General features: G+C 42.4%; 4 protein-coding genes across 17 annotated transcripts; 2 read left to right on the top strand and 2 right to left on the bottom strand.

The window, feature by feature from the left end:
* Positions 1-16,765: 16,765 nt before the first annotated feature.
* LOC105475189 (adenylate kinase 6) lies at positions 16,766-38,171 on the bottom strand. Of its 2 annotated transcripts, none has more exons than XM_011730246.3 (5): positions 38,054-38,171; positions 34,549-34,641; positions 20,465-20,523; positions 20,217-20,362; positions 16,766-17,223 (listed from the first exon to the last, which is right to left on the bottom strand). In XM_011730246.3, the coding sequence occupies exons 1-5, from the start codon at positions 38,076-38,078 to the stop codon at positions 17,031-17,033; spliced, it is 516 nt and encodes a 171-aa protein (XP_011728548.1). In that variant the 5' UTR covers positions 38,079-38,171; the 3' UTR covers positions 16,766-17,030. The 2 variants fall into 2 exon arrangements, with proteins under 2 accessions (XP_011728548.1, XP_011728545.1); XM_011730243.2 differs by lacking the exon at positions 38,054-38,171 and adding an exon at positions 37,860-37,997.
* On the bottom strand, positions 32,486-34,641 carry LOC105475190 (TATA-box binding protein associated factor 9). The gene is made up of 2 exons (XM_011730247.3): positions 34,549-34,641; positions 32,486-33,507 (listed from the first exon to the last, which is right to left on the bottom strand). The coding sequence occupies exon 2, from the start codon at positions 33,488-33,490 to the stop codon at positions 32,696-32,698; it is 795 nt and encodes a 264-aa protein (XP_011728549.2). The 5' UTR covers positions 33,491-33,507; positions 34,549-34,641; the 3' UTR covers positions 32,486-32,695.
* LOC105475191 (RAD17 checkpoint clamp loader component) lies at positions 38,125-85,865 on the top strand. Of its 11 annotated transcripts, none has more exons than XM_011730260.3 (18): positions 38,154-38,256; positions 38,650-38,692; positions 39,849-39,952; positions 42,205-42,462; positions 43,004-43,087; positions 50,383-50,539; positions 53,563-53,699; positions 55,027-55,079; positions 55,164-55,289; positions 55,382-55,451; positions 58,043-58,154; positions 60,817-60,999; positions 62,129-62,214; positions 62,328-62,474; positions 65,999-66,148; positions 70,525-70,645; positions 81,610-81,667; positions 85,091-85,865. In XM_011730260.3, the coding sequence occupies exons 3-18, from the start codon at positions 39,911-39,913 to the stop codon at positions 85,350-85,352; spliced, it is 2,046 nt and encodes a 681-aa protein (XP_011728562.1). In that variant the 5' UTR covers positions 38,154-38,256; positions 38,650-38,692; positions 39,849-39,910; the 3' UTR covers positions 85,353-85,865. The 11 variants fall into 11 exon arrangements, with proteins under 11 accessions (XP_011728566.1, XP_011728556.1, XP_011728563.1 ...); XM_011730253.2 differs by having other exon boundaries at positions 38,160-38,282; XM_011730262.3 differs by lacking the exon at positions 38,154-38,256 and adding an exon at positions 38,351-38,568.
* Positions 85,866-86,166: 301 nt separating this feature from the next.
* Positions 86,167-117,958, top strand: LOC105475188 (MARVEL domain containing 2). 3 transcript variants are annotated; one of them, XM_011730240.2, is made up of 7 exons: positions 86,167-86,237; positions 90,848-92,011; positions 94,987-95,022; positions 105,704-105,852; positions 106,099-106,270; positions 114,315-114,365; positions 115,721-117,958. In XM_011730240.2, exons 2-7 carry the CDS (start codon positions 90,863-90,865, stop codon positions 115,841-115,843), a joined length of 1,680 nt encoding a protein of 559 aa, XP_011728542.1. In that variant the 5' UTR covers positions 86,167-86,237; positions 90,848-90,862; the 3' UTR covers positions 115,844-117,958. The 3 variants fall into 3 exon arrangements, with proteins under 3 accessions (XP_011728542.1, XP_011728543.1, XP_011728540.1); XM_011730241.3 differs by lacking the exon at positions 86,167-86,237 and adding an exon at positions 86,348-86,439; XM_011730238.2 differs by lacking the exon at positions 86,167-86,237 and adding an exon at positions 86,512-86,815.
* The last annotated feature ends 4,923 nt before the right edge of the window (positions 117,959-122,881 follow it).

The following is a 122,881-nucleotide window of genomic DNA, read 5'->3' as shown; positions in this document are numbered from 1 at the left end:
AACTTGCATGACGGAGGTTGCAGTGAGCTGAGATCGCACCACTGCACTCCAGCCTGGGCAACAGTGGGAGACTCCGTCTCAAAAAAAAAAAAAAAGTACAAAAAGAGAGAGGACTTGATCCTCGCTGCAAACTAAGAGACCTCATTAAAACCTAACATGTGAGTCCCGGCACGGTGGCTCAGACTTGTAATCCCAGCACTTTGGGAGGCTGAGGCTGGAAGATTGCTTGAGCCCAGGAGTTCAACACCAGCCTGGGCAACATAGTGAGACCCTGTCTCTTAAAAAGAAAATTAGCTGGGCATAGTTATAGTCCTAGCTGCTTGGGAGGCTAAGGCAGGAGGACTGCTGGACCCCAGGAGTTTGAGGTTAGAGTGAGCTATGATTGCACCACTGCAATCCAGCCTGGGCAATGGAGTGAGCCCTGTCTCTCTCTACAAAAATCATATCTATATATATATATGTTTTAGTGTGTGTGTGTGTATGTGTGTGTGATATCAGAAAAAAAAAAACACTGTTCATCGTGAAGTAAAAAAGAGCCTGACTTTGGAGGTATATAAGCACGACATTGGGTTCAAATCAAGCTCTGACCATTACCAAACTCAGCCTCAGCGTCTCTAGCTGTGAAATGGGCTTGATTCAGTACCTACCACACAGGGCTGCTGTATGAATTAATGTTTGTGAAATATTTAGCATGATGCCTGACACATGGTTCACAGTAAGAAAGAACTATTGCTATTATTAAGTGCTTTGCTCTTTGGTTTTCACAGAGCTAATGGTTTTCACAGAGCTAACAATTTTTACTGTCTAGCTTTGTGTCTTTGAAAGATTTTTGAGGTCTAAGAATGCCCTTTTAAAACCTCAACACTCTTGGAAGAGGTCACACTTTGAGCTTCAATAACTGCCTTTTTTTTTTTTTTTTTTCTGAGACAGAGTTTCGCTCTTTTGCCCAAGCTGGAGTGAAGTGGCGCGATCTCGGCTCACTGATTCCTCAGCGCCCTGGGTTCAAGCAATTCTCCTGCCTCAGCCTTCCAAGTAGCTGGGGTTATAGGCACCCGCCACCACGCCTGGCTAATTTTTGTATTTTCAGTAGAAACAGTATTTCACCATGTTGGCCAGACTGGTCTCAAACTCCTGACCTCAGGTGATCTGCCCGCCTCAGCCTCTCAAATTGGTAGGATTACAGGCGTGAGCCACCGTGCCCAGCCAATAGCTGGCATTTTTGTCAATTAGTTAACAGTGTGCTGAGAGCAAGTCCCTGTAGTGAGTGTCCACGGGCATGAGCCACAGGGAATACAGTGCAAGACCTGTGGAGGTAGGAGCTGAGGATGTCAACAGGGAAAACACAGAGTACCAAAGACAAAAGTCACCCAGGATAGTTCTTTGTTAGCTACCTGGTGGCAGCCTGGACACCTAAAGATAAGAGTTGAAGACACCTCTAATGCAAGAGGTGGATGCCCTGGAGACGTGGCTGATTCCTCCAGCCCTGCCATCGTGCAGCTTTGTGACTTCCTGGAGAGCCTTACATGCAAGCAGAAAAGTCCCAGGATAAAGCAATGTGGATACTCCACACTTTTTTTTTTTTTTTTTTTTTTTTTTTTGAGACGGAGTCTTGCTCTGTCGCCCCGGCTGGAGCGCAGTGGCCGCACCTCAGCTCACTGCAAGCTCCGCCTCCCAGGTTTACGCCATTCTCCTGCCTCTGCCTCCCGTGTAGCTGGGACTACAGGCGCCCGCCACCTCGCCCAGCTAGTTTTTTTGTAGTTTTTAGTAGAGACAGTGTTTCACCGTGTTAGCCAGGTCGATCTCCTGACCTCGTGATCCGCCTGTCTCGGCCTCCCAAAGTGCTGGGATTACCGGCTTGAGCCATCGCGCCCGGCCCCACTCCACATATTTTTAAAAGAACTGGAGGGGTGAAGAGGACCAGCTGTCCGTACTGGGCCAGGACTGCCCTGGTTTTAACACTAAATGTCCCACATCCTGATAACCCTTAGTCCCAGGCAAATCAAACCAGTTGATCATCTACTTGGAGTTTATCAAAGGAGGTGGGTTTTAGCAACCCCTTCCCTTTCCTGTTACATTGAGACCATGGGGTGCTATTAACTTGATTTGGTTTCTTCAAAAATGCCAGAAATTGAGCTAGTAGGTTTTCCTTATATTTGTTAATTGAATTAGGCTACAGTCTGCATGTTTACCTTATTTTCCATCATATAATGGCACCAAATATCACAATAATTTTTTAAAAATTAATGTCTTTAGTAGTGGATTACTAGGTGTTGAAATGCTTTAACATATTTATGAAAACATTTGTACAAATAATTTTATCCTCCACATGACATTTAGAAAAGTTTAGTCTGGATGAGCACGGTGGCTCACTCATGTAATCCCAGAACCGTGGGAGGCCAAGGTGAGCTGATCACCTGAGGTTAGGAGTTTGAGACCAGCCTGGCCAACGTGGTGAAATCCCGTCTCTACTAAAAATACAAAAATTAGCTGGGCATTGTGGCACGCACCTGTAGTCCCAGCTACTCGGAAGGCTGAGGCAGGAGAATCGCTTGAATCACTCCGGGAGTTGGAGGTTGCAGTGAGCCAAGATTGCACCACTGCACTCTAGCCTGGGCGACAGAGTGAGACCATTTCCCCCCCAAAAAAAGAAAGAAAGAAAGAAAGAAAGAAAGACAGAAAAGAGAAGGGAAGAGAAAATAAGAAAAGGAAAGGTTTAGTCTGAAATTCCATTACTGAAAGTTCTCAGGGTTGGGGGAGGTAGGAGGCAGTATCTTTTTGCTCTTATATTTCTTATACTGGAATTCAGTGAAACTACTTCATCCTTTGTAAAATCAATAAAATCCCTGACAATTAAAAAAAAAAAAAAAAAGAACAAAAGAAAAGCAGGCCTTCAGTACTGAGAAATCAAGCAGGCATTGTAGGCCAACGGAATTCCTGGAGCGAAGGCATGGAAGTGGAAAACAACAAGAGGGAATGGCCCTGTGGGCTTAGAAAGCTACTACTGGGGACTGTTACCTATTCCTGGTGGTTTTCTGAGATGCGTGCTACCTACCTATAACCCCATGAAAACATGCTTCATCGTAACTTCATTACCTTGGTGAAATAATTTTGGTTTTATTTCCTAATATCCCACAACCTTAGAATAACTGAAGGGACGTGGTAGTGGTCAAAAATCTGCTGGGTCTAAAGACCACTCTGCATTAAGGACAAAGACAAGTAATCAACACTTTCCTCGAAGTGGCAAACTTCTTTATTCTTTCTCTTCTCCAGATTCACTTATACCTTAACCACTTATGCTTTACCCACTTATACCCCAAAAGTAAACATATCTAGATATGCTGGGAAATATACGAAACTTAAAATTGAGGCTCTAAAATTTCCCCTGATTATAAATAAGATCAATGCTATGTGCACATTAGATACTCAAGGATTTAAGATTATTTTAAAAGATTAATACATAGACTGCGCGCAGTGGCTCACGCTTGTAATCCCAGCACTTTGGGAGGCCAAGGCAGGTAGATCACAAAGTCAGGAGTTCAAGACCAGCCTAGCCAACACAGTGAAACCCCGTCTTTACTAAAAATACAAAAATTAGCTGGGCGTGGTGGCAGGTGCCTGTAATCGCAGCTACTCAGGAGGCTGAACCCGGGAGGCGGAGGTTGCAGTAAGCCAAGATCGCACCACTGCACTCCAGCCTGGGTGACAGAGCTAGACTCTGTCTCAGGAAAAAAAAAAAAAAAAAAGAAGATTGATACATTTGTAACTTTAAAGTCAGTTTGCCTAATATCTATTATGTTAGAGTAGGCACATTAAATAGCTTTTGCAAACCAAAAATAATTTTTCTTCACTTAAACTCTGACAAGTATTTAAAACAGCAATCTTTACCCTAAAAATACTTCAATGCTTACTCCCACCTGTCCCCCCTAAAAAAACTTTAAGATAACCCTATTTTCTTTGTCAGAATTTTTCCAAAATGTAGAACTGCGAAGGCATGGATATAAAATGTATTTTTGGGCCGGGTGTGGTGCTCACGCATGTAATCCCAGCACTTTGGGAGGCTGAGGTGGATGGATCACCTGAGGTCAGGAGTTCAAGACCAGTCTGACCAACATGGTGAAACCCTGTCTCTACTAAAAATACAAAATTAGCCAGGCATGGTGGTAGGTGCCTGTAATCCTAGCTACTTGGGAGGCTGAGGCAGGAGAATTTGAACTTGGGAGGTGGAAGTTGCAGTGAGCTAAGATCATGCCATTGCACTCCAGCCTGGGTAACAGACCGAAACTCTGTCTCAAAAAAAATTAGAATAAAATAAAATTTATTTTTAAAAAACATGTGCGCAGGTAACAAAAAAAAATACATGTACAGTGCTGCTAAACTATTACTTAACAAATATATACTGAAAGTCTTTAAAAGCTGTATGTACAATTTGAGTACGTTTCAAACCTGGTATGTTTTTAACAGCTTAATCAAGATACCATCCACATAGCACACAATTTAAAGTATGTTTTTTAGTATAATCACAGAGCTGTGCAACCATCACACTAGCAATTTTAGAACGTTTTTATCCTCCCAAAAAGCAACCCCCTATCCATTAGCAGCCATAATTGTTTCCCCTCAACTGCCCCAACCCAAGATGAGTCGTTACTGTCATCTGTGTATATTTATATATATTTGAAATTTCGTACAAATCAAGGGTCCCCAGTCCCAGGGTCACAGACCGGTACCAGTCCATGGCCTGTTAAGAATTGGGCCGCACAGCAGGAGGTGAGCAACTGGTGAGTGAGCATTACTGCCTGAGCTCTGCCTCCTGTCAGATCAGCGGCAGCGTCAGATTCTCATAGGAGCAAACCCTATTGTGAACTGCACATGTGAGAGATCTAGGTTACACACTCCTTATGAGAATCTAATGCCTGATGATCTGAGGTGGAACAGTTTCATCCTGAAACCATCTCCCCGCCAAACCCCCATCCTGTCTGTGGAACAATTGTCTTCCACAAATCAGGCCCCTAGTGTCAAAAAGGTTGGGGACCACTGATATAAGTAGAATTGTACAATATATGGTCTTTCGTGACTGGCTTATTTTACTTAGTATAATGTTTTCAAGGGTTATCTATGTTGTAGCATATATCAGTACTGCATTCTTTTTTCTTTTTTCTTTCTTTCTTTCTTTTTTTTTTTAGACAAGAGTTTTGCTCTTGTTGCCTAGGCTGGAGTGCAGTGGCACAATCTCGGCTCACCGCAACCTCTGCCTCCCGGGTTCAAGCAATTCTCCTGCCTCAGCCTCCTGAGTAGCTGGGATTACAGGCATGTGTCACCACGTCTGGCTAATTTTGTATTTTTAGTAGAGATGGATTTCTCCATGTTGGTCAGGCTGGTCTCAAACTCCTGACCTCAGGTGATCCGCCCACCCTGGCCTCCCAAAGTGCTGGGATTACAGGTGTGAGCCACAGCACCCAGTCAATACTGTATTATTTTTATGGCCAAATAATATTTAATTTTATGGACATACCACAATTAACTTACACCATTCAGGCCGGCTGCAGTGGCTCACGCCTGTAATCCCAGCACTTTGGGAGGCCAAGACAGGCAGATCACGAGGTCAGGAGTTTGAGACCATCTTGGCTAACACGGTGAAATCCCCGTCTCCACTAAAAGTACAAAAATTAGCTGGGTGTGGACAAGTGCCTGTAGTCCCAGCTACTCAGGAGACTGTGGTGGAAGAATCGCTTGAACCCAGGAGGTGGAGCTTGCAGTGAGCTGAGATCACGCCACTGCACTCCAGCCTGGGCGACAGAGCGAGACTCCATCTCAAAAAAAAAAAAAAGAATTGTACCATTCATCAGTTGATGAACATTTGAATTGTTTCCAATTTGGGGCAATTACGAATAATGCTATAAACAGTCATGGACAAGTTTTTGTATGGGTGTATGTTTTCATTTCTCATGGGTATAGAACTAGGAGTGAAATTGCTGGGCCACATAGTACTCTATATTTAACAATATGAGGAACTGCCAAGTGGTTTTTCAAAGTGGCTGCACCATTGCATATTAACACTAGTTATGTATAAGGGTTCCAGTTTATCCACATCTTCACCAACACCTGTTATTGTTTGTCTTTTTGCTTTTAGTCATTCTAGTGGGTATGAAACAATCTCTCATGATGGTTTTAATTTGCATTTCCCTAATTACTAATGATGTTGAGCATTTTTTATGTGCTTATTGGCAATTTGCATATCTTCTTTGAAGAAATGTCCATTACATTTCATTGTCCATTTTTCTGTAAGGTTATTTATCTTTTTATGATTGAGTTGTAAGAGTTCTTACTACTACTAGATTCTAATCAGATACAATTTGCAAATATTTTCTACCATTCTGTAGGTTGTCTCATCACAGTCTTAATGGTGTCTGTTGAAGCACAAAAGTTTTTAAATTTTGATGAAGTCTGATTTGTCTGTTTTTTTCGTTAGTTGCTTATGATTTTGGTGTCATACCTAAGAAGGCTTTGCCTCACAAAGGGTGATGAAGGTTTACTCCTATGTGTTCTTCTAAGAGTTTATTGTTTTAGCTGTTACATTTAGATCTGTGATCCTTAAGAGTTACTTTTTCTGTATGTGTGAGGACAGGAATCTTTTTTTTTTTTTTTTTTTTTTTTTGAGAGTTTTGGTCTGGTTGCCCAGGCTGGAGTGCAGTGGTGCACTCTCGGCTCACCACAACCTCCGCCCCCCGGGTTCAAGCCATTCTCCTGCCTCAGCCTCACGAGTAGCTGGAATTACAGGTATGTGTCACCATGCCCAGCTAATTTTGTATTTTTAGTAGAGACAGAGTTTCTCCATGTTGGTCAGGCTAGTCTTGAACTCCCGACCTCGGGTGATCCGCCTGCTTCAGCCTCCTAAAGTGCTGGGATTACAGGCGTGAGCCACCGCACCCCGCGTCATCTTTATTCTTTTGTGTGTAGTTATCCAATTGTTTCAGCACTATTTGTTTAAAAGATTGTTCTTTCATAGCATTAGGAAAAATACCTAATGTAGATGATGGGTTGATGGGTGCAGCAAACCACCATGGCACATGTATGCCTATGTAACAAAACTGCACGTTCTGCACATGTATCCTGAAACTTAAAGTATAATTTTAAAAAAAAAGACATACAAAAAACAAAAACAAAACAAAAGAAATGAACAAAAAATATTGTTCTTTCTACATTCCGTTGTTTTGACAAGCTTATGATTTTTTTTTTTTTTTTTTTTTTTTTTTTTTTGAGACAGAGTCTCACTCTGTCACCCAGGCTGGAGTGCAGTGGCGTGATCTCAGCTCACTGCAAGCTCTGCCTCCCAGATTCACGCCATTGTCCTGCCTCAGCCTCCCGAGCGGCTGGGACTACAGGCGCCTGCCACCATGCCCGGCTAGTGTTTTGTATTTTTTTTTTTAGTAGAGATGGGGTTTCACCATGTGAGCCAGGATGGTCTCCATCTCCTGACCTTGTGATCCGCCCACTTCGGCCTCCCAAAGTGCTGGGATTACAGGCGTGAGCCACCGTACCCAGCCTGGCTTATGAAAATTAATTGGCCATAAATATAAGGGCTTATTTTTGGTCTCTTAATCATATTCCATTCATCTATATGTCTATTCTTATGCCAGTACTACCTTGTCTTAATGGGGCGTTAGTAGTAAGTTTGAAAATCAAGTAATGTGAGTCCTGCAACTTTGTTTTGGCAGTTCTGAGTCCCTTGAATTTCCATATGTATTTTAGGATTAGCTTGTCAGTTTCTACAAGGAAGCCAGCTGGGAATTATGATATGGATTGTGCTAATACTATACATCAATTGGCAAGTATTGCCATTTTAGCAATATTAAGTTTTCTGATCCATGAAGATGGGATAGCTTTCTTTTTTGTGTGTGAGATGGATTCTTGCTCTGTTGCCCATGCTGGAGTGCAGTGGTGAAATCTTGGCTCAGTGCAACCTCTGCCTCCTGGGTTCAAGCAATTCTCCTGCCTCAGCCTCCTGAGTAGGTGGGATTACAGGCATGCACCACCACGTTCAGCTAATTTCTTTTCTTTTATTTTGAGACAGAGTCTCACTGTGTTGCCCAGACTGGAGTGTAGTGGCGTAATCTTGGCTCACTGCAACCTCCACCTCTCAGGTTCAAGCAATACTCCTGCCTCAGCCTCCTGAGTAGCTGGGATTACAGGCATGCGCCACCACACCCAGCTAATTTTTGTATTTTTAGTACAGACGGGGTTTCACCATGTTGGTCAGGCTGGTCTTGAACTCCTAACCTCGTGATCCACCCACCTCAGCCAGCCTCCCAAAGTGCTGGGATTAAAGGTGTGAGCCACTGCGCCGGCTGGGTCTTTTTTTTTTTTTAAGACCTAGTGTCATTCTGTCACCTGGCTGGAGTGCAGTGGGGGCAATCTCGGCTCACTGCAACATCCACCTCCTGGATTGAAGCAATTCTCCTGGATCAGCCTCCTAACTAGCTGGGATTACAAGCTCCCACCACCATACCCAGGTAATTTTTGTATTTTTAGTAGAGATGGGGTTTTGCCACATTGGCCAGGCTGGTCTCAAACTCCTAACCTCAGGTGATCTGCCCACCTCAGCCTCCCAAAGTGCTGGGATTCCAGGCATGAGCCACCGCGCCCAGCCTTATTTATTTATTTGTTTATTTTTCAACCTAACAGCAATTATCCTTTTTTTTTTTTTTTGAGATGGAGTCTTGCTCTGTCGCCCAGGCTAGAGTGCAGTGGCACGATCTCAGCTCACTGCAAACTCCACCTCCCGGGTTCAAGCAATTCTCCTGCCTCAGACTCCAGAGTAGCTGAGATTACAGGCACCCGCCACCATGTCTGGCTGATTTTTGTATTTTTAGTGGAGACAGGGTTTCACCATGTTGGCCAGGCTGGTCTCGAACTCCTGACCTCAGGTTATCTGCCCACCTTGGCCTCCGAAAGTGCTGGGATTACAGGCATGAGGCACCGCACCCGGCCAACAGCAATTCATCCTTAATGGGAACTTTTCAATACGTGTTGGGAATTATTCCCTCATCTTCTATGTGTTGGGAGAAATTTAAAAATAATTGGTATTGGCTCTTTTTTAAACGTTTAATAAAATTTGCTAGTGGCTCTTTTTCCTGCTCTAGGCATGTAAGATGTGCCTGCTTCTCCTTGGCCTTTTACCATGATTATAAGTTCCCTCAGGCCTCCCCAGCCTTGCTTCCTATATAACCTGTGGAACCATGAGCCAATCAAACCTCTTTTCTTTATAAATTAAAAAAAAAATCGCCAGGTGTGGTGGCTCACACCTGTAATCCCAGCACTTTGGGAGGCCAAGGAGGGTGGATCACCTGAGGTCGGGAGTTCAAGATCAGCCTGGCCAACATGGTAAAACCCTATCTCTACTAAAAATAGAAAAAATTAGCTGTGTGTGGTGGCGAGAGCCTGTACCCAGCTACTCGGGAGTCTGAGGCAGGCGAATTGCTTGAACCTGGGAGGCAGAGGTTGCAGTGAGCTGAGATGGTGCCATTGCACTCCAGCCTGGGCAACAAGAGTGAAACTCCATCTAAAATAATAATAATAATAATTAATTAATTAATTTAAGAAAATCACTAGTAAAGCCATCTGTGTCTGGACTTTTCTGTGTAGGAAGTTTTAAAATTACTAATTTATTATCTTTTCTTGTTATAGGTCTATTCATAATTTGTATTTTTTCTTGAATCAGTTTCAGAGGTTTGTGAATTTCTAGGAATGTGTCCATTTAATATAAATTATCTAATTTGTTGGCATACACTTCATAGTTTTCCTTTATAATCCATTTGATTTCCGTAGTCAGTAGGCAAAGCCCCTCTCTTCTCTTTTTCGTTAATCTAGATTAAGGTTTGCCAATGTTGTTGATTTTTAAAAATCAAGTTGTTTTCTTATTATTTTGATAATTCTGTACATATTCTAGATACATACCTGATATCAGATATTCATTTTGCATTTTCTCCTATCTGTGCTTTGTGCTTTCATTTTCTTTCTCTTTTTGAAAATTTGTAGAGATGGAGTCTTGCTATGTTGCCCAGGCTGGCATGCAGTAGCTATTCGCAGGCACAGTCATACCTCACTACAACCTTCAACTCCTGGGATCAAGTGATCCTCCTACCTCAGCCTCCCTAGTAGCTGGGAGTAGTTGGGACTAGGGTGAGCACCACTGCCCTGGATCTTTGTGCTTTCATTTTCTTTTTTCTTTTTTTTTTTTTGAGACGGAGTCTCGCTCTGTCACCCGGGCTGGAGTGCAGTGGCGAGATCTCAGCTCACTGCAAGCTCCGCCTCCCGGGTTTACGCCATTCTCCTGCCTCAGCCTCCCGACTAGCTGGGACTACAGGCGCCCGCCACCACGCTCGGCTAGTTTTTTTTTTTTTTAGTTTTTTAGTAGAGATGGTGTTTCACCGTGTTAGCCAGGATGGTCTCGATCTCCTGACCTCGTGATCTGCCCGTCTCGGCCTCCCAAAGTGCTGGGATTACAGGCTTGAGCCACCGCGCCCGGCCGTGCTTTCATTTTCTTAACGTTGTCTTTTGAAGAGAGAAAGAGTTATGAATTTTGCTGAAGCCCTGTGTATCAATCCCTTTATGATTTGTGCTTTTTATGTCCTATCAGAAAAATTTTGCCTAATCCAAGGCACTAAAATTTTTCACTTTTTGAAAGATTATTCTTTCCCCCATTGATTTGCCTTTGGACTTCCATCAAAAATTGCCACAGGGCTCAGTGGCTGTCGCCAGTAACCCTAACACTTTGGGAAGCTGAGGCAGGAGGACTGATTGAGGCCAGGAGTTCCCGACCAGGCTGGACAATGTGGTGAAACCTCGTCTCTACACAAAATTCAAAAATTAGCCAGGTGTACTGGTGAGTGCCTGTAGTTCCAGCTACTTGGAGGTTGAGGTGGGAGGATCACCTGAGCGTGGGGAGATTGAGGCTGCAGTGAGCAAACAGCATGCCATGGCATTCCAGCATGGGAGACAGAGCAAGACCCTGTCTCAAAATAAAAGGCCCATCAACTACTCTCAGGTTCGTGGGGGAAAAAGAAAAAACTTTAAAAAGAAAACATTAGAAAAAAAATGTGCCCATATATGTGGATTTCTTTGTTTCTTTTTTCTTTCTTTCTTTCTTTTTTTTTTTTAAGACAGGGTCTGTCTCTGTTGCCCAGGCTGGAGTGCAGTGGTGCAATCTCAGCTCACTGCAGCCTTGAGTTCCTGGGTGTAAGCGCTTCTCCTGCTTCAGTCTCCTGAGTTGCTGGGATTACAGCCATATGCCACCACACGCAGCTAATTTTTGTTGGGTTTTCTTTTTTTTTTTTCTTTGAGATGGAGTCTCGCTCTGTTGCCCACATTGTAGTGCAGTGGCACGAATCACTGGCCTAATTTTTGTATCTTTTGTACAGACAAGGTTTCACTAACTACTTGGGAGGCTGAGGTCGGAGGATCCCTTGAGCCCAGGAGGTGAAGGCTGCAGTGAGCTATGATGGCGCCACTGCACTCCAGCCTGGGTGACAGAGCAAGAGCCTGTCTCAAAAAAAAAAAAAAAAAAAAAAAAGAGTCTACTAAATGGCAAGTTTGCGTACAATTTGTCTTTGAGAATTTGCTCAAATCAACAGATAAACTTGCTCATATGCATGACTGCATATGCATTAGGGAACACAACTTAGTGGGTGAAAGCCTGCCTAAGATAGAACCCTGAAGCTAATACATTTTAGCTATTATCTTGGATAAGCCACTTAACTCACCTGTGCCTTGGTTCCTGTAATGCAAATAATAATAATGCCTACCTCAGAGAGTGGTCATGTGGATAAAGAATTCACTTTCGAAATGTGTTTAGAAGTTTGTGGCATAGTAATATATTTACTCTTTATTATTCTTGCATCATTGTAATAGTAAAAACCTGGAAACAACCTAAATGTCCATCAGTAGAGGACTGATGAAATCAAACTTGGCATGTCTTTTTTTTGAGACAAGTTCTCACTCTGTCCGCCCAGGATGGAGTGCAGTGGTTCAATCACGGCTCACTGCAGCCTCGACCTCCTCAGGCTCAGGTGATCCTCCTGCCTCAGCCTCCTGAGTAGCTGGGACGACAGGCACATGCCACCACGCCTGGCTATTATTTTATTATTTATTTATTTATTTATTTGGAGACAGTGTCTCACTTTGTTGCCTAGGCTGAAGTGCAGTGGCATGATCTGAGCTCACTGCAACCTCCACTGCCTGGGTTCAAGCGATTCTCCTGCCTCAGCCTCCTGAGTAGCTGGGATTACAGGTATGCTCCACCATGCCTGGCTAGTTTTTGTATTTTTAGTAGAGATGGGATTTCACCATGTTGGCCAGGCTGGTCTTGAACTCCTAACCTCAAGTGATCCACCTGCCTTAGCCTCCCAAAGTGCAGGGATTACAGGCATGAGCAACTGTGCCCAGCCTTTTTTCTTTTTTTAAATAGAGACAAGGTCTCACTATGTTGCCCAGGCTGGTCTTGAACTTCTGAGCTCAAGTGATCCTCCCACCTCAGCCTCCCAAAGTGCTGAGATTACAGGAGTGAGCCACCGCACCTGGCCTATGTTTTTTGTTGTTGTTGTTGTTGTTGTTGTTGTTTCCGCGATGGAATGTCGCCCAGGCTGGAGTGCAGAGGCGCCATCTCGGCTCACTGCAAGCTCCGCCTCCCGGGTTCACGCCATTCTCCTGCCTCAGTCTCCCGAGTGGCTGGGACTACAGGCGCCCGCCAACACGCCTGGCTAATTTTTTGTATTTTTAGTAGAGACGGGGTTTCACTGTGTTAGCCAGGATGGTCTTGATCTCCTGAGTTCATGATCCACCCACCTCGGCCTCCCAAAGTGTTGGGATTACAGGCATGAGCCACCGTGCCTGGCCTGGCCTATTTATTACTATTATTTTTTTTAGAAACAGAGTTTCACCATGTTGGCCAGGTTGGTCTCAAACTCCTGGGCTCAAGCCATCCGCCCGCCTTGGCCTCCCAAAGTGCTAGGATTACAAGTGTGAGCCACAGTGCCTGGGTACTTGGCATATCGTTAATGGCATGGCATTTTTTTTTTTTTTTTCAGATGGGCGTTTCACTCTTATTGCTCAGGCTGGAGTGCAATGGTGCAGTCTCAGCTTATTGCAACCTCCACCTCCTCGGTTCAAGTGATTCTCCTGCCTCAGCCTCCCAAGTAGCTGAGATTACAGGCACCTGCCACCACTCCCGGCTAATTTTTGTATTTTAGTAGAGACCAGGTTTCACCATGTTAGTTAGGCTGGTCTCAAACTCCTGACCTCAGGTGATCCACCCGCCTCGGCCTCCCAAAGTGTTGGGATTACAGGTGTGAACCACTGGGCCCAGCCTCATTAATGGCATTTTATGCAAACATTAAAAAGATGAGGGATCCAAAGAAGATAAACCAATAGGCACATGAAAAGATGCTCATCATAAATCATTAGAGAAATGTAAATCAAAACCAAAATGTGATATACTACTCACCCACTAGTATGGTTATAATAAAAAAGATGGGAGTTGCTGGGCGAGGTGGCTCACGACTGTAATCCCAGCACTTTGGGAGGCCAAGGCGGGCAGATTACCTGACGTTGCAAGTCGAGACCATTCTGACCAACACGGAGAAACCCTGTCTTTACTAAAAATACAAAATTAGCCAGGTATGGTGGCACATGCCTGTAACCCCAGCTACTTGGGAGGCTGAGGCAGGAGAATCACTTGAACCTGGGAGGTGGAGGTTGAAGTCTTGAACCTGCAGTGAGCTGAGATTGCACCATTGCACTCCAACCTGGGCAACAAGAGCAAGACTCTGTCTCAAAAAAAAAAAAAAAAAAGGGCCGGGAGCGGTGGCTCACACCTGTAATCCCAGCACTTAGGGAGGCTGAGGTGGGCGGATCATGAGGTCAGGAGATCGAGACCATCCTGCCTAACATGGTGAAACCCCATCTCTACTAAAAATACAAAAACTAGCCGGGCATGGTGGCGGGCGCCTGTAGTCCCAGCTACTTGGGAGGTTGAGGCAGGAGAATGGCGTGAACCCAGGAGCTTGCAGTGAGCCGAGATTGTGCCACTGCACTCCAGCCTGGGCAACAGAGCAAGACTCTGTCTCAAAAAAAAAAAAAAAAAAAAAAAATGGGAGCAGGCAGTCATGGTGTTCTCGATACTGGAGGGCCTACTTGACCCATCACCAGAAGGTGTTGCTGCTTTTTTTTTTTTTTTTTGAGACGGAGTCTCGCTCTGTCGCCCAGGCTGGAGTGCAGTGGCCGGATCTCAGCTCACTGCAAGCTCCGCCTTCCAGGTTCACGCCATTCTCCTGCCTCAGCCTCCCAAGTAGCTGGGACTACAGGCACCCGCCACCACCCTGGCTAGTTTTTTGTATTTTTAGTAGAGACGGGGTTTCACCATGTAAGCCAGGATGGTCTCGATCTCCTGACCTCGTGATCCACCCGCCTCGGCCTCCCAAAGTGCTGGGATTACAGGCGCCCGCCACCTCGCCCGGCTAGTTTTTTTGTATTTTTTAGTAGAGACGGGGTTTCACCGGGTTAGCAAGGATGGTCTCGATCTCCTGACCTCGTGATCCGCCCGCCTCGGCCTCCCAAAGTGCTGGGATTACAGGCTTGAGCCACCGCGCCCGGCCTAGTGTTGCTGCTTTGTAACCAGGTGCTGCACCACCTCAAGCCACGGTGCATCCAGAGATAAATAATGGTTTATTTTGTCTGTTTGATGAGAGCCTGGTTTGAAGAGCATAGGAAAAAAAAGGATATGATGGAGGTACCCCGCTGCTGAGGGAGGCAGAGGAATTCCGGTATCGTCAGCATTCAGAGCCACTCTCTTCCCTGACTCTCTGGGGGTACTTCCTATGAGAGATCCGAGTGATATGCTACAAGTCTCTGGAGTGCTGCTTAGATGACTGGAATCCTTCTGAGAAGGCAATGTACCCTGATTACTTAGCCAAGAGAGAGCAGTGGAAGAAACTGCAGAAGGAAAGCCGGGAGGAAGAAATCCTACCTGGTGGTCTACGACTGAAGCTTTGCCCCCTGTGGTGGTATACTGTGACCAGACCCCGGAGTGGCCCATGTAGAGACAGAGACCTCACCCCGTCATGCCTGCAAGTGAAGTAAGTTACAGAACATACACACACTTACCCTAATAAAAATCGTTAAAATGGTAAAAATCAACAAAGATAGATGGTAACAAGTGTTGGCAAGAATGTGAAGAAACTGAGTCCCTAATACATTGATGGTGGGAATATAAAATGCTGCAACCACTTTGGAAACCAGTTTGGCATTTCCTCAAAAAGTTAAACATGGTTGCCCTATGACCCAGCAATTCCCCTCCCAGGTATATGCCTAAGAAAACTGAAAACATACATTCACATGGATTCTTGTACATGAATGCTCACAGTATGCTACTGTTATGTATTCAACTTCACAACACCCAAAGTGGATACAACCCAATTGTGCAAGTGATAGAAAACATAAGCAAAATGTGGTATATGCATATAATGGAATATTATTCAACCATAAAAAGGAATGAGATATTGGTACATGCTACAACTTAAATGAACCTTGAAAACATTATGCTAAGTGAAAGAAATTGGACACAAAAGGCCACATATTGTATAATCCCATTTATATGAAATATCCAGAATATGCAAATCCATAGAGACAGAAAGTAGACTAGTGACTGCAAGGGGATGAGGAGGAAAGAATAGCAAGTGACTGCTAAAGGGTATAGGATTTCCCTTTATCATCACTGCTTCCCCCACAGTGGTGACAGTTACATAACCTTGTTAATAAGCTAAAAACCAATGGATTATAAATTTCATTTATGTTTATTTTTAGAGTCTAAGGTCTTACTGTGTTGCCCAGGTTAGTCTTGAATTCCTGCCTCAAGCGGTTCTCCACCTCAGCCTCCCCAGTTGCTGGGAATACAGGCATAAGCCACCATACTCGCTTCTGATTATATACTTCAAAATAGTCAATTTTATTGTATGATAGGTATATCTCAACTAAAAAAAAGAACAGGGAGAGCTGTACTGAGATGATATAATCTCCAAATATATATATATATATATATATATATATTTTTTTTTTTTTTTGAGATGGAGTCTCGCTGTGTCTCCCAGGCTGGAGTGCAGTGGCGTGATCTCGGCTCACTGCAAGCTCCGCCTCCCGGGTTCACGCCATTCTCCTGCCTCAGCCTCCCAAGTAGCTGAGACTACAGGCGCCCGCCACCACGCCCGGCTAGTTTTTTGTATTTTTAGTAGAGACGGGGTTTCACCATGTTAGCCAGGATAGTCTCGATCTCCTGACCTCGTGATCCACCCGCCTCGGCCTCCCAAAGTGCTGGGATTACAGGCTTGAGCCACCGCGCCCGGCCAATCTCCAAATATATTAAGTGAAAAAAGAAAGGTACAGAATAGTGTGCACAATATACTATTATATTCTTTAAAAAATGTACACATATATATATATACACTGTGCAGGCATAAAACCTCTAAAAAGACATGGGAAGCCAGTAACATTATTTCCTAAAAGGAAGGAACCTGGGGTGCCTGGGGATAGGGTGGTCCGGAAGGGAGACCTAACTTTTCAGCGTGCTTTTTTGTACCTTTTGAACTTTGTATCGAGTACAACACTTAACTTTTTTTCTAATTTAAAGAAAGAGAAAAGGAATACTCTGTTGCTTTTTCTTTAGTTTTATTTGAAGAGATCATCTGCATTTTTTTCTGTAATAAACTTAAAAGATATCCACCCATTTTGTTAGATTTATTTATTCTTTAGCAATTTAAGTATCAAAATCACAGGTTTTGTCTCAATCCTTAATAATACTATATTCATTATATTTCAGATGTTTAGCTTTCTCATGGAGAAAAAGAAACACAGGCATAAACCTATACACTATCCACCTGCTGGTCCTGCAACATGATTTTAATCAAGTGTTACTGATACTTGAACAATTTCTATGATGTCAGCAGAGATATCAACAAGAGTGATTATAAAGTAGCTAGCCTTTTAAGTCAAGAGTTATGATCTTTGATCCACTGCTCAATCCATTTCAAGATCTGATCTACATTATTTTCTAGCTCTTCTGGTTTATTACTGGGCAGCTGATGCACGATTTCTTCCTTGTAGGATGCTGTGGCTTCTTCATAAAGAACTTGAAAAATCTCACACTGAATATTGTCTGTTAGTTTCTTCTCATTATAACCCCTAGAAGGCAGGGAGGTTAACCAAACAAAAAGCAAAATAAATGGCATTAACTGGAGTTTTAGAAACATACCAGAAAACTGGACACTTTTCAATACGTGAAAAATTACAGAAATGGTCTCTTCACCTAGAGAGGAATGACTGGTACCTGTTTATATGACAGTTTCTTGACACTAGGGTTAAACTAAAGATCACGAGACCAGCATTTAGGTTTGAATTTTTCTGCCCACAATTTGTCAGCTACTCAATAAATTCCCAGTGAATTAGTAAATTAGGAAAACTCTCATAACCAAATATTCAATTCATATCAGCCAAAAAGTAGAAACAACCCAAATGTCCACAACCTGATAAATGTATTTAAAAATGATATATCCATACAATGGAATATTATTTGGCAATAAAAAGAAATGAAGTACTGGTATATGCTACAATACGAATGAACCTTGAAAACAAACTAATTGACAGGAGATAGGCATAAAAGTCCACATCCTGTATGATTTCATTTATATGAAATGTCTAGTATAGACAAATCCATAAAGATAGAAAGTAGATTATTGGTTGCCTAGGGCTGGGGAACTGAGGGTAAATGGGGAGTGACTACTACTGGGTATGGGGTTTCTTTTTGGGGTGACAAAAATTTTATTTTTTTTTGAGACAGAATCTCGCTCTGTCACCCAGGCTGGAGTGCACTGGAGTGATCTTGGCTCACTGCAACCTCCGCCTCCTGGGTTCAAGCAATTCTCCTGCTTCAGTCTCCTCAGTAGCTGGGATTACAGGAACGCGCCACCATGCCCAGCTAATTTTTGTATTCTTAGTAGAGACAGGGTTTCACCATGTTGGTCAGTCTGGTCTCCAGCTCCTGACCTCATAATCCGCCCAACTCAGCCTCCCAAAGTGCTGGAATTATAGGCGTGAGCCACTGTGCCTGGCCCCAAGAGTCTCTAAAATTGGTTGTGGTAATGACTGTACAACTTTTTGATATGCTAAAAAAGACACAAATGAGCAACTGATATATACACTTACTATGTACCCACAAAACTGGAAAAAAAACCTGAATTATGTACTTTAAATGGGTGAATGTAAATTACATTTCAATAAAGAGGATATTTTTGTTTTTAGGTTGCTTTTGAGACAGGGTCTTGCTTTGGCACCAGGCTGGAGTGCAGTGGTGCAATCACAGCTCACAGCAGCCTCAACCTCCCAGGCTCAAGCATTCCTCCCACATCAGCCTCCAAAGTAGCTGGGACCACAGGTGCATGCCACTACTCTTGGCTAAATTTTTTATTTTTATTTTTGTAGAGACCAGGATCTTGCTATGTTGCCCAGGCTGGTCTCAAACTCCTAGGCTCAAGCAATCACCTTGCCTCAGCCTCCCAAATTGCTGGGATTACAGGTGTGAGGTATGAGCCGTCCTGCCTCCCCCTCACCACCCAACCATGCCCAGCCTAAAGCTGTTACTTTTTTATAACCTTTTCAATAGTTAAAAATACTAACTAGCTCTCTCATAGTTTTTTCATGCCTTAGTCATACTTGGTATGACTTGGCTATATATGTAAAACAGTAATCTTTAAATCAACATTTTAAATTGTCTTGATTGAAAAAAAGCATATGTACCATATAGTCCCTATTACTTCTCTGGCCCAAAACTTTTAATGGCTTTTCACTGCCTAAAAAAAAGTTTTAGGTCTAGCCCCAATTTTACTTTTTCTATGTGTATATTTGGTGCCATACTAGTCCGTGCAAGGATTTACAAGTATCCCAAACAAGAGTGGTTAGTCAGAGTTGACTATAATCAGTGAAAACCACGAATTCTGACCGCGACCTTAAGCAAAATTCTGGAGCTTTCCTTTCTGAGATTGCCCTCTAATTTCTCTAGGATCCCCATACTCCCACAGCTTTGATCAAAAGACACTGGGGAAAAAAGACCTTCCTGAAAGTTTCTCTTTACTGGTTCTTCCGCATTAAATCTGATGCTCCATTTGTGGGTTTAACTTGGGTATCTGTTAAAGACTGTGAGATGCTGGTTTATTTTGTTAGTTTTTCATAAGCTTTCCTATTCCTGATGCAGGGATAATTTGAGTGGGTAGTGTTCAGTCAGTAAGCAAAGAATATGTTAGGGGCTTGACTGTTTTCCTAGCAAAGGTTTACATCAAAAAAAAAAAAAAAAAAAAAAAAGGCATGGCTAAATAGGGTCTCGCTCTGTCGCCCAGGCTGGAGTGCTGTAGCGCGATCTCAGCTCACTGCAAGCTCTGCGCCCCCTGCCGCCGCCCGCTGACTTCACACCATTCTCCTGCCTCAGCCTCCCGAGTAGCACCCACCACCACGCCCAGCTAATTTTGTTTTGTATTTTTAGTAGAGATGGGATTTCACCATGTTAGCCAGGATGGTCTTGAACTCCTGACCTCATGATCCGCCCACCTTGGCCTCCCAAAGTGTTGGGATTACAGGCCTGAGCCACCGCGCCTGGCCGGCTAAATTGGATTTCTACACAGTACATTTTACTCAATCAGACTGTCAGTTGAGATATCAATTTACTCAAAAAGTACTACCCATATTTTAAAGCAGTCATATTTTCAAACAAAACCCTTTATTAGCTGGGTGCTATGACTCACACCTGTAACCCCAGCACTTTGGGAGGCCAAGGTGGGCAGATTGCTTGAGCCCAGGAGTTTGAGACCAGCGTGGGCAACATGGCGAGACTCCATCTCTACAAAAAATATAAAAATTAGCCAGGCATAGTGGCATGTGCCTGTGGTCTCAGTTAGTCAGGAGGCTGAGGCACGAGAATTGCTTGAACCAGGGAGGTGGAGGCTGCAGTGAGCCGAGATCATACCACTGCCCTCCAGCGTGGGTGACAGAGCAAGACTCTGTCTCAAAACAACAATAAAAAAACCCAAAAAACAAAAACCCTTTATCATGGTACTACTGGCCAATTTCAGGAATCTGAATAAAAGTTAATATTATGCTTTAAGAATCTGATGTTTCTCCTTTCTTACCTTGTTTCAAGTCTTTCGTACAATACATTGGTATCTGTTCTCAGCACAAAAACTATATGAAACCAGCGTTCAGGGAAGAAATCACAACCATGGTAATCAACAATAACTCCACCTTCTCTCATTTGGTTATCTAACTCATCAACTACCTGCAAGAAAAGTTAAAAAAATAAAATGCTTCTTAAGAAAACTGAAGTCAACTTTCCTATGAAATTCAACAAATGCATACTTTATGAAAAAGTCATACTTACTCTGTCTTCATCTAAAATGGGACAATCATACTCTTCATCATAGCCATCATACAATTGCTCTAAAAGAGATTGAGAATTGCTTGTTGAAATAATATTTTCTAAGTAACTTTAAGTAATTTTCAATTAATTCTAGACTTTAGGAAAGGAAATGTATCATCAATTATTCTTTCAGATACAAGGGTGTGTACTAACAAAATAAATGTCATATAGACACCAAATACAAAGGAGTCATACTAACTGATAAATTGGAATTTTGTCTAGAGGGAAACTTGGATAGCAATATCTCTGAAACTGCTTTAAATATCAAAACTGAAACCAACTAAAAAGAGTGAATAGCCAACTTCAGAATTTGTGGGGTTATTAGAAGAGGACTACACTATTTTTGTTGAACTACAGATTGGTGGAAAGAGGAAATACCTGAACAGATACAAACACACTCACATACATTTAAAAGCAGATTAATGTATCAAAAGCAGTAACAGGCCAGGTGTGGTGGCTTCGTGCTTGTAATCCCAGCATTTTGGCAGTATGAGGTAGGAGGATCTCTTGAGCCCAGGAGTTCAAGACAGCCTGGGCAACATGTTGAGACCCTGTCTCTACAAAAAAAAAAAAAAAAAAAATTAGCCAGGCATGGTGGTGCACACCTGTAGTCCCAGTTACTTGGGAGGCTGAGGTGGGAGGATTGCTTAAGGCGGAGGTTACAATGAGCTGAGATCACACCACTATACTCCAGGCTGGGCGACAGAGTGGGACCCTGTCTCGAGAAAAAAAAAAAAAAAAAAAAAGGAAGAAAAAAGCAGCAACAGATTCTTGATTTCAGAAATGAACCCTCTGTCACTGAGCTCACATCCTCAATGGGGACTGAGAAGGGTCAGGACCCAGATGCTTCTGAACAGTATCTTTACTTCTAGATTTCCAGCATCCCAAACTGCCATTCCTCATAAAAGTCAAATAGTCTTATTTCAGAAGACAAAACAAAAATAACGTTCAAAGTTACAAGGGAGGCAAATTTAAATTTAACAGAACTTTCCAATAAATCACAGCTGGCTTTCAAAATAAGTTTTCTTTCAGGAGGTAAGACACACCCCATCTTACCCTTAGCCCCGGCCCCTAGGAGGTATTAATCTAAGGCAGGCTTAGATCATCCACTCACCATCTCTGAGAGCATGTTACATAGCAGTCTTCCCACCTCTTTCCCCTTAATATTTTGGTACAGGTTGAAATGAGGTTAAAGTGAACATAAATTCTGAAGGGACACAGGAGTAGTCTGATGGTCACTGGGGGGCACAGAAGCAGTTGTAACTCCTTGTCTTGCCTGGAGGGTCTGTGGACTGATTCTGGGCACATAAACCACCTTTCTAGCACCCTAGTGTGGCCTCTGCCTCCTTGGGCTATTGCTCACCTACCAGAAACTCTATCAACCTAAACAATTAAACTGTCTTGGTGTGAAGAAAACTGGTTAACATTTTAGAAAACAATCTAAATCCTTACTTTATACTACAAACTCCAGATGGAGCTACAAAGGAATGATTCATTTGAGTTTGTTGTTGTTGTTGTTTTTTTTTTGAGACAGAGTCTTGCTGTGTTACCCAGGCTGGAGTGCAGTGGCCTGATCTTGGCTCACTGCAAGCTCCGCCTCCCGGGTTCTCGCCATTCTCCTGCCTCAGCCTCCGAGTAGCTGGGATTACAGGCGTGCACCACCACACCCGGCTAATTTTTTGTATTTTTAGTAGAGACGGGGTTTCACCGTGTTAGCCAGGATGGTCTCGATTTCCTGACCTCGTGATCCGCCCGCCTCGGCCTCCCAAAGTGCTGGGATTACAGGCTTGAGCCACCCGCGCCCGGCCATTTGAGTTTGTTGAGTGGCAGAAGAAATAAAGACTGATCCAATCATTTAAAATGTTGACTCTCTGTTCCTTGAGAAATAATAAAATTCTAAGAAAAGTAACAGAATGGGAGAAATAACAAAGGACTGAAATGTAGATAATATAAAAGACCTTAAAACCAAAATAACAATAAATTGCTCAATAAACAAGAAAATAATTCACACAAGATGAAAAAGTAGAAAAAAATCAGTAAACACACATGAAAAGATATTGAACTTTCCTAGCTATTAAAGAGATGCAAATTAAAATGAGTCTGTATTTATGCCTGTTATATGTTCAATTCATTCAGAAATTTACACTACCATTTAATTTCTAATGGATAAAATTAGAAAATAATAAAAAAAATGCCAAATAAGAAAATAGTTAAATCTTGATTTACCAACTTTATAAATTATGTAATTAATTTTGTAATAATTATGTAATTAAAATTAAATATGTATTATAGTATTATAGTTAATATAGTTTTAAAAACCATGTAGTATAGACTAGACAGCAACATAAATGCTCACATATACAAGTGTAAAACATAAAAAGCAGAATTCAAAGTTGTCTTTACTAGGGATAAAGATTAGAAGAAAAAAGATTTGGAGTATTTTTCCATATACTATTTTTACAATATTGTATTTTTTTAAACAGTACCACAAAATCTAAGAATACCTATAGCTGATTCTGTACTATGTGGTAATCTTGAATAGATAAACATGGAGGTTCCTTTATATTTTAAATCTTTGCCTTTTAAAAGATGGCTCTGGCCGGGCGCGGTGGCTCATGCCTGTAATTCCAGCACTTTGTGAGGCTGAGGCGGGTGGATCACACAAGGTCAAGAGTTGAGACCAGCCTGGCCAACATGGTGAAACCCCGTCTCTACTAAAAATACAAAAGTTAGCCAGGCGTGGTGGCGGGCGCCTGTAATCCCAGCTATTTGGGAGGCTGAGGCAGAATTGCTTGAACCCGGGAGGCGGAGGTTGCAGTGAGCCGAAATCATGCCACTGCACTCCAGCCTGGGTGACAAAGCAAGACTCTGTCTCAGGAAAAAAAAAAAAAAAAGACTTGAACCAATATATGCTGTCTAAAATAGATGTGTTAACTTTCAGGATTAAAGTCTTTATTTTATTTATTTATTTATTTATTTATTTAGACGGAGTCTCGCTCTGCCGCCCAGGATAGAGTGCAGTGGCGCGATCTCCGCTCACTGCAAGCTCCGCCTCCCGGGTTCACGCCGTTCTCCTGCCTCAGCCTCCCTAGTAGCTGGGACTACAGGTGCCCGCAACCGCACCCGGCTATTTTTTTATATTTTTAGTAGAGACGGGGTTCCACCGTGTTAGCCAGGATGGTCTCAATCTCCTGACCTTGTGATCTGCCTGCCTCGGCCTCCCAAAGTCAAGTCTTTATTTGTATACGGACAGGGTCTCAGTCTGTGGCCCAGGCTGGAGTGCAGTGGCACAATCACAGCTCACTGCAGCCTCGACCTCCTGGGCTCAAGTGATCCTCCCATCTCAGCCTCCCGTGTAGTTGGGACTACAGGCGTGTGCCGCCACACTTGGCTAATTGTTCCGTTCTTTGTAGAGGTGAATTTTTATATTTTTTATAGAGATGAGGTCTCCTTATGTTGCCCAAGCTGGTCTTGAACTCCTGGGCTCAAGTAATCCTTCTGCCTCGGCCTCCCAAAGTGCTGAGATTACAGGTGTGAGCCACCATGCCCAGACAGGATTAAAGTCTTTATACTAATGCTGAAGTGCAGAATTTCTTAAATCATGTTAATATATTATTCATTCATTCATTCATTTTTGAGACAGTCTCGCTCTGTCGCCCAGGCTGGAGTGTAGTGGTGCAATCTTGGCTCACTGCAACCTCTGCCTCCTGGGCTCAAGTGATTCTCCTGCCTCAGCCTCAGCCTCCCAAGTAGCTGGAATTACAGGTGCGTGCCATCATGCTTGGCTAATTTTTTTTTTTTTTTTTTTTGAGACCGAGTCTCGCTCTGTCGCCCAGGCTGGAGTGCAGTGGTGCCATCTGGGCTCACTGCAAGCTTCGCCTCCCGGGTTCACGCCATTCTCCTGCCTCAGTCTCCCTAGTAGTTGGGACTACAGGTGCCCACCACCATGCCTGGCTAATTATTTGTATTTTTAGTAGAGACGGGGTTTCACCGTGTCAGCCAGGATGGTCTCGATCTCCTGACCTTGTGATCCGCCTGCCTCAGCCTCCCAAAGTGCTGGGATTACAGGCGAGAGCCACCACGCCCAGCCAATTTTTAAAAGAGATGGAGTTTCACCATTGTGACCAGGCTGGGTTCAAACTCCTGACCTCAAATGATCTGCCCGCCTCAGCCTCCCAAAGTGTTGGGATTACAGGCGTGAGCTACTGCGCCCAGCCATGTTAATGTATTTTAATAAAATAGTGTAATCTAAACTTTTACTTTTTTATTTTTGAGACAGGGTTTCACTTTGTCACCCAAGCTGGAGTGCAGTGGCACGATTTCAGCTCACTGCAGCCTCAGCCTCCTGGGTTCAGGTGATCCTCCTGTCTCAGTTCCCCCCAGTATTTGGGACTACAGGTGTGTCCCACCATGTCTGGCTAATTTTTGTACTTTTTGTAGAGAAACGGCCTCACCATGTTGCTCAGGCTGAATCGAACTCCTAAGTTCAAGCAATCTGCCCGCCTTGGCCTTCTAAAGTGCTGGGACTGCAGGCATAGAGCCACCGTGCCTGGCTGTAATCCAAACTTTTAAACACTCATTCCAAAAAACATTTATCAAACACCATATACCAGTGACCTAAGGGATAATGAGCACATAATTTATAAAGTGAGCAAGTAGACAAATAATCCTTCCCTCAAAGAGTTTAAAATAAAATGGGAGAGGACAGACAAGGCACCTGGAAATATAATATTTTAATGTTACGGTTCATGGTGATATGGGAGCAATAAGGATGGGCACCTAACATAAACTTGGGATATTAAGGGAGGCTTCCTGGAGGAAGCAACCTCTAAGCATAGACTTGCAGTAGATACATAAAAAAAAAAAACAAAAAAACACTAGGGAAGACTCTTCTAAATAGAGAAAACAAGATATTCAAAGGTAGATACTAGGAAGGAGCAGGCCCTTTCAAGTGAGGGAAAGTCAGAACAATGAGAAAATAAGTGGTAAGGGGTCAGGTAAGCTGAGGCCAGATCAAAAAGGGCCTTGAAGGCTGCATGAAGGAGTTTAGACTTTATCCCAAGGCCAAGGAAAATCATTAAAGGATTTTCAGCATTAAATGACATGATGAATTCCAAATTCAAAAAAATCATTTTTTTTTTTTTTTAATGCAGAATGAGTTGGAAGGAACCAAATCCAGAAGCAGGGACTTCTTATCAAGTCTACCACAGATTTTTAGGTAAGTGATGATTGTAGCCTGTACCAGAGAAATGAACGGATCCTAAACTTCATTTCAAATTTCAAAAAAAGAATAAATTTTATGCTACTTTAGAAAGTTTCAATTGGAAGCCAAATTTATACTTGCCTATACATAGGATCTGAAGCAAAGATCAAAAAGGTTGATTTGCTTAAATGACTGAGAAATTAGAAAATTAAATCAATTTTCTAAAGAAAGTTTTGCGGTTAAAATTCTAGGTACAGATATATTACTTTCTAAAAAAAATCAACTGTGGGACCAGAGTTAAAAAGCTTAGCATGGCGGTTTGCGCTTATAATCCCAGCACTTTCAGAGGTCAAGGTGGGAGGATCGCTTGAGCCTAGGAATTCGAGATCACCCTGGATAACACAGCAACACCTGACCTCTACCAAAAGAAAAAAAAATTAGCCCAGCATGGTGGTGCCAGCCTATAGTCTCAGCTACTCTGGAGGTTGAGGTGGGAGGACTGCTTGAGGTTGGAGTGGGCCACGATTGCACCACTGTATTCCAGTTAGGGTGACATTGATTCCCTGTCTCAAAAAAAACCTTTTTTTAAATTTATTTTTATTTTTTTTATTTTGAGACAGAGTTTCACTCGTCACCCAGGCTGGAGTGCAATGGCATGATCCTGGTTCACTGCAACCTCCATCTCCTGGGTTCAAGCGATTCTCCCGCCTCAGCCTCCCAAGTAGCTGGGATTACAGGCGCTCGCCACCAAGCCTGGCTAATTTTTGTATGTTTAGTGATGGGGTTTCACCATGTTGGCCAGGCTGGTTTTGAACTCCTGACCTCAGGTGATTCGCCTGCCTCAGCCTCCCAAAGTGCTGGGTTTACAGGCGTGAGCCACTGCACCAGGCCCCACCAAAAATTTTTTTAAAGCTCATTCTTACCTTAAAAAACCTTCCCAGCTGCTGCTGTTTGTCAAACTGTAAAATCATGACATTATGTTTAACTGCCATCCTAGAACTTACATGCACTCAAGTGAAAGCTGTTCTTTAATCATATTGGGATGCTAGTTATTTTGATACTGCTGCCAATACTTAAAATTTTTATTTTCGTATTTCTTCTTTTTGAAACATATTCACCACATTTACCTCAACTCAACAAGAAGCTGGTAACGCTAAAGCAATTAGAACAAGACATTAACTGGTTTAAAGTGATTGGGTGCCTTTAAAATACCTGTTTTTGGCTGGGCGCGGTGGCTCACGCCTGTAATCCCAGCACTTTGGGAGGCCGAGGCAGGCGGATCACGAGGTCAGGAGATCGAGACCATCCTGGCTAACACAGTGAAACCCCGTCTCTACTAAAAATACAAAAAATAGCCGGGTGTGGTGGCGGGCGCCTGTAGTCCCAGCTACTCAGGAGGCTGAGGCAGGAGAATGGCATGAACCCAGGAGGCGGAGCTTGCAGTGAGCTGAGATCTCGCCACTGCACTCCAGCCTGGGCGACAGAGCGAGACTCCATCTCAAAAATAAAATAAAATACCTGTTTTTTTATGCAAAAAGAAAAGGGCAATTAATTCTGCATAGTGAAGTTAGAAAGCTAAAGATATGACATTGGAGTTGGGCCGCTAAGGAGTTGCAAGGAAGATAAGGAAACCTACAGATAAAGAGAACAGCATGCATAAATACTCGAGGTGGAAAATTCCTAGTGTTTGAGAACAACAGGGTATAATGGCTACACTGAAGGGGACACAGGGGAATGGCTGCAGGTAAACTGTGGCCATTTTATAAAGAGTCTGCTATATTTCCTTAAGGAGGATGGACTATGTGAGTAAAAAATTCAAATCATGTCATTCTCCTTCCCTGCTTTTAAGAAAATGATAGTGTAGAAGAGGGAGGAAAGAGTTACTGAAGAGGTCAAATAAGAGATTCTAGGTAGGATTCTAGGCATAGCACCAGTGGTCTTGATGAAATAGGGGTACTGCAGGGATGTGTTGGAGAAACCATCAAGATTTAAAGGCCAAGTGGATCTTTGTGAGAGAGTGAATGTGTATTTATATGCTTGGGATGTAGAAATCAGAGTGGGCAAGTACAGTCAAGGATGACGTCAGAGCATGTGCTTTAAACATATTACTCTAGAGGTGTAAACATCTGGGAACTATCCACATGGTTATGTCTAATAGGTGTCTAGAAATTGGGCTGTTTTAATTGTAAATTTAAGTCATCAGCACAAGGGGAGTGAATAGTCCTGAATGAGTGAGATTACTAGTGGGAGGGGCAGAATCACAATATGACTGCAATGAAATCACGGGGGAAATGAGTGGAAGGGGAAGGATCAGAGGCAAAGATGGGGAGAGAGCAGTGTCAGAGAGGCCAATAGAGGAGTTAGTTTCCAAGGCTTCCAGCGGGAGTTGATAAGGGGAGAGAAAAATGGGATTCAGAAAAGGATAGAACAGGGATCAGCATCTTTTTATTTTTTCCTGTAAAGGGCCAGATCATAAATACCTCACACTTTGCAAGCTAGTCTTTAGCTCAGAAGTCATACAAAAACAACAGTAGCTTGCCAACCCCTAGGTTAAAGATATATCAAGATCCTAAGTGTTCAAAGCCAAGCTATGCTTTACAGTTTCTACTGGAAATGGATCCAATGTCAATATACTACTTTGTCTAGACCTATGGGTATCCTGCAGTTAGGAAGAGGCTGAAGACTGAAAAACTGCTGCCAGGAAAATTAAGGATGCTAGTAAGAGTATAAAAAATGATTGCATATAGGAAAGGATGTCAAATGAGGAGGAGTCTTGAGACTAGGAGAATAGGGATAAGAGAAGCATTCTTATAGTCATACCACAGTAAGACTCATGGTTTTTGTTTTTGTTTTTGAGATGGAGTCTTGCTCTGTCATCCAGGCTGGAGTGCAGTGGTGTGATCTCAGCTCACTGCAAGCTCTGTCTCCCAAGTAGCTGGGACTACAGGCGCCCGCCACCACACCCAGCTAATTTTTTGTGTTTTTAGTAGAGACAGGGTTTCACCATGTTAGGCAGGATGGTCTCAACCTCCTGACCTCGTGATCTGCCCACCTCGGCCTCTCAAAGTGCTGGGATTATAGGCTTGAGCCACCGCGCCCGGCCCACAGTAAGACTCCTAATAGTTTTCTCTTTTTTTTTTTTTTTTTGAGACGGAATCTCTCTGTCACCCAGGCTGGAGTACAGTGATGTGATCTCGGCTCACTGCAACCTCTGCCTCCCAGATTCAAGTGATTCTCCTGCCTCAGCCTCCCAAGTAGCTGGGATTACAGGCGCCCTCAGCAATGCTGAGCTGATTTTTTTTTTTTTTTTTTGAGACGGAGTCTCGCTCCGTCTTGCTTAGGCTGGAGTGCAGTGGTGTGATCTCAGGTCACTGCAGCCTCTGCCTCACAGGTTCAAGTGATTCTCTTGTCTCAGCCTCCCAAGTAGCTGGGATTACAGGGGCCCACCACCATACCTGGCTAATTTTTTGTATTTTTAGTTGAGATGGGGTTTTACCATGTTGGACAGGCTGGTCTTGAACTCCTGACCTTTAGGTGATCCACCCGCCTCGGCCTCCCAAAGTGCTGGGATTACAGGCATGAGCCACCGTGCTAGGCCAAAGTGCTGGAATTTACAGGCATGAGCCACCATGCCCGGCCAGTTTTCTTAAACTTACTTCCCCACCTAATTTTTTTTTTTTGCCTTGGTTTTGGGAGTAAAGATGACCTCTCTCAATTACTACTGCAATTCCACATGATCACTAGGATGATACTAAACTTTCAGAAATATGTTTAAAACTAGGGTTTTCTTAAAGCCTTGTTTCTTTTTTTCTGACTTTAGTGAGCATCAGAATAAGCCTCATTTCTTTACAGCAAGGTTTCTCAACCTTGTTACTAATGACATTTTGAATCTGGTAATTGTTATTAGGGGAGACAGGGAACTGTCCTGTGAACTATAGGATCTTTAGTAGAATCCTTGGTCACTGATCACTAGATGCTAGTAGTAAACCTGGCCATCACCTCCCCCTCCATGTGACAACTCAAAACGCCTTCACACACTGCTATACCCACAAAGGGCAAAAATTACCTAGTTGAGAATCACTGCATTATAGATGATTGCCTGGTTTCCCTTAAAATATATCACCACTTGAAACAAAAATGAGGTTGGCTGCTTCAGAATATTTCCAGATATATTCAAACAAGATTTGGGTTAAAAAATCTGGGATGTCAAACTTTACAAAGTACCTCATCAGGCCAGGCGCGATGGCTAACGTGGGTAATCCCAGCACTTTTGGGAGGCGACAGTGGGAGGATCACTTGAGCCTGGGAATTAGAGACCAGTCTGGGCAACACAGTGAGGCCTTGTTTCTGTAGTCCCAGCTACTGGGGAAGCTGAAGTGGGAGGATCACTTGAGCCCCAGAGGCTGAGGTTGCAGTGAAGGGAAATTGTGCCATTGCACTCCAGCCTGGGCCACAGAGCAAGACCCTGTCTCAAACAAACAAACAAAAAAACCCCACAAAGTACCTCCATCAAACTCCATGTCAAGTCAGACCAGAAATCTTTTATCTGGCATTATAGGCGGGAAAAAAAACCCACACTTTTCCTTTAAGACTTAGATCCCATTTCATGAAATAATCTCCCTAATAACAAAGAGAATGGTTGGGACTATACACAACTGACTAAAATGGTGTTGAGTACTCGAGGTACAGAGGCTCTTGTCTGTAATCTCAGCACTTTGGGAGGCTAAGGCAGAAGGACAACTTGAGCCAAGGAATAAACCAGCCTGGGGAACAACGCCAGATCCTGTCTCTGCAAATAAAATTTTATTTTTATTTATTTATTTATTTTTTTTTGAGACGGGGTCTCGCTCTGTCACCCAGGCTGGAGTGCAGTGGCCGGATCTCAGCTCACTGCAAGCTCCACCTCCCGGGTTTACGCCATTCTCCTGCCTCAGCCTCCCGAGTAGCTGGGACTACAGGCGCCTGCCACCTCACCCGGCTAGTTTTTTGTATTTTTTAGTAGAGACGGGGTTTCACCGGGTTCGCCAGGATGGTCTCGATCTCCTGACCTTGTGATCCGCCCGTCTCGGCCTCCCAAAGTGCTGGGATTACAGGCGTGAGCCACCGCGCCCGGCCCTCTGCAAATAAAATTTTAAATTAGCCAGGAAAGATGGTGTGTGCCTGTAGTCCCAGCTACAAGGGAGGCTGAGGCAGGATGATCACTTGAGCCCAGGAGTTCAAGGATGCAATGAGCTATGATCAGGCCACCACACTCCAGCCTGGGCAACAGAGCAAGACTCTGTCTTAACCAAATGAAATGGTGTGAGTACTGGTAGGAGAGGACCTAAAGAAGAGGAAGACAAGTGCCTTATACTGGATTTTCCTTGGTCTAGTGTAACCATTGCTCTCAATGCTATTAATGCTCTAATTAGCTTAGAAGTGTTAAATTAAGTGAAAGTAACATTAGAATGCATGAATGAAATTGACTATTATGTGACTCAGAAATCACTTGTCAAAATGGTGGTGTTCAACAATGAGGAACAAAACCAGATTTCATAGATATAAAACGTAAAGGCTGGGCTGGGCACAGTGGCTCATACCTGTAATCCCAGCACTTTGGGAGGCCAAGGCGGGTGGATCACGAGGTCAGGAGATTGAGACCATCCTGACTAACGCGGTGAAATCCCATCTCTACTAAAAATACAACTTAGCTGGGCGTGGTAGTAGGCACCTGTAGTCCCAGCTACTAGGGAGGCTGAGGCGGGAGAATGGCATGAACCCGGGAGGTGGAGCTTGCAGTGAGCTGAGATTGCACCACTGCACTCCAGCCTGGGCAACAGAGTGAGACTCTGTCTCAAAAAAAAGAAAGAAAGGCAGGCCAGGTGCGGTAGCTCACACCTGTAATCCTAGTACTTTGGGAGGCCGAGGTGGGCAGATCACTTGAGGCCTGGAGTTCAAGACCAGCCTGGACAACATGGCAAACGCCCATCTCTACTAAAAATATAAAAATGAGCCAGGTGTGGTGGTGCATACCTGTAATTCCAGCTACTGGAATTACTGGGAAGCTGAGGTGTGAAGATCGCTGGAACCTGGGACATGGAGGTTGCAGTGAGCTGAGATTGTGCCACTGCACTCCAGCGTGGGCAACAGAATGAGATTCTGTTTCAGGAAATAAAATGAAATGGAAAATGAGTATTTGTATGATAGCAAATAAAGATCTAGGTTTCAGAAACTATAACCTTGATAAATTGATGTTCTTTTGGACAAAAAAATTTTTAAAATTAAAAAAATATAAACTATAACCTAATCATCAGCCCTGGATCAAAAATGAACATGATACTGGCTTATAGTATCAGGAATATGAAAAACAAAGATGCTCAAAATTAACCTGCAAAAAGAGACACTGATAAATTTTTTTTTAAAAAGTGGAGACATACTGGGAGACACTAAGGGTCCTTAATATAACCAAAGGGACAGAAAAATGGGACCTAGGAAGTTGGACAATTGAGGAAGATAATCAAAGCAGGTTAAGAATTCACTATGAATAAAAATCCTGACCAACTAGTCTCTCCAAAGAGGAGTCATGGTTATACTTCAGCAACTGAGAGAACAGATCACAAGAGTGACGTACACCAGAGATCATACTGTGATCTATATATCTGAAGACACTTGAGGTGACATTCTAGTGGTCAACAATAGACTACAGTACTGCAAGTTGCTGCAACTGTCAACTGTTACTCCCCTTGGTGACAACAGGGAGAAAATTGCTTTTAAAAACATAACTGCCAAAGCACCAACAATCAAAGTAATGAATGACAACTTTATTTTTCTTACACTTTTAAGGCTGATGAAAAACCTTCATTTCAATTGAAAAGTATGGTAACTGTATTTACTCATTAATTATTATTAAAGTTTTCTAAAACACAACTTGAAAACATCCAGCATGCATGTTTAATATCAGTACAATGAATTCAAGACCAAGTATACATGTTACATGCAGCAAAGCTAGATTACAAATTATCATAGTCATCGTCATCATCATCGTCATCATCATCATCTTCACGTTTTCTTTTCAATGCATTTGATGATTCATTGGCAGCATTTTGTGATGACACCATATTAGTGGTAATAAGAATGTTTTTGGACCCAATTAATGATGGATTAATCAGAACATTCTGAACTGCTGAGGTTGCAGGAATTGAAGCTTTTACAGCTGGAGACTGCGAAGTAGGCATCTGTACTGTAAACCTTTGACCTGTGAGGGACATGGGAGTCCCTACTTTAGTTGAAACAGACATGGTCTGTGGGGTTGGTGTGCCTAGTGTGGGAGTACTTGGTCTGCTAGTAACTGAACCAACACTTAACCGCGGGACTGTTATTCTTCCCGCAGAAGTTGATGCCTTTTTCTGTAAAGATTTCAGCCTATAGTTTGGAGCTGTTAAGCAGTATCTATCAGGTGGCAACCTAGGACCTGAATATGGCTTGATCAGTGGCAAAGGGGTTTGATTTCTTTGCCTTGCGATATCTAATAAAAAATCTCTTGGGGGAGGAGAGGTAAAAGACTGGTCAGCGCGGCACTGGATTGCCAATCGCACATCATCTGCATCAACGGTAGCTTTCTTAGCATGGCTTGAATAAATTTTTGCATCATCTAGAATTGTGGTCACATATCGGAAGGCAAACTCCAACATCTGATTTATAACTCTTGGCTCATATTCTGTAATCCCCATATCCTTCAGGATTTGTGCCATCATCTGTGCATCTTTCGGCATGCTCTTGGGAGAAGCCATCTTGCCAGACTCCATGATATCCGATGATCAGACTTTAGATCATTTGAAAAAAATATGTACATTAGATCAATCTGAAATAGTTACTTTAGTAGCAACTGTCAGGAACTTAAAAAAATTTTTAATCTATGTTAAACTGTAAAAAAATTTTTTAAATTTAAACCATATGTTTTCTTAATTTTAATGAGGCATACTTAAAATCCCTTTAATTTATTGAGTTCCTACCATGTACAAATCATTGTCAACTATAAAAAGATGAAGACACAAATAAGGGAGTGATAAAAGATTAGGGGAAAACAGGGTAAAATAAATAAAAACATCTATCATCTTAGAATATATGCAGTTGCATGCAAACCTCACACTAAGATACCATAGCATAGTCATGTCCTACACCTGAGCTCAAAACGATCTCTTTCCAGTGAGACCAATACACTCACTGTGCTCATATATATGTTCAGCAGTACCAAACCTTTGTTTGCTCAACTTGAAAACATTCTCCTTATTCACATTCTACCTCTCCGAAATCCAGTCTCTTCATAGGAGCCTTCCCAACTATTCACAAGAATTGCTAGCCATTTTCAAGGAGGAAGGGAAAATGCTCAAAATAACCAGGACATAGCATTAGACACTTAATATTTCTGTGGATTCCCTAAAAGAGTATATATTCTTTTTTTTTTTTTTTTTTTTGAGACGGAGTCTCGCTCTGTCGCCCAGGCTGGAGTGCAGTGGCGCCATCTCGGCTCACTGCAAGCTCCGCCTCCCGGGTTTACGCCATTCTCCTGCCTCAGCCTCCCGAGTAGCTGGGACTACAGGCGCCCGCCACCTCGCCCGGCTAATTTTTTTGTATTTTTAGTAGAGACGGGGTTTCATTGTGTTAGCCAGGATGGTCTCGATCTCCTGACCTCGTGATCCGCCCGTCTCGGCCTCCCAAAGTGCTGGGATTACAGGCAAGAGTATATATTCTTTAATGGCAATCTGTTTTTTGTACCTTCTGACAATACCCAGCACTAACACTCCACTATCAAGACTTAAAACAAAACAAAACAAAACAAATCTAACACCAAAGTGTCCCTTACCTTCTCGAGCTAAATCACCAACATTAATGTATTTCAGTCCCGATTTTGACGCAAGTTCTTTGCCTAGTGTAGTTTTTCCAACCCCTGGTGTACCTGTAAGACAAGCCACAGAAAAATACTGTTTGTGAAATACTACTTATCACACTGCAGCCCACCTTGTACCCTTCCTTTTTTTATTTCTGAGGCAGAGTCTCACCTGGCCTCTGCCCTGAAAGATCTTGACGACTGAAATGAAAAATTTCCTAATTAGCAATAACATGTAAAAAAAAATTTTTTTTTGAGACGGAATTTCGCTCTTGTCACCCAGGCTGGAGTGCAGTGGTGCGATCTTGGCTCACTGCAATCTCCACCTCCCAGGATCAAGCGAGTCTCCTGCCTCAGTCTCCTGAGTAGCTGGAATTACAGGTGCCCACCACCATGCCCAGCTAATTTTTGTATTTTTAGTAGAGACAGGGTTTCACCATATTGGCCAGGCTGGTCTCAAACTCCTAACCTCATGTCATCTGCCCGCCTAGGCCTCCTAAAGTGCTGGGATTACAGGCGTGAGCCACCATGCCTGGCCATATGTAAATCAGCATGTACTACGATCTAATAAAAATTTTCCAAAGCTAATTGAATGTCAGAATATTACCCAGTGTATTGATTCTCCAGGGGTGGGGCTCAGCAAATTCTGACGCCAATTCAAACTGCCTGCTGCTACCATGGAACTACTCAGAATAAAATTAGCCACCTCGTGCTGGGCGCAGTGGCTCATGCCTGTAATCACTGCACTTTGGGAGGCCGAGGCGGGAAGATCATGAGGTCAGGAGATCGAGACCATCCTGGCCGACATAGTGAAACTCCATCTCTATGAAAATACAAAAATTAGCCAGGCGTGGTGGCACATGCCAGTAATCCCAGCTACTCAGGAGGCTGAGGCAGGAGAATCCCTTGAACCGGGTGGTTGGAGGATGCAGTGAGCCCAGGACGCGCCACAGCACTCCAGCGTGGTGACAGAGACTCCGTCTCCAAAAAAAAAAAAAAAAAAATTAGCCACCTCGAATCAATTACAATAATTTATTTACCTTTTTCTTCTTTTTATTTTTTTTTATTTTTTTTTGAGACGGAGTCTGGCTCTGTCGCCCAGGCTGGAGTGCGGTGGCCGGATCTCAGCTCACTGCAAGCTCCGCCTCCCGGGTTTACGCCATTCTCCTGCCTCAGCCTCCCGAGTAGCTGGGACTACAGGCGCCGCCACCTCGCCCGGCTAGTTTTTTGTATTTTTTAGTAGAGACGGGGTTTCACCGTGTTAGCCAGGATGGCCTCGATCTCCTGACCTCGTGATCCGCCCGCCTCGGCCTCCCAAAGTGCTGGGATTACAGGCTTGAGCCACCGCGCCCGGCAACCTTTTTCTTCTTTTAAAGTCAAGATATCTCTTTGTTACCCAGGCCGGAGTGCAGTGGAACTTGGCTCACTGGAGCCTCCACCTCCTGGGCTCAAATCCTATCTCAGCCTGTCCAGTAGCTAGGACCACAGGTATGCACCAACATGCCCTGGTTAATTTTTGTAGAGACGGGATTTGGCTATATTGCCTAAGCTAAGCTCAAACCCCTGAGCTCAAGCCATCCCCCCACCTCCACTTCCCAAAGTGCTGGGATTTACGGGCATGAGCTTTAATTTACAGGCTCGTTTGCTTGGCCTATTTGCTTTAATTTAAAAAGATTTAAAAACTGTTCATGGCCAGGTGTGGTGGCTCACGCGTGTAATCCCAACAATTTGGGAGGACAAGGTGGGAGGATCACTTAAGCTCAGGAGTTCGACACCAGCCTGGCCAACATGAGACTGTCTCAAACAAAAACAAAAACAAAAACTGTTCATGTTAAAATTTAAGCAGTCTGAAAGACACCGTATTACCTCTACTGACCCCTTGCACCCTTCCCTAGAGATAACCACTGTAAACCAGTTTCCTATACAGGTATATATTCCCAAAAAAACCCTATTTATGTTTGCATATAAATGTACATGTATGTATGTACATACTCTTTGTAATAAATACAATATATATTCCCTTGTACATAAATGACAATACTATATACATTGTTCTTTACCTTCCTCTTATGATACCTATTATAATTACATTTCAAGATCATCAAATTCATAATTTTCAGCTATTCAGGTTTAACATCCCTGAAATTAAACTTGAGCATAAAGATAACAGGGATAATCCAGTTCCCTTATCTAGGAGAATAACAGCCACCCCAAGTCCACTATAATACACCAAGTCTGAAGTCTGGACTCAACATGTTTTCAATAAAATGCTCACTTTTATTGTCAAAACATTTTCAATAAAATGTTTTGACAATGACTTAATAACCAGGGCACTATGTTTGATCCATACAAAAAGATGTAAAATCTTCTGCTTAAGGAATCTAAAATGCTAAACATTATTTGTGGGGTGGTTAATCTGCATCTCTCAGAAACAGACATGTCTTGTGCGCTGCCAACAATCTTACGTTTGGGTGAATGATGTAACTGTACTGTTTCCACAGAGTCTTAATTTTTCTGTACGCTACAATAAAATCTACATGCATTAGATTTTTCCACGAATGGCCTACAATTTAATAAACACTTTCAGGACTGAACGGCTAGCAAAAATATTCGTTGAAGTCGTTTTGCAGCATTTTAGTTCCCTTTACTGATAACACGCACCCTGAGTATGGCTTCAAAGACCCACTCCTACGCGAGAAACGACCCGAAATGCTCACTAGATGCCTTCTTTTTAAGGGGCGGGGGGAGCCTCTGATGTAACTCAACAAAAGCATACAGTAATTTCGTCACGCCACAAACATCTGAACTCATTTACCGAAATCTAATCTGAGGCGTTTATCAGAAGCAAAGGAAAAAATAAAATACGGCCCACGGAGGCCTAAGGAGTGAGGAATCCACCATTAATGGCACTACTGGGAAGCAGATATGGCCTTATTTCCCTGAAAATTTCAAAGCCTACCCTGCCAAAGAATTAACAATCCATTTTACAAACGAAATACCAGATTCCGAAAGACTAAGCAGGTTGCTAAGCAGAAGAGCTGGATCTGCCGACCTCTCTTCACCTCCCCCGGGAGCCTCGGGCCAACGGAAATAACGTTCCGCGTCCCCTCCCCCGCCTGCCGCAACGCCCGTGAGGGTCGGCTCCCGGGACGCTGACAACCGCCTCGTGGCCCTCTGCAGGCCTCCGAAGACGGCACTGAGAAACTCCTACCTGGGCGTCCGATGCCCAGAACACTCCGCGCCCCTCACCTGCCCCCGCCCATCCCCTCCCGGCCGCGCGCCCTGACCGGTGAGCAGGATGTTCGGAAGCAACATGGTCCCCGCGGCGACGGCTCCGGGCGCCTAGCTCACGTGCCCTTTGCTCTACGGGGAGGAGCCGGAAGGGGCGGGCGACCGCAAAAGCCCACGGCCCCAAGGGCCTCGAGGCCCACCGCGGCGCCCCTAGCCTGTCCCTGCGACCCAGCCGCGGCCCACTGGTTACCTGGCTTTCGATGACACATTTCCATCGCAAAGTTGGAGGGTGGGCGTAACTCGGGTCGGTACTTCGGGTCAGGCAGTGCGCTGGATGTCTAAGTAACACACTCCTTCGGAGGTCCCCGCCCTTCGCTTGCGTCGCTGATGCGCCGACCAGTCTGGAAGGTCCCCGGGAGGCCGTACCTCCGAGAGGCTCGGCGTTGAGCCCGGGTAGGGCCAGGTGGCTGCCCTTTCACGTAGGTTAGACCCCGGTCGCCTCAGCTCTTTGCCCAAAAGGGGATGCAACTCCGGGAAAGTAAGGCCGCCGCGGTTGCGGCTATATTACGTGTATGTCTTAGAGACGCGAGTCTATCTCTGCCTTCGAGCTTTCCTGGGCTCGCGTCGCTCCTCCTCCCGACCCGCCCATCCCATCTGGGGATGAGAAGATTGAGGGTGCAAAGCCCTGTCCTGCAGCGGGGATTTGCGAGCTCAACCCGGCACCCCACTGATTATAGGATTACGTTGAACGAATATTTGAGCTTGGTATACCCTGTTCACTGTGTGGGGTGGTGGTGGGTCGGCTAGGAATAGTCTTGAAGGTCTGCCTCTGACATCTCATTTCAGGAACCTGGCATCTTCAGGGACAGTTACTTGCTTTTTAAAGGAGGTAATTGTCAATCTTGTTTTCAAGGGTGAATAGAGCCCTGACCGTGACAGTAGTCTTCTTTTCTTTTGGGGGGGGGGTGCGGAGTCTCACTCTTGTCGCCCAGGCTGGAGTGCAACCTCCGCCTCCCGGGTTCAAGTGATTCTCCTGCCTTAGCCTCCGGAAGGGCTGGGATTACAGGCGCCCACCACCACGCCCGGCTAATTTTTGCATTTTTAGTAGAGATGGGGTTTCACCATGTTTTGGCCGGGCTGGTCTCGAACTCCTGACCTCAGGTGATCCTCCCGCCGTGGCCTCCCACAGTGCTGGGATTACAGGCGTGAGCCACCGCGCCCGGCCCCTGGTCTGCATCTTTTATTTTGAGCTGCAAACTATATTTACTCAAATAGGTGGTTTTTTTCCACTTGTGTATCTGTTGAAACGTCACAGTCTCTAATCCCGAACGATTTGGGGCGGAGGGCTGAACAATGTGTTTTCTAGTGTGTCGGAGTGCTTATAGGCTATGTGTGCCTCCAAACTGTAAAATAGTCCGGTATACTTTCCGGTGTATAAGTTTGTAGGCCTTAAAATTTTCTTCTGGCTAACTTAAAATTGTTGAATTCACTAGTTTTGCATAAACGTTTAAGCATTTGAAAACACGGTTGAAAACCACAGTGTTACCAAGAAATGTTCTAATAACGTGTTCAAATGAAAACAAAAATTTTACAGTAAGACTTAAATTCTTCGTCCACAGCAAGTGAATTCATGGTATTTTACTTTTTTGGGAAATATTGGAAATGAAGAACTGCAACTGTAATTTGAAATTAGGAAAACTTTAATTTTCAGTATAAAAATTGCTCAAATAAAATTGCCTAATTTTAATGACAAAAGGTAAGTATATAGTATGTGTGGTTTTTTTCTGTTTTTCCTCTGATACATCATTGAGTTCATGTGAAAAACTCCGATAGTAACACCACAAGTAGATTATTTAATACAGTTATAGTCATTAAAAGTAAAATTATTTTAGAATTTTGATTTCTTGTATCACTTAAATTTACTGTTCCTTTTCACTAGTTCTTGAGCCTTTATTGTGTTGTTGATTATATCAGTATACATTTATTACTATAATTCTGCAATTACAGTTTTTCTTCATTTGAGGGCTTCTTTTTTTCCCCCCTAGGTGAATTATAGTTTAATGTACTACAGGTCCTGAACTACGGATGGGAACTATTACAGTTTATAATGTCAAAAACTTTTCTTAGACCAAAGGTATCTTCCACAAAGGTATGATACACTAGAATGGCCATGTAATAATTGCCTTAAAATAATTATAAATTTTTATACATATTCTTAATAACTTATTACTGCTATCAAAGTAATAGAGCCCAGTATCTATTGTAATTAATGATTTCAGCAAGTCTGGTAATAAGTTGTGAAACAAATGTTCTCTAAAAGTACAACCTTAATTTTGAAAAAGTATTTTACAGTCCCAGTCACAAAGGCTGAAAACATTTGAATGGAAGAACATAGAAGAGAGAAATAAGAGTGGTAGTTGGTGTTATAGCTTAACCAAAAGCCCTACTTCTTAGAAGTAATGTGATTCAGTGTGTCAGTTCTCAGCAAGATAGGGGTTAAAGTGGGATGGGGGTCAGACAGTTTCGTGCATGCAGTGTAGCTATTTCCCTAAGTGGTGGCTCTAAATTTTCTTTGATGTTAAGTAAATTACTTAACTTTGCTGTTTATCTTTCTCTTTTTTCTAGTATATGGGAGTCCACATTTATGTAAGAAATGAAACTATAAAATGTATAAATAATTTGCAAATCAGAATTGCTGTCGAAAGGTTTATAATGAAAGATATTTTCATACACTCAAAAATATAGAGGAAAGGGGCCAAAATTATAGTACCAGTCACAATCTTTTGATGAGGACGAAATGAATCAGGTAGCTATGACTGAAATTTTTTCCAGTGGTCTTCCTTTTTTAATCCACTGCCAATAATATTCCTAACTCTCTGTCTTAAAAGAAGAGTGAAGTATGACTTAGCATTTGTAAAGTATTTGTAAGCCCTAAATTACCTCCTCTAAGCCTACTTTCAGCTCCAACTTCTGGTTCGTTTTCTTCAAGAGAGGAACATTGTCTAATTGGTAGCTCACAACTATGGCTGAGTATTCTTGAAGGAAAACATAACTTGGTTTCTTTTTGTTAGCCAGGCAGTAGATTCTACAACCAGATCTGAAGCTATGTTTTTCTAGATTAATGCTATTAGAGTGTTAAAAAATCTGGTAAAACTTTCTAATTTCTAATTATTTGTAATAATTAACTAATAATTTCTAAATTTTAGCAAGAAAAAAAAAAAAACAGGGTCTCACTCTGTTGCCCAGGCTGGAGTGCAGTGGGGTGACCATGGTTCACTGCAACCTTGACCTCCCAGGCTCAAGTGATTCTCCCACCTTAGCACCCCAAGTAGCTGGGAATACAGGTGTGCGCCACCATGCCTGGCTAATTTTTTATTTTTTGTAGGGTTAGAGTCTCCCTGTGTTATGCTAGCTGTTCTCAAACTCCTGGGCTCAGCAATCCTACTGCTTCTATCTCTGAATATGCTGGAATTATAGGTGTGAGTCACTACACCCAACCATTACTAGGCGTTTCTGAGTGACAGTTCCCCCGTGAAAAGCCTGTCTCAATTATAAAAATATTAGTTGCTTCTTGCACTGAAGAAAAATATAATCCAGTCATAATTACAGATTGCAACATTATGATCCTTGGTCTATATCTTCACTAAGTCTTAAAGCTGATATGGATTATTTGGATATATGAAATGGTTCTTAGTTTGTGAATGTATTAACCTGGCCAAGGCAGATGTGTTACTCTTATTGCGATTTCTGTTAAAATATTATCATTTTTTTCTTTTGTTTTGCTTTTTTTAATAGGTAATTTTAATATGTTTCAATCCTACAGAGAGTTAAAAAAAATCATTCTAGTCTTTATGCTGGGAAGATTACAATGAATAAAAATAAGTTTGTGTTCTTTACTCCTTTAAGGTCAAGTAGACAAGTATGCACTTGCACTTACTGTAAAGTAGAAAAACAACTATTACAGAGAGAGTTTTATTTAAAAAGAGTTAATTTGTAAGATTTTTAGGCCGGGTGTCTTGGCTCATACCTGTAATCCCAGCTCTTTGGGAGGCTGAGGTGAGAGGATCGCTTGAGCCCAAGAATTGTTTGAGACCAGCCTGGGCAACATGGCAAAAACCCATCTCTACAAAAAGTACAAAAAAATAGTTGGGCATGGTGGTGCATGCCTATAGTCCCAGTTACTCAAGAGGCTGAGGCTGGAGGATTGCTTGAGCTGAGATTGTACCACTGCACTCCAGCCTGGGCGACAAAGCGAGACCCTGTCTCAAAAAAAAAATTTTTTTTTTTTAGTTTTAAAGGTTCTAAATTTATGAGTATGCTGTTTCCAGAGTAGTTCAGTTATTTGGGCGAATAGATGGGAGAAAATGTGATTATATTTACAGGATTTCTTTTTTTTTTCAGGTAACAGACTGGGTCGACCCATCATTTGATGATTTTCTAGAGTGTAGAGACATCTCTACTATTACTGCCACGTCATTAGGTGTGAATAACTCAAGTCATAGAAGAAAAAATGGACCTTCTACATTAGAAAGTAGTAAATTTCCAGCGAGAAAAAGAGGAAATCTGTCTTCCTTAGAACAGATTTATGGTTTAGAAAATTCAAAAGAATCTCTGTCTGAAAATGAACCATGGGTGGATAAATATAAACCAGAAACTCAGGTACTGAAAAGCATGCAGACATGTCTACATAATTTAATTTCAGGGTGCATAAGGGTGGATGGGAAGCAGAGAGATGTACATTTTCAGATTTTTTACTCATAAGAATCTTTCTAAGGGTTAGAAAAAATTCTGGATTTTTTTATTTTCCAAGGCTCAGATTTTTCTCAATAGTTACTCTAAAGTTGTATTATTAGTTATCTTAGATTTAATTTAATCCCAACATAGAATTGATGTTTTTAAAAGTTTTTGTACTAAATGTAATACTCCTCTCTACTGTCTTCTCAAAATGTATTTCTGAATTTTAAAAAATGTTATAACAACAAACTTGCCAAAATTATCATACAGAGTTATCAACTTAAGAATATAATTTTTCCATAATAGTATAAAAATTCAAGTATAATCAAAAGGACCATTTTATTATATAGATTGTTACTGATTTGCTACTTCTTTTCGTTAATAATGCTTAGGTTCATATGTGCTGATGTACCAAAAAAATCTTCAGTTAAGAAGTTTTGTTTTACATTTGAAATTTTTGTTGTAGCATGAACTTGCTGTGCATAAAAAGAAAATTGAAGAAGTTGAAACCTGGTTAAAAGCTCAAGTCTTAGAAAGGCAACCAAAACAGGTAAGAAATGTGTTTTTAAATATTTAACATCAAATATTTTTCTTACAGTGTGTTGTTAGAAGTTAAAGTTTTATGATGATTTTGCTCAAAACAAGTCTAGATCTCCTCCAGTGGAAAGCTCCCTATTGGGGCGTGGTGACTCATGCCTGTAATCCCGGCACTTTGGGAGGCCAAGGCGGGAGGATCACTTGAGCCCAGGAGTTCAAGAGCAGCCTGGGCAACATAGGGAGACTCTGTCTCTACAGCTAATTAGCTGGGCATTGTGCATGCCACTGGTCTCAGCTACCTGGGAGGCTGAGGTGGGAGGATCGCCTGAGCCCAGGAAGTGGAAGCTGCAGTGAGCTGTGATCACACTAGTACACTCTAGCCTGGGCAACAGAGCAATACCCAAAACCATAAAAAAACAAAACAAAACAAAAAACGAAAAAAAAAGCTTCCTGACTTTACTACTTCCAACTTGACTAAAAGACTCAGAGACTTTGAATTTTCCCCTTTATTTGTAACTCTTTTTCTTTATGTCTTATTGTTAGCATAAAGAATCAGTAAACCAATTAGGGTACTAGTGTATTTAGCACATCAGATTATCTCAGGCTGAGGAAAGCAGGCAAATTACATATTAGTTTCTCTACTAAATATAGCCCAAAACAGTCATTATTTATTTTAGACTGATATTTTTTGTTTCACTTCCTTACTGTACAATTACCCTGAACCTCCAAGGTAAAATATTCTCTCCTTCCATCAATCTCTCTCTCTCTTTTCTTTTTTTTTTTTTTTTTTTGAGACGGAGTCTCGCTCTGTCGCCCAGGCTGGACTGCAATGGCCGGATCTCAGCTCACTGCAAGCTCCGCCTCCCGAGTTGATGCCATTCTCCTGCCTCAGCCTCCCAAGTAGCTGGGACTACAGGCGCCCTCCACCTCGCCCGGCTAGTTTTTTGTGTTTTTTAGTAGAGACGGGGTTTCACTATGTTAGCCAGGATGGTCTCGATCTGCTGACCTTGTGATCCGCCCGTCTCAGCCTCCCAAAGTGCTGGGATTACAGGCTTGAGCCACCGCGCCCGGCCCAATCTCTCTTTTTAAATGTTTTTATTTTGAGATTTTTCAAGCATAAAAGAAAATAGAATAATAAAAATATTCATATATACAGAATATACTCATTCTTTCCCACTTAAGTATTTTAAAGTAAATTATAAACATTGTGACATTTCAGTTAGACTTTTAGAGACTTCAGTATGTCTCTGTGTTTTAAAAAAAAAAAATTATTTTCCTAATTAATTAAACATACCATTATTCTCTCTAACAAAATTAACCAGGATGCCCTAATGCTATCTAATGATCAATTCATATTCACGTTTCTGCATTTGTCCCCAAAATGTCTTTTGTAGCTGGTTTGTTTCGAACAGGTTGTAATCAAGGATCAAACCTTGCGTTTGGTTGTTATATCTCTTAGGCCTTTTTTTCCCCCCTGAATCTAGTAATAGTTTACTAACCCTTTCTTTTTCTCCAAGGCACTGACTTATGAAGGAGACCAGGCCGGTTGACTTGTGGAAGTCTCACGCTGCATTTGTTAGGTTGTTTCCTCCTAATGATGATTAACTTGTTCTTCTATCCTGCATGTCCTATAACCTGAAATTTTGAATCAAGGGCTTGATTAGACTCAAGTTGAACATTTTTGGAAGAATAAAGGTCATGGTGTATGTTGTATAGTGTGTCAAGTTGGAAAGTATTTGTGGTTCTCCTGCTGTCTTAAGTTTGGTCACTAGATTGAAGAGGTGACCGTCAAAAATCTTCATTGTAGAGTAACTTTCCCTCACAACTGGCACATAATCCACGGGGAGATACCGTGGCAGCATGTGAATGCCCAGTTCTCCATCAGTCGTCTACCTAAGTGCTGTAGCTTCAATTTTCAACCCTTGCCTGAATCACTTATTTTATTAGAGTTGTAAAACAGTGACTTTCTTGTAGTTCTGTTATTTCTACAGTTATTACTGACATTTTTCTACAAAGAAAAGTTTGCCATCACTAGCTAGGGTTGTTTAGTTACCTTGAAATACATTTCCAACTAGAAAGGTAGGATGAGTTTTATATCTTTTTCTTTTTTAAAAAATAGGCTTTTATTTTTGGAGCAGTTTTAGGTTCACAACCAAATTGAGTAGAAGGTACAGAGATATCCCACATATGCCCTGCCCCGGCACATGCATAGCCTTCTCCCTTTACTAACCTTCCCCTACCAGAGTAGTACATTGGTTAAAATTGATGAACCTACATTGACACATCACTAATACCTAGAGTCCGTTGTTTACGTTAGGTTTTTCCTTTAGTTTTCAACCTTGAGATGAAGGAGTTGCTGTTTTAGTTACTTTGATGGTAACAGATCTTTCTCTTTTTTTTTTTTTGAGACAGAGTCTCGCTTTGTCGCACAGGCTGGAGTGCAGTGGTGTGATCTTGACTCACTGCAGCCTGTGCCTCCTGGGTTCAAGCATTTCTCCTACCTCAGCCTTCGGAGTAGCTGGAATTACAGGTGTGCACCACCACACCCAGCTAATTTTTGCATTTTTAATAGAGACAGGGTTTCACCATGTTGGCCAGGCTGGTCTCAGACTTCTGACCTCAGGTGATCTACCTGCCTTGGCTTCCCTAAGTGTTGGGATTGTAGGCGTGAGTCATCACACCCAGCCGATCCTTCTCTCTTGAACCAAGCTCCTTTCTCTCTGGCCTGTGGATCTAAACCTTTTGGTTTAGAGCTAAGATCATGAATTCAAGATGGATTTTAAGTGTCAGCATTGGTATTCCTCTGATTCATAGAAGTCTCATCTCTCTTCTCCGAATACAGATTTTTGGGCAGTCTCTCTGACACACCTCTTACATCCAAGCTTTTCCTCATTGATTTGTTTTTGGTCAGCTCAGCTAATAGTTTTTATTTTTCAGTGTCCATTGTGTTTTCTCACTTAGCAATACTCTGTCAGTATAAACATTATCATGTCATAAACCTACGTTGGTGTTACTATTACTATTCTACCAGTTGGTGTTACTATTCTACCAGTTGGATAAACTTACGTACATATATATATGTGTGTGTGTGTATATATATATGTATTGGGAAAAGTATTTTATGGTTTCAAAAGTTTTCCCCCTAAGGAGTTGGAGTTTAATCATATACTCTATTTATTTGTTTATTTAACTTTTTAGACACAGGGTCTTGCTAAAGACAGTTGCCTACACTGGATTGCAGAGGTGCTGTCATAGCTCACTGCAGCCTTGAACTCCTGGGCTCAAGCAGTCCTCCCACCTCAGCTTCCCGAGTAGCTGGGGACTACAAGCGTGTGCCACCACATCTGGCTAATTTTTAAAAACAATTTTGTAGAGATGGGGTCTTACGGTGTTGCCCATGCTGGTCTTGAATTCCTGGCCTCCAGTAGACCTCCCACCTTGGCATCCCACAGTGCCAGAATTAATAGGCATGAGCCACACCATGCCTGGCCCAAATCACTTACCCTTTATTTTACAGAAGTTTCAGTGATGTCAGTAATTAGAAAACGGTTTTGTTCAAAAAAATTGGGAAGATCTAGATTTATCAATGGGCAAACTAAATTTACTTTTCAAAATTTATTTTAAGTACAATATACCAAATATTTGCAGCGTTTAATTTTTCAGGACAACTTCTTTCCTTCAGAATTCAGTAAAACTCTGTTACAGTGTAGACAAATGGGATTAACAAAAGACTTCACGTTATAATGTGCTGATAAGAAACTACCTACTAGTTCTCTTACTGAAAGGGAAACTTGCTATGTGCCTATACCCACTCTGTCAGAAAACAGACACGTAAGTGTATTATTACATGAGAAAAATGTATAGTACTTGTGCATAGGCTTCTTTTTCTTTGTAAAGAAGTGATCTGTCTGGTATTATAGTTATCATTATTCAAGGTAGTTATGTTCTGTAAAGTTGCTGAATTAGCAAATACTGAACCATTATTTCTAAGAAAAACACTAAATTAGGTTTCTGCAAACCTCTGGTTACAACATTTTTGTCAACCCATCAATATATAGCCTTGTTGTATATGTGTTTTTGTTTAAAGTTATTTAATGTTCAGTCATGCTTCAGTTAATGATGGGGATACATTCTGGGAAATGCGTCATTAGGTGATTTCATTGTTGTGAGAATATCATAGAGTGTACTTACACAAACCTGTGGTATAGCCTATAGCCTGCTCTCCACCTAGGCTATATTTTGCTCCTGTGCTACAAACTCGTATAGCGTGTTACTGTATTAAATACTGTAGGCAATTATAACACAGTGGGAACTATATGTGTAAATAAACATACCTAAACATACCATTAAAAAGTACAGTAAAAAGGCCAGGCTCGGTGGCTCATGCCTATAATCCAGCACTTTGGGAGGTCAAGGCGGGTGGATTACCTGAGGTAAGGAATTCAAGACCAGCCTGACCAACATGGTGAAACCCCATCTCTACTAAAAATACAAAAATTAGCCAGGCATGGTGGTGTGTGCCTGTAATCCCAGCTACACGGGAGGCACAAGAATCACTTGAAACCGGGTGGCGGAAGTTGCAGTGAGCTGAAGATAGTGCCACTGCACCCCAGCCTGGGCAACAGAATGAGACTGTGTCTCAAAAAAATAAAAAAAAAAAAATTTGGTAAAAACATGGTTATAAAAAATAAAAAATGCTATTATAGATTTATATAGGGAACTTACCATGAATGGAGCTTGGACTGGAAGATGGTTAAGTCAGTGAGTGTGAGTGGTTAGTGACAGTCTAAGGACATTACTGCACACTACTGTCGACTTTTATAAACATGGTACACTTAGGCTACACTAAACTTAAAAAAATTTTTATTTAATAAACCTTCACTTACTGGAACTTTTTGTAAATGCCATGTTAAGGACTTTATGTAACTTTTTTACTTAAACTTTTAGATTCCTTCATAATAACACTTAGCTTAAAACACAAATAAATGGTACGGCTGTACAAAAATATTTTCTGTCTTTATATCTTTATAAACTTTTTTGTATTAAAAAAAATTTTAAGCTTCTTTTAAAATTAAAAATGAAGACACAAACATACATATTAGCCTAGGCCTACACAGGGTTGGGGTCATTAATAGCACTGTCTTCCACCTCTACATCTTGTCCACTGGAAGGTCTTCAGAGGCAGCAACATGTAAGGAGCTGTCGTCTCTTATGACAACAGTGCCTTCTTCTGCAGTACCTCCTGAAGGACTTGCCTGAGGCTGTTTTATAGTTAACTTTTTGTTTTGTTTTGTTTTGTTTGAGACAGAGTTTCACTCTTGTTGCCCAGGCTGGAGTGCAGTGGCGCGATTTCGGCTCACTGCAGCCTCCGCCTCCCTGGTTCAAGCGATTCTCTTGCCTCAGCCTCCTGAGTAGCTGGGATTACAGGAGTGCGCCACCACGCCCGAGTAGTTCTTGTATTTTTAGTAGAGACAGGGTTTCACCATATTGGCCACACTGGTCTTGAACTCCTGACCTCAGATGATCCACCTGCTTCAGCCTCCCAAAGTGCTGGGATTATAGGCGTGAGCCACCATGCCCGGCCAACTTTGTTTTTTTTTTTTTAATAAGAACAAGTAGATTCTAATAATAAAGATATGACACTGTAAATATATAAACCAGTAACATAGTTGTTTATTATAATTATCAAGCATTATATATTACACATAATGAGATATACGTGTTACACTTTTATACAGCACAGTAGGTGTGTGTACACCAGCATTACCACAAACGTGAGTGATGTTTTGCATTATTATTACTAGGAATTTTTCAACTCCACTATAATTTTATGGGACTACTGTTCATATGTGGTCCATCATCGACTGAAAGTTGATTATTTGGCACCTGACTGTATATTGTTGATCCATATAATTTGAACTCATAGTGAACAGCACTATAACTCACACACTGCCCTTTTCAAAAGTGGAACAGGCTCTCTTTGTCCAAGGTACATAGGTTCTTATTAAAGGAAAACAAATAAGAATTATAGCCTGCCATAGTATGTAGAAAATCTTTTGATATTTCTGTAGCTTTAACTTTTTTTTTAAAAATCAAATTTACAGTATCAGGGAATGTTACTGGGATTAACAATCTCTAGTCTCTCATTAGAGTCCTATCTCTAGTAAATACGTTTGTTTTCTTTTCTTTTCTCTTTACTTTACTTTTCTTTTTTTTTTGAGACAGGATCTCACTTTAATGCCCAGGATGGAGTGCAGTGGCACAATCTTGGCTCATTGCAGCCTCCACCTCCCAGGCTGAAGCGATTCTTCCACCTCAGCCTCCTGACCAAGTGGGACTATAGGCGCACACCATGCCCGGCTAATTTTTGTATGTTTTTTGTAGAGACAGGGTTTTGCCATGTTGAACAGACTGGTCTGAAATTCCTGGGCTCAAAAGAATCCACCTGCCTCAGCCTCCCAAAATGCTGGGATTACAGGTGTGAGCCACCATGCTCTTCCCGAATATGTATCTTAATATGCATTTCTTAAAGAATTTAGTAACCAAACTGAAGTCTTTCCATGAGAATATTGTATTTGTATAACAGTAAATTATATCATCCAATGAGATGTCTATATTAAGAATAAATTTTGCTGGGCACGGTGGCTCACTCCTGTAATCCCAGCACTTTGGGAGGCTGAGGTGGGCAAATAATGAGGTCAGGAGATTGAGACCATCCTGGCCAACACAGTGAAACCCCGTCTTTACTGAAAATACAAAAAAATTAGCCGGGCGTGGTGGTGGGCGCCTGTAGTCCCAGCTACTCGGGTGGCTGAGGCAGGAGAATGGCGTGAACCGAGGAGGTGGAGCTTGCCGTGAGCCAAGATTGCGCCGCTGCACCGCAGCCTGGGTGACAGAGCAAGACTCCGTCTCAAAAAAAAAAAGAGTTCAGGTAACCTCTTGTTTTAGACATCACCTCCCTAATTTAGCCAAAGTGTGGTGGTTTTAATTTGGCTACTAAGTAGTCCTTGGGAGGGACATAATGCAAAAATTGAGAAATTATCAGAAGCAGAATTTAGAGTTGAAGAATTACGATTCTCTTATTTCCATATTTGCAGATGTTTTTGTATGGAAAATGGGGGAAAAAACAATTAAAAAAAGAAAAAATAAAGTTGGTTTATTCCAGCAAGCATTATTATGAAATTTTAATTGCTTAGACATTCAGCAAATATTTATAGAAGTAAATGATATTTAGAATGAAAAGTCAGAAATAATATTCTAGCATTCCAGTGATTTTGGTTTTTAATAATAATTTGTATTTGATTTTAGGGTGGATCTATTTTATTAATAACAGGTCCTCCTGGATGTGGAAAGACAACGACCATAAAAGTACTATCAAAGGAGCATGGTATTCAAGTACAAGAGTGGATTAATCCAGTTTTACCAGATTTCCAAAAAGATGATTTCAGGGAGATATTTAATACTGGTAAGATTGGCTGTGAAGGTAGTGGAAGTAATGGGAAAAACCCATGCTTAAGGGAGCTTTCAGATAAACTTCTATGAGTGCATTTTTTCCCGTACTTCCCACTTTCAGAGGGATGGAATTTCACAGGCCAGATGTGATGGCTTTCACATGGGAGGCTGAGGCAGGAGGATTGCTTCAGGCCAGGAGTTAAAGACCAGGCTGGGCAACATACAAAGGCCTGTCTGCAAAAATAAAAAAATTAGCTAGGTATAGTGTTGTGCACCTGTAGTTCTAACTACTGAAGGGCTGAGGTGGGAGGATCAGTTGAGCCTATGAGTTCAGGGTTGCAGTGAGCTATAATTGTGCCATCGTGCTCCAGCCTGGGCAACAGAGTGAGACACTGTCCCAAAAAATAAATAAATAAAAGTTATTTCAGGAGAAGGAAAGAAAGCATGTCTCCAGTGGAAGAGAACGGAATTTTTGGAGATTAAGTCTTAACTGTTTTGTTAACATGTTCCGTTTGCATTATTTATCTACTTTTTACTAAGATCTGGCTAGGAGGTTAGACAGTATTAACTAAGGTATTTTATTTGTTAAATCAAGCCTTAAGATGTGTTAAAAAGAACTTGCCCCCCAAGAAGATAGCTTAGATCAGTAAATACCTGTTAGAACAATATCAAATGAAAGCAAAAGAACAGAGGTGTCTTTGGAATTTGGAAGGAGGCCTTAAGATAACGACTTAAAAATTGATAATAGTAACAATCTTATTTATTTATTTATTTATTGAGACAGAGTCTCACTCTGTCACCCAGTCTGGAGTGCAACCTCTACCTCCCAGACTCAAGCTGTTCTCATACCTTAGCCTCCTGAGTAGCTGGGATTACAGGCCACCGCAACCAGATAATTTTTGTATTTTTAGTAGAGATGGGGTTTTTGCCATGTTAGCGAGGCTGGTCTCGAACTCCTGACCTCAAGCAATCCACCCGCCTCTACCTCCCAAAGTGCTGGGATTGTAGGCGTGAGCCACCATGCCCGGCAATAGTACCAGTTTAAAGATGTAATACGTTATAAGTTCATGCATATGCTTATGTACTTTAGCACTATCATTTTGTCTTTCATAGTTTTTCATATTGCAACTCTAGGTGGTGAAACTAGGGACAGCCAGATCTCCTAGGCCATTTTGAAGGGAAAGGTTTCTGTAGAAGGATAATTTTTTTTTTTTTTGAGATGGGGTCTTGCTCTGTTGCCAGGCTGGAGGGCAGTGGCGCGATCTTGGCTCACTGCAACCTCTGCCTCCCGGGTTCAAACAGTTCTCCTGACTCAGCCTCCAAGTAGCTGGGACTGCAGACCACCACACCCAGCTAATTTTTTTTGTACTTTTAGCAGAGATGGGGTTTCACCATGTTGGCCAGAATGGTCTCGATCTCTTGACCTCGTGATCCGCCCACCTTGGCCTCCCAAAGTGTTGGGATTACAGGCATGAGCCACCGCGCCCGGCTGACTTGTGGAAGGATAATTTTATTTTAATGTGGAGTGTTCCTCAAAATCCCTTGTCTGGACTCTTTAATGCACTCCCTTGTGCTACTAGTATTCCTTCCTGCTGGTGCTTTTGCTGTTTTCTTTTCCTTATTATTATTATTATTATTATTAATTTTGAGACAAAGTCTTACTCTGTCACCCAGGCTGGAGTGCAGTGATTTGGCTCACTGCAAGCTCCACGTCCTGGGTTCAAGCAATTCTCCTGCCTCAGCCTCCCAAGTAGCTGGGATTACAGGCGCCCACCACTATGCCCGGCTTATTTTTGTATTTTTTTAGTAGAGATGGGGTTTCACCATGTTGATCAGGCTGTTTTTGAACCCCTGACCTCAGGTGATCCAACTGCCTCGGCCTCCCAAAGTGCTGGAATTACAGGCGTGAGCCACCACACCCGGCCCATTATTATTATTATTTTTTTAAGAGACAAAGTCTTACTATGTTGTCCAGAATGAACTTGAACTTCTTAAGCGCTTAAGGGATTCTCATGACCCAGCCTCTGGAGTAGCTGGGACTACAGACGTGTGTTCCTGCACCTGGCTTTTACTGCTTTCTAAATAGTAGCATTACATTTGACAGTCTGATAAGCCTTAATTTAAACAGTCTTCCATGTGAAACATGCCTTCAGAGAGCTTCCCTCATTCTCAAGTTCACTAATCAGTCATTCTGTTTTTGTTGTTAAACCTTTATCACTCCAGTCTGGCCAACATGGTGAAACCCTGTCTCTACTAAAAATTCAATAATTAGCCAGGCATGGCAGTGCGTTCCTGTAGTCCCAGCTACTCAGGAGGCTGAGGCGGGAGAATCGCTTGAACCCGGGAGGCGGAGGTTGCAGTGACCCAAGATTGTGCCACTGCACTTCAGTCTGGGCGACAGAGTGAGATTCTGTCTCAAACAAACAAACAAACAAACCAAACCCTTATCACTGAAGGTAATTCATTAATAGGCTTGAACTCCTTTAGAGATTCTTCATTGGGTAGGCCAAAGTCATAAATATTTTTACCAATTGTATGAATGTTATGCTGACGGCTATGTTCTTAGGTCAGTTAACTCCATATTACACAGGGTCTCACTCTGTCACCCAGGCTGGACACAATCTCGGCTCACTGCAACCTCTACCTCCTGGGCTCAAGCTTTCCCCCCGCCTCAGCCCCGCAAGTAGCTGGGACTACAGGCACAAGCCTCCACGCCTGGCTAATTTTTGTATTTTTTTGTAGAGACTGGGTTTCACCATGTTGCCCAGGCTGCTCTTGCATTCCTGAGGTCAAGCGATCCACCTGCCTCAGCCTCCCAAAGTGCTGGGATTACAGGCGTGAGCCACTGCACCTGGCTACATGTTGACTCTTGTCTTTTGAAAGGAATATCCTATTTTAAATTTAAATGATTTTTCCTAATTAGGAAACAGTCTACAGTATTGTGAGATGCATCAAATGTGTGTGTGTGCATACAGTTGTTTAATATTAATGTATATAATTTGTTGAAAATAAAAGTGGTTATGTGTTTCCTTTCAGAATCAAGCTTCCATATGTTTCCCTATCAGTCTCAGATAGCAGTTTTCAAAGAGTTTCTACTAAGAGCGACAAAGTATAACAAGTTACAAATGCTTGGAGATGATCTGAGAACTGATAAGAAGATAATTCTTGTTGAAGTAAGGACAATTTTTAAAATCTTTATTTTATTTTATTTTATTTTTTATTTGAGACGGAGTCTTGCTCTGTCAGTGTCACCCAGGCTGGAGTGCAGTGGCGCAATGTTGGCTCACTGCAAGCTCCACCTCCCAGGTTTACGCCATTCTCCTGCCTCAGCCTCCCCAGTAGCTGGGACTGCAGGCGCCTGCCACCATGCCCGGCTAATTTTTTCTATTTTTTAGTAGAGACGGGTTTCACCATGTTAGCTAGGATGATGTCGATCTCCTGACACCTCATGATCTGCCCGCCATGGCCTCCCAAAGTGCTGGGATTATAGGCGTGAGCCATTGTGCTCAGCCTAAAATCTTTTTTTTTTTTTTGAGACAGTCTTGCTTTAACTCCTAGGTTGGAGTGCGGTGGTGCAGTCTTGGCTCACTACAACCTCCGCCTCTTGGGTTGAAACAATTCTCATGCCTCAGCCTCCCCGAGTAGCAGGGATTACAGGAACCTGCCACCATGCCAGCCTAATTTTTGTATATTTAGTAGAGATGGAGTTTTGCCATGTTGGCCAGGCTGGTCGCGAACTCCTGACCTCAAGGTAATCTGCCTGCCTTGGCCTCCCGAGTGCTGGGATTACACATGTGAGCCACTGCACCCAGCCAACTTTTAAAATCTTGCTGTAGGTATTGACTAAACAATTGTGAGATATATCTTACATGATAATGTTAATTGTCTCTATAGTAGTGATATTGGTAAAATACAACACAAAGGCTTTGTAATAGAAACCTAAAGTCTTTTTTAGTAAACTTGAATGGAATAGCTGTAGGATAAGGAACATTAAAATTTTAATGGTTTAAGCATAGAAAAACAAAAGAAAAGTTTGGAAAATTACTTCCTAGTGAAAATACTGTAACTGGAAAGCAACCGTAAGAAATTTGGTCTAAAAATTGGGATCCCCTTTGATGTATATTACACAGGGTCTCACTCTGTCACCCAGGCTGGACACAATCTCGGCTCACTGCAACCTCTACCTCTTGGGCTCAAGCTATTCCCCCCGCCTCAGCCCCGCAAGTAGCTAGGACTACAGGCACAAGCCTCCACGTCTGGCTAATGTTTGTATTTTTTTGTAGAGACCGGGTTTCACCATGTTGCCCAGGCTGCTCTTGCATTCCTGAGGGTATCATTCCTGGGGTATCATCTATTTCATGTTTCCCTTCACTTCTATGAAAGTTCTGTTTAAAATACATTGAATAAATATTTTTTTGCCTATCTCAATAAATATGAATCTGAAAAATAAATTTGCAATGGAATAAAACTATACTATTATTTATTTTTTATTTTCAATAGGATTTACCTAACCAGTTTTATCGGGATTCTCATACTTTACATGAAGTTCTAAGGTAGGTTTCAGTGAAGTATTCTAAAACTCCAAATTAAATGAGAAGTGGCTTAAATTTCAACATTGCTGTATTTTGTTATTTTAGGAAGTATGTGAGGATTGGTCGATGTCCTCTTATATTTGTAATTTCGGACAGTCTCAGTGGAGATAATAATCAAAGGTTATTGTTTCCCAAAGAAATTCAGGAAGAGTGTTCTATCTCAAATATTAGGTAAGAAAGAAATTTCTGCTTATAAAGGTCACATACGTATTATATTTTTAAATTAATCATTTAACTGCTGTCTTTCTTTATAAAACTTTTAGTTTCAACCCTGTGGCACCAACAATTATGATGAAATTTCTTAATCGAATAGTGACTATAGAAGCTAACAAGGTAAGTCTCTGATTAATTAAACCTCACTTGATAACTATAGAAAGCCCAGCTTAAATAGTGTTATGTAAACTGAAGGAGTTGGAAACATGTATTATTTTAATTTTTTAGAATAAAAGCATTTTATTATATTCATAAGGCATACATGTCATTTTAGCAAATGTAGGAAATACTGATTTTCAAAATCTTTAATATTTTTCTATTAAACTTCCACTTTCACATTGAGGTAAATTTTTCTTTTGCTTGGTTTACTGTTCTAAATTGTGTCTATCATCAAGAAAATGTTTTCTGGCATGTAGGTGTGGTAGTTATCAACAATTCAACTCTTCCTGTTATCCTATTGTCACTTTTTAATTTTGACATTTTTTTAAATTGTAGTGAAAAACGTGTCATAAAATTTATCAACTTAACCATTTTCAAAGATACAGTTCAGTAAAGTATATTTACATTCATATACAGCTGTTGTCACTTTTTTTTTTTTTTTGAGACAGGGTCTCACTCTTTTGCTCAGGCTGGACTATAGTGGCATAATCATTGCTCACTGCAGCCTCGACCTCTTGGGCTCAAGTGTTCCTCCCACCTCAACCTCACAAGCAGCTGGGACTGCAGGCTGGTACCACCATGCCTGGCTAATTTTTTAATTTTTTTTTAGAGACAAGGTCTCCCTCTATTGCCCAGGCTAGTCTTGAATTCCTGGCTCAAGTGATCCTCCCTCCTCAGCCTCTGAAAGTGCTGAGATTTCAGGCATGAGCCCATGTGCCCGGCCTTGTTTCAATTTTAGTATGTCATTTTTTTCTATATCTCAAATCAAGATGATGTTAAAAAAAAAACTGATGGACCTTCTGCTCTCAGCATCATGGTTCTAGGGAATCCTACTGGTATAAATCAACCAAATCTTGCATGAAACATAATTTTTGTTGCACTGCTAGGACCACAGGAACTGAGGGAAGTCTCCAAGGGAGAGGTTGTTTTGAGGATTAAACACGTTAGTGTAGAGCACCTAACTGAATAAATAACAGATATTAATAGTGAAAAATGAGAAACAAACTGAGTCCTGTAATACAGGAAGCAATTACTGTGATGAATTATTATGCCATTAGTGTTTTGAAAATATTTAATGGGTCAGGTGCAGTGGCTCACGCCTGTAATCCTAGCACTTTGGGAGGCCGAGGTGGGTGTATCACCTGAGGTCAGGAGTTCATGACCATCCTGGCCAACAGGTGAAACCTCATCTCTAATAAAAATATAAAAATTACCTGGGTGTAGTGGCAGGTGCCTATAATCTCGGCTACTCAGGAGGCTGAGGCAGGAGAATCTCTTGAACCCAGGGGGTGGAGGTTGCAATGAGCCAAGATTGCACTACTTCACTCCGTCCTGGGCAACAAGAGCGAAACTCCGTATCCCCCACCCAAAAAAAAGAAAAAAAAATTACCTGGTCATGGTGGTATGCTCCTGTAGTCCCAGCTACTCAGAAGCCTGAGGCAGGATGGTCACTGGAGCCTAGGAGTTTGAGACTGCAGTGATCTAGATGACATGACTGTAGTCTGTCGTGGACAGACCTAGACCCTGTCTCTAAAAGAAAATCTACATTCTCTACTATAAGCGTGAGAACTGCAAATTGAGCCATGGTGCATGCCTGTAGTCCCAGCTACAAAGGCTGACAGCGGTGGGAGGATTAGTTGAGCCAGGGAGCTCAAGACCAGCCCAGGTGTGATATAGTAACACCTTGTGTCAAAACAAAAATTTTTTTTTTTTAGTGAATTGATTAGTTCAAGTGGCTCCGGTTTAAAAAAGAAGAAGAAGAAATAATTGGTGTAATTGTGGCTTTTTCATCCTCACCAGACTGTATAATGTGTTGAAAACCTGAGTAAAGGAATTTTCATGTAAATTTCATAAATTTGTCAGATTATTTTGTGTATATTTAGTTTTATCACATTCTATTGCATTTTGAGGGTTTGTGTGTGTGTGTGTGTGTACATATATATGTTACATATTTGTGTGTATATAGTGAGAGAGTAAAAACTTCAAAATACAACCTGGTCAAAGTGAAAAAGTAAAACAATACATTATTTAATATTTCCTGAAAGTATACCTTAAACTGTAATAAGTCATTGAAGCTTGTACCATTCATAGACCAGTGTTTAACATGGAGGCTTTTTAGTTTTTTATTATTATTTTAAGATAAGTTTTTTTTTCTGGCTCTATAGCCCAGGCTAGAGTGCAGTGGCAAGATCATAGCTCACTGCAGCCTTCATCTCCAGGGCTCAAGTGATCCTCCCACTTCAGCCTCCCGAGTAGCAGGGAATACAGGTGCATGCCACCATGCCCAGCTAATTGTTTTGATTTTTTGTAGAGATGAGGTCTTACTACCTTGCCTAGGCTGGTCTCAAACTCCTGAGCTCAAGTGATCCTCCTACCTCAGCCTCCTAAATTGCTGAGATTATGGGAATGTGCCACCGTTCCCAGCCCTTTTTAGTATTTAAGTTTAAAAGAATCTAATTTACTTTAATTAAGTTGAGAAAATAGGTTGGGGTTTTTTTTTGTTGTTATTTTTAAGAAAATACTTTTTTAAAAATTTAATTTTCTTATTTTAGAATGGAGGAAAAATTACTGTCCCTGACAAAACTTCTCTAGAGTTGCTCTGTCAAGGATGTTCTGGTGATATCAGAAGTGCAATAAACAGCCTCCAGTTTTCTTCTTCAAAAGGTAACTATGGAAGATACAGTCATGTGGCATTATATAGGTGACTGACTTTCTCTTAATTCATTCAGTGTAATCAAACATTTTAACTTATATTTGGTCTATACCTATTTATCCTTCTTTGTTATTGAGACAGTGGCTTAAAATTAAATATATACTCATGCGTATATACCCTTCTATGAATATGTTGTAGTATATATCCTTGTTTCTGTTTGAGATAGTTTACCTTTCAAAGTTAATTTAGAACGAGATTTCCTGGATAAAAATTCTGCCTCTGCCACTTACCAGTTATATAGTCCTATGCAGGTGACTCTATGTTTCTGTGCCTCTGTTTTCTCACCTTTCATGTGAGCACTTACTTCTTAGGGTCCTATGAAGAATATGTGAGGTGATACTTCCAGAGTGCTTCTTACAGTGCTTGATTCATATTAAGTGCTCAATAAATGGCCAGCCATTAATCAGTTTAATAATACTTTTGAAATTATTATTATTTATTTTGAGACGGAGTCTCACTCTGCCGCCCAGGCTGGAGTGCAGTGGTGTGATCTTGGCTCACTGCAAGCTCTGCCTCCCGGTTTCACGCCATTCTGCCTCAGCCTCCTGAGTAGCTGCCTACAGTCACCTGCCACTGGGCCCGGCTAATTTTTTTGTATTTTAAATAGAGATGGGGTTTCACTGTCTTAGCCAGGATGGTTGCGATCTCCTAACCTCAAGATCCGCCCTCCTCGGCCCCTCAAAGTGCTGGGATTATAGGCATGAGCCACCGTGCCCAGCCTGAAATTATTTTTATAATAATTTATGAGACATGTTTAGTAAATTTATTTCCTGTTAATATTGAAACATGTAAATTTATGAGATATGTTTAATAAATTTCCTGTTAATATGTAAAAAGATGTAGTAAAAAGATAGTTTCACTAATGGCAGTGAGTTACATTTTTACTGTAATGATCATAGTTTACTGCATAGTCCTTCAGAAGACATTTAGCAGACTACTTACTTAATGCTTAACATTGACAAATTGACATTAAAGAGTGGGCCAAGAACTATGTTAGCAATTATGTTTTTTTCATTTAATTCTCATATCAACCTAATGAGATAGACAGTACTTTGATTCAAATCCAGATCCTGTGCTCTTTCTGCTGTTCGAGGTAGCTTTTAAGTCATGCACTCTTGAGTTCTAAATAGTAGACTTAAAAATGAAACTTGGGGCAAGCATGGTGACTCATGCCTGAAGCCAAGGTGGGTGGATCACTTGAGCCTAGGAGTTTGAAACAAGCCTGGGCAACATAACAAGACCTTGTCTCTACAAAAAAATTAAGAAAAAAAATTTAAAACCCGAGAAATTTGATCACATGCGTATTCATAAATTGGATACTCTCAACATCAGTAGAGAGGTTGTTAAACATACACTGCAGAACCAGACTGCCTGGATTCCAGTCATTCACTCACTGATGACCTTGAGCCAATTACTTCACCTCTTTGTATCTCATTTCATTAACTGTCTAATAATAATTGGTCAGGTGCAGTGGCTCTCACCTGTTATCCCAACACTATAGGAGACTGAGGTAGAAGGAAGCTTCAACCTCAAGAGTCTGATACCAGCCCAACATAGCGAGACCTCATCTCTAATTATAAAAATATATATATAGCCAGCATAGTGGTGCATACCTGTAGTCCCGGATACTTGAGAGGCTGAGGTGGGAGGATCACTTGAGCCTGAAGGTTGAGGCTTCAGTGAGCTATGATTGTGCCACTGTACTCCAGACTGGGTGATAGAGCCAGACCCTGTGTCAAAAAGAAAAGGCCAGGCGTGGTGGGTCACGCCTGTAATCCTAGCACTTGGGGAGGCTAAGTCGGGTGGTTGGGAGGTCGTGACCAGCCTGGCCAACATGGTGAAACTCCATCTCTGCTGAAAATACAAAAATTTAGCCGGGCATATGCCTGTAATCCCAGCTGCTTGGGAGGCTGAAGCAGGAGAATTGCTTGAACCCAGGAGGCAGAGGGTGTGGTGAGCCAAGATGGCACCACTGCACTCCAGCCTGGGCAACAGAGTGAGACCCCATCGCAAAAAAAAAAAAAAAAAAATTCTCCCTTCACCGGGTTGTTATGAAGATTAAATTCAAATGTATCACATGCCAGGGACAGTATCTTGCACATAACACCATGAGAAACCAAGGCGATATGACAGTACAGGTTGAATATCCTTTATTTGAAATTTTTGGGAATAGAAGGATTGCAGATATTTTTTTAGATTTTGGAATATTTGCATTATACCAGTTGAAAATCCCTCGTCTGAAAATCTGAAATACAAAGTGCTCCAATGACCATTGCCTTTGAGCATCTTGTTGGCACTGCAAGTTTCATATTTTGGAGCATTTTGGAGTTTGAATTTTTGGATCACGAATGTCAACCTATATTGGAGATTGTGCTGTTGTGCATGTGAAAGTTTGAAATCTGCATTATGAAATAACTTGCAGATAACATTTTATTCCATTTTAATGTTTGTAACCCAAAGAGAATTCTGACTCGGTTAATGTCGTTTGTAATTTTTGTTTATTAGGAAAATATATTTTAATTAGAATATTTAGTGTAACTATATCTGAAGTGTTCTTAGTTTTAATTTTCATATTTTAATTTAAATATTGTCACTTGGGTGTATATTATTCAGGAGAAAACAACTTATGGCCAAGGAAAAAAGGAATGTCTTTAAAATCGGATGCTGTGCTGTCAAAATCAAAACGAAGAAAAAAACCTGATAGGGTTTTTGAAAATCAAGAGGTCCAAGCTATTGGTGGCAAAGATGTTTCTCTGTTTCTCTTCAGAGCTTTGGGGAAAATTCTGTATTGTAAAAGTAAGAAATTTTTACATTTTTTAAATCTGTTGGATATCACGTAGTCTTAAAATGGAAATAAAATGTCACTTCTAAAAAAATGTCATGTATTTTGGTTCTGCTCTAAGAGTTAGAGCTAGGTCAGATACTGTTTGCCTAGGCCTAAGACATAGTAGGAAAATAGAATATTTTCTGACCATGAGCAGGATTAAAAGTAAAAACATGCTATTGCAGGCCATATCCATGTGTGTAAATCTTTATAGTTTGCAGAAGATAAGACAGCAGATCATCTAGACTTTTGTGGCAAGTGTTGGTAGCCTAAAGCCCTCTTAATACTGGGCTCCAGCCAACAGAGCCTTAGACAAATTACCAGGTAGCTTAAGGTTTCTTTCAATCCTCTTGTATTTCTCTAGTTTACAAGCTTTCTGACTCCCCAACCAGAGATGTTTATTGCCTTTTCTGTCTTTTTTGATGACTGCTCCCTCTCAGTTCTTTCACTCCCTATTGCCCATTTTAGTGTCCCAAATAGTCCCTCCTTTTGATAGCAAATGCCTGTATTCAGTCTGATGATCCTGAAGGAAAGAAATTGGGATTTCTAAATGGAAACCTCCATACCATCTGAGGAAAATGGGCATCACTTAGATGGCAGTGAGGACATTCCTCTGTCACTGGATCCTCTTACTTTGAACTTGAGTGACTATTCCCACCTGATTCTTTTCTTTCTCTCCTTTCTTTTCCTCTCCAACATACGTTCATCGTCTCTTGCATTAGCAAATGGAGTTCGTATTCTTTCATGTAGAGAGCAACATCTTCGTACATAGTAGATAAGAGTAAAGACCACTGTATTGAGATGAGAGATCAAGGGAAGAAAGCAACCCCAAAGCTGGAAAAGGTGAAATGGGAGTGCATTAGGAAGTGGAATATTTTAAGTCTAGAAAAGCCGTAATCTAAGCATCAGAATTCTTAATTTAGTTCTTGCTAATATGGATAAAATAGATGCTTGCTTCCAGTTGTTTTTATTTATTATTTTTGAACAGTTTGCTTACTATGTTGGTATTGTATGTCTAAAATTTTCAGACTCTTCAAATGACTGGTGCTATATAATTATAAAGAAGGTATTATCTTTAATAATTTCAGCAATTTTTTATAGGAGCATCTTTAACAGAATTAGACTCACCTCGGTTGCCCTCTCATTTATCAGAATATGAACGGGATACATTACTTGTTGAACCTGAGGTAAGTTCTTTAATGACACTTAGTACAGGTTACAAAGGATATATTATTTGTGTGCATATATATTTGACCATTGCATTTTTGCCAAATTTAAGTATATATGCTTGTTTTTATAGGAGATAGTAGAAATGTCACACATGCCTGGAGACTTATTTAATTTATATCTTCACCAAAACTACATAGATTTCTTCATGGATATTGATGATATTGTGAGAGCCAGTGAATTTCTAAGTTTTGCAGATATCCTCAGTGGTGACTGGAATGTAAGACCATTTGACATTTGACTTAAAATGCTTATAGGTATTTCCTTAGAATTAAGAAAAGAAAGTTTACTTTTATCCCTAATTGCCTGACATTATTTTATGTGACTCTTCTTCATAACTATGCTAAAGTTAATGTATCCAACTCAGTGTTTATAATGAAGCTTCAGTAGCAAATCTGATTTTTCTGCTGATAATATAGTACCAATTGTTTCTAAAGTTATTTTCTGTGTGTGTGTGTGTGTGTGTGTGTGTGTGTAGACAGGGTCTCACTAGATCAGCTCAGGCTGGTCTCAAATTCCTGGGCTCAAACAGTCCTTTCGCCTGAGCCTCCCAAAGTGCTGGGTGCTGGGATTACAAGCGTGAACCACCACTCCTGTCTCTAAATTTTCTGGTTTTGTGGTTATGGTTTTTTTTTTTTTTTTTTTTTTTGGAGAAGAGGCTCTAGCTATAGCTATGTTACCCAGGCTGGTCTTGAACTACTGGGCTTAGGGGATCCTCTCCTCTCTGCCTTCCAAGTAGCTAGAAATACAGATACACACTACCATGCCCAGCTTATTTTCTTTTTTTTTTCGAGACAGTATCTTACTTTTTTGCCCATGCTGGAGTCCAGTGGTACAAAGTGGTTGCTCACTGCAACCTTGACCTTCTGGGCTCAAGCTATCCTCCAACCTCAGGCACTCCCCCATCCAGTAGCTGGGATTACAGGCAAGCACCACTATCCCTAGCTGGTTTTTTTTTTTTTTTTTTTGGGTAGAGACAGGGTTTCACCATGTTACCCATACTGGTCTCGAACTCCTAAGCTCAAGTGATCTGCCTGCCCTGGCCTCTCAAAGTGCTGGGATTACAGGCGTGACCCACCATGCGTGGCCCCAGCTTATTTTCTGATTTTAAAATTAATACATACTTGGCCGGGCGCGGTGGCTCAAGCCTGTAATCCCAGCACTTTGGGAGGCCGAGACGGGCGGATCACGAGGTCAGGAGATCGAGACTATCCTGGCTAACACGGTGAAACCCCATCTCTACTAAGAAATACAAAAAACTAGCCGGGCGAGGTGGCAGGCGCCTGTAGTCCCAGCTACTCGGGAGGCTGAGGCTGGAGAATGGCGTGAACCCGGGAGGCGGAGCTTGCAGTGAGCTGAGATCCGGCCACTGCACTCCAGCCTGGGCTACAGAGCGAGACTCCGTCTCAAAAAAAAAAAAAAAAAAAAAAAAAAATTAATACATACTCAAAATATGACAACCATTAAAAAGTAGATACAAGAGAAGGAACTGTACATGTTGCTACACTTTCTGCTAGTTTTTAAAATTTATTTCTTTTACGTATTTTAAACTATTTACTATAAAATTTGTATTTTGTTCTTAACGTCTTAAAACTGCCCTTACCAGTACAATAGCCACCAGCCACAAGTAGCTATTTAAATTTACTTAAAAATTCAGTTCCTCAGTCATACTAGCCACATCTCCAGTACTTGGTAACTGCATGTGGCTGATGGCTACTTTATTGAACAGCCCAGATACAAAACATTTCCATCATTGCAGGAAGTTCTGTTGGACAACACTGTTTTGATATGCTAATATTTCTGTGTGTTATAAATACTAAAATAAGGCTGGGCTCAGTGGGTCACACCTGTAAACCCAGCACTTAACGAGGCCGAGGCAGGTGGATTACTTGAGCTTATGAGTTTGAGACCAGCTGGGGAAACATGACGAAACCCTATCTCTACAAAAATGCCAAGAAGATTGCTTGGGTGTAGTGGTCCCAGCTACTCAGGAGGCTGAGGTGGGAGGATGGCTTGAGCCCGAGAGGCAGAGGCTGCAGTGAGTTGAGATCACACCACTGCACTCCAGCCTGGGCAATAGATCTGGACCTTGTCTCAAAAAATTAAAACATTGAAATAACAGTAATAAGTAAAATTAGGAAAGACACAGAAAAACCATTTATGATATAGAGCTTCATTACTCAGCAGTTGCATTTGCTTAACGTTTAAAATAATTGTTTCTTTTTTATTTTGAAATTTTCCAACCTATAAATAAATTAAAAGGATAGTACAGTGAACCAGGAGCAGTGATTCCTGCCACTAATTCTGCACTTTGGGAGTCCAAGGCAGGAAGATCACTTGAGGTCAGAAGTTTGAGAACAGCCTGGGAAACACAGCCAGACCGCATCTCTAGAAGAGATTTTAAAAATTAGCTAGGTATGGGCCGGGCGCGGTGGCTCAAGCCTGTAATCCCAGCACTTTGGGAGGCCGAGACGGGCGGATCACGAGGTCAGGAGATCGAGACCATCCTGGCTAACATGGTGAAACCCCGTCTCTACTAAAAAATACAAAAAAAACTAGCCGGGCGAGGTGGCGGGCGCCTGTAGTCCCAGCTACTCGGGAGGCTGAGGCAGGAGAATGGCGTAAACCCAGGAGGCGGACCTTGCAGTGAGCTGAGATCCGGCCACTGCACTCCAGCCTGGGAGACAGAGCGAAACTCCGCCTCAAAAAAAAAAAAAAAAAAAAATTAGCTAGGTATGGTGGCAGGCACCTGTAGTCCTAGCTATTTGGGAGGGTGAGGTGGGAGAATCACTTGAGCCCAGGATTTTGAGGTTACAGTGAGCTGTGATCGTGCCACCGCACTCCAGACTGGGCAACAGACCGAGACCCTGTTTTAAATAATAATACAAAATAACGAAAAGAGTATAATTGACTTGTTTGTGACACCAAGGATAAATGCTTGAGGTAGTGGATACCCCATTTACCTGGAGGTAATTATTATGCATTGTATCAAAATAACTCCTGTAACTCATAAATATACAGCTACTAGGTACCCTCACAAATTAAAAATTGAAAAAAATAATGATAGTTCAATGAATAGCTGCATATCCTTAACTTGTGTTTGGCAGTTTGCATATTTTGCCACTTTTTCTTAATCTGTATATTTACATATTTATTTCTGGCTGAATAATTGGAAAGTGTTAATAATTGTGAACATCATGGCACTTAATACTTAAGCAACATAAGAACATTGTTCTATTACAACTACCATAGCATTATCATACCCAACTGAAACTAAACTATAACTAGTAAATATAAGTGGCCTCCCAAAGTGCTGGGATTACAGGCATGAGCCACTGTGCCCGGCTGCATAGTCATATTTTAGTTTTAATTATATTTTAATTATATTAACTAATTACGTTAACTAATAAGTTATATAATTAACTTTCCAAAGAAAGTTAACACTAATCTAGCAATATATTCTCCCTATTCAGATTTCCTCATTTGCCTAAAAAATGTATTCAAAGTTGTTTCCCCTACCCCTGTCCAAGATCCACTCAGGGTTTACACATTTAATTTGATTGATATGTCCCAGTGGAATTTGCTTTAGATAAATTTATAGTGCCGTTATTTATAAGGCTGTAGTGATGTTGAAGAAAGTGAACACATAGAAACTAAATACGGTTAGTATTTTGTATGTATCGGGAATACCAGTAATGCTCTTTTATAAATCTATTTTCTTTCACATCTTGTCTCATTTGTTAGACATGCTCTTTACTCAGGGAATATAGCACATCTATAGCTACGAGAGGTGTGATACATTCCAACAAAGCCCGAGGATATGCTCATTGCCAAGGAGGAGGATCAAGTTTTCGACCCTTGCACAAACCTCAGTGGTTTCTAATATATAAAAAGGTAAAAAAAAAAAATTGTATACTTTGAATATGTGAACTTTATAGTATATGAATTATAACTAAAAGCAGTTATTTTCTTTAAAACATAACAAAGGAAAAAATGTGTCATTTTTAATGAAATAGTTGCTAAGGTCCACAATTAGATTCTGAGTTTTTATTAAACATAAAAAGGTTACTCTTAAATGCTTGTACAATTTTTTAAGGGAAAAAAGACCATCAAAATTTGAAAACATATACATATTTTATTAGTTCAGTTTTATTGGAATCAAAGCATAGTTACATTTTATTTTATTTTTTATTTTTTTATTTTTTGAAACGGAGTTTCGCTCTTTTTGCCCAGGCTGGAGTGCAATGGCACGATCTCGGCTCACTGCAACCTCCGCCTCCCAGGTTCAAGCAGTTCTCCTGCCTCAACCTCCCAAGTAGCTGGGATTACAGGCACCAGCCACCACGCCCGACTAATTTTTTGTATTTTTAGTAGAGACAGGGTTTCACCATGTTGGCCAGGATGGTCTCGATCTCTTGACCTCGTGATCCTCCTGCCTCGGCCTCTCAAAGTGCTGGGATTACAAATGTGAGCCACTGTGCCAGGCCATATTTTATTATTTATTTTTTTTTTAATTGAGGCAGAGTCATTCTGTCACCAGGCTGGAGTGCAGTGGTGCCATCTCGGCTCATTGTAACCTCTGCCTCCTAGGTTCAAGCAATTCTCTCACCTCAGCCTCCCGAGTAGCTAGGATTACAGGCATGTGCCTCCATGCCCAGCTAAGTTTTGTATTTTTAGTAGAGACAGGGTTTCGCCATGTTGGCCAGGCTCTTCTTGAACTCCTGACCTCAAGTGGTCCACCTGCGTTGGCCTCTCTAAGTGCTAGGATTACAGGCGTGAGCCACTGCACCCAGCTGCATAGTTATATTTTAGTTTCAATTAAAAACAAACTTTAGGGCCAGGCATGGTGGCTCACACCTGTAATCCCAGCACTGTGGAAGGCCAAAACAAGAGGATCACTTGAGCCCAGGAGTTTGAGACCAGCCTGGGCAACATAGTGAGATCCCATATCTACAAGAAAAAGAAAAAAATTATAAATAAATAAACCCTAGTTCAACCTGAGAATGCTGACTGGAAAATAGAAATCCCTAGTATATAAAATTTCAGTTAGGCAGGCAGAATAAGTTTTCTTTTGTTTTTTGTTTTTGAGACTGAGCCTCGCTCTGCACCAAGCTGGAGTGCAGTGGCGCAATCTTGGCTCACTGCAACCTCCGCCTCCCAGGTTAAAGCAATTCTGCCTCAGCCTCCCTAGTAACTGGGACTAGAGGTGTGCGCCACCTTACCTAGCTAATTTTTGTATTTTTAGTAGAGACAAAGTTTCAGCATGTTAGCCTGGATAGTCTAGATCTCTTGACCTCATGATCCACGTGCCTCGGCCCCCCAGAGTGCTGGGATTACAGGTATGAGCCACCATGCCAGTGCCCGGCCAGGAGGAATAAGTTTTAAGTTCAAGAGAGATGTTGTATAACATTGTGACTATTAATAACAATGTATCATGTATTTGAAAATCACTGCTGGGTGTGGTGGCTCACGCCTGTAATCCCAGCACTTTGGGAGGCCAAAGTGGGCATATCATAAGGTCAGAAGATCAAGACCATCCTGGCTAACACAGTGAAACCCTGTCTCTACTAAAAATACAAAAATTTAGTTGGACGTGGCAGCGGGCGCCTGTAATCCCAGCTACTCTGGAGGCTGAGGCAGGAGAATGGCGTGAACCCAGGAGGTGGAGCTTGCAGTGAGCTGACATCGCGCCACTGCACTCTAGCCTGGGAGACAGAGCAAGACTCCGTCTCAAAAAGAAAAAAAGAAAGAAAATCACTAAAACAGTAGATTTTAAGTGTTCTCACCACACACACAAAAATATATGTATGTAAGGTAATGCATATGTTAATTGGCTTGATTTAGCCATTCTACCATATTTACATATTTCAGAACATCATATTGTATACTATAAATAGAGAGCTTGTCAATTTAAATTAATCAAAGAAAGGAGAGGAAATCTTGGCCTTGCCTCTATGTGGACAAGGTATTTACCTAATGTGTTCTTACTCTCCACAGCAAAAAATGTAGATGATTGAATTATTTAGAGGTAAAAAATGGGTGGCACACAAGTTGAAGACAAAATACACAACAAAGTTTTCAAAATGAATTGCCAATCTTTAAAAATCAGACTAATGATTAAAAGATACAAATTTCGACTGGGCGCGGTGGCTCACGCCTATAATCCCAGCACTTTTTGGAGGACAAGGCGGGCAGAACACGAGGTCAGGAGTTCCAGACCAGCCTAACCAACATGGTGAAACCCCATCTCTACTAAAAATACAAAAGTTAGCCGGGTGCGGTGGTGCGCTCCTGTAATCCCAGCTACTCAGGAGGCTGAAGCAGGAGAATTGCGTGAACCCAGGAGGCGGAGGTTGCAGTGAGCCAAGATCATGCCACAGCACTGCACTCCATCCTGGGTGACATAACAAGACTCTGTCTCAGGAAAAAAAAAAGTTAGATATGAATTTCTAGCTTCAGAATTTCTGGAATCTCCTGGTAGGAAAAAAAAAAAAAAAAAGGCCAGGTGCAGTGGCTCACACCTTTGGAAAGCTGATGTGGAAGGATCACCGGAGCCCAGGAGTTTGAGACCTGCGTGGGCAATATGGTAAAATCCCATCTCTATAAAAAAAAAAAAAACAATTAGCTGGGTGTGGTGGCACACACCAGGAGTTTGAGACCAGCCTGGGCAACATAGTGAGATCCCAAATCTACAGGAAAAAGAAAAACAAAATTTTTTTTGTTTTTCCTACCTAGTGCCAGCTACTTGAGAGGGTGAATTGGAAGGATTGATTAAGCCTGGGAGGCAGAGTTTGCAGTGAACAATGATTGTGCCACTGCACTCCAGCCTGGGCAACAGAGGGAGACCCCCATCTCTCAAAAAAACAAAAGGAAAGTGAAGTATAACACTGGCTCATATTTCTGCATGGCAGCAATCACCTTGCCATGTAGCATCTGCCCCTTTGAGATGAGAGTAGTAGGTACCACTGTCCCCAGCTGGTTCATTCACTTATATTGCCTGCTTGAATTCTGTAATATCTGAATTCATGACCCCTGGACTGGGTCGTCTCTGAGATGTCTTCTGATTCTAAAGTTATACAGCTGAAAATTACCCTATAATTTATTACCTAGGACATTTTTTCCAACAGATTTCTTCGAGAATTTAATCATTTTTAAGCAATTTATATCTCATTGACTTGCTTTGTCTTTTTTTTTTTTGAGACAGAGTCTCGCCCTGTCGCCCAGGCTGGAGTGCAGTGGCGCGATCTCGGCTCACTGCAAGCTCTACCTCCCAGGTTCAAGCAATTCTCCTGCCTCAGCCTCCCGAGTAACTGGGACTACAGGCGCATGCCACCACGCCTGGCTAATTTTTTTTTTTTTTTTTTTTTTGAGACGGAGTCTCGCTCTGTCTCCCAGGCTGGAGTGCAGTGGCCGGATCTCAGCTCACTGCAAGCTCCGCCTCCCGGGTTCACACCATTCTCCTGCCTCAGCCTCCTGAGTAGCTGGGACTACAGGTGTCCGCCACCTCGCCCGGCTAATTTTTTTGTAGTTTTAGTAGAGACGGGGTTTCACCGTGTTAGCCAGTATGGTCTTGATCTCCTGACCTTGTGATCCGCCCGTCTCGGCCTCCCAAAGTGCTGGGATTACAGGCTTGAGCCACCGCGCCCGGCTGGGCTAATTTTTTATATTGTTAGTAGAGACAGAGTTTCACCATGTTAGCCAGGATGGTCTCGATTTCCTGACCTCGTGATCTGTCTGCCTCAGCCTCTCAAAGTGCTGGGATTACAGGTGTGAGCCACCATGCCTGGCCTGCTTTGTCTTTTATAGCATATATATTAATTTTGCCTTGTAGCTACATATAAATTATCTGAGACTGTTAGCTTCTGGAAGGCAGGGATTGTGCTTTTCTCTTGCTCAGCGTAACATTATGTTGACTACAGAAAACAAATTATTTCATTAAAAATAATATTTTCATGTAATTTGTGGTGTGTGTGTGCTCATAAATAATTCCTTTGAGTTTTAAATTTGGTTTTCTTATACATTCAATGTCTTTTAAAAATTCTTGTTTATCAAATGTGAAATAGTTACGTAGGTAAAATACTCTATTAGACAATGTTAGACAAACTATAAAGGACTACTTATTTAAGCTATTAAAAGTATATTTGTGGTATATAAACCTACAAGTTAATATAAACTTACTGTGTACGTTTATATAGTAAACTTAGTTTGTCTAGGAATACATATTTTTAATTTCATTTTTCCTTTCATCTTTTTTTTTCTTTTCTATACAGTATCGGGAAAATTGCCTGGCAGCAAAAGCACTTTTTCCTGATTTCTGCCTGCCAGCTTTATGCCTCCAAACTCAGCTATTGCCATACCTTGCTCTACTAACCATTCCAATGAGAAATCAAGGTAATAACATAAGTTTTTTTTTTCTTTTAAGAAGTAGGGTTTTTCATTAATTTATTTTATTTTATTTTATTTTTTATTTTTGAGACGGAGTCTCGCTCTGTCACCCAGGCTGGAGTGCAGTGGCCGGATCTCGGCTCACTACAAGCTCCGCCTCCCGGGTTCATGCCATTCTCCTGCCTCAGCCTCCTGAGTAGCTGGGACTACAGGTGCCCGCCACCGCGCCTGACTAGTTTTTTGTATTTTTTTTTAGTAGAGACGGGGTTTCACCGTGTTAGCCAGGATGCTCTCGATCTCCTGACCTCGTGATCCACCTGTCTCGGCCTCCCAAAGTGCTGGGATTACAGGCTTGAGCCACTGCACCCGGCCTATTTTATTTTTTTAGATGGAATCTCGCTCTATCGCCCAGGCTGGAGTGCAGTGGCGTGATCTTGGCTCACTGCAACCTCTGCCTCCTGGATTCAAGCGATTCTCCTGCCTCAGCCTCCGGAGTAGCTGGGACCACAGGTGCGTGCCCCCACACCTGGCTAATTTTTGTATTTTTAGTAGAGACGGGGTTTCACCATATTAGCCAGGATGGTCTTGATCTCCTGACCTTGTGATCCACCTGCCTCGGCCCCCCAGAGTGCTGGGATTACAGGCGTGAGCCACCGCGCATGGCCAGAACTAGGGTTTTATATCAGTATCTTTTTGTGGGCCAACTTATTGCTATATGCAGTGAGATACTTTTTTTCCTTTTATTTTTTGATCCAGATAATTCTGCATCCTTTATGTTTTTTTAAAAAAAGCATCAAACAGGCCAGCTGTGGTGGCTCATGCCTGTAATCCCAGCACTTTGGAAGGGCAAGACAGGCAGATCCCTGGAGGTTAGGAGTTCGAGACTAGCCTGGCCAACATGGCGAAACTCTGTCTCTACTAAAAATACAAAAATTAGCCAGGTGCGGTGGCACGCGCTTGTAATCCCAGCTACTCAGGAGACTGAGGCAGGAGAATCACTGGAATCCAGGAGGTGGAGGCTGCAGTGAGCCGAGATCGCATACCTGCACTCCAGACTGGGTGACAAAGTGAGGTCTGTCTCAAAAAAACAAAAAGCATCAAACGATATAGAAATATATAAAGGGCTGGACACAGTGGCTTACGCCTGTAATCCTAGCACTTTGGGAGGCCAAGACTGGGAAACTCCATTTCTACTAAAAAAAAACAAAAAATTAGCCGGGTGTGGTGGCACGCGTGTGTAATCCCAGCTACTCGGGAGGCTGAGGCAGGAGAATCTTGAACCCGGGAGGCAGAGGTTGCAGTGAGTCGAGATCGGGCCATTGCACTCCAGCCTGGGCGACAGAGCGAGACTCTGTCTCAAAAAAAAAAAAAAGAACTTCCTAAAGTAAAAATTGAAAGTACTTCCCCTACAACCACAGGTTGCTTTGACATTGCTTTGACAGATTAATGTAAACTCTTCCAGATACTCTTCTGTGAATGTAAAGACATGCAGAATGAGGCAAGCTTTCATTTGCTTATATCACTTACTGTGGATAGCCTTTCATATCTTATAAGTTAACGTCAGAGCAGTAATGCTAAAGTGTATTGAAATCTAACTCATTTTTTCCAAATTTATAAACATTTTATTTAACCTTATGATGTGTATTTTGGTTGATTTCAGTATTACAAAAATGCCTATTAATAGTATATTTTCATTATGTTTCTATGTTATGAAATTATAATGCTACAAACATTACTATGCCTGTGGCAGTATACACCTGGATACGTTTTGAAAATGTTGTGCATTCATAGGCAAAAATGGGATAATTTTTGGGCAGTGGTCATGATAAATCTGTTGATCAGAATCCAGAGATTTCCCTTCTCTTTGCCAATTGCTTTAAGAGTACACTAGTTTTTGGCTGGGTGCAGTGGCTCACGCCTGTGATCCCAGCACTTTGGGAGGCTGAGACGGGCAGATCACGAGGTCAGGAGATCGAGACCATCCTAGCTAACATGGTAAAACCCCATCTCTAGTAAAAATACAAAATAAATAAATAAATAAAATTAGCTGGGCCTGGTGGCGGGCGCCTGTAGTCCTAGTCCCAGCTGCTTGGGAGGCTGAGGTAGGAGAATGGCGTGAACCTGGGAGGCAGAGCTTGCAGTGAGCGAAGATCGCACGACAGAGCGAGTCTCCAGCTCGAAAAAAAAAAAAAGAAAGAAACAAAAGATTACACTAGTTTTTAAACTTTTTATTATTTTTTTTTTGAGACGGAGTTTCACTCTTGTTGCCGAGGCTGGAGTGCAATGGCATGATCTCGACTTACCGCAACCTCCGCCTCCCAGGTTCAAGTGATTCTTCTGCCTCAGCCTCCAAAGTAGCTGGGATTACAGGCATGTGCCACAACACCTGGCTAATTTTTTTTTGTATTTTTAGTAGAGGTGGGGTGTCACCATGTTGGCCAGGCTGGTCTCGAACTCCTGGCCTTAAGTGATCTGCCCACCTTGGACTCCCAAAGTGCAGAATTACAGGCATGAGCCACCACACCCGACCACTAGTTTTTAAACTTTATTTTGAAATTTTAGGCCGGGCGCGGTGGCTCACGCCTATAATCCCAGCACTTTGGGAGGCCGAGGCAGGTGGATCCCGAGGTCAGGAGATCGAGACCATCCTGGTTAACACGGTGAAACCCCGTCTCTACTAAAAATATAAAAAATTAGCTGGGCGTGGTGGCGGGTGCCGGTAGTCCCAGCTACTCCAGAGGCTGAGGCAGGAGAATGGCAAGAACCCAGAAGGCGGAGCTTGCAGTGAGCCGAGATGGCGCCACTGCACTCCAGTCTGGGCAACAGGGCGAGACTCCATCTCAAAAAAAAAAAAAAGAAATTATTTTAAACGTAAAGATGCAAGAATAGTACAAAAAAATTCTTGTATATCCTTCACTAAGTTTCCCCATTGTTACATTTTTTACCATATTTGCCTAATTATATTCTCTCTCTTTATAAGCATGCACATATATGTATTATTTTGCTAAACTAGTTTTGAGTAAATTGCAGGCATGATATCCCATTATTCTTAAAAACTTAAGTCTGCCCTTGCTAAAAAGCAAGGATATTTTCCTGCATAACCACAGTATGCACATCAAATCAGGAAATTAGCATTAATACCATTTATTTTATAGTCCCCATTCAAATTTTGCCAGTTGTCCTAGTAATGTCCTTTTTTAATTAATAGAGATGGGATCTCGCTATGTTGACCAGGTTGGTCTTGAACTCCTGACCTCAAGCAATCCTCTGGCCTCATCCTCCCAAAGTGCTAGGATTATAGGCACAGGCCACCGCACCCAGCCCTAATAATATCCTTTGTAAAATGATAACTCCCCATTTCTTGTCCAGAATCCAATGAAAGATAACCTCGTGCATTTAGTGATTCAGTTTCCATGTGTTTTTAGTCTCCCTTCATCTGAACAGTTTTTTAGTCTTTCTTTGTCCATGACATTTTAGAGGCATACAGGACAGTTACGGTGTATACTATCCCTCAATTTGGATTTGTCTGGTGATTCCTCATGACTGGATTCAGGATATGTATTTTTTTGGCAGAAATACCACAGAAGTGATCTTAAAAAAAATGGCAAGGAGAGGAAAGATATCTGGATTCTGACCAACAGATTCATCATGTCCACTGCATAAACGTTATTTTTGCCTATGAATACACAACATTTTAAACACTTTAAGTATCAATACTCACAAAAGCTATAAGATAAAACACTTCATTGTATCAAAATAGATATTTACTCTTTAATCCTTTCTTCTGATCACTGATAAGGTCAACTCTGTTTAAAATTTCTGTGCCAGGCATGGTGGCTCATGCCTGTAATCCCAGCACTTTGGGTGGCCGAGGTGGGAAGATCGCTTGAGCCCAGGAGTTTGAGACCAGCTTAGGCAACACAGTGATACCTTGTCTCTACAAAAAAATTTAAAAATTAGGCCGGGCGCGGTGGCTCAAGCCTGTAATCCCAGCACTTTGGGAGGCCGAGGCGGGCGGATCACAAGGTCAGGAGATCGAGACCACAGTGAAACCCCGTCTCTACTAAAAATACAAAAAATTAGCCGGGCGCGGTGGCGGGCGCCTGTAGTCCCAGCTACTCAGGAGGCTGAGGCAGGAGAATGGCGGGAACCTGGGAGGCGGAGCTTGCAGTGAGCCGAGATCGCGCCACTACACTCCAGCCTGGGCAACAGCGTGAGACTCCGTCTCAAAAAAAAAAAAAAAAATTTAAAAATTAGCTGGGTGTGGTGGCTTGCACCTGTAGTCCCAGCTACTCGGGAGGCTGGAGTAGGGGAATCACTTGAGCCCGGGAAGTGAAGGGTGTAGTGAGCTGTGATCACCCCACTGCACTCTAGCCTGTCTAGCTTGGGTGACAGGGCGAGACCCTCTCCAAAAAAATAAAATAAAATTTCTGAGATGTTTTGGTAAGTTATATGGTATATTACTAATATTTTTAATATGACACAAATTCTGTTTTCTCTTTTGAAGATTAGCACCACAGACAGGTGATCATTAATGAAATATGGCCCTTAAAATACACATTACAAAAGAGAAACTGATGGTAAAATTGCTGGTGAAGTTAACTTTTATCATTTATCCACTAATTAAAAATTCTGATTCGGGGATCACATCTCTAAGCTGTTCATATCAAAGAGCTATTTTTTAAAGATCCTGATTATAGGCAACAAAAGCAAAAATAAACAAATAGGATTACCTCAAAACTGGAAAACCTTTGCACAGCAAAGGAAACAACAGAATGAAGAGCTAACCTACATAGTGGGAGAAAATATTTGTAAATTATACATCTGATTGGGGTTAATAATCAAAATATATAAGGAACTCAATGCAATAGTAAGAAAACAACCCAATTAAAAAACAGGCAATTCCAGCCTGGGCAACATGGTGAAACCCTGTCTCTACAAAAAAATAGATAAAATTGGCCAGGCGCGGTGGCTTACGCCTGTAACTCCAGCACTTTGGTCGGCCGAGGTGGGTGGATCGCCTGAGGTCAGGAGATCGAGACCAGCCTGGCCAACATGGCAAAACCCCACCTGTACTGAAAATACAAAAAATTAGCTTAGTGCAGTGGCAGGCGTCTGTAATCCCAGCTACTCAGGAGGCTAAGGCGGGAGAATTGCTTGAACCTGGGAGGCGGAGGTTTCTGTGAGCCAAGATTGCACCATTGCACTCCAGCCTGGGCAACAAGAGCAAAATTCTGTTTTTAAAAAAAAAAAAAGATAAAAATAGCCAGGTGTAGTGGCACATATGTATAGTCCCAGCTACTTGGAGGCTGAGGTGGGCGGATGGTTTGAGCCTGGAAAGGGAAGGTTGCAGTGAGCCGAGATCATGCTACTACATTCCAGCCTGGGGCACAGAGTGAGATGCTGTCTTAGAAGGCAAAGGACAGGATAGACATTTCTTAAAAGAAGACATACAGATGGCCAATAGGTAAATGAAAAACTGCTTAACATTAAAACTTAACACTAATGATCAGGGAAACACTTTAAAACCACAATGAGATTTCATATTACACCAGTTAGAATGGCTGTTATCAAAAAGACAAATGATAACAAGTGTTGGCCAGGGTGTGGCGAAAAGGGAATCCTTACAGAGTTAGTAAGAATGTAAATTAGCACAGCTGTTTTGAGGAACAGTATGGAGGTTCCTTAAAAAACTGAAAATAGGCCGGGCACGGTGGCTCACGCCTATAATCCCAGCACTTTGGGAGGCCAAGGCAGGCGGATCACGAAGTCAGGAGTTTGAGAGCAGCCTGGCAACATAGTGAAACCCCGTCTCTACTGAAAGTACAAAACAAAACAAAAAAACAACTAAAAATAGGCTGGGCATGGTGACTCACACCTGTAATCCCAGCACTTTAGGAGGCCAAGGTGGGCAGATCACCTGAGGTTAGGAGTTCGAGACTAGCCTGACCAACATGGTGAAGCCCTGCCTCTACTAAAAATACAAAAATTAGCCGGGCATGGTGGTGCATGCCTGTAATCCCAGCTATTTGGGAGGCTGAGGCAGGAGAATCGCTTGACCCTGGGAGGCAGAGGTTGTGGTGAGCCAAGATCACGCCATTGCACTCCAGCCTGGCAACAAGAGCAAAACTCTTGTCTCAAAAAACAAACCCTAAAAATAGAACTACCATATGATCCAGCAGTCCCACTACTGGACATATATCCAAAGAATATGAAGTCGAGGCCAGGCACAGTGGCTCATGCCTATAGTCCCAGCACTTTGGGAGGCGAGGCAGGCAGATCACTTGAGGCCAGGAGTTTGAGACCAGCCTGGCAAACGTGGTGAGACCCCGTCTCTACCAGAAATATAAAAAATTAGCCAGGTGTGGTGGTACACTCCTGTAGTCTCAGCTACTCTGGAGGCTGAGGCAGAAGAATTGCTTGAATCCAGGTGTTGGAGGTTATAACAGTGAGCTGAGATCATGTCACTGCACTCCAACCTAGGTGACAGAGCCAGACTCCATCTCAAAAAATATATATATATATGAAGTCAATATGTTGAAGAGATATCTGCCCTCCCTCCCATGTTTTATTGCAGCATTATTCACAATAACCAAGGTATGGAGTCAGTCTAATTGTCCATTGGATGAAGAAAATGTGGTATATATACACAATGGAATATTATTTGGCCATAAAAAAGAACAAAATTTTGTCATTTGCAACAACATGGATGAACCTGGAAGACCTTATTTGAAATGAAATAAGCCAGGCACAGAAAGACAACTATTGCATATTCTCACTTATATAGGAGCTAAAAAAGTTGATCTCATAGTAGTAGTGCACACAATGGGATTACCATGGCTTGGGTGATAGGGGAGATGTTGATCAAAGAATACAAAATTTTGTTACGTAGGAGGAGTAAATTCAAGAGTTCTGTTTTACAACATGGTGACTATAAGTAGTATTTTGTGTGTCGGAGGTGGGGGGTTTGTTTCTTTTTTTGAGTCAGAGTATCACTCTTATCACCCAGGCTGGATTGTGGTGGTGTGATCACAGCTCACTGCAGCCTAAACCTCCTTGGCCCAAGTGATCCTCCCACCTCAGCCTCCTGAGTAGCTGGTAACCACAGGTGCGCACCACCACACTTGGCTAATTTTTGTATTTTTTTTTCTAAAGATGGGGTTTTGCCGTGTTACACAGGCTGGTCTTGAACTCCTGGATTCAAGCAATCCTCCCACCTCAGCCTCCCAAAGTGCTGGGACTACAGGTGTGAGCCACCACACCCAACCAATATATTGTATTCTTGAAAAATGCTGAGAGTGAATGTAAAGTGTCTTTGCCACTTTGCCACAAAAATAATAACTCTGTGAGGTAATATATATGTTAATTAGCTATAGTTCGTCATTCTACAATGTATGTATTAAAACAATATGTTGCCCACAGTAAATATATACAATTTTGTTTGTTAATTAAAATAACTCTGATTGTAGTAGCTTTTTTTTTTTTCTTTTTTTGAGATGGAGTCTTGCTGTATCTCCTAGGCTGGAGTGCAGTGGCACCATGTTGGCTCACTGCAACCTTTGCTTCCCGGGTTCAAGTGATTCTCCTACCTCAGCCTCCTGAGTAGCTTGGATTACAGGCACACACCACCACACCCAGCTAATTTTTGTATTTTTAGTAAAGATGGGGTTTTACTGTGTTGGCCAGGCTGGTCTCAAACTCCTGACCTCAGGTGATCCGCCTGCTTCAGCCTGTGTAGTAGAATTTTTAACAGGTAAGTATCCAAAGGTCCTCATAGTGTTAGATGTGCAAACTTTAAAAAGTTTATAAAAATTAGTAAAAGTAAGATGTTTTGGTTTTTCTTACAAATTTTTATACTGTTTCTTCCGCTTTTATTTACTATGTCATTTTCAGCCATTATTTCTTTAAATATTTTTCTGCCTCTTTCTGTCCTTCTAGTCCTTCATTAGGTTATGTTCACTTGAAAGTGCTCTACATTTTTCTGAGATTTTGTTCATATTTCTTCTGTTTTCTCTATGTCAATCTATGTCCAAATCGTTTTTTTGTTTTTTTTTTTTGAGACAGAGTCTCCCTCTGTTGCTTAGGCTGGAGTGCAGTAGCACCATCTCAGCTCACTGCAGTCTCCACTTCCTGGATTCAAGCAGTTCTCCTGCCTCAACCCCCTGAGTAGCTGGGATTACAGGCACATGCCACTATGTCTGGCTAATTTTTGTACTTTTAGTGGAGATGGGGTTTCGCCATGTTGACCAGGCTGGCCTTGAACTCCTGACCTCAGATGATCTACCTGCCTCAGCCGCCCAAAGTGCTGGGATTACAAGCATGAGCACCATGCCTGGCCTATGTCCAAGTTTGATTCTGGTTCAGATCTACTGTTGAGTCCCTTTAGTGAATTTTTCATTTTAGTTATTGTACTTTTTGACTCCAGAATTTTCATTTGGTTCTTTTTATAATTTTTGTCTTTTTGTTGATACTCTTTTTCATGAGACATTGTCATCACAGCTTTCTTTACTACTTTAAGTGTGATTTCCTTTTCTACTTTGAAAGTACTTATAATGGCTTACTGAAGTATTTTTCTGTTGAATTTAATGTCTGAGCCCTCACAAAAGCAGTTTCTTTTGCCCATATTTTTCTTGTGTGTAGGTCACACTTTCCTGTTTCTTTACATGTCATAATTTTTTGTTGAAAACTAGATGTTTTAGGGAACATATTGTAGCAATTTTGGAGAATATTGATTCTCCTCCTCTGGGGCTTGTTTTTATTGTTGTGTGCTTGTTTATTTGTTTAGTGACTTGGCTAAACTCATGTAATGAAGGCTGTCTTTTGCAATATGAAGCCTTCCTCCCTCTTTCTTCAGAGAGCTCATCCTTGGCTGTGCCCACAGTTTACTTGGGATGATGGTGGTTTTAGCAGAGCTCACTTTGTGTCTTTCCCTGATATCTCTGTATAGCTCTCTGCTTCCTTTGGTATCATGCTGTTGGCTCCCCTAATTACTTTTTTTCTTTTTGGAGGGTGGGGGAAGGGTCTCACTTTATTACCTAGACTGGAGTGCAGTGGCACGATGGCTCACTGCAACCTCCGCTTCCCGGGCTCAAGCAATTCTTATGCGTCAGCCTCCTGAGTAGCTGGGACTACAGGCGCATGCCACCATCCGCAGCTAATTTTTCTATTTTTAGTAGACATGGCATTTCACCATGTTAGCCAAGCTGGTCTTGAACTCCTGACCTCAAGTGATCCACCCACCTTGGCCTCCGACAGTGCTGGGATTACAGACGTGAGCCTGACTACTCCCTAATTACTATCTAATTGCCGTGTTTTCAGCAGTGCTCTAGGACAAAAATTTCTCCACAGTCTGATCCAATTTAATTTGGGCAGTTGTAGGCTTTCAAGCCAGTTTCTGAGGGTTGTTCTGAAACCAGGAAGGCTCTTCTTAGTTGTCTCTTTCCCTGGTTGTTTCTTATGAACTAGTTGGCTTATGTTTAGCTTGTTCTTACTTAAGAGGAGCTGGTTTCAGGGGTGCCCTTTAGGCTTGAATTTCCCCACACTATGTTTCAAATAATGTCAGTTCCTTTGGGGAAAGCTTCAGAGCTTTTTCCTATGGACTGCCTCTCCTCTGGGCAAAATCTCTAAGCCACTTATTCTGGTTGGGTGCCCAGCTGCAGAGGTAGCCTCTGATTATTTTGGCTTGCCTCTCCCAGTGTGTACTATCTGCTGTGTAACAAACTGGGATAAGGGAGACTGCAGTTGGGACAGGGGACAGTGCCTTTGGGTTAGAACCTCTTATCCTGTGAGTAGGGCTGGGTGGAGAAAGGAAGCCCCAATCACCCTGCTATACTCCAGTAGGAAGGAGTCGTTAGTTCTTGGCTACACCCACCTGGAATAAAATGTTCATCAAGCTGAGCCCTCTTCAGCTCAGGATTGGGAATAGGAGGGAGAGAATGGGAGTGGCTCAGATGCCTCGGATTCTTCCTGTTTGATTTTCTTGAATAGATCTCTTCTCATTTGCTGTATGCTATTAGGACAATTTCCAGAGACTTTAAATGATTGATTTTTTAAAATTTTCACCAATTTTGCTTATGTCTGGGAGTGGGTACACAAGAGCTTATGCTGTCATCCTGAAAGTTGACTATGTCATTCTTTTTCTTTATGAATTTTTAATTGTGATAAAGTATACAAAGCATAAAGTTTATCACCTTAACCATTTTGAATTTTACAGTGCAGTAGTGTTAAGTATATCCACCTTGTTCTGCAACCAGTTTGCGAAACTTTTGCTTCTTGTAAAACTGAAATTCTATAACTATTAGCATTAATTCCCCTTTTCCCTTCCCCCTGGCAGCCACCATTCTACTTTCTGTCTCTATGAATTTATGACTCTAAATACTTCATATAAGTGGAATCATACAGTATTTGTTCTTTTGTGACTGGTCTCACTTAGAATGATGTTATCACAGTTCATTTGTGTTACAGCATGTGTCCTTTTTAAAGCTGAGTAATACTCAATTAGATGTATCTACCACATTTGGTTATCCATTCATCTGTTGACGGACACTTGGGTTGCTTCCACCCATTGATTATTGTTAATGCTAATATGAACATGGGCATACAAATATCTTTTGGAGACTCTGCTTTTAATTCTTTGGGGTACATACCCAGAAGTGGAATTGTTAGATCATACAGTAATTCTATTTTTAATTTTTTGAGGACCCACTATACTGGTTTCCACAGCGGCTACACCATTTTACATTCCCATGAGCAATGCACAAGGGTTCCATTTTCTCCACATCCTTACCCATACTTCCTGTTTTCTGGTTTTTTATAACAGTCATCCTTAATAGATGTGAATTGGCATCTCACTATGGCTTGGATTTGCATTTCTCTAAAGATTAGAATAAGCACATCTTTTCATGTGCTTATTGGCCATTTGTATATTTTCTTTGGAAAATTGTTTACAACTTTTAAAAAATCTGTTTCAGCTCAGATTTCTTTTATCCAAGATATTGGAAGGCTCCCTCTGAAGCGACACTTTGGAAGGTAAGCTGATCATCTCAATTTCCAAAAAGCTGATAATGAAATGTCTACTGAATATGTTCAATATGAATTAATAACTGTTATCTGTAACATCCAAGAAAGACATACTGTACCTAGTAATTTATAAACATTATATTATAGACCCTTTTCTTAAATATAAAGCATATTTTCACCTATTTCCAATGGACTATACCAGATTAAATGGAATCAGGGAATCACAAAGGCAGAGGAATCTTTAAAATCCTCCAATTCAACAAATCTAGAAACCCCTTTCCAGCTTTCCTGTCGAGAGATGTTCTTAGCCTATGCTTGAAGACCTGCAATGACTAGGAACTGCCTCAGAAGGAGCAGTGTCCTTGATATATTCTTATTTTAGAAAATTTAGACAAGCAAAAAATAGATATGTGTGTGTGTGTGTGTGTGTGTGTGTGTGTGTGTGTATATATATATATATATGAGATTCATTTTATTGGAAAGTAGCTTCTGTGCCATTATCAGTGATTAACACAAAACATATACTTCAGTTTGACTTAGCTTATTTGTAAGATTGAATTAAGCGCTCAGGAATTGTTTAAAGATTTTAAAAATAGCCGGGCGTGGTGGCTCATGCCTGTAATCCCAGCACTTTGAGAGCCCGAGGCAGGTGGATCACCTGAGATCAGGAGTTCAAGACCAGCCTGAACAACATGGTGAAACCCCATCTCTACTAAAAATACAAAATTTAGCTGGGTGTGGTGGCACATTCCTGTAATCCCAGCTACTCAGGAGGCTGAGGCAGGAGAATCGCTTCAACCTGGGAGGTCGAGGTTGCATTGAGCCAAGATTACACCATTGCGTCCCAGCCTGGGGTGCAACAACACAAAAGCAAAACTCCATCTCAAAAAAAAAAAAGATTTAAAAAATCTTGCTTACTGGATGCATGGACAAAAGTAAGTGATAGAAATGGCACCTCTGACTCCTCCTATCTTTTCTCCTATTTCTGGTCCCAAATGGAAAACTCTTGTGATGTGAGGTTTTTCCCCCTGTCTATCCTCAGAGATTGATTAAGTCCTTTGTAGTGTTAATGTTTTTTTCTGATTACTGGCTTAGCTATGCGGAGCCCATCTTTCCTATCACAGAAAGACCATGATGGATCTTGAAGCATCGTCCCACTGGGATGTAATCAGGGCTTATACATTTCATAAACACTGTGTTTCTTCTCACATCCCTCTGAATGAAAGCAGGACCAGATCTCTTTGATGGCTCCTTTCCCTGACCCCCTAAGTTTATGGCATCAAAATAAAGACAAATAAAGACAAGTATCTTCTATTGTATTTTTGCTCCTGAGTTGTATTGGGTTGCTGCAAAAGTAATTACTTTTACACAAGCCTAAATTGAACGAGAATCTTCACTATTTTATTATTGGTTCAACTACCTACTTGATGTGACTTCAGAGGCAGTATTTTCTTTTCTTTTCTTTTTTTTCCTAGACAGAGTCTCTTTCTGTCGCCCATGCTGGAGTGCAGTGGCACGATCTTGGCTCACTGCAAGCTCCACCTCCCAGGTTCTTGCCATTCTCCTGCCTCAGCCTTCCAAGTAGCTGGGACTACAGGTACCTGCTACCACGCCCGGCTAATTTTTTTTTTTTTTTTTTTTTTGTATTTTTAGTAGAGACGGGGTTTCACTGTGTAAGCCAGGATGATCTTGATCTCCTGACCTCATGATCTGCCCACCTCGGCGTCCCAAAGTGCTGGGATTACAGGCGTGAGCCACTGCGTCTGGCCACGAGAGGCAGTATTTTCCATGGTGTATGTTACAATGACTGGTACTATCTTTTATTTATGTAGACCATATTTAAAACCATCGTATGTTTAGTATTTAGTATTTATTAAATATTAGTACTTAATTTTTTTTTTTTTTTTTTTTTTTTTTTTTTTTTTTTTTTTTTTTTGAGACGGAGTCTCGCTCTGTCACCCAGGCTGGAGTGCAGTGGCCGGATTTCAGCTCACTGCAAGCTCCGCCTCCCGGGTTCACGCCATTCTCCTGCCTCAGCCTCTGGAGTAGCTGGGACTACAGGCGCCCGCCACGTCGCCCAGCTAGTTTTTTGTATTTTTTAGTAGAGACGGGGTTTCACCGGGTTAGCCAGGATGGTCTCGATCTCCTGACCTTGTGATCCGCCCGTCTCGGCCTCCCAAAGTGCTGGGATTACAGGCTTGAGCCACCGCGCCCGGCCAGTACTTAATATTTAATAGATGTTTAATTTCCTGTAATTCAACCTATACATTATTTTTGCCCATTTAGCTTCTTTTCAACTTTTACTATCCTAGCCTTGTAGATAAGTTATCATGCACTTCAAATACTATTTACTTAGGATGAATTCCTACAAATGAAATTGCTGGATCAATAGTATATACCTTTTGGGGCTTTTCTTCTTTATTGCCAAATCGTTGGCAAGAAAATTTTTCCAATTTTATATCCACTTACAGTGTATCAGTATGTTCTTTTCTCCTAACCCTTGCCACCACTGGGTTTTAAAAGTATCTTTGCCAGTTTAGAAGATGACAGTAGTAGGCCAGGCGCAGTGGCTCATGCCTGTAATCCCAGCACTTTGGGAGGCTGAGGTGTGTGAATCATCTAAGGTCAGGAGATCGAGACCAGCCTTGCCCAACATGGTGAAACCCCATCTCTACTAAAAATACAAAAACTAGCTGGGCGTGGTGGTGCCTGCCTGTAATCCCAGCTACTCTGGAGGCTGAGTCAGGAGAATCGCTTGAACCTGAGAGGCAGAGGTTGCAGTAAACTGAGATTGCACCACTGCACTCCAGCTGGGGCGATAGAGCAAGACAGTCTCAATAAAAAAAAAGAAAAAATCTTTACTGAAGACATTATTTCTTTTTATTTTTAGGTGTTTTCTTGTGGTTTGGATTGGTTTCTTTTTTTTTTTTTTTTTTTTTTTTTTTTCCTGAGGCAGAGTCTTGCTCTGTTGCCGCCCAGGCTGGAGTTCAGTGTGGCACTAGCTTGGCTCACTGCAACCTCCGCCTCCTGGGTTCAAACAATTCTCCTGCCTCAGCCTCCTGAGTAGCTGGGATTACAGACACATGCCACTATGCCTGGCTAGTTTTTCTATTTTCAGTAGAGATGGGGTTTTGCCATGTTGTCCAGGCTGGTCTTGAACTCCTGGCCTCAAGTGATCTGCCTCCCTCGGCCTCCCACAGTGCTGATAGTATAGGCATGAGCCACCGTGTTCAGCTCCTTTTTGTATTTTAAGTTGTAGGAACTTATTCACAGTTTGTCATTTACCTTGTAATTTTGTTTTTGTAGTTAAAGGGACTAGCTGAACAGCACAATGTAGGTAAATGAAAGATGGCTTCATAATCATCACACTCATGGTGTAATTTAAAAATCTCCCCCTTTGGTTCTTGTTAATGCCTGCAATGAATCTGACAGATTGAAAATGGAAGCCCTGACTGACAGGGAACATGGAATGATAGACCCTGACAGCGGAGATGAAGCCCAGCTTAATGGAGGACATTCTACAGAGGAATCTCTGGGTGAACCCACTCAAGCCACTGCGCCGGAAACCTGGTCTCTTCCTTTGAGTCAGAATAGTGCCAGTGAACTGCCTGCTAGCCAGCCCCAGCCCTTTTCAGCCCAAGGAGACATGGAAGAAAACATAATAATAGAAGACTATGAGAGTGATGGGACATAGAAGCCAGCCTGCTAATCTGATTCCTACTTCACAGGTTCATTTTTGTTTCATTCAGTGGTACTTCAGCAGAGTTAATATGCTTTTCTGATGAATTACACAACAGTTTGTTAATTCTTCATTCTTGTAGTATTTCATCACAAGAAACCTACTCTTCTGTCATCTTGAAGTAAATAGAAGATCAAGCCTTCAAATCTCTGAATTTTTTCTGTAGTATTTATTAAATCTGTGAGTGGTTTAAGGAGCGGTCAGTGTGTATAAAGTGTGTTTCAACATTATGCCAAATATCAAAATGTGAAGGACTAATTCAGGATGCAAAAACGTTATGGCGGGTTGTAAATATGAACTATACCACAGTTTAGGATGCAATTATGAGTGTAAACTGTGTGCCTTATTTACACTTCATTGTCTTCAGCTTCTCATATATAGTTTTGATGTGTTGTACAGTGGAATATCTTAGATACTTTTTGGAAAGTATTTACATAATTTATATCACAATTAAAATGTTGAATTTCATTTTGTTTCTCCTGTCTTTTAACGTAAATTACCTAGCATGCACTGTCTGCCTTAGATCCTTAGGCACAGTGCACGAATCTCCCTCACCCCGTGTCAGACTTTTCAAAAGATAGGGAAGAGGACGGCAAAGCTGAGACGAGAACTGTAACTATCTTTCCAAAAGAGCCCCGTGTGTAGTCATTGCCGCGAGGTGCCGGCCGGTGGCACCGATCAGCCTGGGTCCAGAGTGGGAGTCGGGCCGATAGAGCCGGGCGGGGCAGAGCTGGGCGGGCAAAGCTGGGCTCGTCCCGCCCGGCCCCACCCCCGCCCCGGAGTCAGATACCGGTTTCAGAGTCCCGGGCGGCGTGCGCGCTTTTCCTGGCGACTGCGCAGGTAAGTGGGGCCGGGGTGGACTGCGCAGGTAAGTGGGGCCACGTGACCGGGAGAGGAGGGCCCGGCGGCCCCCAGCCCAGGTGTGCGGGGACCGAAGGGTGCCCGCGCTCGGCGGCACTCAGCCTGCCATAGCCCGCGGGGGAGGCCGGAGCCAGGGATCGGGGAGGCCCGCGTCCCGCCGGGTTTCGCTCTGCAGACGCAGGTGCGGCCGAGCCGCCGTCCTTCCGGGCGCGGGGCGGGGCGCGGCGCGCACCTTGGGGCGATCCCGGTGCTCCTGACCTGGGAGATCTCCCGGCTTAGTTTCGGCCTCGTTGGGGCGGAATCTCCAAAGACAGTGGGTTTCAGCCAGAAACGCGAAGACGAACGCCCAGCCGGCGCGGGCAGAGCCGAGGACGCAGTGAGATTTGTGAGACCGGGCGCCCAGAGGCTGGCGCGGGGGATACCCCACAGCGAAAATGCTCGGTACCCCCGGGCAGTCGTGGGTTAGTTAGAACCACAGAGCTTTTCCCGATCCCTTGGAAGCGCAGAAGTATCCGAAATCTACCCCTTTCTTGGGTCCAGCAAAACTTTTAAGCCAGGTAAACCGGTGGTTCTGTTTGTGGAAAGGTGACCAGGCATGATTCCTGTGACACTTAGCTGGGGGAGCCATTTCTCCTGCCGCTGCCGCGGCTTTCCAAAATGAATGTACGAGAGTGAAGTAAGAGTCCGGGGCCTGAGCGGGACAAAGACACACGCTGCCGCAGCCTGCGGGACCAGAACGGACTCTCAGTGACATCCTGAAAGACATTAGGGGTATCCAGATATTTAAGATGTAATGAAATACAGCTAACCATTACCTTCTAAAAATCACATTAACTTGCTTTTCCACAACTCTATAATAATTGCTTGTTTTTTATTTAAAAATGGATAAGGTGATTTGATTCAAATAAGCCACTTCACAGGTGAAGAGTTAAATCCATTACAGTGAATCTTATTTTTACCAGTGAGTTGAATTAAGCATGGTGTATCCTGTAAACGCTGTGTAAAACTTGCTAAAATCATTTGTTATGCTTTTGCTTCTACATTTCTTAGGAATGTGTTTCAAAAACTAGAGTCGTAATAGCATTTCTAGAACTTACACTTTTCTTAGAGAAAGGTAAAAGAGAAAGGTACAAAAATAAATGATTGTTATAATATACAGAACTGCTTTGCACTGGGCACCTTGCTGGGTCCATCAGAGTTAATCCTTTAAGGTCAGAGTGCCCTATTAGAAGACCCTAGGGTTCCACCCCATTCTCTTGTCTCCAGTCTGTACATATTCTCTGTGCCTTGCTTGCCCCCTTACATCTCTTCCTGGATTTTTAACGCATCTGAAACACTCTTCAGTCTACTGCTCCCCAAGGCTAAGCGGGAGGGGTGGAGAATGAAGTATAGACAGATAAAATGATCAGATGTCTGGGGTTTACTTCAGAGGACTCAGCGGCGGAGGAAATAGTATGGGGAGTATAAATGAAACAAGTTTGGCAACAAATTGATAAATGTAGAAGCTGGATGTGGGTACACAAGGGTTCATAATGCTATTCTTTCTACTTTTTATTATATTTGAAAATTTCTATAATAAAAATTTTAAATACCTATCTAGCATTTGACCTCTTCTCACGATCTCAGAGATCCATTGGATTATTTCAATGGCCTAGCCAGTCTTCCTGTTTTACCTCTTGCCTTCTGAAGTGTACTCTCAACACAGCATCCATAGTGATACTGTTAAAATTAGTCAAATCATGTCACTCCTCTATTCAGAATTCTCCAGTGGCTTCTCATCTCACTCCCAGCAAAAGACAAAGTCCTTTCTTTCCAGTGGTTTTCAAGGCCCTACATGATTCAGATGGCCTCAGTTCTACTATTCACCTTCTTACCCACTTTGCTGCTGCCACAGTAGCCTCCATGCCTGAATATTTCTTGAACATACCAGGCACTCCTGCCTCAGGGCATCTGCGCTAGCTGTTCCATCTGCCCGAACACTTGTCCCCGATAATGGCCGGGCTTCCTCCTTCACCTTCAGTTCTACACTCAGATGTCCCTTTCTCTATGAAGATTTCCCTGGTCACTCGGTTTAAGATTGTAACATCCTGTCACCATTGCAGTCTTTACCCCATTTCTCAACTTTGTTCTTTAGCATACTGTATATTTCATTTATCATCTGTCAATCCGCCCGGCACTCCCCCAGTTAAAGCATCATGAAGGCAAGGATTTCAGTCTGGTTTGTCCACCAGTATACCTTCAGCATGCCTGGTGCAAGGCAGGTTAAATGAAGGGTCTTTGTTTTCCAAAGTAAAATAAAATAAAGCCTTAGGAATTTCCAAATCGTTCAACAGTATAAAGCTGGGGTTATCAGACCAGGTGCAGTGGCTAACGCTTGTAATCCCAGCACTTTGGGTGGCCAAGGCAGGAGGATCGCTTGAGCCCAGGAGTTCAAGACCAGCCTAGACAACACAGTGATACTTAATGTCTATTAAAAATTTTAAAGAATTAGCAGCGGAGTGTGGTGGCTCACGCCTATAATCCCAGCACTTTGGGAGGCCGAGGCGGGCGGATCACGAGGTCAGGAGATCAAGACCATCCTGGCTAACACGGTGAAACCCCATCTCTACTAAAAATACAAAACATTAGCCAGACATGGTGGTGGGCACCTGTAGTCCCAGCTACTCGGGAGGCTGAGGCAGGAGAATGGCGTGAACCCGGGAGGTGGAGCTTGCAGTGAGCTGAGATCGAGCCACTGCACTCCAGCCTGGGCGACAGAGCGAGTCTCAAAAAAAAAAAAAGAATTAGCTGGGTATGGTGGCATGCGCCTGTAGTCCCAGCTACTCAGGAGGCTGAGGCAGCAGTGAGCTATGATTATGCTCCTACTCTCTGGCCTGGGAAACAGAGTGAGACCCTGTCTTTAAAATATTAAATAAGTAAATAAGTAATAAATAAGTAAAACAATAACAAAAAAGATGGGGTTATCCATTTTAATTTTGAGACCGTAGTATCAAGTACAATACCATGTGCCCAGTTTAAGTCTTCAATAATGAGACTTGGCAGGGTGTGAATGAAAAAAAAAATTTTAATTCTTCAAGCAAAATACTTATAAACAATTTGAGAGAGAAATTCGGCATACCTTAACCCTAGTAGTTAATTCGCAAATGGTTTTCTTCCTGTGTATGGGTGCAGAGCACTGATTTCATGAATCAATAGGCTTAGTAAAAGTGCATTTTCTGCTTTATTTTTGAAGTGGATTAAATACCTTCTGAGATACTTGAGTCTCTCCTTGGGAACAGTAAATCACCTGAATTGCTCTGGAAAGAGTAATATTAATGGTCATTGCTGCCATTCTCTATTGTGCCTTGGGGGAGCCTTAGCCTTTGGTGATTGTTGTCTCTGAGATTCAATTTTTTTACATCTAGTTTCCATTGTTAATATTTTAGACTGGAAGAAGCAAGTCTTCTAAAATGACTTTGTTGATTTAGGAAGGGGAAGGGCTGTGCACTCCCTTTGTTTTAACAGACTGCTTCTCCTAGGCTATTCCAAGTGAAAATGAAGAATATTTGCTGACCCATCAAATTTCGCTACACTCAAACTCTTAGTATTTTGATTTAGATGTTTGAGGAAATGACTCTACTTGGGAGTATGTTCGCGTTCTGTTTTGTTAAAGTTTTGTCACTTTTGTTCTTTTATTGTTTAATAGGTCTCACAGATAAATTACATTTATAAATATTTCAGTTTTCATTTCTTTTTTTTTTTCCCCCTTTTTAGAGACAGAGACTCGCTGTGTCACCCAGGCTAGAGTGCACTGGTGCAGTCAGAGCTCACTGTAACCTCAGACTCCTGGGGTCAGGTGATTCTCTCCTCTACCTTAGCCTCCCAACTAGCTGAGACTGGGCACAGCACCACACATGGCTAATTTTTAAAAATTTTTTGGGTAGATACAGGTCTCACTATGTTGCCAGGCTGATCTTCCACTCCTGGCCTTAAGTGATCCTCCTGCCTTGGCCTCTCAAAAGTGCTGGGATTACAGGCATGAGCCATCATGCCCAGCCTAACATTTCAAATCTTGATTGCATTTAAAATGGCATAGAATGATGACTGTATCCCTAGGTAATATAATTGTTTGAAATATAGAAAATCTATATTGTTAAAATATACATATTTGTCTTTTTTTTTTTTGAGACAAGGTCTAGCCCTGTCACCCAGGCTGGAGTGCAGCGGCGCAATCTTGGCTCACGGCAACCTCTGCCTCCTGGGTTCAAGCGATCTATATCTCAACCTCCCGAGTAGCTGGGATCACAGGTGCATGCTACCACGCCTGGCTAGTTTTTGTATTTTCAGTAGAGGTAGTGTTTCACCATGTTGGTCAGGCTGGTCTCAAACTCCTGACCTGAAATGATCCGCCTGTCTTGGCCTCCCGAAGTGCTGGGATTACAGGCATGAGCCACCATGCCCAGTCTCATATTTATCATTTTTGTATATCATAATAATTAGACATGATCCTGTTGGTCTCCTAAATAGTTTTTGCTACTACGTGAATAAAATCAGCATCGTTGAGAGGATAAGTAACTAATCATAAGTGATAACTTTACATTTGGCCACAGGTGTGAAAATCACAAATGTCATCAAATGATGGAAGATCCAGGAATCGGGACAGGCACTACGATGCGGTCCCAAGCGACCTGCCCTATCAAGATAGCACCATAAGAACCCGCCCAACTCTTCACGACAGTGAGCGGGCAGTGAGCGCTGATCCCTTGCCACCACCCCCTCTCCCATTACAGCCACCATTTGGGCCAGACTTCTACTCAAGTGACACAGAGGAACCAGCTGTAGTGCCAGATCTCAAACCAGTAAGGCGCTTTGTCCCCGACTCCTGGAAGAACTTCTTCAGAGGGAAGAAAAAGGACCCCGAATGGGATAAGCCAGTGTCTGATATCAGATACATCTCCGATGGAGTGGAGTGTTCACCACCAGCCTCTCCAGCAAGACCAAACCACCATTCGCCCCCCAACTCCTGCAAAGATCCCTACGGAGGGTCAGGAGGAACCTTTAGTTCCCGGAAAGAGGCTGACGCAGTGTTTCCCCAGGATCCCTATGGATCTCTAGACCGACACACACAAACAGTGCGAACATACAGTGAGAAGGTGGAGGAGTATAACCTCAGGTACTCCTACATGAAGTCGTGGGCAGGCCTGCTGAGAATACTGGGGGTGGTGGAGCTGCTTTTGGGGGCCGGTGTCTTTGCTTGTGTCACAGCTTACATTCACAAGGACAGTGAGTGGTACAACTTGTTTGGATATTCACAACCGTATGGCATGGGAGGCGTTGGTGGACTGGGCAGTATGTATGGGGGCTATTACTACAGTGGCCCTAAGACCCCTTTTATACTTGTGGTTGCTGGATTAGCTTGGATCACCACCATTATTATTCTGGTTCTTGGAATGTCCATGTATTACCGGACCATTCTTCTGGACTCTAATTGGTGGCCCCTAACTGAATTTGGAATTAACGTTGCCTTGTTTATTTTGTATATGGCCGCAGCCATAGTCTATGTGAATGATACCAACCGAGGTGGCCTCTGCTACTATCCGTTATTTAATACACCAGTGAACGCAGTGTTCTGCCGGGTAGAAGGAGGACAGATAGCTGCAATGATCTTCCTATTTGTTACCATGATAGTTTATCTCATTAGTGCTTTGGTTTGCCTGAAGTTATGGAGGCATGAGGCAGCTCGGAGACATAGAGAATATATGGAACAACAAGAGGTAAGTGATTTCGTAATCCCTCATTTGTGTGTATATGTTTGTTTTTTCTGTTATTTGCTCGCTTGTTAAAAAAAAGTATAGTGCTCAAAACAGAAAGCTTTCATAGAAATCTTTTCTTTTCTTTCTTTCTTTCTTTTTTTTAATGGTTTGAGATTCAAAAGTCCTAGTGCAATATCTGACATGCTTTGACTGGGATAACCCACTCTGGTGTTTGGCTGTTATATAACATTGCAAGTAGACACCAGATGTGTGATATATAGTTTGTTGGCTGCGTTATTATGTCTGTCTGAAGCTTAAGGAAAAGACACAGCTACTGAATTTTTACAAAGAAGAAGAATATAGTCAGTAAAATAAGTGTCTCATCATTGAAGTAAGTTTGAGAACAATCTTAATTCTGTAATATGGTAAAACTTAATAAAAACTCCTAATTTTTCATTTAAATGTTATGATTTACTTTCTCCCAGTGAGTTGAATAAGGCCAAATAAGAATATGGTAAACCATGTTTGATTTTTTTAAGTACTGAGAGATTGAATTGTAATGAACATACTCTGAAAACTTGCCCAGTGGTTTTGATAATTTGTCTTTATTTTGGGAAGACGTATGGTCCAAAATGAGAATGGAAGTCCTATGTTGTTTTTGTATTTCTATAACTTAATAGGATAATAATGAGAATAAATAATAATGAGAACAATAAGAATAAAATAATAATCACTGAAGGATGAGATTATATAAAAGCCCTACCTAAAATTATTTTGGTTGAACAGTAGCAAATGTTAGAGTATGTTCCACTGGCTACATTATTCTCTGAAGTAAGTTGATACTTTGCTTTCTTCCAAGGAGATGTGTGTAGTAGACTCTCCTATGCCACTGAAATTTTCAGTATTTACCTTAAATTTCTTTTGTAATTTTAAATTAACTATATTATGAATTTTTGCTTTTCCACTTTTCCTAAGACTTCTTAGATACTATACAGTTGCACATGGTATATATTGGGCAAAACTATAAATAAAAATTAAATCCTGTCCTTACAACAGCATACACTGACATATGTATTTTGTTTTTAATATTTCGCTTGAATCTGATGCATAACAACAAGTAGCCCTTTGGTTTTAAAATTTTTTTAATTTTCTTTTTTTCTTTAAAGATGAGTATTTGCCGTGTTGTCCAGGCTGGTCTCAAACTCCTGGACTCAAGTAATCCACCTGCCTTGGCATCCCAAAGTGCTGGGATTACAGGTGTGAGCCACCATGCCTGGCCCGTCTTTTGGTGTTTTTAATTTTCTTTTTTTTTTTTTTGAGACGGAGTCTCACTGTGTTGCCCAGGCTGGAGTGCAGTGGCACAATCTCGGCTCACTGTAACCTCCGCTTCCCAGGTTCAAGCAATCCTCCTGCCTCAGCCCCCCAAGTAGCTGGGATTACAGGCACACGCCACCATGCCCAGCTAATTTTTGTATTTTAGTTGAGACAGGGTTTCGCCATATTGGCCAGGCTGGTCTTGAACTCCTGACCTCTGGTGATTCATCCACCTTGGCCTCCCAAAGTGCTGGGATTATAGGCGTGAGCCACCGCACCCAGCCTTAAATTTTCTTTTTACACCTAGTGGAATGGGAAACAAATCATTTTGTTGTTGCTGATGATGGTTTGTTTTGAGGGAGGGTCTCACTCTGTCACCCAGCCTGCAATACGGTGGCACAATCATGGCTCACTGCAGCTTTGACCTCCCAGGCTCAAGCAATCTTCCTGCCTCAGCCTCCCAGGCAACTGGGGCTACAGGCATACACCACTACACCTAGCTATTTTTTAATATTTTTTGTAGAGACAGGGTATCACTATGTTACCCAGGCTGGTCTCGAACTTCTGGGCTCAAGCAACCCTCCTGCCTCAGCCTCCCAACATGTTGAGATGATAAGTATGAGCCACTGTGCTTGGTGGAAAAAAATAGTTTTATAACAAGTAGCTACATGTTATACAAAGAACTTTGACATGTGTCCATGTGATCTCTCTCTATATATGTATTTTAATTTTTTTGTAGAGACAGGGTCTCGCTGTGTTGCTCAGGCTGGTCTCAAACTCCTGGCCTCAAGCAGTCCTCTCCCCTCAGCCTCCCAAAGTGCTGGGATTACAGGCATAAGCCACCTTGCCTAGCTTGATTGTCACAAAATAATTTATCTTGCTAGAACTCTACATAGATTCAAGTTATTTCTAAAAAGTTGTCTTAGCACATTAAGCATATTTCTTACCTTTTTTTTATGTAGCAAACCTTCACATATATTACATTTTTGTTCTTAAAGTTACAATTTATTTCTCAAATGTACATCTCTGTGTACAAAATAAAAAATTTTAATTCTAATCAATATGAAATCCAAATAGTGAAACTCACATACTTCCTCATAATTTTATGCTAGTTGCATAAGTTATTAAATCTTAATATTTGAAAATTCTATGTGAATAGAATGATCAACATAATACTTTTATTTCTTCTTCCTTTCTCAACAAAAACTTACGTCTATGAGACTTTTCATAATGCCTAATTAGACTTCAGTCACCTGATGTTGAAAGTTGTGCCTGTCTGTATGTTGCTGTAACTTCCTAAAGGTTAGAAGATGTAATAGCCCAGGGCTTTTTTCTGTTAATTTTATAGAGTAATTGTCCTAACTCTTTAATCATGCAAAGTAATGGGAGGCAAGAATAAATAAAATTTGAGGGTAATTCAGAGTGGTTTATCTAACAGTTTCCACCACCCCATATTCCCTACTCCTCTGTATGCCCCTGATTGACAGGGAATTACAGTTATCCCTCTTCTCAGTTCTCCACTGGCCCTTCAAAACCTAGGCAAAAAGAGGATGAGAAACACCCATCAAGTAGAGGATCGACCTTTTAAAATTGAGATTGAGCTATAAATACAAATGGATGAAAATATTTGCAAAGTAGCTTCACATGCCTTTGAAAAACTATTTGAACTCTTTTTGTTCCAGATAAATGAGCCATCATTGTCATCGAAAAGGAAAATGGTAAGAATAAAGTTTACTTCACATTATACTTTAGATTTATTAATACTTTTCTCTTAGGTCTATTTATCTATATGGTAGTATCATACATCTGTGAAATGTAGCTATTGGCCAGCCGTGGTGGCTCCTACCTGTAATCCCAGCACTTTGGGAGGCTGAGGAGGGCGGAGCACTTGAGACCAGGATTTCAAGACCAGCCTGGCCAAAATGGTGAAACCCTGTCTCCACCAAAAATACAAAAATTACCCGGGCATGGTGGCATGCGCCTGTAATCCCAGCTACTCAGGAGGCTGAGGCATGAGAAACACTTGAATCTGGGAAATGAAGGTTTAAGTAAGCCGAGATCACATCCCGGCACTTCAGCCTGGGTGACAGGGTGAGACTTTAAAAAAAAAGAAAAGGAAGTGTAGCAATTACATCAAGTTCATATTAGGACTTTGAGCTTTTTTCCAGATACTAAAAGGACCAAATTAAACAATCATTATCTATAGCTTCTTTTAATTTTGTTAGATGAAAATTTATGCAAGTTAACAAAGTTGGTTCAGGAGAACCAACATAAACCAACATATGTTTGAAATTTAATTTTTTTTTTTTTTTTTTTTTTTGAGACGGAGTCTGGCTCTGTCGCCCAGGCTGGAGTGCAGTGGCGCAATCTCGGCTCACTGCAAGCTCCACTTCCCGGGTTCATGCCATTCTCCTGCCTCAGCCTCCAGAGTAGCTGGGACTACAGGTGCCCGCCACCACGCCCGGCTAATCTTTTCTATTTTTAGTAGAGATGGGGTTTCACTATGTTAGCCAGGATGGTCTCCATCTCCTGACCTTGTGATCCGCCCACCTCAGCCTCCCAAAGTGCTGGGATTACAGGCGTGAGCCACTGTGCCCAGCCGAAATTTAATTGTTTTTTAAATGAAAGTGATTCTCCCAAACTTTCTTCACTTGTGTTTAAAGTTCTGTGCTGTTCTTTGTATCCTTCTCCCCTTGCTTTCAGATGCCAAATTTTTTTACGACAGTCACAGGACAGTTACAAAATAAATTAATAATAATAACATATATATATATATATATATTTTTTTTTTTTTTTTTTTTTTTGAGACGGAGTCTCGCTCTGTCATCCAGGCTGGAGTGCAGTGGCGTGATCTCAGCTCACTGCAAGCTCCGCCTTCTGGATTTACACCATTCTCCTGCCTCAGCCTCCGGAGTAGCTGGGACTACAGGAGCCCGCCACCATGCCCTGCTAATTTTCTGTGTTTTTAGTAGAGACAAGGTTTCACCATGTTAGCCAGGATAGTCTCAATCTCCTGACTTCATGATCTGCCTGCCTCGGCCTCCCAAAGTGCTGGGATTACAGGCGTGAGCTACCGTACCCGGCCAATAATACTTTTTTTTAAAGATGCCAAATTTTGTAGTGTCGGGGAATTTCTATTCTATAATTTACCAGCTGTGTGGCAGTAGACAAATTATTTAACCTTTCTATGCCTTCATTTCTTCATCTATGAGATTGTAATAGTAATAGTTCCTACCTCGCAAGTTTGCTGAGAGGACTCAGTGAGATGCTGTTATCATTATTTACATATATGTAATTATTTTAATAATCATAATTTTTCCCGCATTGAAAATTTTACCCTCATTTTTTGAGATACTAGACATTATTTCTTAGCAAGGAGTTGAGAATTCAATCTTTGGATTTGTTTCTCTGAAAAGAGAGCATATTTACTTGGTTGAAAATTCGAAAGGGTCTATAATACAAAATCATCTCATTTCTACACCCCAGCTTCCCTGTTCCCCTGCCTGTGTTACTTGCTCTCCCTTCCCTTTTACACAAATGGTAGTATGCTACACACATTCTAGCCCTTGTTTGTTTTACTTTTACTTAACAGTACATTTCTAAGATGTTTCCTTAATAATATGTAAAGAGTTTCCGTATTTTTTTATAACTGTATAGTATTGCATTATGTGGATGTATCATAACTTATTTAACCATGATAAGCATTTAGGTTGTTTCCAGTCTTTCACTTTTTTTTTTTTTTTTTTTTTTTGAGACAGAGTCTCGCTCTATCACCCAGGCTGGAGTACAGTGGCTCAATCTCGGCTCTCTGCAATCCACCTCCCAGGTTCAAGCGATTCTCCTGCCTCAGCCTCCCAAGTAGTTGGGACTATAGGCACCCGCCACCACACCCAGCTAATTTTTGTATTTTTAATAAAGATGGGGTTTCACCATATTGGCCAGGTTGGTCTTCGAACTCCTAATCTCAGGTGATCCACTTGCCTTGGCCTCCCAAAGTGCTGAGATTACAGGCATAAGCCACCACACCTGGCCCAGTCTTTCACTATTAAAAACAACACTATAGTGAATAACCTTATACATACAAATACATATTGTTACGTACTTCATTCCATATATGTACAAGTACACTTGACAGATAAATCCTGAGAAGTGAATTCCTGCATCAAAAGGATGTATCTTTTTATTTTGATTGCCAAACGATCCAGTAGAGGTTTTACCAATTTCCACTTCCAGCAGTGCTACAGGTTTCTTCACACCCTGACTAATACAGTTTGTTAGAAAATGTGTTGACAAGTAGCTGGGATTACAGGCATGCACCACCATGCCTGGCTAATTTTGTATTTTTAGTAGAGATGGGGTTCCACCATGTTGGCCAGGCTGGTCTCAAACTCCTGATCTCAAGTGATCTGCCTGTCTTGGCCTCCCAAAGTGCTGGGATTATAGGCATGAGCTACCATGCCCAGCCCAGAGTACTAACATTAAAAAGTGTGTTTCACACATCCTTGGGTTGGAAGAGAAGAATCTGTTTGCTTTAGGAGGTTAAAAGTCTACACTTTGTAGATGTTGACTGCTCAGCACTAGGCTGGACAGGGCTGTCTCACTGGGCTGCATTGTGGCAATGATGTGGAAATGGAGGTCATTTTTGGCCAGAGTAGAATTTATGGTCTACCTGGGCATTCCCTCTAGGTAGGATTAGTACATAGTCAACCTGAATGGCCTGGATCAGTTGGAGGAAGTTGCCCCAAATGATAGGGTGGTCAGGGTCATTGTTTGGTAAGCATGTACCTGATGCAGGCTCCGTAGGTGGGGCAGGATTAGGAAGATCTGCCAGACAGTTCTAGGGTACCTCTTTCCGGGTACCTCTTCCAGCTGCCCTGGAAGGTTGGTGCTCAGAATGTCCAGGGTGTATTGTAGGCTCCCAGATACTGAGAGGTCCTAGAATAATTGGGAATAACCTTAGCAGATACAAGAACTCCCGTTCCTAGGACTCCACTGGATATCATATCAATCCAGTTAACTTCTGGTCTTTCAAGATATAGGAGCTGAAGCCAAAGAGCATCCTTTTAAAGGTGTCTTTTCCTGGAGATGGATCACTGTGGATACTCTAAAAGAAGACCTCTATAAGAGGGAACTTCATGACTTAATCAACGAATCTCTATTGGACTCACCAATGAGAAACTTTGTCAAAAATATCAGGACCAGGTGTGGTGGCACGCACCTGTAGTCCCATTTACTCAGGAGGCTTGGGTGGGAGGATGGCTTGAGTCTGGCAGGCAGAGGTTGCAGTGAGCTGATATCATGCCAACGCACCCCAGCCTGGGTGACAGAGTGAGACCCTGACTCAGAAAAAAAAAAGAAAGAAAGAAAATATCAGGGCCTCCAGCTTTTCACTGGGTGTAATTCTCACCTGCGTCCTTCCTAGTTCATAGCAGGAAAGAATTGGCAGACTAGCATGACAAAGAGGAAATGAACTTTATTTTATTTATATAATTTTTTTGGAGGGGGAGACAGGTTCTTCCTCTGTCACCCAGGCTGAGGGCAGCCTCAAACTCCTGGGCTCAAACAATCCTCCCACCGTAACCTCCCAAGTAGCTGGGATTACAGGCATGCACCACCATGCCAGTTAATTTCTAAATAATTTTTAGTAAAGAAGAGGTCTCACTATGTTGCCCGGGCTGGTCTTAAGTGCTCCTCCTGCCTCAGCCTCCCAAAGCACTGGGATTACAGGTGTGAGCCACCTCGCCCAGCCAGCAAGTGAACTTTAGAATCAGACAATCCAAATTTGAGTACTAGGTCAGCTACTTACTAGCTCTGTGGTCCTGGGGAAATTGCTTGCTTTCTCTGAACTTCAGTTTCCTGTCTGTTGTTTGGTCTAATACTAGGGGGTGCCTTCTTATTTTGTTTTAATTAATGTAATTTTTTAAAAGCAAATAAGATCACTTTTAAAAGAAATAATAGAAAGAAGATAAGATCACATAGAGACAGCAACAAATTCTTAAGTGCTGTGCAGGTTTATATTATAAGCTAGAAAAGCGAGAATCTAATGTGGGCATGGAACGTGATGGTATGGGTTTGAGGTCATGGCCCTGTGCATTATTGTATTACACACTCAAAGGGAGAGAGAATCAAGAATTGGAGAAATAAATGCATACTGAAACACATAGCTAGTTCTCCCTATTTCTTTTCCATTTTTTGTTTGTTTGTTTGTTTGTTTGTTTGAGACGGAGTCTCGCTGTCACCAGGCTGGAGTGCTGTGGCACAACCTCAGCTCACTGCAACCTCCAACTCCCTGGTTCAAGCGATTGTCCTGCCTCAGCCTCCCTTAGTTCTTTCTATTTCTAACCTGACAGATATTCATTCAGCCCATTTTTAAGTTGAAAAGTTTAATAATTATATTCATAACATTATTTAGACTAGTTTTTGCTAGAAGCAAAACTATTCATGTTATTCTGGGGCACTGGGCTGGGCCATTTTCCCCTTTCCTTTGACATGTCTGTCATCAAGAGTACTGTCTAAGTGTGGACTTTCCCATTCTGGAGCCTAATGCAGCCTTCCCACAAAAGCCTAATGAGGATTTAATTCTTTGTCTCATGTGGTTTTAGATTTCTTCCCAATAGAGAACGGGTGCGGTGGCTCACGCCTATAATCCCAGCACTTTGGGAAGCCAAAGGAGGTGGATCTCTTGAGGCCAGGAGTTTGGGACCAGCCTGGCCAACATGGTGAAACCCCATCTCTACTAAAAATACAAAAGTTAGCCAGGCATGGTGGTGCATACCTGTAATCCCAGCTACTCAGGAGGCTGAGGCAGGAGAATGGCTTAAACCATTTCGCAACATGGCGAAATCCCATATCTACTAAAAATGCAAAAAAATAGCCGGGTGTGGTTGCGCAAGCCTGTGATCCCAGCCATTTGGGAGACTGAGGCAGGAGAATGACTTGAACCCAGGAGGTGGAGGTTGCAGTGATCCAAGATCGAGATCGTTACCGCTGCACTCCAGCCTGGGCAATAGCACAAGACTCTGTCTCAAAAATTAATTAATTAATTAAAATAAATTTAAAGCAGATGAAATGTCTACATGGAAATATTCTGATTTCTTCAGGGTCTCTTTCTATATTAAAAGGTAAGTCTTAGAATTAGGGATGGGCAAGTAAGAAAAATGATTAGTTCTTCCTTGAAAAAACGTTACGTAGAAAACAAATTAATGATGGACCCTCTGCCCAAAGCAACTTTGACCAGGAGATCTGAGATTGATGCTGGGGCTGCTGCTGAGATCCAGAGGATCAACAAGCTCATAGCAGCTTCCTCAGTGCCATGAGATCTGGATTGTTAAACATTTAGGAGTTAAACCATGTGTCCATATGGGGGTCAAAAAAAAGAAAACAGAAGTTAAAGAGAACTAGAAATTCATTTATTCAAGCCAAAAAAGCTCCCCCTAATGTTTAATGCCATTATTCATTTTCAAGACTAAATATATAGGAATTCATTAGGATGAAGAAATGGCATCGTAATCAGCAAGAAATACAGCAGAATAAATACTTCAAAATGTGTTCCCTAAAAATATCCTGGCTTAATTTCATTTCCTCAGGGTACTCTGCTTGTCACTCATGTTTTTGCAGATTTGGGGACCGAGTGGCGAGGCACGCTTTCTGCGTCTAGGTGATCTGGCTTCTGTCCCACCTGGAGCCATGGTTGGAGAACTTTTCCTTTTCATAACCTTCCCCTAGGGCTGGTTAGCAGCCTCCACACCTAATCTAATCTAAAGGGTGTGCTATTTAAATAGTGAGTTAAGTGCTAGTGGTTTTTAGAATGAGCTAATGTTAAACCAAAGCCAGTTTCAGGGTAAGGAAATCAGGAAACAAAAGATTTTTAAAGCTTCCTGGCAAGATGAAGATTAAGGTTTTAAAATCCTGTTTTGTTTTTTATTTGCAGTGAAGTAGGGGCCCTCCCAAGCCTCTCTCAGTTTAGTTCAGCAAGCATTTCTCGAAGGCTTAAGGGGTCAGTAGAGGGGAGGGAGGTTACTGCTCCAAAGAGGAATCGTGTTCCCAAGCACGATCTTACTTTCCAGTAGCAGTATGGCATTGCTTGCCCTGTCCATCACAAGCTCGTTTCTAGTGTGCTACTAGAAAACTTCAGGCAACTTTAGGATATGAACAATATACATTTAAGTAAACAAGTTTCTTTATGTTATTCATTTAAAGTATCAATGAACCAGGCCAGGCACCGTGGCTCACACCTGTAACCTTAGCACTTTGGGAAGCCAAGGAGGGAGCATAGGTTGAGCCCAGGAGTTCGAGGCTGCAGTGAGCTATGATCTCACCACTGCACTCCAGCCTGGGTGGCAGAGCGAGACTGTCTCAAAAAAAAAAAAAAAAAAAGTATCAATGAACCAAATAGTTCTGGGTTTTTTGTTTTTTGTTTGTTTGTTTTTTTGAGACAGGGTCTCACTCTGTCACCCAGGCTTCACTGCAGCCTTGACCTCCTGGGTTTAAGTGATCCTCCCACCTCAGACTCCCAGGTAGCCTGCACCACAGGTGCATGCCACCATGCCCAGTTAATTTTTTATTTTTTGGCCAGGCATGATGGCTCATGTGTGTAATCCCATACTTTGGGAGGCTGAGGTGGGTGGATTACCTGAGCTCAGAAGTTCGAGACCAGACTGGGAAACATGGTGAAACCCCATTTCTACTAAAATACAAAAAACTAGCCAGACATGGTGGTGTACACCTGTAGTCCCAGCTATTCGGGAGGCTGAGGCAGGAGAATTGCTTAAACCCGGAGGCGGAGGTTGCAGTGAGCCGAGATCGTGCCACTGCACTCCAGCCTGGGCAACAGAACGAGACTGTGTCTCAAGAAAAAACTATATATATACACACACATATATATATATATATATATTTTTTTTTTTTTTTGTAGAGACAGGATCTCCCTATGTTGCCCAGGCTGGTCTCAAACATCTGGGTTCAAGCAATCCTCCTGCCTTGGCCTCCCAAAGTGCTAGGATTACAGGAATGAGCCACTGCACCTGGTCTAGTTCTGGGTTTTATTTATTTATTTATTTATTTATTTATTTATTTATTTTTGAGACGGAGTCTCGCTCTGTCACCCAGGCTGGAGTGCAGTGGCGTGATCTCAGCTCCTTGCCACCTCCGCCTCCCAGGTTAAAGCGATTCTCCTGCCTCAGCCTCCTGAGTAGCTGGGATTACAGGCGCCCACCACCACGCCTGGCTAATTTTTGTATTTTTAGTACAGACAGGGTTTCACCATGTTGGCCAGGCTGGTCTTGAATGCCTGACATTAAATGATCTACCCGCCTCGGCCTCCCAAACTGCTGGGATTACAGGCATGAGCCACCTCACCCGGCTCAGTTCTGGGTTTTAATTGTGGCTTTTCTACTTAATAGTTACGTGACCTTGGAGAATCGACTTGACCTCTCTGAACCTCACTTCTGTTTTTGATTTTTTTTTTAAGAGACAGGGTCTTGCTCTGATGCCCAGGCTGGAGTGCAGTGGACCAATCACAGCACCCTGCAGCCTTGAACTCCTAACCTCAAGTGATCCTCCCACCTCAGCCTCCCAAAATGTTAGACTTATACATGTAAGCCACTGCACCTGGCCTCAACCTCACTTATTTTCTTTCTTTCTTTTTTTTTTGTAAGACAGAGTCGCGCTTTGTTGCCCAGGCTGGAGTGCAGTGGAGCGATCTCGGCTTACTGCAAGTTCTGCCTAATGGGTTCATGCCGTTCTCCTGCCTCAGCCTCCCAAATAGCTGGGACTACAGACACCCGCCACCACGCCCAGCTAATTTTTTCTATTTTTAGTAGAGAGAGGGTTTCACTGTGTTAGCCAGGGTGGTCTTGATCTCCTGACCTCGTGATCTGCCCACCTCGGCCTCCCAAAGTGCTGGGATTACAGGTGTGAGCCACTGGGCCTGGCACTTCTTTATGGATAAAATGGAAACACCTCTTCTGGCATCCACCAATGTCATCAACTTGGTTGGTGTTCTAGGCACTGTCCAATGGAGTCCCTGAAAGTTTTTTCTCAACCCCAAAGCTGAGCATCCATTTTTGCCCTTTCTAGAGTAGAATCCACTGGATCTTCCAATCCTATCTCCTTTCTGTCTGAGACTTCCTCTCTAGGCCATTTCACCTTGTGTTCTCTTTCTCTCTTTTGAACACACAATTTTTACTAAAAGGGCCTCTAAGAGCTCTGCTGTTAAGAAACCAGCGTGACTTGGCGCAGTGACTCACGCTTGTAATCCCAGCACTTTGGGAGGCCAAGGTGGGCGGATCACCTGAGGTCAGGAGTTTGAGACCAGCCTGGCCAACATGGCAAAACCCTGTTTCTACTAAAAGTACAAAAATTGCTGGGCACGGTGACTCACACCTGTAATCCCAGCGCTTTGGGAGGCTGAGACGGGCGGATCCCAAGGTCAGGAGATTGAGACCATCCTGGCTAACACGGTGAAACCCCATCTCTACTAAAAATACAAAAAATTAGCCAGGCGTGGTGGCGGGAGCCTATAGTCCCAGCTACTCGGGAGGCTGAGGCGGGAGAATGACGTGAACCCAGGAGGCGGAGCTTGCAGTGAGCCGAGATTGCGCCACTGCACTCCAGCCTGGGCAACAGAGCGAGACTCCATCTCAAAGAAAAAAATATGTATACAAAAATTAGCCAGGCATGGTGGCACACACCTGTATGTAACCATAGCTACCTGGGAGACTGAGGCACAAGAATTGCTTGAACCGGGAGGCGGCGGCTGCAGTGAGCTGAGATCATGCCACTGTACTCCAGCCTGAGCAACAGAGCGAGACTCCATCTCAAAAAAAAAAAAGAAAGAAAAGAAAAGAAAGATACTAAAAAATGAAAATACTATAAAAATACTGAACATCAGGAAGCGTTTCTTTCTGATAGTAAATTTGTTTGCTTCCCTCTTCATATAATGAAAACAATGTAACTCGTTTCCTTTTCTGTTTTTTTGGTTTTCGGTTTTTGGTTTTTTTTTTTGAGAGGGAGTCTCGCTCTGTCGCCCAGACTGGAATGCAGTGGCACAATCTCGGCTCACTGCAACCTCTGCCTCCCAGATTCAGGCGATTCTCCTGCCTCAGCCTCCCAAGTAGTTGGGATTATAGGCAGGCACCACCACGCCTGGCTAATTTTTGTATTTTTAGTAGAGATGGGGTTTCACCATACTGGCCGGGTTGGTCTCGAACACCTGACCTCATGATCTGCTGGCCTCAGCCTGCCAAAGTGCTGGGATTCCGGGCGTGAGCCACCGCACCTGGCCAACTCATTTCCTTTTCTAATCCACTCAGTGGTTACTCACAATTAAATCATCCCAAATTGCCAGTATCATTACTTTCTCTTTCTATTTAAGTAGCCTTGTTCCATTTTTATCCTTGAATTTTTTTGAATTACATTTTTTATTTTTTTATGGTTAGTTGGGGTGTGAATTCCAAATAGGTAAGTTCTTAAGACTGCGTGTCTGGCATTGCATCATCTACCTTTGACATGTACATGATTGGGGCTGGAGTGTGTTTTACCTACTATGTATTACCATATCCCAAATGTGCTTCCCTTAGCTATTATAGAAACGTTCAGAACAACTTTGTGACTATAAAACATGTAATTGTGATGTGAAATGTTAACTCTTATTTCCACTTTTCTTCCTCCTGTCTTGCTCCCCATTTTCTTCTTCTTCTTCTTCTTTTTTTTTTTTTTTTTTTTTGAGCCAGAGTCTCACTCTGTCACCCAGGCTGGAGTGCAGTACTGCAATCACAGCTCCCTGTAACCTCTACCTCCTGGACTCAAGCAATCCTCCCACCTCAGCCTCCAACCCTTCCAAGTAGCTACTAGCGGACTACAGGCACACACCACTGCACCTGCCAGATTTTTTTTTTTTTTGGACAGAGTCTCAGTCTGTTGTCCAAGCTGGAGTGCAGTGCTACAATCTTGGCTCACTGCAACCTCCGCCTCCAAGGCCCAAGCAATTCTCCTGCCTCAACCTCCCAAGGAGTTGGGATTACAGGTACCCACCACCACACCCAGCTAATTTTTGTATTTTTAGTAGAGATGGGGTTTCACCATGTTGGCCAGGCTGGTTTCGAACTCCTGACCTCAAGTGTTCCGCCCACCTCGGTTTCCCAAAGTGCTGGGATTACAGGCGTGAGCCACTGTGCCTGGCCTTAAACTTTTTATAGAGACAGAGTCTTGCCACGATGGCCAGGCTGGTCTTGAACTCCTGGCCTCATGTGATCCTCCCGCTTTGGCCTCTGGAAGTGCTGGGATTATAGGTTTGAGACAGCTCACCTGATCTTCCTCCCCATTTTCTAATAATAAATTCAGAGGATTTTTTTTCTACCTATATTTATTAATAAATCCTCTTTTTCTCCCTAACTGCAGTGTGAAATGGCCACCAGTGGTGACAGACAAAGAGACTCAGAAGTTAATTTCAAGGAATTGAGAACAGCAAAAATGAAACCTGAACTACTGAGTGGACACATCCCCCCAGGCCACATTCCTAAGCCTATCGTGATGCCCGACTATGTGGCGTGAGTATCAGTCTGAATTCTTCCTCAAGGTAGAAGTTGAGGGGCCCCATTTGGTCCTTTCATTTTCCAGTTTGTCTCCAAGTTAATACTCTGTGCTTGAAATCATGTATGTAAATAGTTGTTACCTGAGAGGTAATGTATTGAATTGAAGGTACAATATGATCAGTAAGGAATAAGCTAAGCCGATTTCCCATTCAGCTTCTTTTAGTGAAACGATTATATCTTTGGTTTATGTTTTTCCCCCAGAAAATACCCTGTGATTCAGACAGATGATGAGCGAGAACGCTATAAAGCTGTGTTCCAAGACCAGTTTTCAGAGTACAAAGAGCTGTCTGCAGAAGTTCAGGCCGTCCTGAGGAAGTTCGATGAGCTGGATGCAGTGATGAGCAGATTGCCCCATCATTCGGAAAGCAGACAGGTTAGTGTGTGCAGCTGCCTAGGAGGAGCACTGAAATCTAGAGGATGAATACAACCTGGCTTTTTTTTTTTTTTTCTGTGAGACAGAGTCTTGTTCTGTTGCCAGGCTGGAGTGCAGTGGCACAATCTTGGCTTGCTGCAACCTCCACCTCCTGGGTTCAAGTGATTCTCTTGCCTCAGCCTCCCGAGTAGTTGGGATTACAGGCATGTGCCGCCACACCCAGCTAATTTTTTTGTATTTTTAGTGGAGATGTGGTTTCGCCATGTTGGCCAGGATGGTCTCAACTCCTGGCCTCAAGTAATCCACCCACGTTGGCCTCCCAGAGTGCTGCGATTACAGGCATGAGCCACTGCATTCAGCATGAAATCTGGGTTTTTTTTTTTTTTTGAGATGGAGTCTTACTCTATTACCCAGGCTGGAGTGCAGTGGCGTGATCTCAGCTCACTGCAAGCTCCACCTCCTGGGTTCATGCCATTCTCTTGCCTCAGCCTCCCGAGTAGCTGGGACTACAGGTGCCCGCCACCGTGTCCAGCTAATTTTTTTATATTTTTAGTAGAGACGGGGTTTCACCATGTTAGCTAGGATGGTCTCGATCTCCTGATCTCGGGATCCATCCGCCTCGGCCTCCCAAAGTGCTGGGATTACAGGCGTGAGCTACCGCGCCTGGCCCCCAAAATTTGGCTTTTAAAAAAATTTATAACCATTTACATGTGCTTTCTGTGTCTAGGAAAGCATTTGAGATCCTCAAGGTGTCTAGTCAAGATGACAATTCAAATTATGTAACTTAATATCTTTTGTCTTTAATTATTAAACAGTATTTTTTCTTTTTGTTTTTCACTCTGTGCTTACCCATATTTTATTTTCTTAAGTAAAATATAAATTTGCCTAAGATACATACCAAGTCAGGCAGGGTCCCAAAGGAGACAGATGGCACATTCAAACTAGGATAATTCACAAAGGTTTATTCAGAAAGTGAGTGTAGGGAAGCCACCGGGGGCATTGCATTCCCCTGCTAAGCCAGAGCCCAGCAGTTAGCACTCCAGGCGCAAAGGCAGAGCACCCACTGAGTAAGAGTGGAGAGCAGAAATGGCCAGGCACAGTGGCTTATGCCTGTAATCCCAACACTTTGAGAGGCCAAGGCGGGCAGATTGCTTGAACCCAGGCATGCAAGACCCTGGACAACATGGTGAAACCCCATCTCTACAAAAAATATAAAAATTAGCCAGGCGTGATGGCATGCACCTGTAGACCCAGCTACTCAGGAGGCTGAGGTGCGAGGATTGCCTGAACCCAGGAGGTCGAGGTTGCAGTGAGCTGTGATTTTGCCACTACACTCCAGCCTGGTGGACAGAGTGAGACCATGTCTCAAAAACAAAACACAAAACAAAAAAAAGAGCAGATATGAGATATGCTACAAATGTGAGCTGCTGGGCACACACATCAGACTGGTAGCTGTGATTATGACATAGAGGAAAACCAGGAGTAGAAATGGTGGTTAGAGGGGACTTAAGCTTTTTTGTACTGCTCTTCCTCACCCCCCACATTTTTCACATTTTGAAATAGGAGTATTGAAATAGGAATGCCTTATAACCTGTGCCATTTTTAAATTTTTATTTATTTATTTATTTTTTGAGATGGAATTTTGCTCTTGTTGCCCAGGCTGGAATGCCATGGCATGATCTCAGTTCACTGCAACCTCCACCTCCCAGGTTCAAGCTATTCTCCCACCTCAGCCTCCCAAGTAGCTGGGATTACAGGCATGTGCCACCATGCCCAGCTAATTTTGTATTTTTAGTAGAGATGGGGTTTCACCATGTTGGTCAGGCTGGTCTCGAACTCCTGACCTTATGATCTGCCCGCCTCAGCCTCCCAAAGTGCTAGGATTACAGGGGTGAGCCACCGCACCTGGCCACCTGTGCCATTTTTAAATCAGATGTACTCTTTTTTTTTTTTTTTTTTTTTTTTTTTGAGACGGAGTCTTGCTCTGTTGCTCTGTCACCCAGACTGGAGTGCAGTGGCGCAATCTCAGCTCACTGTCACCTTTCCCTCCCAGGTTACGTGATTCTCCTACCTCAGCTTCCCAAGTAAATGGGACTATAGATGCATGCCCAGCTAATGTTTGTATTTTTAGTAGAGGCAGCGTTTCCCCATTTTGGCCAGGCTGGTCTTGAACTCCTGACCTCAGATGATCCGCCCACCTCAGCCTCCCAAAGTGTTGGTATTACAGGCGTGAGCCCCTGCATCTGGCCCAGATGTACTCTTTTTAATTGAGATCTCATTCACATATAATAAATCTACCCTTTTAAAGTATACAATTCGGTGAATTTTAGTATAGTTACAGAGTGGTGCAATCAGCACCACTCAAATTCCAGAACAGTTTAATCATTCCAAAAAGAAATCCTGTATTGGCGGGGGGCAGTGGCTCATGCCTGTAATCCCAGCACTTTGGGATGCTGAGGCAGGCAGATCACTTGAGGTCAGGAATTTGAGACCAGCCTGGCCAACATGGTGAAACGCTGTCTCTACTAAAAATACAGAAATTAGTTGGGCGCATTGGCGGGCTGAGTAATCTCAGCTACTTGCGAGACTGAGGCAGGAGAATCACTTGAACCCAGGAGGTAGAGGTTGTCCAGCCTGGGCACCAGAGCGAGATCCTGTCTCAAAAAAAAAAAGAAAAGAAAAGAAAAAAAAAGAAACTGTTACCCATTACATAACTGCTAATAATTAGCAGTTATTTCCCATTCTCAGCTCTGTCCAGCCATTGACAACCAGTAATCTACTTTCTGTCTGAATGGATTTGCCTAGTTTGAACATTTCATATAAATCCTTTGTGTTTGGCTTCTTCATTTTGCATAATGTTTTCAAGGTTCATCCATATTTTAGCATAAGTCAATACTTATTCCTTTTTGTGGTGGAATAATATTCTGCTATATGGATATACCACATTTTGTTTATCTATTTATCAAGAGATAGACATTTCCACTCATTGGCTGTTATGAATAATGCTGGTGGGAATATATTTGTGTACTATTCTCTTTTTAAAAGAGGCTGTATTAATCTATTACATGTATAATTAAATTTTAAAAACTTTGTAAAAACTAAATGTTGGTCTGGCTGTGGTAGCACATGGCTGTAGTGCCAGCTACTCGGGAGGCTGAGGCAGGAGAGTCACGTGAACCCAGGAGGCGGAGGTTGCAGTGAGCTGAGATCGTGCCACTGCACTCCAGCCTGGGCGACAGAACCAAAACAAAACAAAACAAAACCAAAAAAACTAAATGTCAAATTTATGTATGGGAACACACACACACAAACACACACACACACACACACACCCATATATATATAATTTTTTTACCTGAGAAGTTGGGTATCTTTGTTTCGACCACAGACTCTGTTAAGTGTACATTTAAATCACTTATCATTATGAGTTAACTAAGCCAAATGTGTATTGCAGTGACGTTTTCCTAACCCTGGAGCAATGGAATGGTGTTGGCTAAGAGACACCAGTACAGGAAGCAAGAGAAATTCAGCAAATATTGAGGTTGAATGTCAGTACCATTTGGAAAATAAGCAAGGCCCACGGGTCTAAGATGGGTGACCTAGGTTAGAGGCCGTCAAAGGAGTGCAGGAAGCCATGAGGCCCCAGGAATCTGGATCAGCACAGGTTGGGAGGAGCAGGCTTATTGGGAGAAATAATGCAGAAAATCCTGACCTGCAAGTCCGGGCGTGGTGGCTCACACCTGTAATCCTAGCACTTTGGGAGGCTGAGGCAGGTGGATCACCTGAGGTTGGGAGTTTGAGACCAGCGTGACCAACACAGAGAAGCCCCATCTCGGCCAGGTGCAGTGGCTCATGCCTGTAATCCCAGCACTTTGGGAGGCCAAGGCAGGTGGATCACCTGAGGTCAGGAGTTCTAGACCAGCCTGGCCAACATTGTGAAACCCCGTCCCTACTAAAAATACAAAAATTAGCCGGGCATGGTGGCACGTGCCTGTAATTCCAGCTACTCGGGAGGCAGAGAAAAGAGAATTGCTTGAACCTGGGAGTCGTAGGTTGCAGTGATCCGAGATCGCGCCACTGCACTCTAACCTGGGCGACAGAGCAAGACTTCATCTCAAAAAAAAAAAAAGAAATTCCGTCTCAACTAAAAATACAAAATTAGCCAGGTGTGGTGGCGCATTCCTGTAATCCCAGCTACTTGGGAGGCTGAGGTGGGAGAATCACTTGAACCTGGAGGCAGAGGTTGCAGCGCGCCAAGATCTCACCATTGCACTCCAGCCTGGGCAATAAGAGCGAAACTGTGTCTCAAAAGAAAAAAAAAAAAACAGTCGGGGTGCGGTGGCTCACGCCTATAATCCCAGCACTTTGGGAGGCCGAGGCGGGTGGATCATTAGGTCAGGAGATCGAGACCTGCCTGGCCAACATAGTGAAACCCCGTCCCTACTAAAAATACAAAAAATTAGTCAGGCGTGGTGGAGGGTGCCTATAATCCCAGCTACTCGGGAGGCTGAGGCAGGAAAATGGCTTGAACCTGGGAGGCAGAGGTTGCAGTGAGATGAGATTGTGCCATCGCACTCCAGCCTGGGTGACAGAGCGAGACTCCGTCTCACCAAAAAAAAAAAAAAAAGAAAATCTTAACCTGTAATCTTTGAGCCAACACCCAGTGGTATCTGGTTTGTGTGCTTTAAAATGGACAAGGGCTGCAGCACGTGGTCTGCAGTTGGGAAATCAAGAGGGTCCTGATAACAGTACAGGCTGAGACCAAGTCTTCCCATGATGTTTCCACCCAGTATCAACAACAGCCATTATCTGTGATTTTTTTTTTTTTTTTTTTTTTTTGAGACGGAGTCTCGCTGTGTTTCCCAGGCTGGAGTGCAGTGGCGTGATCTTGGCTCACTGCAAGCTCCGCCTCCCGGGTTCACGCCATTCTCCCGCCTCAGCCTCCCAAGTAGCTGAGACTACAGGCGCCCGCCACCACGCCCGGCTAGTTTTTTGTATTTTTAGTAGAGACGGGGTTTCACCATGTTAGCCAGGATGGTCTCGATCTCCTGACCTCGTGATCCACCCGCCTCGGCCTCCCAAAGTGCTGGGATTACAGGCTTGAGCCACCGCGCCCGGCTACCTGTGATTTTTAACAAGACAGGGCTTGTAAGTAACCCAATGGCAGGCCCGTGGTTATTATTATCAGTGTATCCTCCAGTCCTTATCTAAAGTAGAAATATTAACCGTATTACAAAAGTTAGCTTCTCCTTGGCCACAGGCTGAGCTTTGTCCTGGGCAGGAGTCCACAGGCTCATTCATTTTCCCACCATGTCCCCATGGAAGCATGTGAGGCATTTCAAAGTCCAGTGGGCCTGTTTGGAGGCAGGTTCTCTCACAGACATGGTTGTGCACCCCTGAAAAGTAGTCACATGACTTTTCTGAGCCCATAAAATAGAAATATTGCCCCAAACAATCCCTCTGGTCCTCACCACTCCTTAAATTCAGTGACAGACTCTAGATGGATGTTACAGCTCATCTCTGCCTGCATCTCCAGCACAGCAGTGCTAACCCTAGCAGTAAGTTTATTCCTTGTCCAGGATCTGTTATTACAGATTGCAATTAAATCACCAGGTTTATTTTCAAAACTGCTGGCAAGCATTGAAAACACAAACATACTGATGATCTCAGTCTGTAAAAGAGATTGAAGAATTAAAATTGTTCGGGCAAGGGGGCTCATGGCTGTAATGCCCACACTTTGGGAGTCAAGGCAGGATGATTGCTTGAAGTCAGGAGTTCAAGATGAGCTTGGGCAATATAGCAAGACCACGTCTACTCATAAAAAAATAAAAATTAGCAGCCGGGCATGGTGGCTCACACCTGTAATCCCAGCACTTCGGGAGGCTGAGATGGGTGAATCACAAGGTCAGGAGTTCAAGACGAGCCTGGCCAACGTGGTAAAACCCCATCTCTACTAAAAATACGAAAAATTACCTGGGTGTAGTGGTGGGCACCTGTAATCCCAGCTACTTGGGAGGCTGAGGCAGGAGAATCGCTTGAACCCAGGAGGGGAAGGTTGCAGTGAGCCAAGATCGCACCACTACACTTCAGCCTGGGCGACAGAATGAGACTCCATCTCAAAAATAAATAAAAAATAAATAAATAAATAAATAAATAAATTAATTAATTAAAATAAAAATTAGCCAGGCCTGATGATGTGCCGTATAATCCCAGCTACTTGGGAGGCTGAGACAGGAGGATCACTTGAACCCAAGAAGTTTTGGTTACAGTAAGCTATTGCACCACTGCACTCCAGCTTGGGCAACAGAGCAAGACCCTGTCTCAAAAAAAAAAAAAAAGAAAGAAAGAAAATATACTGGGAAAAGGATATGGATCAGTGATGGAAAAGGTTCTCAGGGCAAGCTTTTATTTTATTATTATTTTATTTTATTTTATTTATTTATTTTTTTTGAGACGGAGTCTCACTCTGTTGCCCAGGCTGGAGTGCAGTGGCCGGATCTCAGCTCACTGCAAGCTCTGCCTCCCGGGTTTACGCCATTCTCCTGCCTCAGCCTCCCGAGTAGCTGGGACTACAGGCGCCCGCCACCTCGCCCGGCTAGTTTTTTTGTAGTTTTTGGTAGAGACGGGGTTTCACTGTGTTAGCCAGGATGGTCTCGATCTCCTGACCTCGTGATCCACCCGTCTCGGCCTCCCAAAGTGCTGGGATTACAGGCTTGAGCCACCGCGCCCGGCCTTATTATTATTTTATTTATTTATTTTTGAGACAGAGTCTCACTCTGTTGCCCAGGCTGGAGTGCAGTGGTGTGATCTTGGCTCACTGCAACCTCCGCCTCCTGGGTTCAAGTGATTCTACTGTCTTGGCCTACTGAGTGGCTGAGATTACAGGTGTGAGCCACCATGCCTGGCTAATTTTTGTATTTTTAGTAGAGAGGGGGTTTTGCCATGTTGGCCAGGCTGGTCTCGAACTCCTGAACTCAGGTGACCCACCCACCTCAGCCTCCCAAAGTGCTGGGATTACAGGTGTAGGACAAGCTTTTAGAACTATAAATTATTGGCTGGGCACAGTGGCTCACACCTGTAATCCCAGTACTTTGGGAGGCCAAGGTGGGCAGATAACTTGAGGCCAGGAGTTCGAGACCACCCTAGGAAACATGGCAAAACCCCATCTCTACTAAAAATACAAAAATTAGCTGGGCATGGTGACGCACACCTGTAGTTCCAGCTACTTGGAAGGCTGAGGCTCAATAATTGCTTGAGCCAGAGACGTGGGAGGTTGCAGTGAGCTGAGATCATGCTACTGCACTCCAGCCTGGGTGACAGAGGGAGACTGTCTTGGAAAAAAAAAAAAAAAAAACCTATAAGTTATTATATTTATTTATTAGGTTTGCTTTGTCTGACAATCCCTATGCATAGGTGTGCATGGATGAATGAGGGCATTGCTGTAGTAATCTGTTTCCTTTGGATAGACCGTTCAATTCCTTAACAAAGTTCATATTTATTATAAAACTTAGGAAAAAGTTACAAGGAGCCTTATATTAGCTATTTTCAAAAGTTACATACTGTCAAACTGCTTAACCCCAACACCTAATAACTCGAAAAAGAACTTTCCAAAGGGGATGAACTTTCCAAAAAGGATGTACATAATCATAACTAATGTGGTTATTATGTGGCAAGCACTTTATAAGGATCATTTCAAATAAGTGAACCTTCTTACAACCCTTTGAGGTCATTATGGTTTTATTTCCATTTTTCCAATAAGGAAACTGAGCTTGCCAGCTGTGTGACCCTGGGCAAGCTGTGTATCCTCCCTAAGGGCCTGGGGCTTGGGTCTGGTTGCATGTGGTCAGGGCCCTTTCTTTTATTGCTTGGGCCTAGCAGATAGTAAGCCCTCAAATATTTGCCTGTGAAATGAATTTTTGTGTGTCACTGTTTTCATTATTTTCTTAGTTAAAATTGTTTTTTGTTCTAATTCTCAGTGTGCTTTGATATATGATTTGAGTAAATGCAAATGTTTTAACTTAAGTATACAATATATTATTTTTAGGAACATGAGAGAATTTCAAGAATCCATGAAGAGTTTAAGAAAAAAAAGAATGTGAGTAAAACAGTTTTCTTCTTCAAACTGTATTCTTATCCAGGTACATATGTGATAATTGACAGACTCTAGATTCTGTTAGCTAAAATAGTTCCTTTTTGTATTTCGTGAGATGCTCCTTTTAAGGGAAAATGGCTGCTGGATGCCATTTCTTGTCATGTCTGTTCTGAATACATTTTGCTGTGTCCTGATTTAGCAACCTAGGGAAATGAGCATTGATCAGGAATTCTCCACCTGTTCCTTCAAAAAGATGAACTGATTTTACATCTTTCCAGCTCTAACTTAATCTCAAAATCAGTAGAGGTGGCTGGACACTGGCTCAGGACTGTAATCTCAGCACTTTGGGAGGCCAAGGCGAGTGGAACGCCTGAGCCCAGGAGTTTGAGACCAGCCTGGGCAACATGGCGAAACCTTGTCTCTACAAAAAAATACAAACATTAGCCGGTAATGGTGGCACACGCCTGTAGCCCCACCTACTTGGGAGGCTGAAATGGGAGGATCACTTGAGCCTGGGAGGCAGAGGTTGCGCTGGGAGACAGAGTACGCCACTCCACTCTAGCCTGGGCAACAAAGTGAAACCCTGTCTCAAAAGGAAAAAAAAAAATCAGTCAAGGCTGTAGAGACCATTTGTTAATATTTTCTATACTTATTACTTTTTTTTAAAGAGATGGGGTCTTGGCATATTGCCTAAGCTGGCCTCAGACACCTGGGCTCAAGCAATCCTTCCACCTCAGCCTCCTGAGTTGCTGGGACTACAGGCACATGCCACTGTACCTGGCTTTATTTACTTTTTTATGTACATCAGATAGTAAAATGAAAGGTGCCTCAGCTCTTTGTACTTCTGTTTGATTTTGCTGTGAATCTAAAACTGCTCTAAAAAAAAGTACATTTAAAAAGTGTGTAGGGCCGGGCGCGGTGGCTCAAGCCTGTAATCCCAGCACTTTGGGAGGCCGAGACGGGTGGATCACGAGGTCAGGAGATCGAGACTATCCTGGCTAACACGGTGAAACCCCGTCTCTACTAAAAAATACAAAAAAAACTAGCCGGGCGAGGTGGCGGGCGCCTGTAGTCCCAGCTACTCGGGAGGCTGAGGCAGGGAATGGCGTGAACCCGGGAGGCGGAGCTTGCAGTGAGCTGAGATCTGGCCACTGCACTCCAGCCTGGGCGACAGAGCGAGACTCCGTCTCAAAAAAAAAAAAAAAAGTGTGTAAAGAGCTTAACTATTACTCTGAGTTCAGAATCTGCTATAGAGACTTTTGTTGTGTATGATCATTTCCTGTGTGACAATGTATGTTTCTGTTTTTTTTTACTGAGGAAGCCAAGAGCCAAAAATAATGCTTATATTTCTTTTACAGGATCCTACATTTCTGGAAAAAAAAGAACGCTGTGATTACCTAAAGAATAAACTTTCTCACATAAAGCAAAGAATTCAAGAATATGATAAAGTAATGAATTGGGATGTACAAGGTTATTCTTAACCCTTATTTGAAACCACTTTTTATTTTATTTTATTTTATTTTATTTTATTTTGAGATGAACTCTCGCTCTGTCACCTAGGCTGGAGTGCAGTGGCACGATCTCGGCTCATTGCAACCTCCACCTCCCGGATTCAAGCAATTCTCCTGCCTTAGCCTCCCCAGTAGCTGGGATTACAGGCGTGCACCACCACGCCCAGCTAATTTTTGTGTCTTTAGTAGAGAGGGGGTTTCACCGTGTTGGTCAGGCTGGGGAACTACTTTTTTTTTTTTTTTTTAATAGCAGATTTACTATTTATTTACTGCCTTTTTGATGCTAGCCTCTGTGGTAGGTAAGCAAGCGCTTCCCAAATCAGCTTCCAGTTGGTTTAACCAGTATGCAACATTAACGATTTTACTCAGACATTTTTAAACACATTCAGATGTACCAAGGGCCTTTGCTAAGAATGGAAAAAATCCTGTGTTCATCTGTGACCAATTTCATATTCGTCTATCGCATTTAAATGTGTCATCATTTTAGAGATTGTATCCTGGCGGTGTGATGGGCAAGTGGACTATCAATTCTGGTGCTAGTTTTTCCTTTTTCACTCAGGCAGGTTCCTAGGATTTTTCTAGGACAAATTTCTCTTCCTAGAGAAATTCCTAGGGGATTTCTAAAGGATTTTTCTAAGGGAAAATGGGTGACATCTTTCAGAGGTGTTATTTATTTCCTTGAAAGGTATTTGAATCCCAGATCAACATTTTCAGACATCCTGATCTTGGGCAAATTGCTTAATATCTCTGTGCCCGTTTCCTCTTCTGTAAAATGGGACTAACAATAGTCCCTTCCTCGTAGAGTTGTTAGAATTAAAGGAGTTACTAATATGGTAAGAACTATATTAGTGTTTGTGAAATCTACGGAAGTGTTTGTGAAATGAATAAATTATAAAGAATGAGTCTCAAGAAAAGGTCCTTAATGAGCAAGCCCAACTTACTTAACCAAGAGCCTAAGTGTCTGGTGCCTTTCTGTTTTGTGGTGTTAACTCATGGCCTTAGCCTGATGCTTCCCTGTGTCTCTGTGGCCCCTGGGGTTCCACATGGCCTCCCTGTCTTTCTTCAGTGTGACTGTACATCTCTCCATCTCCCCATAGTCCAGCCTGCCCTGGACACATTGAATTGTATGAATGGTATTGCTTTTCTTTCCTTTTCTTTTTTTTGAGACAGAGTCTCGCTCTGTTGCCCAGGCTGGAGTACAGTGGCGCCATCTCGGCTCACTGCAAGCTCCGCCTCCCGGGTTCACGCCATTCTCCTGTCTCAGCCTCCCAAGTAGCTGGGACTACAGGCCCCCGCTACCACGCCTGGCTGATTTTTTGTATTTTTAGTAGAGATGGGGTTTCACCGTGTTAGCCAGGATGGTCTCGATCTCCTGACCTCATGATCTGCTCCCCTCGGCCTCCCAAAGTGCTGGGATTACAGGCGTGAGCCACCGTGCCCAGCTGTTATTCCTTTTCTATCCCCTTTGGACATATGTGCTACAGTCCCACGATGTGGCATTTCCTTGGAAACTTCCTTTGAATTTTTGGGATGCTTCTTTCCTTCCTTCCTTCCTTGCTTCCTTCCTTGCTTCCTTCTTTCCTTCCTTCTTTCCTTTCCTTTCCTTTCCTTTCCTTTCCTTTTTTCCTTCTTTCTTTCTTTCTTCTTTTCTTTCTTTCTTTCTTTCTTCTTTTCTTTCTTTCTTTCTTTCGAGACAGAGTTTCACTCTTGTTGCCCAGGCTGAAGTAAGTGGTATGATCTCGGCTCACTGCAACCTCTGCCTCCTGGGTTCAGGCAATTCTTCTGCCTCTGCCTCCCAAGTAGCTGGGATTACAGGCACCCACCACCATGCCCAGCTAATTTTTTGTGTTTTTAGTAGAGACAGGGTTTCACCATGTTGGCCAGGCTGGTCTCGAGCTCCTGACCTCAGATGGTCCACCAACCTCGGCCTGCCGAAGTGCTGGGATTCAGGTGTGAGCCACCATGCCCAGCAGGGATGCTTCATCTTTCTAAGAATTATCTTGGCTTTGGACTTTATTCATGAGAAATGTTTTATTTCTGTTAGTATGAACAATAGACCGCCTTAACAAAGTTTGTTTTTTTTTTTTAACAAAATCGTTCTTGTTGGATTTTATTCAGCAGTATCTATCATGTAGATAAATTCCCAGGTGTAGCATTACAGCTTCTGACTAATATAGCTGCTATTCAAACAATTAATGTTCAAAGAGTTTTCTGAAGTGATGAAACCAAAGAAGAGCATGTGGAAAAGCAGAAGCTTAGAAAGTTGTGGTCACTGAATACGCTCCCTAGTTTTTATTTGTCAGTGAAATCTTTACGCATTCATTGTTAATATTTTAATTCCATGGCTTCTCAGGCTGTACTGTGTCTGAAGGGGTAACACCTAGGGAAGCATGAGGCCCCTTATGGGACCCCCCAAATGGATCAACTTCACTTTCTCTTTTATGTATTGAGCCCTGTGTTAACATTTCACTTAAGAGCACTAGTGCTTTAAAAAAAAAAAAAAAAGAGGTAAAATATTACCATTTTGATTGTAGAGTTAGATTCGTGTCGAAGTGTTAAGGAAATTGAATTTTGTGAAACGTGTAAAATAAAGTTTATAAATGTAAATGCTAATCTTTGAAAAACCAGTGTAGTAACACTGATTTATAAATGCTGTGGTCAATTCCTTAGGTGCGTTAAAGTTTCAGTCACCTGTCGTGTGTGTGTGCCCTTTTATGTTTGCCTTTCTAGCATTCCTGTGTTCACCGTGCATGTTCTTGAAAATAGTTTCACTTGTCAGATAATAAACTGGAAAGTCATTGAAAACCTGTAGGTCACAGTGCTCAGGTGACTCACTGTTTCCCTTCCCCCATTATTTGCAACAATTCAAAGTCCAGGCCACTGTATTAGTTTCCTAGGGCTGCCATGACAATGTACTACAAACTGAGTCACTCAAAACAACCGAAATGTGTTGTCTCACAGACCTGCAGTCTAGAAGTCTGGAAGCAAGGTGTCAGCTGGGACATGCTCCCTCGAAAACCTGTAGGGGAGTCCTCTTCTAGTTTCCGGTGGTTTGCTGGCCATGTTTGACATTCCTTGGCTTGTAGATGCATCTCTCCAATCCTCCATTCTCGCATGGCCTTCTCCCTGTCTTGGCCACACCAGTCATATTGAATAAGAGGCCCACCTTCTCCAGCACGACCTCCTGTCAACTCATTACATTTGCTAGGATGCTATTTCCAAATAAGGTCACATTCTGAGATACTGGAGGTTAGGAACTTCAGCATTATCTTTTTGAGAGGCCACAATAGCTACCTTTGGCAAGTTACAAGATTCAGAAGGAAAAGTACTTCCCTGTACATTTTCTTTCTTCCATATGATTTTTTCTTTTATTTTTTGAGATGGAATCTCACTCTGTCACCCTGGCTGGAGTACAGTAGTGTGATCAGCTCACTGCAACCTCTGCCTCCTTGGTTCAAGCGATTCTCCTGCCTCAGCCTCCCAAGTAGCTAGGATTACAGGCACCCACTGCCACACCCAGCTAAATTCTATATTTTTAGTAGAGACGGGGTTTCATCTTATGTTGGCCAGGCTGTTCTTGAACTCCTGACCTCAAGTGATCTGCCCGTCTCGGCCTCCCAAAGCAGTCCCCCTGCCTCAGCCTTTCAGAGTGCTGGGATTACAGGTGTGAACCACCGCACCCAGCCCTTCCATATTATTTTAACATGTATTCTAATTTGAAAATTAACATGAGGATATGTCAGTAAATCTAAAACTTGAAAAAAGTATTTGCCAGTTACGTGTCAAATGCTTTTATTGTGCCAGATGTGTTAGCATTAAAGATACAGAAATCAGTGAAACAGGTGGAGACTTTGGGGATGGTAATGAAGTACATATCAGAAATTGTTTCTGATATTGAGATGCATCGAAGTTTGAAAGATACAACACAGGAAAAGTCTACAATTTTTTCTGACCATTTTTTTTAACTATTATAATTTTTAAAAATAATGAGTATAGGCCGGGCGCGGTGGCTCAAGCCTGTAATCCCAGCACTTTGGGAGGCCGAGATGGGCGGATCACGAGGTCAGGAGATCGAGACCATGCTGGCTAACACAGTGAAACCCCGTCTCTACTAAAAAATACAAAAAATTAGCCGGGCGGGCACCTGTGGTCCCAGCTACTCGGGAGGCTGAGGCGGGAGAATGGCGTGAACCCAGGAGGCGGAGCTTGCAGTGAGCTGAGATCCGGCCACTGCACTCCAGCCTGGGCGACAGAGCGAGACTCCGTCTCAAAAATAAATAAATAAATAAATAAATAAATAATGAGTATAAAAGCTTAGAAAATAGAAAACAAATGTCCCACCAGTGTCAATTCTGCTCCCTGGCAGTATACACTGTTTGGAGTATACCTTCCCAGACCTTTGTGATGTGTATAATTACTTTATTTGTTTACAAAAATGGCTTTAGACATTTTATTTTATTTTTGAGATGAAGTGTTGCTCTGTCACCCAGGCTGGAGTGCAATGGCATGATCTTGGCTCACTGCAACCTCCACCTTCTGAGTTCAAGTGACCCTCCCACCTCAGCCTCCTGAGTAGTGAGGACTACAGACGCGCACCACCACGCCCAGCTAATTTTCGTATTTTTAATAGAGATGCGGTTTTGCCATGTTGGCCAGGCTGATCTTGAACTCCTGACCTCAAGTGATCCACTCACCTTGGCCTCCCAAAGTGCTGGGATTACAGACATGAGCCACCACACCTGGCTGTAAAATCACTTTAAAATTGTCTACTTTAATGCTTTCAATGGGTTTTTTGGGGATTTTTATTGTTATTGTTTTGATATGGAGTCTTGCTCTGTTGCCCAGGCTGGAGTGTAGTGGTGCTATCTCCACTCACCACAACCTCTACCTCCTGGGTTCAAGTGATTCTCCTGCCTCAGCCTCCTGAGTAGCTGGGATTACGGGCGCATGCCACCGTGCCCAGCCAATTTTGTATTTTTAGTAGAGACAGGGTTTCGCCGTGCTGGCCAGGCTGGTCTTGAACTCCTGACCTCAAGTGATCTGCCTGCCTTGGCCTCCCAAAGTGCTGGGATTACAGGCGTGAACCACCGTGCCCGGCTGCTTTCAATGGGTTTTTAAAGGAGGTTATGACAGATCTGCTCCAGCATGTAATAGACCACCTGTCCTATAATAGACAGACAAACTGGGGGTAGGCAGAAGGTAGGAGGGATGGTTTAGCCCCGCAGAAGGAGAAGAAGGTGAACTTCTGAACTCATCACAACCAAGACTCCATTTCTTACTATGTGACCTTGACAAATTAACATCTCCAGCCATCAGCCTCCTTAACTGTGACGTGGCGATAATAATACCTGATGAAATTGTTGTGAAAATTAAATAATGTAAAACACCACAAAGGTCCTTGCTCAATAACTGGTGCCTAGATACTCAAAATATATTTCCATTGTGTTAAATAATAAGGTGGCTATAGACTCTCAAAGTGACTATTGTTTTGAATAATAAGTTACAAAAAGCTTTTTTAAAAAGTATATAGGTAATATATTTATTATAGAAAATTGATCAGGTCAGGGGCAGTGGGTCATGCCTGTAACCCCAGCCCTTTAGGAGGCTAAGGTGGATGGATCACTTGAAGCCGGGAGTTTGAGACCATCCTGGCCAACGTGGTGAAACTCCATCTCTATTGAAAATACAAAAATTAGCTGGGCGTGTTGTCGCACAGTGTAGTCCCAGCTATTCGGGAGGCTGAGGCACGAGAACAACTTGAACCCCAGAGGTGGAGGTTGCAGTGAGCTGAGATCATGCCACTGCACCCCAACCTGGGTGACAGAGCAAGACTCTGTCTCAAAAAAAAAAAAGTACAAAAATTAGCCTGATGTGGTGGCGCATGCCTGTAATCTCAGCTATTTGAGAGGTTGAGGCATGAGAATTGCTTGAACCCAGGAGGTAGAGGTTGCAGTTAGCCGAGATCATGCCACTGAACTGCAGCCTGGGTGACACAGTAAGACTCTGCATAAAGGAAGGAAGGAAGGAGAGAGAGGGAGGTGAGAGAGAGAGAGAGAGAAAGAAGAAAAGAGAAAGGAAAGAAAGAAAAGAAAGAGGAAGGAAGGAGAAAGAAGAAAAGAAAGAAAAAGAAAAGGAAGGAAGGAGAAAGAAAGGAAAGAAAAAGGAAGGAAGGAGAAAGGAAAGAAAGAAAAAAGGAAGGGGAGAGAGGGAGGGGAGAGAGAGAGAAAGAAGAAAGGAAGAGAAAAGAGAAAAGAAAGAGAAAGGAAGGAAGGAAAGGAAGGAGAAAGAAAGAAAAAGGAAAGGGAAAAGGAAGGAAGGAAGGAGGGAGGGAAGGAGGGAAGGAAGGAAGGAAAGGAAGGAAGGAAGGAAGGGAGGGAGGGAGGGAGAGAGGGAGGGAAAGGAAGGAAGGGAAAATTGAGAAAATAGGCTGGAAACAGTGGCTCTGGCTCACACCTGTAATCCCAGCACTTTGGAAGGCCTAGGTGGGCGGATCACTTGAAGCCAAAAGTTTGAGACCAGCCTGAGCAACATATTGAGACTCTGTCTCTACAAAAAAAAATTTTAGTTAGCTGGGTGTGGTGGCACACACCTATAGTTCCAGCTACTTGGGAGGCTGAGGCAGGAGGATCATTTGAGCTCAGGAGTTCAAGGCTGCAGTGAGCTATGATCATACCACTGCACTCCAGTCTGGGTGACAGCAAGACCTTACCTCTAGAATAATAAATAAATTTTTTAAAATAATAAAAATTTTTTAAAAGGAAGGTTTAGAAAACAAAGTTTTTGGGTTTTGTTTTGTTTTATTTTTGAGACAGAGGCTCACTCTGTTGCCCAGGCTGGAGGGCAGAGGTGCAATTTCAGCTCACTATAGTCTCTGCCTACTGGGTTCGAGCAGTCCTCCCACCTCAGTCTCTCAAGTAGCTGGGACCACAGGTGTGCACCACTACACCCGGCTAATTATATTGTATTTGTTTGTTTGTTTGTTTTTAAGGTGGAGTCTCCCTCTGTCAC

The sequence above is a fragment of the Macaca nemestrina genome, chromosome 6 (assembly GCF_043159975.1).
Source record: "Macaca nemestrina isolate mMacNem1 chromosome 6, mMacNem.hap1, whole genome shotgun sequence".
In the NCBI taxonomy this organism is placed as follows: Eukaryota; Metazoa; Chordata; class Mammalia; order Primates; family Cercopithecidae; genus Macaca; species Macaca nemestrina.
Note: the sequence above shows the minus strand (reverse complement) of the source record. Positions and strands in the feature narration are given on the sequence as shown.

What these genes read in the sequence shown, in the direction of transcription:
- LOC105475189 (XM_011730243.2), bottom strand. Translation starts at nt 37,887, where the DNA reads ATGTTGCTTCCGAACATCCTGCTCACCG. An exon ending in TGGTGATTTAGCTCGAGAAG is followed by an intron (nt 20,524 to 34,548) that starts GTAAGGGACACT and finishes AATCTCTTTTAG; the next exon opens with AGCAATTGTATGATGGCTAT. An exon ending in CCATTTTAGATGAAGACAGA is followed by an intron (nt 20,363 to 20,464) that starts GTAAGTATGACT and finishes CTTTTCTTGCAG; the next exon opens with GTAGTTGATGAGTTAGATAA.
- LOC105475188 (XM_011730240.2), top strand. Translation starts at nt 90,863, where the DNA reads ATGTCATCAAATGATGGAAGATCCAGGAATCGGGACAGGCACTACGAT. An exon ending in AATATATGGAACAACAAGAG is followed by an intron (nt 92,012 to 94,986) that starts GTAAGTGATTTC and finishes TTTTTGTTCCAG; the next exon opens with ATAAATGAGCCATCATTGTC. An exon ending in AGTTTAAGAAAAAAAAGAAT is followed by an intron (nt 114,366 to 115,720) that starts GTGAGTAAAACA and finishes TTTCTTTTACAG; the next exon opens with GATCCTACATTTCTGGAAAA.
- LOC105475190 (XM_011730247.3), bottom strand. Translation starts at nt 33,490, where the DNA reads ATGGAGTCTGGCAAGATGGCTTCTCCCAAGAGCATGCCGAAAGATGCA.
- LOC105475191 (XM_011730264.3), top strand. Translation starts at nt 39,911, where the DNA reads ATGTCAAAAACTTTTCTTAGACCAAAGGTATCTTCCACAAAG. An exon ending in ACTTTACATGAAGTTCTAAG is followed by an intron (nt 55,080 to 55,163) that starts GTAGGTTTCAGT and finishes TTGTTATTTTAG; the next exon opens with GAAGTATGTGAGGATTGGTC. An exon ending in TGTTCTATCTCAAATATTAG is followed by an intron (nt 55,290 to 55,381) that starts GTAAGAAAGAAA and finishes TAAAACTTTTAG; the next exon opens with TTTCAACCCTGTGGCACCAA.